The sequence below is a fragment of the Aythya fuligula genome, chromosome W (genome assembly GCF_009819795.1).
Source record: "Aythya fuligula isolate bAytFul2 chromosome W, bAytFul2.pri, whole genome shotgun sequence".
NCBI lineage: Eukaryota > Metazoa > Chordata > Aves > Anseriformes > Anatidae > Aythya > Aythya fuligula.
In genome coordinates this window covers 12,098,892-12,243,070 of record NC_045594.1, presented here as the reverse complement: position 1 = coordinate 12,243,070, position 144,179 = coordinate 12,098,892, and the positions used below count along the sequence as shown (strand labels likewise).

The following is a 144,179-nucleotide window of genomic DNA, read 5'->3' as shown; positions in this document are numbered from 1 at the left end:
GGGCGCTGCTGGCTCCGCCTTTGCCTCGTCAGCCTCCCTCACGAGGGCTGCCGGGTCCTGGCGGCTCCCTCAAGTAGGCTCGATATATATATATATCCCTTTATATATATATATATATATATATCCCTTTGGTTGGTTTAGGTCAGTTGCCCTGGCAATGTCCCCTCCCCACTTCTTGCCCACCCCCAGCCACCTGGCTCCCGGGGGGGGGATTTGGAGGGAGTCTTGATGCTGTGCCAATATTGCTCAGCAATAGAGCAATCAGTGGTGTAATACCAATGCTCTTCTAGCTTCAGTATCCCTCCCCACCACTGATGGGATAGAGGAAAATACCATCTGTATTCCTACTCCACCAACTAACCACCCCAATCCCCTGAAGTCCCTTTTGATAGCCTTCAGGCTTCTCTCAGCAATTTCATCACTGCCAGCCTGAATTACCACTAAGGTGTAATAATCGGACGGGCAAACAAGGCCAGGAAGTTTTCTGGTAATGTCCTTGACTCAGGCCCCAGGGAGGCAGCAGACTTCCCTATGGGTAGGGTCAGGAAGACATTTGGGGCCCTCTGTTCCCCTCAAAAGGGAGTTGCCTACAACAATTACCCTTCTTTCCTTCTTAGTGGAGGCAGTTGTGAGGCATGAAGTTGACTTCCTTGCCCTAGACAACCTTCTGGGTGGACTTTCCCCCACGTACTCATCAACCTGTCCCTCAAGCTCCAGGGCCTCAAACCTATTGTGTAAGGGCGCCTGGGGAGGTGAGGTGCTTAGGGAGGGGGCTTGCCTGTGATGCCGAGCAGGGATCTGTTTCCATTCCTCTCCATCTCTCAGGTCCCCTTCCTCTGCCTGACAGCGACAGTTGTGTTGGGTCTGTCTGGGATGTAGTCACCTTTCCCTGCAGCAGCCCACACAGTGCTGTGCTCTGCACTCGTAGCTGGAACAGCACTGATATCACTCCAGTGTCTATTGCTGCATAGTGCTGGCACAGCATCAGGACTCCTTCCAAGTCCCCTAGAGCCAGCAGGCTGGGGGTGGGCAAGTGATGGGGAGGGGACATCGCCAGGGCAGCTGATCTAAACCAATCAAAGGGATATTCCATAACACCTGATGTCACACTCAGCAATCAAAAGGGGGGCTCTCGTGGGGGAGGGACTGTTCCTCCTGAACAACCACTATGTGTTTTGAGGCCCGGCTTCCCAGGACGTGGCCGAACATCGCTCGTTGATGGGAAGTAGAGAATAATTTTTTCCCCTTCTCTCTGTGCTTCTGCGCAGATTTATTGTTTCTTTTGTTTCTTTTCTCCCCGTTCCCTTTCCCTTTAATTAAACCTTTCTCATCTCAAACCTCGAGTTCTCTGTGTTGTATTTTCTTCCCCTTCCTCTTTGAGGAGAGGGGGAGTGAGAGAGCGGTTGTGGTGGAGCTCGGCTGCCCACCTGAGTAAAACCACCACGGGGGGGACATCACTATTCAGAGTGTATCACCCCGGTGCCTTTTTCTCGGGCACGGCAGGGAGTTGCTCCACCAGTCTAACTCCTGCTCACCCTCCCTGATGGTCCATGATCACTCCACCTCCTCCTTGAGCTCTGCCACCAGGCTGATCAGATTCTCCACCTGTTCACACCTCATGCAGGCAGTATTTCTGTCACCCTCCAGTGGTAGCAACAGGCTCAGGCACTCCCTGCAGCCAGAGACCTGAACAGCCGCATCTTTGGGCAGGCACTTGGTCTGGGTTGCCACATTTTTTTTGACAAGCACTTTCCACTTGGTGAAGACCATGGCTGTACTTGTTGTCCGGGAAGCAGCCGATAGGTGAGCCAATCTCCTGAGTGGGGAGGGATACTCCAACATGGGGTCCCTCCCACAGGATGCAGTCCTTCCCGAACTGATCCTGTGTGAGCTTCCCACAGGCAGCAGCTCTTCAAGAACTGCTCCAGATATGGGTCTGTACCATGGGGCCCATCTCTCAGGAGCAAACTGCTCCAACCTGGGTCCCCCACGGGCAGCAGCTCCCTCCAGATCATCTGCTGCTGTGTGGGCTCCTCTACAGGCTACAGGTCTTGCCCAGAGTCTGCTTTGTTGGGGGCTTTCCATAGGCCACAGCCTCCTTCAGGGCAGATCCACCTGTTCCACTGTAGGCTCCTCCACAGGCTGCAGGGGGACAGCCTGTTCCACCATGATCCTCACCACAGGCCACAAGGGAACTTCTGCTCTGGCGCCTAGAGCACCTCCTTCCCCTCCTTCTTCACTGACCTTGGTGTTTGCAGGGCTGTTTCTCACTCATCATTCTCACAGATGCTGTTGAGCAACAATATTTTTTTTTTTTCTTAAATCTACTTTTGCAGAAGCACAAGCAACATCACTTATTGATTGGCTCTGGGCAGCAGCAGGTCAGTTTTCCAGCTCTGAAACTGGTTTATCTAAGATGGGCCAGCTTCTGGATTCTTCTCACAGAGGCCATCCCTGCAGCCCCCTGCTACCAAACCCTTGCCACATAAACTGAATACACTTGTTTCTAGCCTAACTTTACAATTCTATAAAATAATAAGCACTATTATTTTATAACCTTCTGGCTAGATACACGGCAAATATAGCTGTTTCCCACAAAGATATAACACCAACATGGCATGTACAGACTTTTGCAAATAGACAGAAGTAGATCTAATTCTAGGTGGGAACCAAAACCCATATCAGAGGAATACAACTTCAAAGGTCTATCCTGTAAATAAACACAGTGCAGAAAGAAGCAGTCTCAAAACTTAATGGCTATTAAAGGAGGGCTCTAAGGGTCCAAAGTTTTTCTATTATTATTATTTTTGCCTGAATGCGAGGTTTTATGTGAAATGATATGTTAACAAAAACTGTGCAGAATTGCACAGCAAGCAGACCTGAGTAGTGGTGGTAGGGAGAAGAGTGGAGCCTTAATCTCTTTCAAGTTTACATCTGGCAAGAGCAGTTGGAACAGTTTTCAGAGCTGGTGTGGAAGGCTAACTTTATAAAGTGAACGATCTCATTACTTCTCTCCCTGTTCCCTAACCAGAATAATTAATATCCAAATGTTCCCTAAGATTTATTTCCTACCCAGCTAGCTGACAGACACTGCTGAGATTTGATTTCACAGATGGCGAGAGCAGATGGCTGCCTTTGCTAACAGAATACTGCATGAAGGCCTACAAACCATCCAGCTTTGTCTCAATAAGCTTCAACATATGATTTATAAAGTGAACATAATAGAAGAAATCCATGACACCTTTACTAGAAATCACATTACAACACCGCTTAAAACACTAGGAGAATTGCTGAAGCAGTCATTGCGTATTTGTGCTGATTTTCAAATCTTCTTATAAGAAAAAAGGCATTGCATGGGAAATCATTTGTCTTCTCCTGGCTATTACTTCCTCTCATTTAAATTTATTGAACTAATTAAACTTGAGAGACATCCAATATCCAGCTTTCAATATCCTAGCAAACATTAATGTGTTACAATTTATACTGATTGGATGTTTAATTGTATGGGACTTATTGCAGGGAAAAAAAATAATCCCTTTGCTAAGCTTCGAAACCTGCAAGTAAATGATAAAACTACTATATATATATATATATATATCATTTTTTTTTAAAGAAAAAGGGTGAGGAGGGAAAGAAAGAGAAGCATTGTTCCAGGAAAAAGAAAGGTCATCAAAAGATAATACGTACGTATCCAGCACAGAAGATAAGCTGTGCTGAGATGATAAATTGCAAGTCAAACTTCTTTATGAGAAACCCATACAGTTTTATACCCAGAGAAGTGTATGCCCGTCCAAGCCTTGAGCAGCCAGTTTCTCTTGGAGAATGCTGTGGGAAACAGTTTCAAAAGCTTTACAAAAGTCTAAGTAGACAACATCCACAGCCTTTCCCTCATCCAACAAGTGAGTGACCTTGTCATAGAAGGAGATTAGGTTCATCAAGCAGGACCTGTGTTTGATAAACCCATACTGACTGGGTCTGATCACTTGGTTGTCCTGTAAGTGCCACATGACAGCACTCAAGATAATCTGCTCCATGAGCTTCCCTGTCACCGAAGTCAGAATGACAGGCTTGTAGTTCCCCAAGTCCTCCTTCTGGCCTTTCTTGTAGATGAGTGTCACATTTGCTAGCCTCCAGTCGACTGGAACCTCTCCTGATAGCCAGGACTTCTGATAAATGATGGAAAGCGGCTTGGTGAGCACTTCCGCCAGCTCCTTCATTACCCTTGGGTGGATCCCATTCAGCTCCATAGGCTTGTGTATGTCTAAGTGGTGTAGCAGGTCACTAACCATTTCCTCATGGATCATTAGGGCTTCATTCTCCTCCCCATTCCTATCTACCAGCTAGATAGTACTACTACTGTAGTACATGTGTACAAAACAAGCGATGCACGATGCAATTGCTCACCACTCACTGACCAATGCCCAGTCCAGCTCCGAGCAGTGGTCCCCCCACCCCGGCCAGCCATGCCATATTATTTGTTCAGCATGTTATCATATGGTATGGAATACCACTTTGGCCAGTTTGGGTCAGCTGTCCTGGTTCTGTCCCCTCTCAGCTCCTGCTGCACGCCCAGCCTGCCCACTGGCAGGACAGAGCGAGAAACTGAAAAGTCCTTGGCTTAGTGTAAGCACTGTTTCACAACAACTAAAACATCGATGTGTTATCAGCATCATTCTCATCCTAAATCCAAAACACAGCAACATACCAGCTACCGGGAAGAAGATTAACTATCCTAGCTGAAACCAGGACAATATCCACACCTTATTCCATACCATTTATGTCATGCTTGAGTCACACACTTTCCAATACATTCCAATTAATTGCCATTTTTCATTTATGTATATAAAATAACCACTGAGTTTGATTAGTCTGTGACTGACTTTGGGCTGCATCTGTCACAATCTGGCCACTTGCCGAGGCAATTGACTCCGGGGCAGAGGTGTGCTGTAGCAGAGCTGTGGATTGAGGTGTGCAAGGGGCTTTTCTGCACTGAGGCAACTCGAGGCAGCTATGGGAGCCGGCAGCCCTCGCAAGAGCAGCTTGTGAGGCTTGGGTGAGTCCAGGAGCAGCAACGTGTCCCCACCCCCATACAAAGGCAGTCCTTGGGGCTGGCAGGACCCAGTGAGCCCCACACTTGCCAAAAAAAAGAGGTGGGGACCCAAACTGAGCTACCGAAAAAGCACACAGCTGTCAAGATGTCAGGCTGCAGGGAGTGCCAAAGCTTCACACCACCTTTTTTCTCCCAAGCACCAAGTGATTAAAATAGGTAAAATGGCCTCAAGATGCGCCAGGGGAGGTTTAGGTATTAGGAGTCGATCGGCTCTGGGGCAGACGTTCTGCAACGGAGTGAGGACCACGGCTTGCAGAGGTTTCTCTTCATCAAGGCCCATTCGAGGCAGTTGAGGGAGCCACCAGGACCCAGCAGCCTTTACAAGGGAGTCTGACGAGGTGTGGGTGTAGCCAGAAACGGCAGCAGTGGGACATTTAAATCAGGCATCACTGCCATTTTACAGTCACTCACCAAGGCGATTGATTGTCTCTGGGGCAGAAGCGTTCTGCAGCGGAGCAAGGGATCGCAGCATGCAGGGGTTTCTCTTCATCGAGGCACACTTCAAGGTATCCGAGGGAGCCACCAAGAGCCAGCAGCTGTCCCAAGGGTGGTTGGCAAGGCATGGGTGGAGCCAGAAGGGCCCCCCCTCTTCTGTCATACAAAGGCAGCCCCTAGGGAGCACAAGCAACCAGGAGCACTGTGAACTGAGTGTGGCTCTTCAGTTTGCGCGGGCAGGGTGCAGCAGCAAGCTCCAGTGAGAGACCAGTCATGGCAAACAGGCTGAAGAAGGCTACAACCACACTTACCAAAAAGGAGGTGGGGACCCAAACTGAGCTTCCGAAAAAGCATGCAGCCATCCAGATGCCAGGCTGCAGGGAGTGCCAAAGCTTCACACCACTTTTGGGCAGCTGCAGAGATAGCAACTGCATGAGATGTGAGTAGGTGGAAGATCTGCTCAGCATGGTAGCTGAGCTATGAGAAGAGGTAGAAATACTGGGGGGCATCTGGGTTTCAGAGAGGGAGATAGACTGATGGTGCCAAGCTTTGACCTCTGTTAAACAAGAACAGCACCAGGAATTCCCCAACAAGAAGGGAATGCCGTATCCATCCCCCAGCAGACACAAGGCATAAGCTGCAAGGTTGTGTATGAAAGGAGTCCAGTCCAGGCTTGAGGTGGCAGGACAAATCTGCCTTCACCCATCTCACCCTATCAGGTAGCCCTGAGCAACAGGTATGAGGCCCTGGAGGCTGAAAGACAATCGACGGATGGAGAAGGCAACGATCCCTTTCCACCGAAGCTATTGCCAGGGTTGGAAAGGCCAACCCCCTGTATCATGACCACCAGAAGGAGGAAAAAAAGGTGGGTTTTAGTTGTGTGTCATTCCACAACAAGAGGAACAGAGGGTCCAATATGTAGAAAGTATCCTCTTCTAAGGGAAGTCTGCTGCCTTCCCAGGGCCAGGGTTTAGGACCTCACCAGGAGACTTCCCAGCTTGATTCAACCCTTCAGACTACTACCCATTGCTGGTCCTACATCTGGGGGGAGAAGAAGTAGCAATGTGTAGCCTGAGAGCAATCAAAAGGGACTTCAAGGAATTGGGATGGATGATCAGGAACTCAGGTGCGCAAGTCATCTTTTCCATTCTCCCCAGTACTGACAGCAATAGGAACAGAAGGATAGCATCCATTAACACGTGGCTCCATGGCTGGTGTCATTGCCAAAATTTCGGGTTCTTTGGTAAAAAGAAGCCTTATGGCACCGGATGTGGTGGTTTTACCGTGCTAGGCAGCTAAACCCCACAACCGCTCTCTCACTCCCCCTCCTTAGATGAGGAGGGGAAGAAGTAAAGTAAAGAAGAACTCACAGGTTGAGATAAGGATAATTTAATTAAAGGGAAATAACAATAATAATAATAATTAAGGAAAGATTATTATGAACTAAACAATTTAACTAAAGGAAAAAAAAAGGGGAAAGGGGAAAAGGGAGGAAAACAAACAAACAAAACAAATTAACACTATGAGGAAGTGCAGAGGAAAGAAATTACTCTCTACTTCCCACAAATGAGTGATGCTTGACCACATCCTTGAAGCAGGGCCTCAACGCACTTAGCCGGTGTTCGGGAGGAGGACCGACGTTTTCATGAGAGCCCACCCCTCCCCTCTTCTTCCTGTTTCCACCTTTTATTGCTGAATGTGACGACATATAGTATGGAATATCCCTTTGGTTGGTTTAGGTTAGCTGCCCTGGTGATGTTTCTCTTTCACATTTTTGCCCACCCCCTAGGAGGGTTAGAGAGAGTCCTGAAGCTGTGCCAGCACTGCTCAGCAGTAGACACAACACTGGTGTGATAATACTGCTGTTCCAACTACAAGTGCAGAGTACAGCACTGTATGGGCTGCTGCAGGGAAAGTTAACATTCCAGCCGGACCCGGTACACCGGGCTTGCTGGAATCATATGGGATTCATCTTTCCCAAAGAGGGAAGAGGGTCCTTGGTCATGACCTGGGATGGGGGAGGGGGATATTATCAGGGATTCTGGTGATAAGGTATGGGATGGCATGCCATCCCACTCATGCCAGCTGAACACCACAGCTGGCAAAGGATGCCCAGAGACTAGAGAGGGAACAGAGCTTAACAGGAGAGCTACCGTAGACAGAATCACAGAATCACAGAATTTCTAGGTTGGAAGAGACCTCAAGATCATCGAGTCCAACCTCTGACCTAATGCTAGCAGTCCCCACTAAACCATATCCCTAAGCTCTACATCTAAACGTCTTTTAAAGACCTCCAGGGATGGTGACTCCACCACTTCCCTGGGCAGCCTGTTCCAATGCCTCACAACCCTTTCAGTAAAGAAGTTCTTCCTAACATCTAACCTAAAACTCCCCTGGCTCAACTTAAGCCCATTCCCCCTCGTCCTGTCACCAGGCACGTGGGAGAACAGACCAGCCCCCACCTCGCTACAGCCTCCCTTGAGGTACCTATAGAGAGCGATAAGGTCGCCCCTGAGCCTCCTTTTCTCCAGGCTGAACAAGCCCAGCTCCCTCAGCCGCTCCTCGTAGGACTTGTTCTCCAGGCCCCTCACCAGCTTCGTTGCCCTTCTCTGGACCCGCTCAAGCACCTCAATGTCCTTCTTGTAGCGAGGGGCCCAAAACTGAACAAAGTACTCGAGGTGCGGCCTCACCAGAGCCGAGTACAGGGGGACGATCACCTCCCTAGCCCTGCTGGCCACACTGTTCCTGATACAAGCCAGGATGCCGTTGGCCTTCTTGGCCACCTGAGCACACTGCTGGATCATATTCAGCCGACTATCCACCATCACTCCCAGGTCCTTCTCTGCCTGGCAGCTCTCCAACCACTCATCTCCCAGCCTGTAGCTCTGCTTGGGGTTATTGCGCCCCAGGTGCAGGACCTGGCACTTGGCCTTGTTGAACTTCATGCAGTTGACCTCAGCCCATCGGTGCAGCCTATCCAGATCCTCCTGCAGAGCTTTCCTACCCTCAAGCAGATCGACACATGCACCTAACTTGGTGTCATCTGCAAACTTACTGAGGGTGCACTCGATGCCCTCATCCAGATCATCGATGAAGATATTAAAGAGGACCGGCCCCAGCACCGAGCCCTGGGGGACGCCACTAGTGACTGGCCTCCAACTGGACTTGGCTCCATTCACCACGACTCTTTGGGCCCGGCTATCCAGACAGTTTCTAACCCAATGAAGCGTGCGCCAGTCCAAGCCACGAGCAGCCAGTTTCTTGAGGAGAATGCTGTGGGAGACGGTGTCAAAAGCCTTGCTGAAGTCAAGGTAGACCACATCCACAGCCTTTCCCTCGTCCACCCAGCGATTCACTTTGTCATAGAAGGAGATCAGGTTCGTCAAGCAGGACCTGCCTTTCATAAACCCATGCTGACTGGGCCTGATCGCCTGCTTGCCCTGCAAGTGCTGCGTGATGACTCTCAGGAGGATCTGCTCCATGAGCTTCCCTGGCACTGAGGTCAAACTGACAGGCCTGTAACACATGGATGAGTTACGGTTGCCCCATCTAGAAAGGCAGATGCATTGGGAGACCAACTCTAATGCCTCTATGTAAATGCATGCAGCATGAGGAATAAACAAGTGGAACTGGAGCTTTATGTGCGGTTGCAGGGCTATGATCTCATCACAGTTATTGAGACATGGTGGGACAGATCTCATGACTGGAATGTGGCCATGGACGGCTTTGTGCTTTTTAGGAAGGACAGGCCAGAAAGATGAGGTAGTGGAGTTGCTCTTTCTATAAGTGAGCAACTGGAATGTATGGAGCTCTGCCTGGGGGGAATGAAATGCAAATCGAGAGCCCAGGGGTGAGGATTAAAGGACAGGCCAACAGGGGTGACATTGTGGAGGGTGTTTACTACAGGCCACTGGATCAGGAAGAGGAAGTGGATGAGGCCTTCTACAGGCAGCTGCAAGTTGCCTCACGTTTGCAGGCCCTGGTTCTTATGGTGGGCCTTAACCACCCTATCCATAGAAAGAGATGAGGTTGGACAAGCACGACCTGCCTTTCGTGAACCCCTACTAGCTGGGCCTGAACCCTTGGACGCCATGCAAGTGTTGTGTGATCTCACCCAAGATAATTTGCTTCATAACTTTCCCAGGAACTGAGGTCAGGCTGACAGGCCTGTCGTTCCGTGGATTCTCCTTATGGCCCTTCTTGTAGATGGGAGTCACATTGGCAAGCCTCCAATCCTCTGGGACCTCTCCAGATAACCAGAACTGTTGTCACCGGGAGTGACTCCCAAGGGACCCCTGCAACAAGTGACCTGAATAGGTCAAAGTCCACCCTCTGGAAGTTCAAGACAGCAGTTTTCCTAGTTACCCTTCTGACGTCACCAAGGATAGAAAACTCTACAATTTCATGGTCACTCTGCCCAAGACAGTCCCCAACTTTCACATCTCCCACTAGTCCTTCTCTGTTAGTGAAGAGCAGTTCTAGTGGGGCACCTCCCCTGGTAGGCTCTTGAACCAGCTGTGTCAGGAAGCTATCTTCCACACACTCCAGGAACCTCCTAGACTGCTTCCTCTGTGCAGTATTATACTTCCAGCATATATCAGGGAAGCTGAAGACTCCCATAAGAATGAGTGCTGGTGATCGTGCAACTTTTGCAAGCTGCTCATAGAATGCCTCATCCATCTCTTCATCCTGATTAGGCGGTCTATAACAGACCCCCACCAAGATGTCACCCCTACAGGCCTTCCCCCGATCCTTATCCATAGACACTCAACTTCAACATCATTCCCAACCCGAAGCTCTTCAACATCAAAACACTCTTTAATATAAAGAGCTACACCACCACCCTTCCTATCTTGTCTATCCTTTCTGAAGAACTTGTAGCCATCCATCGCAGTATTCCTGTTGTAAGACTGATCCCACTATGTTTCAGTTATAGCAACTAAGTCGTAGTTAGCCTGTCTCACAATTGCTTCTAGCTCCTCTTTTTTGTTGCCCGTGCTGTGTGCATCGGTGTAGATGCACTTCAGATGAAACATCTGCCTCATCCCCAGCTTCAGCATTGTTCCCCTAGGCACTTCTCTGGTGAGCCCTGTTTTACTCCCTTCCCCCGTCATAGCTAGTTTAAAGTTCTTCCTGCAGATGAAATAAAGCTGGTCTCCTCCTATACTGTGGCAAAACCTGTGTTCACAGTAGCGGATGGCTTGCACAGCACCTTGTCCAGACTGCTTGTGCAAGTGGGTAATTCAGTAAAGATCGCTGTTACTTTGCCTTTCACTACTATAACTTTGCTGCATAGGAAGCTACAGACATAGGGATGCAATGCTGAGTTGGAGAATTTAAATGTTCAAAGGACATGAAATTAAATTTGGTTTCTTGTGAAAGCTCTGTAGACTAAATATACATTTTGCTTCAAAAAAAATAAAAAAATCCTTTCCTTTGGCATGTATGGTGTAGAGCCAAAATAGACTACAAGTTTATACAACCTGACTTGACCAACTGTAGCATTGGTGGCAGAGGTAACTGTGTTGGTTCATATACCAAAAAATATGCAGCCTACTGAGTGCTTTGCAGAAATAAAGTGCGTTTGTGCATGCAGGAAGATCAAAAAGCTAATGCAGCTTGTTTCTAGCATTACCAGCCAAGCTCTCCAAAATGGTCTCGGGAGCTAAAGAAAATAAAGTCTACCAAGGCACAGGCACTCCCTCCCCTTGACCAGGTAGCATCTGTCAGGTTGGAAGAGTTCCTGCTTCTGGTTTGTGTGAACAATTTCATCTGTAGACTTATGACACTGATTTGAATTAAAATATATAAAGAAATACATACTTATTTGTGCATGCTTGCCACCCATAGGGCCAACTGCATCCTGGGCTGCATCCAAAGACGATCAGAGGGCTGGAGCACCTCTCCTATGAAGAAAGGCTGAGAGAGCTGGGAATGTTCAGCCTGGAGAAGAGAAGGCTCCAGAGTGACCTTATTGCAGCTTTTCAATACTTAAAGGGGGCTTATAAAAAAGATGGAGAACAATTTTTTACTCAGGCAGACAATGACAGGACAAGGGGGAATGGTTTTAAACTAAAAGAGGGGAGATTTAGATTAGACATTAGGAGGAAATTTTTCACTCAGAGGATGGTGAGGCACTTGAACAGGTTGCCCAGAGAGGTTGCATATGCCCCATCCCTAGAGGTGTTTAATACCAGGTTGGATGAGGCCCTGGGCAACCCCCATGGCAGGGAGGCTGGAACTAAATGATCTTTGAGGTCCTTTCCAACCCAAGCCATTCGACGATTCTATAATTCTATGATTTGCAAATTTAAATTGTAGTGCTGTAGGTGCATTTGTAATAAATGCACTTATTGCTCATTTGGTTTATTTCATCTGTACGCATTACAGTCATACAATTGAAACATTATGTATATTTTCAGATACAATCATAAAATATATTCGGTGCTTTATTTTAATGCATGTATCTAAATTCACATATATAATATTTAATTCTTGTTATCTCATTTATCTCATATCTCATTATAAATAATTATGCCATATTCATTCTTTTGATGGAATTGTCTTAGATTCACCCCTGAAGACCTTTGAGTAGCATCATTTTGATAAATGAAATATCTTCGATAGCAATAAACTAGCTAAAAACTCACTTGTCAATTTCTTCTCAGATAAACAAAAAACCCCAAGCTAATTTCTAAGTCAGTCCTATATTTGGCTGAATACAAGACTAGAGAAGTTCGTTGTAGAGGGCAGTCTTCAATTTTTAATGGGAAGTCAGAAGCACATAAAAATAGCTTTATGAATGGATTTCTTATTTAACTCTAGTTTTTCCTAATAGAGCTATATATTATGGTGTAGATTTCTTCTCTATAAAGCTGAACAGAAAAGCAGATTCTTTTTTCAGGTCTGTCAGTCACAACAGATTTATTCAAAATTATTTGCCACAAGGATTCCCCAAAATGTATTAGATACAATAGAAATAATGTATCATTTTCAAAGAGCACAGATTTCTGATAGGTGTTCCCAGCATTATGGTACTACAGAGTTGAAATAATAAAGACAATCCTTTCCCCTCCAAAGTTATGAAATTATAAAATAACCTTTTTTTTTCTTTTCTAAGAGTATGAAACCATGCCTAATGATCTTGGAGACACCACAAATAATAGCAATCAAATCACTTCTGCGGATGTTTCCAACAAAGAGAATGAAGTTAGCATCACTGTAAGTATATACATTGTTTCCAGTATACTCTTTTTGACTATACAACTGAAATTGTGAAGATTGTAATGAGACCCTAAGCTACCAGAACACCAGATCTATTACTGTGAGGTGATCAAAATCAATTAAAAAAGGGGGGAAAAAATCAATGCACACCCCTTCTTCCCTCACCCAATTTTTTGAAAGAGTGGATCACTTTTCATTCCAAGTAAAATTGCTAATTTGTTTCATGCTTTTCTGAACAATTAATTTCTTAGCTCAAGACTTTGCTTCTAATAGACATTTAGACATTGGAACGGGCTGCCCAGGGAAGTGGTGGACTCACCATCCCTGGAAGTCTTTAAAAGAAGTTTAGATGTAGAGCTTAGGGATATGGTTTAGTGTGGACTGTTAGTGTTAGGCCAGAGGTTGGACTCGATGATCTTGAGGTCTCTTCCAACCTAGAAATTCTGTGATTCTGTGTGATTCTGTAATTTTAGCCAAGGAGAGCAACTCTTTATTTACAAAATTGTTGCGAAGCACGGCCGAAAGCACGACAGACACCAGTTGAGTCAGATCATGCTGCTCCCTTTTATTGCCCGAATAGCCTAACTTTTATAGTGAACTTGACAGGGGCGGACAGTGTTTCACACAAGATTATTGGTCAAAAGTACTCAGACAAACAATTATAAGAAAACAACCCCACCTGCAAGAAAAGACCCCCCTTTTGATTAGCAGTCAGGAAAACAACCCCCCTTGTGATTAGCGGTCACGTAGACCTAGTCCTTGAGGCCAGCTGCTGGTAACAATATTTTCTGAGTTCCTTAATTGGGCGATGTGGGAGTCATTGCCGTGGGAGCTTCTCACAGTTACTCTGGCAGCTTGGTTTGCTCAGCTACAGCAGGCCCTGAGATTTCTAAGGCCTACCCCTGGTTGCTTAAAGCAAGCTCAAATGGAACAATTGTTCCACGGGCACATGTCCACGTCCTGTATGCCAATTCCCAACAATTCCCCCGTTTTCTTTTTGTACAAGCAGTACTTGGTTTTACATCAGATGTCAAATACATAACATAACACAACTATACAACTTAACCCTAATAACACTACAATTACTGTAAGCACTTAATGGTAACACAATTTAATAGTAAGTAACACAACTTAACAGTAACACACTTAAACCTAATCACTTGATGGTGATCGAAGGCTGTTCTTGACAGTCCTTGAGGTGTCACAGCCCACGTCATTGTCAGAATAATTATCAGGAACCTCCTCCTGGTCGTCTTCGGCGTGTGCAGATTCTAAAGCTGCTTCAGTCCGCTTTGCAGTGATTCACTGGGTACCTGTTTCCGGCACCACTTCAAAATCTCTATAACATTTTTGCAAGTAACCCTTTAACCACATTTATCACAATACTACGTGTAATGATGATTGACACCACAGCGAACAGAATCTTTAATCCCCCTTTGACTAATCCCAGTAACCATCTATGAATTGTTTCAAACAAATCAGTGAACCATTGATTGAAAGGATTGATACCATATTGAATCTTTCTCATGTGCTCTTTCAGGAAAGTAATGGATTTGTGAATTGACTCATTATGATCAAAACAGTACATTCCCTTAAATTTCTCTAAGTGGCTACTTCAAACAATGACTCCGTACTAGTGAAACTTGATTTTGCTCAACCGATCACAACTAGCCCTGCTAGTTGCTTACAATTGACTCCCCGTTTTTCTAACAGCGCTGTAATAAATCCATTTCCTCTGATTTTTGCCAGCACCAATTTCCTATGCTTTTAGCCTGCCCTATGGTTATATCCCGGGATCCTGCACTGTGGCAACAATAACCTGTACTAAGGCTATATTCCGGAATCCTGCACTATGGCAACAATAACCTGAATTATGGCTATATTCCGGAATCCTGCACTATGGCAACGATAACCTGTACTATGGCTATATCCCGGGATCCTGCACTGTGGCAACAATAACCTGTACCATGGTTATATCCCGGGATCCTGCACTATGGCAACAATAACCTGAACTATGGCTATATTCCGGAATCCTGCACTATGGCAATAACCTGCACTAAGGCAATAACCTGCACTGTGGCAAACCTGCACTATGGCAAACCTGCACTATGGCAAAAGCGCTCTCTCACTCACACAGTACACAGCACAATCACACATACAGAGCACAATCGCACACCCAGAGGCCTCTGGCACATCTCACTCTCAATCATACCACAACCTCAATCATACCACAAGAATATAATTTAGAATGATAAGCAAACAAATATTGTCTCTCATTGTGTTCCTCGTGAAATGACTTGCAACACTTTGTTTTAGAACCTTACCCTTGCACGAATACTTTCAACACAAAATACCTGGACATTTAAGAATAACACACACAATTATTAACACTCCAGTTAGTATCCCTCCAGCAGCTGAAAACATACTGTTTGTCTGCAGCTTCAGGAGATCTTTGTCTGCTCCTGTGGTGAGCAGCTGAGAGTGGAGTCCCCTCCGAGCAAGACGCTCAGGGTGCACCTAGGGGCGTCCACGCCGCAGCCGATCCCCGCAGCCGAGCAGAGTGTCTCCTCAAGTATCTCTGTCGTGGCATAGGCTTGCTTCTCGGCCCAGAATACCAATTTTTCTAAGTTGTTACGTGCGGCCGGAGGTACCACTCCAGGCACTAAAATTGCCACTGCCGCTCTAGCTGCAACCCCATACAATTCAACATTATCATTGCAATCCATTGCAAGCAATGCCCATTTATGTCTGGTGATCTCACGCAACTGTAACAAGCTAGGAGCAAATACAATGAGTTTATCTAAGTAACATGGACATCTGATAGCATTTGCAAGGATACCTTGCCAGGCCCTATCCCCACAAATCAGAAAAACATCAGGAGGTAAGGTCAAAGCTGTACAATTGTTCCAAACACTGTAGTTGTTACCCCTTGTCTCCATGCTATAAACCCCTAAACCCTGCTTAGCAGCGTCATTGTAATCACAGGTGTTATTTGTATTTTTGTACCCGTATGGCCCTTTCCAGGTTCCTGTAGCAGGAATCATCTGATATCCACGGCTACGTTCACATTTGTAGCCACCTTTCAGGTTGATACAGATTTGACTACAGATACCAGGGTTTTGGCATTCATCAATATCTCTACAGTTTCTCTTGTCTACAAACTCAAACCCAGCTCGACAGTCACATTCATTTATGATGCATTCCTTCAGGGGCTCATCACCCCAGTCCTTGCAGTCTCTCTGCTGGTTACACACTTTATTGATATCTATGCATTCTCCACTTCTGCACTTGAATTTGCCAGGTCCAGAGCACTGAATAACATTGTTACAGTTTGCTTCATCAGTGCCATACAGACAGTCTCTCACACCACTGCACTGCCTACTCCCATGGACACAGTTCCCATCTTCACATCTGAACTGGTCTGGCCTGCAGGTCTGAGAAGGGCAGTTAATTTCATCACTTCCATCCTTGCAATCAGGATCTCTGTCACAGTCTTTTTCACCATCACATTTCCAGGACACTGGGATACACCGGGTTGACTGAGGACCACAGCTGATTTCATTTACCCAGCATGCTCTCATATGACATAGCTCAGCACTTTCGTCAGACCCATCTTCACAGTCCGGATCCCCATCACACTGCCATCTGTTTGGCACACACTGACCACTGTTGCACACAAAGTCAGATTCAGCACACGTCTTCTTCACACAACCACTCTCATCACTGCCATCTGAGCAGTCTTCACATTTTACTCTAACACTGTCGGCAGCAGTGCACAGGCAGGCGAGGGCGAGCAGCAGGCAGAGTGCCCCACAGTGCGGCAGCGCCCGCTGCCGCCCTGCACCTGTGTCACTTATACTACTCCTATTACCCATGCTGTTAGTGTCAGTGGCATCCTCCTGGTACCGTTTCTGTCTTTGTCGCCCCTTACTCTCCCCCTTTTCTTTTTGCCACTGACCATTCACCACAAATGGATGAGACACATGATTACTAGTTAGGAAAGAGACTGTAACGTCTGCTATACGGCTGCAGGCAGTGCCGGCTGCAACCCTAGAAGCTGTTTGTGAAACAGCCTGCCGGTGGTCATTTGGCAGTGTAATCTGCGTCTCTGCACTCCTGCCCTGCAATAGAGCTAAATCGTCATTAATAGTCTGTAGAATGTGGCAACCCCACGGAATGTTATCCAGAAACATAGTTATAACACCGATCTGGGGACGAATAGTCTTTTTTGCATTGCAAGATAACCCTCTTATACAAAGAATGCCAGAGAGAAGCAGCACAGCCGCCGCTGCCTCCATGGTTACGTCAGACAGGCTGCAGGGTCCTGATGTCCGTCCCTCTGCTCTGTGCCGACTCGCCACACGGTGAGGGTCGGCTGACGTTGTCCACTGACGCCTCTGGTCTCCCATAGCAACTCGATATCGGATGTCCCGCATCACACCGCGATTACTTCAATTTCCCTCGTTTTCCGCGGCTCCGTTTCCCGCGTCTCTCCGCGATTCCTTTTCCCCCGTCTCTCCGCGATTCCTTTTTCCACGTCCCTCCGCGATTCCTTTTCCCGCGCTTCCCCGCGGATCTTTTCCCACGCTCCCCACGGTTTCTTTTCCCCGTGTCTTACCGTGAGTCCTTTGTACAGTGTTTGCGGCTCGGTGTCTGGTTACGGCGCCGGTCCGATGTCCGCTCCGATGTCCGCTCCGATGTTCCGGCGGCGCTCCGATGTCCCGCGCCGCTCCGATGTCTCAGTCTCGGGCTCAGGCTCAGCGCTGTGATGTTGCGGCGCCGCTCCGATGTCCCGCGCCGCTCCGATGTCTCAGTCTCGGGCTCAGGCTCAGCGCTGTGATGTCGCGGCGCCGCTGGCCCCGGCGCCGCGCCGATGTCCCGGCGCCCGGCGCCGCTGATCCCCGATGTCCCGGCGCCGCTGGTTCCCGCGCCGCGCCGATGTCCCGGCGCCCGGCGCCGCTGGTCCCGACGCCGCTGGTCTCCTGCTCTACCTGCGTTCGGATGTGCCGGCGCCGCTGGTGTCCCGTTGCGCTGGTGTCCCGCTGCGCTGCGATGTTCGCCCCGGCGCCGCTGCGATGTCCGTGCTCGGCTGCGATGTCTGCTCCGGTGCTGCGATGTCCTGCTCCGGTGCGATGTCTGTCCCGCTGCGATGTCCTGTTCAGGCCCTGTTCAGGTCTCCCGCTGCGATGTCCTGTTCAGGTCCTGTTCAGGTCTCAGCCTGTTCGGGCGCCATTTGTTGTGAAGCACGGCCGAAAGCACGACAGACACCAGTTGAGTCAGATCATGCTGCTCCCTTTTATTGCCCGAATAGCCTAACTTTTATAGTGAACTTGACAGGGGCGGACAGTGTTTCACACAAGATTATTGGTCAAAAATACTCAGACAAACAATTATAAGAAAACAACCCCACCTGCAAGAAAAGACCCCCCTTTTGATTAGCAGTCAGGAAAACAACCCCCCTTGTGATTAGCGGTCACATAGACCTAGTCCTTGAGGCCAGCTGCTGGTAACAATACAAAATAACATTCAAGATAATTTGAAGACTATTGCTTGAATACCAATTCCAAAGTCAGATGCTCCTTATAAAGAGGACACGCTGTAATGAACTTTGAAATTCTTATTGTATGTTTTAATGTGTGATTTAATGTAGTTTTTTGATACAATAATTTGTAGTGGATCTTAGTACAGGCAGCTGAACTGCTGGATTGACTCCTTTGCTGCTTCGCCTATCATGATGTTGGAAACTGAATGTTAGATTAATATTAAATGTCATGACTTGTTGGAAACTGGTAGCAGGCAGCAGATATGCTTAGTAGTGCTGCCTCCCTGCTGAAGGCATTAATGACTGCAATGTGGCAGGCAATGGAGAGTGTATGCATTTGTGGTAGACTGTGAGTTGGGAAAGAATGGAAAAGGAGGCTATGAAGGCTAGGTATTGTTTCAGTACAGCTGGAAGCGATGGGGAAGAATCTGTTTTGTGCAGGTGGGAGAAAGTCTACCTGGTGGCTCTCTTAGCACTGATGGTTGGGGAGTGAAAAGTTATAAGAATAAGGGCAGTGAAAAGGATTCCTAAAATTTCAATTTTGTTCTGTTTCCATCTGTTAAGTTCAATGGGAGCATAACTCCTACAGCCTCTAGTACCTCACATTGACAGTAGTTGTTTCATGGAGATATACTGTGTTGAAGTTGTTGGACAACTGTCCATCAGGTTCCTGGAATGTATTGAGGACTGCTTCCTGCTACAGATGTTGGACATGTTGACTAGGAACAGTACATTGCTATATTTATTGCTCACAAACCACAAAGACTTACTTGACAACATAACTATTAGTGGTAGCCTTGGATACAGTGATCATAACATTGTGAAGTTTAAGGTCTGGCTGAGCATACTGAAGACCAGTAAACGCAAAAACCCTGGATTTTAGAAGAATCAGCTTCAATATGCTCAGAGCCCAGCTGCAAGGGTTTTCATGGGAAGCATCCATGGAGGGCAAAGGAGCTTGTGAGTGCTGGGAGATATTCAAGAACAACCTCCTGGAAGAACAAGAGTAGTCCATCCCCTACAGAGGCAAAGGAAGAAGGCAGAGACCACAAGACAAAACCGTCTTAACAATGAGCTTTTGAGTATGCTTAAAAGAAATAAAATAAAATTTAAAAAAAAAAAAAAAAGAAGAAGAAAAAAAAAAAAGAGAAAAAAGAAGCATATTGGCTATGGAAAGGTGGTCAAATACCCAACGAGTACTAAAAGAACCTTGCTAGGGTATGCAGAGATGCAGTCAGGAAGGCTAAGGTTCAGCTAGAACTGAAATTAGCCATGAAAACCAAAAAGGGTTCTTCAGATACATGAGTAGTAAGCAGAAGCACAGGGAAGACCTATTCCCATTGCTGGACAGGGCAAGGAAACTAGTTACTAATAATGCTGACAAGAAGTAGAGGTTCTCAATACCTTCTTTGCCTCTGTCTTTACCAGCGTAGCTGGACCCCAGATCATAGGATCTAGTAGCTACAACAATGCATGTGTTTACCCACAAAGAGTGGAGGAAGGGCTGGTCTGTGGCCTCTTGCAAGGGCTCAACCTACACAAATCTATGGGCCTGGATGGAATCCACCCCAGGATGTAAAAAAAAACTGACTGACATTGTTGCAAGGCCACTGTCTATAATCTTTGAAAAGTTGTGGAGATCAGGGGATATTGCTGATGACTGGAAGAGGCCAAACATCATACCCATCTACAAGAAGGGCCCGAAAGAGGACCCAGGAAACTACAGACCCGTTAGTCTTCCTTGAATCCCTGGGAAAGTAATGGATTGAGAACTCCTAGAAACTATTACAAACCAAATGAAGCAGGTGATTAGGAAAAGCTAACATGGATTTACCAAAGGCAAATCATGCCTGACTGACAAGAGCACCTTCTACAACAAAATAATATCTGTCAACACAGGGAGAGCAGTAGATATCGTTTTCCTGGACTTCAGCAAAACATTTGACACTTCCTCACAGCCTTCTCCTAGACAAACTGGCAAATAGAGATTGGATGGGTGGTCTGCAAGGTGGGTAGGAAATTGGCTACCAAGTCGCACTCAGAGGGTGGTGATCAATGGTTTTTACTCAGGCTGACAGCCTGTCACAAGTAGGGTCCCCCAGGGATCAATACTGGGCCCCATGCTGTTCAACATCTTCATTAATGATATGGATAATGGGATTGAAAGCACCCACACCAAGTTTTCTGATAACACAACTGGGTGTTGAGGTGGATACATCAGAAGGGAGAGCCTCAGTAATACATAGAGACCTGGACAGGCTGGAAGAATGGGCAAGCAAGAATTATATGAAGGTTAACAAAGACAAATTCAAGGTCCTGCATCTGGGATGATATAACCAAAGAGGCTAGGATCTGTGTGGTTGGGGAGAAGCTTTGCTGAAAGAGACCTGGGGGTCCTGTCATACAACAATCTGAACACAAGTCAGCAATGCACTGTTGCAGCAACAAAGGCAAATTGGATCCTGGGCTGCATATGCAGGGGCATTACTAGCAAAGATAGAGATGTGATTGATCTCACTCTACTCAGCACTTGTCAGGTTGCATCTGGAGTACTGTGTTCAGTTCTGGTCCTCACAATTCAAAAAGGTTGTGGACAGACTGGATAGGGGACAGAGGAAAGCCATGAAAATTATTAAAGGGCTGGAGAACCTGCCCTATGAGGAAAGACTGAAAGAGTTAGGTCTTTTCACCCTGGAGAAGAGAAGGTTCAGGGGGAACCTCATCACAGTATTCCAGTACTTAAAGAGCTGCTACAAAGAGAATGGAGGCTCTCCTCACAAGGAGCCACATGGAGAGAACAATGGACAATGAGTACAAGCTGCATGGGGAATGGTTTTCTCTTGATATAAGAAAGAAATGTTTTCCAGTGAGAACAATCAGTTACTGGAACAGCCTCCCCAGGTTGACTGGACAGGGGCATCTAGGAGCCATTTTACCATGGAAGTTGGGACATGATGATCTTTCAAGGTCCCTTCCAACCTGGGCTTCTCTATGATCCTATCATTCTATGAAATGAATCTCTCCCTAAATGATTAAATTTGAATGTCCACTGAATATCTCTGAAGATGATACATGAGAACAAAACAGATCTGTGTCCTCTTTTTGAGGTGTTGTCCTGGTTTCAGTTAGGACAGAGTTAATTTTCTTCCTAGTAGCTGGTGGAATGCTATGTTTTGGCTTAGGATGAGAAGAGTGCTGATAACACGCTGATGTTTTCATTGTTGCAGAGCAGTGCTTACACCAAGCCAAGGACGTCTCAGCTTCTTGCTCTGTCCTGCCAAAGGGCAGGCTGGGGGTGCAGCAAGAGCTGGGAGGGGACAGACCCAGGACAGGTGACCCAAACTAGCCAAAGGGGTATTCCATACCATCTGACGTCATGGTAAACAATATATAGGGGTGGCTAGCCAGGGGAGGGGGCCGGACTGCTCGGGGTTAGGCTGGGCATCGGTCAGTGGGTGGTGAGCAATTGCATTGTGCATCACTTGTTTGTACACATTATTATTAGTAGTAGTATTATCATCATTGTTGTTATTATTATTATTGTTATTATTATTATTGTTATTATTATTATTGTTATTATTATTTTCCTGTCTAAATAAACTGTCTTTATCTCAACTCACGGGCTTTACTTTCCCGTTTCTCTCCCCCATCCCAGAGAGAGAGGGGGGAGGGTGAGTGAACGGCTGCGTGGTGTTTAGCTGCCGGCCGGGTTAAACCACTATAGTCCTTTTGGTGCCCAACGTGGGGCACGAAGGGTTGAGATAACGACAGATCTGACCAGAGTGTGTTAAATTAAATTGGTATAAGTATTAGACCTGCTTTATAGTTACTTGTCATAATACTGATTGCTTTAATCTCAAGTCTGCTGCGCCTGTTTTCCAAATTGAGTATTATAGCACATTATTTTCCGTATGTGCTCTCTGTCATGTTGTTTATCCTCTCCGGGCCCTGGTTTAAGATCATTATGGCATTGTGTGTTGTAACTGTGGCTTATGAGACGATGAAATACCTGGTCATGACTCTAACTTGGTATTTGTACTCAGCAACGTTGTCGACTCTATACTTTGGAAACCGTATCATGGAAACTATTAGCAATTATACCTATTGCCTTTTTTCATCAGGGAGTCAATCTGTGGAGGGGAAAGGGGAAGATATTTTTCTTACTCGTTCACTCTCCCTTTCTGCTTCACCACCCCTGTATCCTCCTTGATCACTCTCCCTTTCTCTGGCCCCCCTCCAGTAGCTGATACTACTATCAACTTAGTGACAGACCCTGCGGCCACTCTGACCCCTACGATGGACTCTGCAGCCGCTCCAGTTCCAGTTCCTGCAGCTGCTCCAATTCCTGCAGCTGCTCCAGTTCCAGCTCCTGCAGACGTTCCAGCTCCTACAGCCACTCCAGCTCCTGTGGCTGGGTCAGAGAAACGAGTTGTAGCAGTGCAAGTTGCACCTGTAGAGAAGGTGAAAACATGGTATAGAGATTCAGGTCGTTTAGAATGTAGAGAGTCTTCTGCCAAATCTAGGTATAGAGACGACGATGCCGGGCCATCAGGGATTCAGGAGGAGGAAGATGAGGATGCCGAAAAATCAACAGTAACTACCCGAAGCCTAAACGAGCGTGAGTTACGAGATGCGCGAAAAGATTTTGGTCGCTGTATAGGTGAGCAGCTTGTCACCTGGCTGCTCCAGTGCTGGGACATTGGAGCCAATTGTGTGGAATTAGAGGGCAGGGAAGCCAGGCGGCTGGGATCCCTTGCTAGAGACGCAGGCATTGACAAAGCAATTGCAGATGGAGCACAATCTCACAGCCTCTGGAGGCGTCTCCTCTCAGCTGTGAGGGAAAGGTATCCCTTCAAGGAAGAACTTGTATGTCTACCAGGCAAGTGGACCACTATGGAGAAGGGAATCCAGCACCTGAGAGAATTAGCTGTACGGGAAGTGATTTATGAGGATCCAGACCTCAGACAAACATCCAAAGATCCAGATGAAGTCAAATGTACACGACCCATGTGGCAGAAGTTTGTACGGAGTGCACCATCATCATATGCCAGCTCATTGGCAATAATGGCCTGGAAAGAGGATGAGGAACCCACAGTGGATGAAGTGGCTAAACAACTCCGGCAGTACGAAGAAAGTCTCTCCTCTTCCTTACAGGCCTGCGTCTCAGCTGTGGAGAAACTTTCTGAAGAGTTCCACCAACTGGAAGAGAATCTTCCAGATGACTAAGAAAATCATCAGGCAGAAGTACTCCTATGTCCTCCCATACAATGTTTCAACAGCTGGGGCTCACAGGGCTCATGAAAAAGTGCTCTGCAGATCTTTTTGCTGATTTCAGTATATTTGGACAGTGATCCAAGTAGGAATAAAGTAATACCTGAAGTGGGAAGGGAGTGATTATTAAGCACTTAGGTGCCATTTATTTATGGGCCAATATAGCGCCAAGGCACCTAGGTACCAAGTGGTGGAGGCTGTTCAGTGTATGGTGTACTGCAGCTCTGTTATTCAGTACTCAGTTAAACAGTACCACCCCAGCTTTCTCTCACACTGCTTGGAGCCAAGTGGAAACACTGCTGTCGTGGTTTAACCCGGCCGGCAGCTAAACACCACGCAGCCGTTCGCTCACCCTCCCCCCTCCCTCTCTGGGACGGGGGAGAGAAATGGAAAGTGAAGCCCGTGAGTTGAGATAAAGACAGTTTAATAAGACAGGAAAATAATAATAATAATAATAATAATAATAATAATAATAATAATAATACAATGACGATAATAGTACTACTAATAATAATATGTACAAACAAGTGATGCACAATGCAATTGCTCACCACCCGCTGACCGATGCCCAGCCTAACCCCGAGCAGTCCAGCCCCCTCCCCCGGCTAGCCACCCCTATATATTGTTTACCATGACGTCAGATGGTATGGAATACCCCTTTGGCTAGTTTGGGTCACCTGTCCTGGGTCTGTCCCCTCCCAGCTCTTGCTGCACCCCCAGCCTGCCCTTTGGCAGGACAGAGCAAGAAGCTGAGACGTCCTTGGCTTGGTGTAAGCACTGCTCTGCAACAATGAAAACATCGGGGTGTTATCAGCACTCTTCTCATCCTAAGCCAAAACACAGCATTCCACCAGCTACTAGGAAGAAAATTAGCTCTGTTCTAACTGAAACCAAGACATCTATCCACCCCTTATTCCATACCATTTATGTCATGCTCAGGTTACACTCTTTTCCATACATTCTAATTAGTCACCTACAGTAGTCATGGTAGTGATAACATACAGTATTATATAGTAATTAACATGGTACAATTCAGTTCATGGGCTATTCTCACCCAGTATTCAATCTCCTTGAGGTACACACCGGACCTCTCCGTTCTTTTGCATCACCCACCAAGTGTATCCAGGTCCCTGAGTGAAAACAATTCCACGAATAGGTTTGCCTTTTCCTGAGGCAGGAGTAGCCCAGACTGTTTTACCCAGCATATTTCTTACATGCACTACAGGAACTTTATCCCCATCTACAGTACGTAACAGGTTTGATTGGGCAGGTCCAGCTCGGTTGGCAGATCCCCTAGTATTGACTAACCAGGTGGCCTTTGCCAAATGCGCATCCCAATTTTTGAATGTCCCAGCGCCCATTGCTTTCAATGTAGTCTTTAACAGTCCGTTGTATCGTTCAACTTTCCCGGAGGCTGGTGCATGATAGGGGATGTGATACACCCACTCAATACCATGTTCTTTGGCCCAAGTGTCTATAAGGTTGTTTTAAAAATGAGTTCCATTGTCTGACTCTATTCTTTCTGGGGTACCATGTCACCATAGGACTTGCTTTTCAAGGCCCAGGATAGTGTTCCGGGCGGTGGCATGGGGCACAGGATATGTTTCCAGCCATCCGGTGGTTGCTTCCACCATTGTAAGTACATGGCGCTTGCCATTGCGAGTTTCAGGGAGTGTGATATAATCAATCTGCCAGGCCTCTCCATATTTATATTTCAGCCATCGTCCTCCATACCAAAGAGGCTTTGACCGTTTGGCTTGCTTGATTGCAGCACACGTTTCACAGTCATGAATAACCTGTGCTATGGCATCCATGGTCAGGTCTGCCCCTCGATCACGAGCCCATCTGTATGTTGCATCTCTACCTTGATGGCCTGAGGTGTCATGGGCCCATTGGGCTATAAATAATTAACCTTTATGCTGCCAATCCAGGTCCACCTGAGCTACTTCAATCTTAGCAGCCTGATCCACCTGCTGGTTGTTTTGATGTTTTTCAGTAGCCCGATTCTTGGGCACATGAGCATCTACGTGGTGTACTTTTACAGCCAGGTTCTCTACCCGAGCAGCAATATCTTGCCACAATGCAGCAGCCCACATGGGTTTGCCCCTATGCTGCCAGTTGTTCTGCTTCCATTGCTGTAACCATCCCCACAGGGCATTTGCTACCATCCATGAATCGGTGTAGAGATAGAGAACTGGCCATTTTTCTCGTTCAGCAATGTCTAAAGCCAGCTGAATGGCCTTCACTTCTGCAAACTGACTCGATTCACCTCCCTCAGCAGCTTCTGCAACTCGTCGTGTAGGACTCCATACAGCAGCCTTCCATCTCCGATGCTTCCCCACAATACGACAGGACCCATCAGTGAATAGGGCATATTTCTTCTCATTCTCTGGTAACTGGTTGTACAGTGGGCCTTCTTCAGCACGGACCACCTCCTCCTCTGATGATATCCCAAAGTATTTGCCTTCTGGCCAGTCCATAATCACTTCCAATATTCCTGGGTGACTGGGGTTTCCTATTCGAGCCCGCTGAGTAACCAGTGCAACCCACTTGCTCCATGTAGCATCAGTTGCATGATGCGTAGAAGAGACACTTCCCTTGAACATCCAGACTAGTACCGGCAGTCGGGGTGCTAGGAGGAGCTGCGCTTCAGTACCGACCACCTCCGAGGCAGATCGAACTCCTTCATATGCTGCCAATATCTCCTTTTCAGGTGGAGTATAGCGGGCCTCGGATCCTCTGTATCCCCGACTCCAAAACCCCAGGGGCTGACCTCGAGTTTCCCCAGGTTCTTTCTGCCAGAGGCTCCAGGTGGGGCCGTTCTCCCCGGCTGCAGTGTAGAGCACATTCTTTACATCTGGTCCTGTTCGAACTGGCCCAAGGGCTACTGCATGAACTCTTTCCTGCTTGATTTGTTCAAACGCTTGTCGTTGTTCAGGGCCCCATTCAAACTCATTCTTCTTACGGGTTACTTGGTAGAGCGGGTTTACAATCAGACTGTAATTTGGAATGTGCATTCTCCAAAACCCCACAACACCTAGGAAAGTTTGTGTTTCTTTTTTGCTAGTTGGTGGAGACATAGCTGTTATTTTGTTGATCACATCCATTGGGATTTGACGACGTCCATCTTGCCATTTTATTCCTAAAAACTGGATCTCTCGTGCAGGTCCTTTGACTTTATTTTGTTTTATGGCAAAACCGGCTTTCAGAAGGATTTGGACTATTTTCTTCCCTTTCTCGAAAACTTCCTCTGCTGTGTCACCCCACACAATAATGTCATACGGTCTGTCCCCACATGCCCAAAGACGAGCTGGCGGGGAAGAAGACCAGCCTGGCTCAACAGAGAATTGTGGCTTGATCTTAGGAGAACAAAGAGGGTTTATAATCTTTGGAAAAGTGGGCAGGCCACTAGGGAGGAATTTAAGGATGTAGCGAGGCTGTGCAGGGACAAAATTAGGAAGGCCAAAGCTCATCTGGAGCTCAATCTGGCTACTGCCGTTAAAGATGACAAAAAACGTTTCTATAAATACATCCACACAAAAAGGAGGACTAAGGAGAATCTCCATCCTTTACTGGATGCGGGGGGTAACTTAGTTACAAGAGATGAGGAAAAGGCGGAGGTGCTCAATGCCTTCTTTGCCTCAGTCTTTAGCGGCAATACCGGTTGTTCAATGGATACTCAGTACCCTGAGTTGGTGGAAGGGGATGGGGAGCAGGATGTGGCCCTCACTATCCATGAAGAACTGGTTGGTGACCTGCTACGGCACTTGGATGTGCACAAGTCGATGGGGCCGGATGGGATCCACCCAAGGGTACTGAGAGAACTGGCAGAGGAGCTGGCCAAGCCACTTTCCATCATTTATCAGCACTCCTGGCAATCGGGGGAGGTCCCAGTTGACTGGCGGCTAGCAAATGTGACGCCCATCTACAAGAAGGGCCGGAGGGCAGACCCGGGAAACTACAGGCCTGACAGTTTGACCTCAGTGCCAGGGAAGCTCATGGAGCAGATCCTCCTGAGAGTCATCACGCAGCATTTGCAGGGCAAGCAGGCGATCAGGCCCAGTCAGCATGGGTTTATGAAAGGCAGATCCTGCTTGACGAACCTGATCTCCTTCTATGACAAAGTGACGCGCTGGGTGGACGAGGGAAAGGCTGTGGATGTGGTCTACCTTGACTTCAGCAAGGCTTTTGACACCGTCTCCCACAGCATTCTCCTCAAGAAACTGGCTGCTCTTGGCTTGGACTGGCGCACGCTTCGTTGGGTTAGAAACTGGCTGGATAGCTGGGCCCAAAGAGTCGTGGTGAATGGAGCCAAGTCCAGTTGGAGGCCAGTCACTAGTGGCGTCCCCCAGGGCTCGGTGCTGGGGCCGGTCCTCTTTAATATCTTCATCGATGATCTGGATGAGGGCATCGAGTGCACCCTCAGTAAGTTTGCAGATGACACCAAGTTAGGTGCGTGTGTCGATCTGCTTGAGGGTAGGAAAGCTCTGCAGGAGGATCTGGATAGGCTGCACCGATGGGCTGAGGTCAACTGCATGAAGTTCAACAAGGCCAAGTGCTGGGTCCTGCACCTGGGGCGCAATAACCCCAAGCAGAGCTACAGGCTGGGAGAGGAATGGTTGGAGAGCTGCCAGGCAGAGAAGGACCTGGGAGTGATGGTGGATAGTCGGCTGAATATGAGCCAGCAGTGTGCTCATATGGCCAAGAAGGCCAACGGCATCCTGGCTTGTATCAGGAACACTGTGACCAGCAGGGCTAGGGAAGTGATCGTCCCCCTGTACTCAGCTCTGGTGAGGCCGCACCTCGAGTACTTTGTTCAGTTTTGGGCCCCTCGCTACAAGAAGGACATCGAGGTGCTTGAGCGGGTGCAGAGAAGGACAACGAAGCTGGTGAGGGGCCTGGAGAACAAGTCCTACGAGGAGCGGCTGAGGGAGCTGGGCTTGTTCAGCCTGGAGGAGGCTCAGGGGCGACCTTATCGCTCTCTATAGGTACCTCAAGGGAGGCTGTAGCGAGGTGGGGGCTGGTCTGTTCTCCCACATGCCTGGTGACAGGACGAGGGGGAATGGGCTTAAGTTGAGCCAGGGGAGTTTTAGGTTAGATGTTAGGAAGAACTTCTTTACTGAAAGGGTTGTGAGGCATTGGAACAGGCTGCCCAGGGAAGTGGTGGAGTCACCATCCCTGGAAGTCTTCAAAAGACGTTTAGATGTAGAGCTTAGGGATATGGTTTAGTGGGGACTGCTAGCGTTAGGTCAGAGGTTGGACTCGATGATCTCGAGGTCTCTTCCAACCTAGAAATTCTGTGATTCTGTGATGTACTGCAGGTGTTCAGGAGCTTCCCCCTGCTCCAGCAAAGACTGGATCAGTCCATGGCAAATGGTAGGGCTGTGTTTCCACCCCTGGAGCAGTTGATTCCAAGTATATTGGACTCCCCTCCAAGTGAAAGCAAATTGTGGCCTGCACTCTGCTGCTAGAGGGATGGAGAAAAATGCTTTAGCGATATTGTCCAGAGAAGGGCGACAAGGCTGGTGAGGGGCCTGGAGAAGAAGTCCTACGAAGAGAGGCTGAGGGAGCTGGGCTTGTTCAGCCTGGAGAAAAGGAGGCTCAGGGGCGACCTTATTGCTCTCTACAGATACCTTAAAGGGGCTGTAGTGAGGTGGGGTCTGGTCTGTTCTCCCACGTGCCTGGTGACAGGACGAGGGGGAATGGGCTTAAGTTGAGCCAGGGGAGTTTTAGGTTAGATGTTAGGAAGAACTTCTTTACCAAAAGGGTTGTTAGGCACTGGAACAGGCTGCCCAGGGAAGTGGTGGAGTCACCATCCCTGGAAGTCTTTAAAAGACGTTTAGACGTAGAGCTTACGGATATGGTTTAATGGGGATTGTTAGCGTTAGGTAGAGGTTGGACTTGATGATCTTGAGGTCTCTTCCAACCTAGAAATTCTGTGATTCTGTGATTCTGTGATTCAATTGTGGCGTACCACTTGGCTGCCTTCGATTCAAGTTCATACTGAAGTTCCAGCATGTCCGGCACTGCAGCACTCAGTGGTGGCGCCACTTCGTTCAGGCCACGATAGTCCACTGTTAGTCTCCACTCGCCACTAGACTTTCGCACTGGCCATATGGGACTATTGAAAGATGAATGAGTCTTGCTGATCACTCCTTGGCTCTCCAATTGACGAATTAGCTTATGGATGGGAATCAGGGAGTCTCAGTGCGATATTGCCACCGGTGCACAGTTGTGGTAGCGATTGGCACTTGCTGTTCTTTGACCCTCAGCAACCCCACAACAGAGGGGTCCTCTGAGAGACCAGGCAAGGTAGATAATTGTTTAATGCCCTCTGTCTCTAAGGCAGATATACCAAAAGCCCACCAGAACCCTTTTGGGTCCTTGCAATATCCTCTTCTAAGATAGTCTATGCCAAGGATACATGGAGCATCCGGGCCAGTCACAATGCGGTGCTTTTGCCACTCATTCCCAGTCAGACTCACTTCAGCCTCTAATACAGTCAACTGCTGGGATCCCCCTGTCACTCCACAAATACAGATGGGCTCTGGCCCTTTATAGCTCGATGGCATTACAGTACATTGTGCACCGGTGTCTACTAGAGCCTTATACTTCTGTGCGTCTGACGTGCCAGGCCATCGAATCCACACAGTCCAATAAACTCGATTGTCCCTTTCCTCCCCCTGGCTGGAGGCAGGGCCCCCCTAATTCTGGTCAGAATCTTCTTCGTTTCTGTGTTTGAAGGACTGTCTGCTGGAAGTTGGAGCAGCAAACTTTTCAGAGAATCCCTTTTTCCTGATTGTTTTCTTTTGCAACTCACGTACCCGTGCCTCTAGGGTCGCGGTAGATTTTCCATCCCATTTTCTCATGTCCTCTCCATGGTCTCGTAAGTAAAACCACAGGGTGGCACGGGGTGAGTACCCACCATATCGTCTTCCTTGTGTGGATGAACGCCTACCCCTGATAGCTGAGACACTGCTCTGTACAGGTGCGGAGGAGAATTATCTCTCTTCAAGTTGGTGAAACTTTTCAGAAAGTTTCTCCACAGTGTTCTCTTTTGGTCGGTGGACACTGGTTTTTTCAGGTGGGGAGGAAGATAGATTCTCTTCCAGTTGGTGGAACTCTTCAGAAAGTTTCTCCACAGCTGAGACGCAGGCCTGTAAGGAAGAGGAGAGACTTTCTTCGTACTGCCGGAGTTGCTTAGCCACTTCATCCACTGTGGGTTCCTCATCCTCTTTCCAGGCCATTATTGCCAATGAGCTGGCATATGATGATGGTGCACTCCGTACAAACTTCTGCCACATGGGTCGTGTACATTTGACTTGATTCCGCCTGCAAAATTCCCAGTGCACATGGCCTTCTTCCTAGATGAGTATCTTTACTCAGGCAACATTCCCAAGGAGTCAGTGAATGTTTTGCCTAGGACTGCATGACACCCTCCAATCAAGAGCAGGACATAAGCAGTAAGTGAAGGATTGGTCTCAAAAAACATTCAGGAAATACAAATTACTAAAAATTATGTCCCTTATGCTCTTCTCATTCTCATTTGTACCAGGAGTAATTTCACCAGAGATCAATGGAATTGTGCTGCTGTAGCTACAGAGAATGTTTTCACATTCTGTATCTACCATATTAGAATGCTTCCTTACATATTTATTATTTGCTGTGTTCCCACAATGAAATAATGTGGCAGCTACAGGAGTCCAATTTTTAATTTATTTCTACAATTTAATTAAAGGGCCTTCATGCTTTATGTTAAAAAAAAAGACCATCTTAAATACAAGCAAGAGCATCTCCTGAGAAATCCAGTACTAAACATTATTTTTAGATCATCAAACAAAACATGCAATGTCACATTATAATACAGTAAAAAATGAAAAAGACGTAAAGATAAACAATGATGCTAAAAAAAAAAAAAAAGAAAAAAAAAAAAAGAAAAGAAATAAAAGAAGAAAACCTAAAAGCATCAATGCAAAATGGCTGGATATTTTTTAAGTTTATCGTGTCTGTCATACATGTTTACATATGCATTTTTTCTCTGGTCTTTTAAATAGAGCTTAAGTTCTAGGGTGAAATTGCTAAGTTACTTCTAAATTAAACATACTGGATGACAAGTCCAGCAAAACTTAGCAGTTCTTGAAGCTTTTGTTTGTTTGTTTGTTTGTTTTTTTAAGAAATAATCTACAGAATATTAAGCAAATATCTGAAAAGATAACTGCAGTAACATCTTTAAAAGATTGCTTCATTCTCTTAAGTTCTAAAAATCTATGAGCACTAGAAATGAATGTCTCCAGCTTTTGCCTCACAAATAGATGGGGAAATGCAGCAAAATGACTATAAGAAAATGCAGAAAGGTAGCCCATCCCTAGAATTAATCTGAAATCACACCAAATTTAATGGCATTTTAACATTGATTCTAAAGGAAAATGAAAAAGAGGATAAATAAGAAGGGAGAGAGTTAGAAATCTATATGGGAGAAAATATTCTGGTATCTTTTATATTTAAAATGTCATGGGAAACTGCAGAAACAGCAAGGGCTGGGGAAGATGGAAACAGACAAAACAACTTTAGAGTTTTTTTTTCCCATATCTGTCATCTACAAATCCAGTATGCAAAATTTTTGCTCAGCAAGTGTTTTCAGCTTTTCTCAGGCAAAGTATGTGGATTCCACAGAGCTGTTAAAGGATGCAGGACTGAACACAAAAAGTTACTGAATTCCTTTACTGAAATCATTTGCAGTCAAACAAGGTTGGAAATGACACGGGTAAAAAAGAAAATTAAAAACAACTTCTTCCACTTTCTTCTCTATTAATGAGTTTCCTAATGCTTTAACACTTGCTGAGAGACAGTACAATGCTCATTCTCCTACACACTCAGTGTTTTCTCTTTCCAGCCACCTTATAGGGAGTGGCAAAGAAAGTTTCCATGCCTATGGTCAAAGCAGGGAAGCTAGTTTGCTCTCCTTTCTATCAGAATGTGCTGCATCTCTTACTTTATTCCCACCCCCTTCCCTTTTTTAAATAGAAAAGAATATAAGGTGGAGAGACCTGAGAGATGGGACAGCCACCCACCAAAGCTCTCCATTCACATAAATAAATGGAGGGAGCAAAAGTAAAAAGTAAACAAATTTAAAATATATATATATATATTCCAAATCTGCTGCTGACACAGAAGTGCAATTTGGGTACTGTGCACCCCACCCCCAGCAGATGCAGGGGTTGGAGGCAGCAGCTCAGCTGAGTGCTTCTGCAGTCCCAAGTATTTCCGTGGTCCCATGACCTCTGCACCACTTCACTGCCAGTCCTGCTCCCAGGAAATCACATCGTGACCAGCTAGGATTTATCATCTAAATGGGTTTGAAATTATATGTCTGGGAAGTCAAATCCAAATGAAATCACACCAAACTTTCAGGCTTCTAGCCATAACATCCACCCGCGGAACAAGTGCATTTCAGCGCTGCCCCCTGATTTAAAGATCAAAGCCAAATTTCCTTAAGTGGTATATTCTTTATTGCAGCGCTGGATGCACGGGGGATCCTTCCGCCTATCGTGCATGTTTGAAGTGACAAACTATCTCGTATTTATACAGCGAAACAATGAATATTCAATTAGCACCTATACATATTCATTACCTAACCCCGCCTACCCTCGCTTCGTATGCTAATTAGCTTATCAGTCCTTGCGCTTGCGCAAAGCCTTCCAAGAATTGTGGGCCAGGGTCTCCAGGATGTGGGCAGTGGTCTTTGGGAGGAAGGCCGTAGGTCTTCCTCGTAATGCACTTTCTTAATCAGTTGTTTTCCAGGCTGTAAAAATGCTGAGTTGTCTTTCGGTTTAACTGGGGGTCGGCGGATAACAGGATGTCTCAGTTAACAGGACATAACAGACAGTTGACTCAAGTTATCTCAAGTCTCAGCCTGATTGAGTGTTAACGGATAATGGGGTGTTTTCAAATAACAAAATGCTTAAACGTAACAGAAGGTCTACGGATAACAAGATGTTGTTTACTTTGTCCTTGCTAACTTTTAATCACAAGTTCTATTCTATCCTAAAGTAAGTTTATACAATATCATTTCACAAATTTTATTCTATCCTAAAGTAAGTTTATACAATATCAATCCACAAGCTTTATTCTATCCTAAAATGAGTTTATACTATATCATTCCCCCCTTTTCTTGGAAAATCTAGTAAATTCTTTTACTTAATACGAAAATTTTTTTCCCAGTCTTTATGATATGTACCCCTCAATACCTTACCATGCACATTTGTCAAGGAGGTTAACATGGACATTCGTTGTAACAATTTCCAATTCCAAACAATTAATACAAAAGACAATATTAAACTTATACCAACTAATATCAATAAAGCAATAATTGGGTGACTCAATGTGTTCAAAATTCCAGTTACAGTTGGCGACCATCCAAAAAGTGTATCCCACCAGTTGTGACTTGTGTCTCGTTTTACTCTTTGCAAAACTCTGCTTATTTCCTTTGTATCATGATGGACAGTAATTAGAGTCTTCTCTCCATTTTCCTGAATGCCTTTTAAAATTTTAATCAGGTCTTGGTGTTTAACTAGTTGCTTCACTAGTGTGAGGTTCATCCCAATAAGTGTAGGTAGTAACTTATGATACATTGTGTTGTTAGACTTGATCAGCTGGTGGGATACCACTGGTGCCAAATATAGAAAATCACACCCAACGATTCTAACAAAGTTACAAATACAAAAATTAGAATGATTTTTGCTATGGAGAGTTATATTCTCCTTATCTACTTCTACAAAATCACAAGCAGTTCTTAAACACGCACACCCTTGACTAACATATACAAGCGCAGTCTTTTGACTAGTATTTGGATGAATTTCAAAGTGACAGATACCTTGCTTGGTGTCAAACCATACATCCTGAGCATCAATTGTATTACTTTCACAAATAAATCCTTGTTGTTCCCGTGTAACACATGATTCTAGATTTACAGACTGCCATTTCCCATTCTCCATTCGTGCCCATGTTCTATGCTCCGAAGGATAAAGCACTGTCTTCTCATGGTTTAATCCTAGTGCAAGGATCGGGTGAATAACATGAACTGTAGCATTACGTATAGTAAGCACGAAGGCAGTAGCCATGTTAACAACGGGATCATAAGTAAAATTCACCAGGGTCCACCAAGACTGGAACTTCTTTTCAAAATCATTGGTATTGTCCCAGACTGCCTTTTGGACTTCAGCTGGAAAAATGCCTTCACTTCCTTCCCTAATGATCAAGGCAGCCATTGCCTGTAACCATAACTGTGCTTTCATACAACTAAGAGCTAAGGATACATTATCTTGTGCTCCTAATTTTTGCCATTCTGATGGTTTACATAAATAGTTACCATTTGTTCGCCAGATGACCATAACTGCTAACTTTCCATTAAAGTTCTTATCCTCTGTTGTTACGGCTTTAGTTCAAGGCCACCCTCCATTCTCTATTATCACAGAGGCACCTTCTTGAATCACAATTACAACTATAAGCCATAAAAACAAAACAATTCTATGAACAAATTTTCTGCCAACCATATTACCAAATACTCCCGACCATAATGTCCTCATTTTGTTCGACTAAGCTTTAGTTTCAGTTCATCGTCACCTGGTGTTACTTTCCAAGGAGCTCCTGGAGCCTTCTTCACTCGGGAATAGTGGATCCAAGTGGCTTGTTCTTTAGTCTTGATAGCAGTGTAAGTTGTCAGCAACACTTGATATAGTCCATTCCATTTTTCCTCGAGGGGTTGTCCTGAAAAAGTCTTTATATATATATTCCCCAGGGTTAAAGGGGTGGATTGGTTGATCCAGCCCTCTAACCCTGGTCCCTAACACAAATTTATGTACTTTATTTAATTGTTTTTGAAGTTCAGTTATATAAGTATATAAATATTCTGATCCCAGCTGCATTAGATCATTTCCACTAAATAGAAATTGATATGGCCTTCCATACAAAATTTCAAAGGGGCTCAAATTCTCTTTTACTCTAGGTTTAACTCTAATTCTGAGTAATGCTAAAGGAAAGGATTGAAGCCATAACAAATTAGCTTCTTGTCCAATTTCAGCTATTTGTTGTTTAATCAAATGGTTCATTTTTCTACCTGTCCACTTGCCTGTGGTCTATAAGGAGTATGCAATTGCCAATCTGTCTTTAGAATCTTACTTATCTGTTGTACCACTTGCACACAAAAATGTGAACCTCTCTCAGAAGACATTGCTACTGAAATCCCAAAGCATGATATTATTTCATTTAACAAGACTTTAACCACTTCTCTTGCTTTGTTTGTTCGACAAGGAAGTTTCGGGCCATCCTGAAAACGTGTCAGTCAGAACCAGAAAATAACAATACCCCCCTTTTCTAGGGAGTTTCGAAAAAATCAATTTACCACTATGGTCCCAGATAAATTTCCTTTACTGATTATTCCAAATTTTATTCTATTCCTGGTATTGGGGTTATTAAATAAACAGATGCTACATTGTTGAGTTACTTGTTTTCCCCAATGTGTTTTATTGTGTTCCGTAAGAACTATGGGCCATGTCAAATTAGAGGGTATTATTACACAGTTATCTTTTAAATATACTCATCTATCTGGTTTCATTTTACCTTTCAAATGTTCATGTATATAGTTTGGATTTTACCGTCTGGTATTAAAGACGATGCCTTCACCTCAGTTATTTCAGCTGCCTGTTTAGCCTCCTGATCTGCCAATCGATTTCCAATTTCAAAGTCAGCGTTCCCTTTTGGTGTCCTTGACAATGCATGATAGCTACCTTTTCTGATTGTTTTACAGCCTCTAACAATTTTAAAATTTCTTCAGCATGTTTTATCTGTTTTCCCTGAGCGGTCAGCAATCCACGTTCTTTCCAAATTGCTCCATGAGCATGTACCACGCTGAATGCATATTTAGAGTCTGTCCAAATATTTATTTTCCTTCCTGCTGCTAGTTCCAGTGCTCGTGTAAGAGCAATTATCTCTGCTTTCTGGGCGGATGTCCCAGGGGGTAATGGTTTAGACTCGATTACCTATTGAGCAGTTGTAACAGCATATCCTGCCCTACGTTGTCCTTGTTTTACAAAGCTGCTCCCATCAGTATACCAAGATTCATCAGCATCTTCTAAAGGTTCTTCCTTAAGATCGGGTCGACTAGAATACACAGTCTCCATTGTTTCTATACAATCATGAGTTATAGGTTCATCCAGAGTTCCGCTAAGGAAAGAAGCTGGATTTACGATGTTAGTGACCACAATTTCCACATCATCTTGTTCTACTAATATTGCTTGATATTTTAAAAATCTTTGTGGTGAAAGGCAATGATTTCCTTTTTGTTCCAAAAACTGTTGAGACCGTAGGGGACACTAACACTGTCATTTTCTGTCCCATTGTAAACTTCCGAGCTTCTTGTATATTGATAACAACAGCTGCAACAGCTCGAAGGCATCCAGGCCATCCTTTACTTACTTCATCTAATTGTTTAGAGAAGTAAGCTACTGCTCATTTATAGGGACCCAATCTTTGTGCTAGTACTCCCAAAGCTATCCCTTGTCTCTCATGAGAAAACAACCAAAAGGGTTTCGAGAGATCCGGTAATCCCAAAGCCGGAACTTGCATCAATTCTCGTTTAAGTTGTTTAAAGGCATTTCATGCTTCTCCAGTCCAGACTAACTTTGACTGATTACTCTTTATCAATTCATATAGAGGCTTTACCATTAGTCCATAATTATAAATCCAAAGGCGACACCAACCTGTCATTCCTAGAAAGGTTCGTAGCTCCTTTACCGTTTGGGGTTCTGGAGTCCGGCAAATGACTTCCTTACGTTCAGTTCCTAGTTCTCGTTGTCCTCCCGAAATTCCAAATCCCAATTAGGTCACGCGTTGTTGAACCAGATGAGCTTTCTGTTGAGAGACTCGATATCCATTTAAACCCAGAAAACTAAGGAGACTTATAGTCCATTGAATACAACTCTCTTTAGTCTCGGTAGCTATTAAGAGATCATCTGATCATCTACGTATTGTAACAAAGCCCCTTCAGTGTCCGGAGGTATCCAAGTTTCAAGTTCCTTTGCTAATTGGTTTCCAAAAATAGTGGGGCTATTCTTGAATCCTTGAGGTAGCACTGTCCATTGTTAGCTGTGTCTTTCTGCCTGAGTCAGGGTTTTCCCATTCAAAGGCAAATAGATTTTGGCTTTCAGTGGCTAAAGGTAGGCAGAAGAAGGCATCTTTTAAATCCAGTACGGTAAACCAGACTTGACTATTCCTTAATTTAGTCAGCAAAGTATAAGGGTTTGCCACTACTGGATGTATATCCTCAGTGATCTTACTTATGGCCCTCAGATCCTGAACTAGCCTATATCTTTTTCCATCTGCCTTTTTAATTGGCAATATGGGTGTACTATATTCTGATTCGCATTCAATCAATAATCCATACTGTATAAATCTATCAATTATCTCTTTAATTCCTTTCCTATCTTCTATCCTCAAAGGATATTGATTAACCTTAACGGGTTTCTCTCCTGGCTTTAATTTAACAATTATTGGGGTCACATTTTTAGCTCTTCCAAGAACTTCAGTGGCCCAAACTCCTGGATATACTTTATTTATGATCTCTAAGGGTATTTCACTTTTAAGGTCTGTTTATATTAATGCCAGGCTTAACACATTTATTAGTTGTTCTTCTCCTATCCTTAATTCCATTTTCCCTTTTTCAAAGATAATTTCTGCTTCTAATTGTTCTAACAAATCTCAACCTAATAGAGATTTTGGAGATCCAGGTGGATATAAAAACCTATGTATCCCCATTTGTTTCCTGTTATAAATGAGGTCTGAATTTTGTAATATTTATAAAACAAATATTTCTAAAAGGTATATAAAAGGCAAGTAAACAGTGCTGGGTGTGCAGGGAGTCTACGCTCCACCAACACGCACACACAAACATCAAACATTCTAAATACATGTATACAGAGTATACAGATATTATATATTATATATTATTATTGCAATATATTATATATATTATATATATTATATATTGGTTATATATTATATATTATTATTGCAGATTGTTATTATATTATATATCATATAATATACAATATACGATCACATATATATATATAATTATATATTATACATCACATATTATACATTATATATTGCTTTACATAATAACCCGAGTATGACTATACATACATACAATCAGGATAGGTAATAAACAATCCTTTAAGTTCCATAACTTAACAGTCTCTATTCTCCCAGCCTGTTCCTCTTCACTTCTTTTTCCTGCTTCTTTACTGATGTAACTTCATAGTGTTGCTTTTTTTTTTTTTTTTTTCCTTTGAGGGCAGGCTCCCCTCTTATACCCTTCTCTCCACAGCAGTTCTTTTCAAAACAGCTTTTTTATTGGTCAAACAACTTTGAATGTAACAACAACAGCAAACACCCAGAAACATCCATGCCTTATGGACTGGAGAACAAGAGAACCAGCTGGAGAACAAGAAACCGGAGACTGCATGGAGTCTCCTGAATCACCCTTCTTTGTTAATATCAACCATTTTCTCGACACGAATTACCACTCCATATATAGCATTTCCCCAAATTGTACTTCAAAGGTTCACGAAAATAAGCCTTTTTGGTTGCACCCTTTTGCCCTAACATAATCATTCCATAAAGGCATTAATGCTTGATTTAGAACTGAATACGTTGCCCCATATCAATAAAAAAATTTCACTTCTGTTCCTCTCCTAACTTCATTATAATCAGTGGAGGATCTGCTAGGGTAGATACCCCAGGTCCCCCTTAGACCTGTTGAAATCAGGGGCCGATGATTACCCTAGAAACAGGCTAGTCAATTTGTCGTCCGAAGCCAGGTCCAAACCGTTGTTGTTTTTGTTTGTTTGTTTGTTTGTTTGTTTGTTTGTTTGTTTTCTCCTTCCCCATTATATTTCAGAGTTGGTTCAAAAATTCCACAGGGGTTTCTTTTAGACCTTATTGGAAGCATATTCTCAATTCCCAATTCGTCCAGATTTTAGTATTTACTTAACTGTTCATAATTTTCAGGATGATTAGGGTTTTAGTGGGGGTCGGTCAGGGAAATGCAATTGTCCACAGTTCCCTGAGCGATCCCATCGGCAATCTGAGCTCACACATGAACTCAGGTTGTTTTAAGAGTTAACTGCTTTTCTGTTTCTGTGACAACTCTCTGGGACCCATCATGATCCCTTTGCCCCAGAGGGCTAACACCCAAGATTTTAAGATCTCAGCCCTGGGCTGAGGCAGAACTGTTAACATTCCTACATCCTCTTTCCCTGCTCATTCAACTTCAAACAGCTCTGTCAAATACTACATGCCACACAACCTTTACCACCTTCAACAACCCTTTTAACACTTCCTTTATCTTTCTCCAGCCTGTACTTTTCTAATGCCAGCACCAAAGGCTCAGTCAGGGACCAACTTAATTCCGTACCTTTTCCCTCCAAGATGCTGACAACATTCCATTCTATTTTCCTTCTCAAAAACAACATTGACTGTAGCAACGTATTATGGTTTAAGGCTCCATTAAAAGGCCACTTTTTTCCATATTACAACTTATAAAGCAGCCACCATTGATAACAATATTTTATCAGAGTTTTCTTATTTTCACCTCCACCTGGGACCCCTCCTATATCCTTCCAATGACTTAAAATACAGCCCAACGTACTTTTCTTAGGAATTTCACTGCTTTCTCGCCCCCCCATTTTCTAATTCACAATTTCAGAATATATGTATCACTTACAAAAATGTGGGCACGCAGGTATCTTTCAATAGCGATGTCACAAAACTACTATTATTACCAGGAGATATTGCCAAAGTCACAATAACAATAATCAGAGTCAAATTCCACATGCGATAGGTCAGAAAACCGAAATATGTAACACTGTAATGATATCTTTCTTATAACAACGTCACAAAACTTATTATTATCACCAAGAAAATAGCCAAAATCGCAGTAACAATAACCAGAGTTAAATACCACATTCCATGAGTCAGAAAACCAAAATAGGCAACATGATTCCAGATGGACCTTAAAGCGAGCTCTTTCCTTAAGGTCCCCAAATATACTTATGGTTCTTACCACTAAGTATATACCAAATACTGCCTTGCAGAAGATCACCTTCCGACTTACAGACAGTTCCAGATCCAGATGGACCTCAAGGTCCCCAGATATACTTGTGGTACTAACCACAAAGTATATACCAAATACTGTCCTGCAGAAGATCACCTTCCGACTTAACGGACAGTTCCAGACGACCGGTCTACCAGAAAACCAAACCAGAATAAAGAATATACTCACTTACAATGATGGGGTCCTTGTCTGCCTCCGCAGTGATCCAGTGAGTCGAGGAGTCCCTCCGGGAAATCCCGGGGGTACCCTAGGGAGTCCTGTCCCCAGCGGGTCCTGCAGACTGGCAGAGAGGTTGTCCCATCTGGGGTGCCAAATTGATTTAAAGATCAAAGCCGAATTTCCTTAAGTGGTATATTCTTTATTGCAGCGCTGGATGCACGGGGGATCCTTCCGCCTATCGTGCATGTTTGAAGTGACAAACTATCTCGTATTTATACAGCGAAACAATGAATATTCAATTAGCACCTATACATATTCATTACCTAACCCCGCCTACCCTCGCTTCGTATGCTAATTAGCTTATCAGTCCTTGCGCTTGCGCAAAGCCTTCCAAGAATTGTGGGCCAGGGTCTCCAGGATGTGGGCAGTGGTCTTTGGGAGGAAGGCCGTAGGTCTTCCTCGTAATGCACTTTCTTAATCAGTTGTTTTCCAGGCTGTAAAAATGCTGAGTTGTCTTTCGGTTTAACTGGGGGTCGGCGGATAACAGGATGTCTCAGTTAACAGGACATAACAGACAGTTGACTCAAGTTATCTCAAGTCTCAGCCTGATTGAGTGTTAACGGATAATGGGGTGTTTTCAAATAACAAAATGCTTAAACGTAACAGAAGGTCTACGGATAACAAGATGTTGTTTACTTTGTCCTTGCTAACTTTTAATCACAAGTTCTATTCTATCCTAAAGTAAGTTTATACAATATCATTCCACAAGTTTTATTCTATCCTAAAGTAAGTTTATACAATATCAATCCACAAGCTTTATTCTATCCTAAAGTGAGTTTATACTATATCACCCCCCATCGCTCTGGTGGCTCCATCACCACAACCCCAAGTCCAGGGCTGGGGCCGGGTCATACTCACATCTCAATGACATTGTCACCTTTGATGCTCTGCTGCGGCACAGGGAAGGAAGCTATGCCTGGTACTGGCTTTGCACACCAGATCCTCCAGGAGCTGCAGCGGCAGGACGTGGGGCAGCCCAGTGCACCCCACCAGGAGCCCAGCACTGGGCAGCACAAGCCCCACAGCCTCACCAAGCCAGGCCATGAACGTCTTTGAAGCCAGGACATCATGCCGCTCACTCCAGCTCTGCCCCAATGTCCTCCACCTACCACCGCTGCTAGGGCACACAACCGGAGGGAGAACAGCCTTCAGAATTGCGGGTAGGGTTCACATAGCCAGGAGGCTTCACTGCACAGCAGGACCAGGCACTGTTGAGAGACAGAGAAAGGGATAATAAGATGCGAGAGGAGCCGTCGGCACAGCACATCACAGTACTGCGCAGCCTGGCCCTGGTACCTGCTCTGGCCCCACGGGAGGGCAGCAACGCTGCCTGCTCCTGCAGCGGCTCCTGATGATGCTGCAAAATGCGCAAAGAGGCCGACACAGGTGGCAGAGTCTGCGCTCCAACCTGCTGGGGCTTAGCGAACCACTGCCTGACTGACCGCTGCAGAGAAGGAATGGGGGAAACAAGAGCACAGGTCCCAGTGGAAGCGGAACGCAGGGCGCCGTGTTTGTCGCTTTACACACCTTATCCTCCTCCCCCCAGCTGATAATAAAGCCTCGGTTCTTGCTCCAGCCCAAGCCCGGGAGGTGCTGGCAAAGTGACGTGAGACTGATGTAAAGATGGGCAAAACTTTACAAAATGGGCCTGAAATATATATTTTTTAAATAATAAATGATCATGGGAAAAAAAAAAAAAAAAGTGATAAGGAAGGGAGGAGGGATAAACAGAGAAAAGGAGAAAGAGAGAGAAAAAAAATGGATAAAGGGGAGAGATGGGGGGGAGGAGGATGGTGAAGAAGACAGAAAACCAGTGACGGTGACAGAGAGAGGGATGGGGGAGAGAGAGGAAGTGGAAGAGTGAGATGAAGGCAGAAAAGGAGGAGGGAGAAAGATGCAAGGAGGGAGAGAGACACGGAGAGAGAGGGAGGGAGGGAGAGGATGCAGGAGAGAGATGAGAGCTGGGATGAATTAGAGGAAGGGACAGAGATGGGGAGAGAGACAGATGGGTTGAGATAGAGAGGGAAAGGGGAGTGGGGAGAGGCAGAGAGATGGAAAGGGGAGAGATGGGAGAAAGATGGAGAGAAGGAAGCATGTAGAGGGGGAGAAAGCAAGAGAGAAACACAAGCGGGGAAAGACAGGGATAGATGAAGAGATGGAGAGACAAATTGGGAGCAAGTGAGAGCAGGAGGGAGAGACAGAGAGAGGGAGAAGCAGGAGGGGCAGAGGCAGAATGAGAAGGGAGAGACAGAGGATGGGGAGATGGAGATTTAAAGAGAGGGGAATGGGAAAATTTAAAGAGGGGAGATGGAGAGAGACAATGAAGTGCAGCGAGACAGAGGGGAGGGGGAGGAGAGAAAGAGGGAGGGTGTTATAAATGAAGTCTCAACTCACTCTGAATTTAGTAACATAAAAGAATATTTATAAAAGGCAAGTAAACAGCGCTGGGTGCGCGGGGAGTCTATGCTCTACCAACACGCACACCCAACCGTCGAACTTTCCAAATACATATAGGACATTGCTGTTACATATTTACAAGAAACCAGAGTACACCTATACATATGGATATCCTATCCCTGCTTCATATTATAATTCTCTTTGTGGTGGTCGTTGTGGGTGAAAGGCTCACGGTTTCCCCATCACCATTAGCAACCTTTTGTTCCAGACTGCAGGAGCGGCTTCGACTGTCTCCCTCTTCTTCTGCACATGCTCTGCCCACCACAAGGTTCCCAAAAGCAAGAAAACATGATTGCATTTCCGGTGTTTCTTTAACCCTTGAAACCACACTAATAATATTATCATATAACATTAAACAATAAATGTTAACAGTTCTAATCAGCAACCCCCCCAGCAACTTCCACGCCTTAACAGAGGGGAAAATAAGCAACCCCAGACGGCAGGGCGTTGCCTCAATCACCCTTCTTTGTTTCCTCTAAACTCTTTACATTCCTGATGACCTCATTGTTAAGAATCTGATGTTATCACCAACCACAAGGCTTTCCGACCCCCATCACCACATTCCCAAATCTCCCCCTTCTTTATTAATATCAACCATTTTTCTGACACCAATTACCACTCCATATATAACAAGGGGGAGTGATGGGGAAAGAGAGATGGGGAAAGAGGCAATGATGCATAATGGGGGCTGGGAGTTGGGGAAAAAGACAGATGGAGACACGAAAGCAGAGGGGGAGAGAAGTAGAGAGAGAGACCATGCAAGAGACACGATTAAACTTAGTGTTATATAGAGAGAGCTAGAGAGAAGCTCAAGCTGAGAGAAGCGGACCCACGCACACAGCTGTCCCTCGCTGGTAAGCAGTTGCGCATTATGGGGAATCATACGTCCTTAGGAACAAAGACTGTCCTGGTAACCTTACAGGTTATTCTCCTTCTTAACAATTGGACAGTTTATGATCCTGAAACATGGGACCAAATTGAGGTCAAGGTGTGGGACTCTGCAACTAAAAATGACAAGGTTGCAGTAGGATTGCTCGGCACCTGGTGAGCAATCTCTGAGGCCTTAAAGAGCCATGTGGAGCCACAGTCACAATCGTGTGGCTTGCCAGATAGTGAGGGAGCTGCAGGCTCCTTTACTGATCCGACTGCTACACCATGGGCCTCTCTGCTGCTACAGCCATCGAAGGCTTTTGCTGTTACGCCCCCTGCTGACCTGGACATGCCTTTTGACCCAGGCTTATGGGCCTTGAAAAGGAGATGGATATGCTTTTCTTCGATCTGGGAAGAACAGGATACATAAGACCCAAAGACCAAGTTGCTTGACAACTTAAAGCAAGACATATTGTTCAAAGGGAATGGAAAATGGAGATTGTTATGTAATTAAGAAAAGGAATGGAAAATGGAGACTGTTAAGTCATGGAACTTAGAGGTTTGTTACCTTTCCTGATTGTACGTATGTATAGGCATACTTGGGTTTAGTATGTAAAAGCGATGCTCTATATATTTAGAATGTTTGATGTTCGTGTGTGCATGTTGGTGTAGCGTAGACTCCCCACACACCCAGCGCTGTTTACTTGCCTTTTATACATTTACACCTTTTATAAGTATAAATATTACAAAACTCAGATTGAGTTGAGACTTCATTTATAACGCCTAGCAACAATACCATTCACCCTTGATTCCATTCAAGAAATACTAAAGGCAAAAATCCTCCAGACAGTGTGTTTGACTAGTTCAGTTGTGTTTGGAAAAAAATGCTTAGATAAAGGATTAATGAGGTGGCAACTGCATAGTCTTATAACTGCAGTGCTAAAACAATTATTAGGAGAAACTCAGGAAAAGCTAGCAAGACACACGAGCTCCCCATGTGTCTGAAGTTAGAGAATATCACTCAATGCTTTTAACAAAGCATTCAAATGAATAGGGTGTTGTGGTGGTTTTACTGTGATGGGCAGCTAAACCCCACAACCGCTCTCTCACTCCCCCTCTTTATATGAGGAGGGGGAGAAGTAAAGCAAAGAACAACTCACGGGTTGAGATAAGGATAATTTAATTGATCTTCTTCCTATTTCCACCTTTTATTGCTGAGTGTGACATTACATGGTATGGAATATCCCTTTGGTTGGTTTAGGTCAGCTACCCTGGTGATGTTTCTCTTCTCACTTTTTGCCCACCCCCTAGGAGGGTTAGAGAAAGGCCCAATGCTGTGCCATTGCTGGTCAGCTAGATTTCAGATTAGTTTTCTCTCAAGGTCAAATCTCCTTGAGGCACACACTTGATATCCCCATTCTTTTGCATGACCCACCAGGTATACCCTGGTCCTTGGGCAAAGACAATCCCACGAGTGGGTTTGCCTTTTCCCGAGGTAGGAGCAACCCACACTGCCTTCCCCATCCACCTTCCTACATGCACTACGGGAACTTTAGCTCCTTTCACAGTGTGTAGGGGTTTTATTTTGGCAGGACCAGCACGGCTGTCAGACCCCCTATTGTTAACTAGCCAAGTGGCTTCTGGTAGATTTGTGTCCCATTGTTTCCATGTCCCAGCACCTAATGCTCCTAACATAGTCTTTAACAGTCCATTGTACCTCTCAACCTTCCCAGAGGCTTGTGGGTGATAAGGGATGTGATACACCCACTCAGTAGCATGTCTCTTGGCCCAGGAAGTGACCAAATTGTTTCGGAAATGACTCCCATTGTCAGACTCAATTCTCTCTGGTGTACCATGACGCCACAATACTTGTCTTTCCAGGCCCAAGATAGTGTTTCGGGCCGTGGCATGGTTTACAGGGTATGTTTCCAGCCACCCAGTAGTTGCTTCTACCATGGTGAGTATGTACCGTTTGCCTTGGCGAGTTTTTGGGAGTGGTCCGATATAGTCAATTTGCCAGGCCTCACCATATTGAAACCCTAGCCATCTCCCCCTGTTCCAGGGAGATTTTTACCTTCATGGCTTTCTTGATTGCAGCACAGGTCTCACACTCATGGGTAACCTGTGTGATGGCCTCAATGGTCAAGTCCACCCCTCGATCACGAGCCCATCTGTATGTGGCATCCCTCCCCAGATGTCCTGATGTTGCATGGGCCCATCGAGCTACAAACAGCTCACCCTTACGTTCCCAGTCTAGGTCCACCTGAGCCACTTCAATTTTCGAAGCTCAATCCACCTCTTCATTGTTCTGATGTTCTTCAGTAGCGCAACTCTTGGGCATGTGAGCATCTACATGACGTACTTTAACATCCAGGTTTTCTACCCGGGCAGCAATATCTTGCCACAGGGTAGCAGCCCAGATAGGTTTACCTCTGCGCTGCCAGTTGCTCTATTTCCATTGCTGCAGCCACCCCCACAGAGCATTTGCCACCATCCATGAGTCAGTGTAAAGATACAATACTGGCCATTTTTCTCTTTCAGCGATCTCTAGGGCTAGTTGTATGGCTTTTACTTTTGCATACTGACTTGACTTGTCTTCACCGTCCATGGCCTCCACAACTAGTCATGTGGGACTCCACAAGGCAGCTTTCCATTTCCGATGGCTCCCTACCACATGGCAGGATCCATCAGTAAACAACACATACAGCTTTCTGTCTTCTGGCAACTCATTGTATGGTGATGCCTCTTCAGCACGGGTTACCTCTTCTGTTCTTTCTTTCACAGCTGCCAGGAGTCGCCTCCAGAGGCTGAGGGCCTGTGCTCCTCTCCCAATTACTTTGTCGATTACCCTTTCTCTAGAGAGGGATCCCAGCTGCTTGGCTTCATTGCCTTCTATTTGTTGGCCTTTGGCCCCAGCATCCCAGCATCGAAGCAGCCAGGTGAGGATGTGTTCACCTGGGCGTCGACCATAATCCTTTTGTATTTCTCACAACTCACTCAGGGATAGGGATCGAGTGGTTTCTGATTCCTTTACGATTTCCATCTCTTCTTCCTGCTGTTTTTGTGATGGCTCTGCTTTAGAGGTGCCTGCCTTTTCCCCTTCTCCCTCCTTCTTAGGAGAGGCTTCTTCCCTTACTAAACAAGCTGACTTCTGTTTCCATTGTTTTGACTTGACTATGGGGGCGACTGATACCATGGTCAGTTGGTCCTCTGGGTCAGCCACAGCATGTGTTCCCTGGTCATCAGACTCAGAGGCTTCCTCCCTCTCTTCAAGTTGCTGGATGATGTTAAACAGTGTTTGATAGGAGTAAGCCAGGACCCAGCACAATGCTGCAAGCTGTCGTTCTCTGGAATTATCAGGGTCAGGACATACAACTCTCAAACATTCTACCAAGTTTTTAGGATTTAGCACTTGCTCAGGGGTGAAGTTCAAAACTATTGGAGGAGACACCCGTGACAGGTATCTGCCAACATCATCCCACACACCTTGCCACTCACCACAAGACTGTTTTGAGACAGATTCCCAAGTAAGCTTTCTAAACAAACGACTAATCTTAGAGAGAAGATGAAACCTGTTATTCAGAATTAGAAATAGCAATACATGGGTTACACATGGATCTTCAAAATACTCCCAAACTGTTGTAATTAGCCCACTGTGAAAGAAGGAAAAGGTACCATTCCTGATATTATTAATAAACTGGTATCAAGATGAGGAAAAGAAGGCAGTGTAGTTCTGAATATTCTCTAAAAGATAGTTTCCATGAGACCCAAATGATAACAGCGCAGAGCCTGAATTCCAGATTAAACTCAAGGTCAGTGCTTGGCAGCACAGCGAATTAAAAAAAACGAACAGATTGTTCGTCGGATCGGATATATAGGAGAAAGGAGAATATGACACGGATTGCATGACATATGAACAAAGCTATTATTAACAGGACAATGGACATGGTTACTAGCAAGCAAATGTGTTAGTTGTACGCGTTTTAATCAATTCTATTGTTATCTCAACCCTTTGAGCCCCACGTTAGGTGCCAAAAAGGACTGTGGTGGTTCTACCGTGCTGGGCAGCTAAACCCCACAACCGCTCTCTCACTCCCCCTCTAGATGAGGAGGGGGAGAAGTAAAGCAAAGAACAACTCATGGGTTGAGATAAGGATAATTTAATTAAAGGGAAATAATAATTAAATACAGATTATTATGAACTAAACAATTTAACTAAAGGGAAATAAAAAGGGAAAGGGGGAAAGGGAGGGGGAAAGGGAAAATTAAAAAAAAGGGAGGAAAACAAACAAATAAAACAAATGAAGGCTATATGGAAGTGCAGAGGAAAGAAATTACTCTCTACTTCCCACAAATGAGCAACGATTGACCACGTCCTTGAAGCAGGGCCTCAATGCACATAGCCGGTGTTTGGGAGGAGGATCAACCACACCACTCAGCTTCATGGCACCTGCAAATTCACTGAAGCTGCACTCAATCCCCCTATGTCATTGATGAAGATATTAAACAGTACCAGTCTCATCAGGAGAGACCCCTGAGATACACCACATCACCATCCTCCACCTGGACATAGAACCAACCATTGACCATCCCTCTGGGGTGTGACCTTCAAGCCAGTTTCTTATCCACTGAGTGCTCCACCTATCAAATCCATTTCTCTTCCATGTGGAGATCTGGATGTCATGTGGGACTGTGTCCAAGACCTTACAGAAGTCCAGGTAGATGACATCAGTTGGTCTTCCCTTGTCAACCCTGGTTTGGTGGCAGAACATAATCTTGAATGCTAAAGTGCCCAAGTGTACCCTTTTGCTTCATTATGTGTAAAATTAATATTTTATTTCACACCCCTGAATGAAGTACATGCTAAACACATATGGCTATAGTACACAACTTTTTATTATGCTAAATGTCACCCCAGGGAGTGAACAACAGGTAAGGTTAGGATATTCAAGTGCAAGGAGTTAGTGTAAACTTAAAGGAGAAGAAAAAGGTCTAGTGAAGTTAGAGCAAGCAAAAAAAAAAAAAAAAAAGAGCAGGGGAGGGGAGATTGAAAACACCTAGAAGAGGCTGTGCCTGTTCTCCTCCACCAAGACAGGGACACCTTCTTAGTAAGTTCTGCACCCTCAACCTTTGGTGAAGAATACTCTGGATAGATTTTTGCTAGCGCTATCATCGTATATTAGTGTTATTGCAGTAGTTTATTCATTAATGGCAATTCCTAATCTGTTACGTCACCTTATTAAATACTTTCAACTTTGTGAGACTGTCTCAGCAAAAGCCCTTAGCAGGGCTCTGAAACAGGCAAATGCTGAACTCTAATTCCCCTTAAACATGACACCCGTATCATGCACCAAGCAACCAAAAAGAAAAATCATGATTTCCAGATACCTTTATTTCAGACATAATATACAGAAACACCTAGCAGTGAAAGCTGCTGCAGAACCCATGCTGTGAGTGCTACATTTTTAAGCCAGCAGTTTCTATGCAGAAGTCAGCATTTAAAGAAGGCCTCTATAAATGGCTGCAGTTTTTTTTTTTTTTCCTAAATCTGTATTGCTGAACTATTTTTGAAGTACAAGTGTAAGTACTATGAGTACTCCCCCACACTCCTCCCTCCCAGAACTCTAGCACAATACTCCTCAGGAGAAAGGCAGCTTTTTACCATCATGTTAGTTTTCATAATCAGGTTAGCAAGGGAAACAGGCAGGGAGGAAAGCAGAGAAATAAGGCCCCTCCAACAAGCTCCAGTTATAAAAAGAACCCAAAACTTACAGGTCCTTTTACAGCAGGAAACCCTTAAGCTCATCTCAAATCATACACGTTCGGTTCAAATGAAACCTTAAGAATACCTACTGAAGCTAGAGCAGCGCTCAACTTCATTAGACTAAGCTAGCTTCTCAAAAGATGCCAATCATTAAAAAGAAAAAACACAGTATGTTGACACCCATGCAGCTTCCCTCCCTCCAATCTATTTAAAATAAACACACCAACAACCTGCACGTAAACAATTTTAAAGTACATAAAAAAATCCTGCACCTCAGGTCATTTACATTACCTGACACCTTTTTCTTAGGTTGATTTCTCCATATAACTTACGTTCATCCTTTTCAATGGAAATGTCAATTCTACACGCATATTTACTGGAAGATCTATCACACTCAATCCCCTACACAAAAGGAGTGTATTTTTTTTTTTTTTTAAATGATTGATTAGAGCTCTGCTAAGGTCACCTCTTACCTCCTTGCTCTTTCCCATTAAATGTTAAGTGTAGCTCCTTGTTATCACAGCAGTTACCCCACATAGTTCAAAAAGAAGTTCTAGAACCACATACCCCCTTCCGTATTTACCAAGTTCTTTTGCATTTTTTAAATTGTTTTTATTTAGGAAGTGAAACCAAAACTTGTAAGCTATAAATAAAAATGTCAAGATATTACATTAAATACCCAGGTGTTTTTTTTTTTTTTTTTTAAATTCCTCACAAGTACTTCCTATGGAATTTAACATACAACAGAGAAACCAAACAAGTTCTGTAAACAATGAAAAAGTTAGATACTGCCAATTCGTAAGAGTTTCTACACCTCACACAGATGAAAGTTCTGAAAACAACTATGATTCATTCATTAATGGTACACCAACCACCATTTCTAACACTTATTTGCATTAAGAAAACTGTCTAGAACCAGATGTATTTAACCCACTTAACTCAGTGGCATCACAAACTTATATTGTCACCAACATATTTTAAAATATGTACTGTACACAGGGCTAAACACTCAAAAGGCAGATTTTACACAATGCCTGCAGGAATATTTTTGCACTTTTTCCCAAATAATAAAGATGAACCACTGTTTTCAGTTTCTTTAATCTGAATAAAACAAAAACATGCAACTCTATATATAAAAGAAGCAGAAGAAAAAGCTTAAGAGCAACTACTATTTACGCATTCTCTGGGGGGTGAGTGGAAGAGTACATCCATTTTAGGTGTTACATTATGTACATAAAAATGTCCACCAAGAATAGGTTCACTAAGTTTATTTAAAAAACATTTCTTACAAAAGAGCATTACATTCTGCACACTGCTCTCAAAAGTATGCCAGGGACATGTTGACTACCAGTCTTCTTCCCCCCTTCAAAAACAACCAAAACAACAAAGAAGTCTACATAAAGCAGGGCATTCACAACAGTTCTTTTCTGTAACATTACATTTTACCACCAGCAATGAACAAAAAAATCCAGTCTGCTACTGTTTCAAAATTTCAAAGTTAATCTCATGTGCCCTTTCCCTCCCCCCAAATATTTGCAAGGAACTAAAACATGTTTGGTGAACAGCAGATTTCATTACACCTCAAATGCAGAACACCTATGAAGCAGAGGAATGTTGGCTTTTTAAACAGAAGCAGGTATTAAAAAAAAATTAAAAAAGGTGCAGGACTCCTTCAGTTCTTCAATAGTCTTAGAAAAACTTTCCAGAATACTGCTTCACACTATAAAAAAGAAAAAATAATCTTGCATTAGAATCCTTCAACATCTGCATACTGCTTCACACTATAAAAGAAAAAGAAAAAAGCACGAATTAGAATGATGGACCATACATCTTGCATTGATATTCACAATGATATTCTTAAAGATTAAACTACAAACTTGTAATGCATTTTGAAGTAAACAATTTAATAAGATTAATGACTAATAATTATAGGTCTATGATTAAACATTTAAATACTAATAATCTAAAGCCAAACATTCAAGTTGAACATTAACAAATGCTATGATAACCAATATGTTAATAAAGCAAAATTAAGCAAATTAAACCTGAAGCTGTTAATATTTATCAGAGAAGACAAAATAATGCTAGTAAGGTGTGAAACGCTGCATAACAGCACCAATTAATTTTAACTTGTCCTGTAGAGGTATAGTCTGTGCCATATGGCAGACTGTGATTTGTTGTCAATTTAGTTATCTAAAAACAACAAAATCACTAGTCTTCCACACAGAACTAGACCAATGTCCACTGAAGCCTTCTGTGTTTTCTACAGGTTGTATACAATTTATTACAAGTAGGCTTTTTTTTTTTTTGCAGCAATTTCCACCAGAGAAATTAATGGAGTGCTTGGTTAAGGAATTTTTAATCATTTTAGTTAGAAGAACAGAAAAGAAAGGCAGAACTACCACTAGAAAAATCCGATAGTTATTTAAATCCTGCCCTTCCAAAAACTATAGCACAGAAGAGCTTTAGAGTAGTAGGAAGTTGTCATGAAATTGACAATAAGGACAGCATTAAGCTTCAACTTGCCTGTTTTGCAACAAATACTGTGCATTTTGTATCTGGTCCTGTGTTCCTGTAATAGTTATTATTCGATCTTCTGAGCCTTCTAGTGGTTCATCAATTTTGATTGAAGCTCCTGACTCATGACGTATTTGTTTGATTCTCTGGCCTCCCTTTCCAATAATAGATCCTGCCAACTAGGAGACAAAAAGCATTCATTTATTGGTCTAAATTTCTCTGCAAAAACACAGTACTATTATTTGAAAAGCTTCCATCAATTTAGTTTTAAGAGTTGCAATGGAAGCTTACTTTTTTTTTTTTTTTAAACAGCCTGAGAACATCCTCTGCAAGATTTATTATATAAACACAGGTGAGAAAATTGGAAGAACCAGATACCTGTTTGCAAAAACAAGTTATGTAGACTCTCTATTACTGGCTATCCAGAAGACAAAATAGTTCAGTGCATCTCTGAAGTGAAGATAAAATAAAACATCCTTAAAGAATAGACTTTTGGTGATTTAGGAAGTTACTTTATATTAAGTAGTACTCATCAAGGATCCCAAATACTTGACTGACTTACAGTCTGAGAAAAGGCTGTGACTTAAAAAAACAGACACAAGTGGAAAGCAAGTCAACTTCACTCACATCTTTAGGAATTGTTACTTGTGTTGTGATGATGGGTCCACCAAGATCTCCATATGAACCACGGCCCCCTGCGTAAGAGTAGTCTAATTTAAACAAATGCATCAAGCCTTTTACTGACTAAATAATGAAGTGCATGTTAAAGTTCTCTATAAAAACTTACCATATCCAGAGCCACCCTCAAACTGTTAAAAAAAAAAAAAAAAAGCAAACCCTTAAATAGCAAATAACCATACTTCAATAACATGCTTTCATCTCAAGTTTTATACTGTTAACTTCGAGCCTATTTTATGCAAAAATCCTAACCTACATCTTAAATCTAAATATCACTGAAGACAAACTGGGGAAGAGGGCAGACCAGTAACAAAAGGGGGGGTGTGGTGAAGAGAGAAGACTATCTCATGAGAACATCTTAAGCTTATCCTGTCAGCTAAGGATCTCAGGAGAAAGTATCCATTTGTGACAAGTTTACCTGATAACTGTCAACCCTCCTATTCCATCTACATCTTGAAGAAAAAAAAACAAGTCAACTCTAAAATAGCTTTATAATTGGTCCTTCCATTAAAACTATGCTACAATCTTTTGTTTATTAGAAGGGACAGCCATGACACTAACTACTTCTGTTCTGCTAAAACTACTATATACCAAATCCAAATCATTGCAATGCAGCACTCCTGACTGCTTTTATTTTTGAGGATTTGTAGACTGGTACTTGATATCAAATGCTTATTTGACCAAATGCTTTCTAAATGCATAAACCTATTTTAATATCTTTCTGTAAAAGCAGAGTACAGATATGCATGCTTCTCTAGAATTCAACTTATATCACTGAACTACAGAAATGTAGGAAACTTGTGTGAATTATTTGTTTAGAAAGAGTTCTTGCATTACAACTTAACTTTGTTTGGGTGTTGTTTTTTTTTTCCCTTACTTACTACCTTTTTTGGAGCTACATCAAAAGTGTAAGTATTCAGAAAAAAAAAACTGTTCATCTGAAGAACTGTTTCTAAGCAACTCACGTTGTCTAATCATGTTGCTTAGCAATACAAATCATAATAAAGCATAATAGAGCTTGTAGGGGAATGCAAAATAGAAAAAAATGAAGAACAGAATGAAGGACACGTTTCTGAGGCTGATCAGAACTGCATATTTCTCTCCCCACCACCCCCATTTCTGCTGATATTTTACACAGGGAACCCCTTTCTTTGGGTTAAGATGTTTTATTGAATAATCCTTTCTGCCTCTCCTTTCCTCTTCAGACTACAGAACAGAATTGCTCATCTGTCAAATTCATTTGCTATCTGCAGTGTTTATGTAAGCTAGGAACTAACGTTTAATATTTGACAGCACCATCTTCTAGACAGCATAAACACTTACTGTCCCCCTTTTTGAACTCTCCTTTCTAAAACCCCTGAGAGCAAGAAGTTGTTTGATAAACACAAATCTCTCCATACATTTTAAAATATTACATTTGATAATGCCTAATAGTTTATCCACAACTATAAACAAAGAACTATTCCTTGTTTGAAAAAAAAAAAAAAAAAAAAAAAAGTTAACACAACACATATCCCTAAATACATGCATCTACAGGGTGTTGAAAAGCACGAGTTACAGCGAAAGCTAGAACTTAAAACACTAAAATAGGGTACAAAGCAGCAACACAATAGAAAAGTTCTTTTAGCTGTGCTGCTGCACACTTCTATCATGGAACACTGACTGTACAGAACAAATTGTTAAGAACTGCCAATAACCTGTTAGAAAGACAGCTTTAGAGATTTTCAATATGAGCAAGCTGCCACTGACTACATTCATACAAGAAACTGTAGTTATCACTTAACCACTTTAATTGGTTTTCTCAAAAAATCAACTATCAGTCAAAAGCACAAATGCACTCACCAGCTCTGGTGGCTGCATGTCCTCACAGGCATCCACATGACACTGCATCATCTTCCAGACAGAAGGAAAAGAATAAATTATTCCAAATTAAGTCCATGTCACAGAGGCTTACAAGTAACTTCACAAGCAAATACATACATACTGATAGAGAAACATTTTTATTAACCACTTTACTACAAAGATTCAAAAATACATGATACAGACCAGTTACAAGACTCACTCAGTTTTTCTTTCGCTAAAAGGGAACTGTAACTGGTCACACTTGTTTCTTCCCTGTTTTTGTGGTGTAAACAGATTTTGCTCTTACAAAAGAGCAAAGGGGAGAGTAAGACTACTTTGAACATTTTTTTGTTTGCTTTAAAAACACTTGAGTGTTATAGCTGTACTATATACTAAAAGATGTTACTCTCAAATACCAAAACCTTCTATTCATCTCATGCATTAAAAAAGCATTTAAGACTAAAACAATTAACTGTCATTGATATAACTATGCCAATAGCAGGTCAAGTAGGAAGGACATGGCTTCTAATATTTTAATTCATTTCCAGATATCTCATATAGCCACTAACTAAACTAACAATCTACTGCTACCTAACCTAAAGAAATGTAATCACCAATTAGTGATATATATAGCATTTATATGTGAGAATTCAACAAAAGCTGAAAAAATAGAAATCAGCAAAATTATGAAAGTGTATAGAATTCAGTTTAAATGAACAGCAGATTAAAATATAAACATTTGTGCAAGTATTAGGTGCAGTATGTCATACACATAACAATTACACATAACATGTGTAATTGTATATATACACAACATACATGTATATATGCACACACATGTATTGCTATGTTACACAATTTTCTTCTCTATAGACTCATTTGTGCTAGCTATTACTTTTAACCAATAGAAATGAAATAGGAACCAGATGAAACACTGGCTGGATAAGACAGAAAATAGCATTAACAAGAATTTACTTTTGCATATGTATTGTCATTTAGATGACAATTTTAATGAATGGCAAATTCTTAACTTTCTCATACTTTTAAAGAATTGGCCCAGAAAAAAAGTGAAATGCCATTAGTTTCTTCTGATATTTATATGGATAAATGAGGACTGTCAACCTCTTCACCAATTTTTCCATATGTTCCTTAATGTCAAATCTCTTAAACATGACATACCTCCATGTTTTTTTGTAAGCATATGTACCTTTATTGAAACGCTTACACAAACATATGGATGTAATACATATCTGAAGTGTTTTGAAAAATAAAAATCAAGTAGTAATCATTTGAGTGAGCAAAACCAGATTAGATTTCTGAACATATAGATCACTTTTAAAGAAAAACATTCTGATTTACTTCTCAATTAACTCCAATTTAAAAATACTTTAGGAATTAGGAAATAATTTAGGAAAAAAAGTTAGCAAGTGACTGGGGGAGGGATTAAATGACTTTATATATGCTTACCCACCTTATTTGAGGGTGGTCAAACACTAGAAGTGGTTGATGCCCCATTCTTATCAGTGTTCAAGAAACATTTGGACAATGCATTCAATAACATGCTTTTAACTTTTCACTAGCCCTGAAGAGGTCAGTCAGTTGGACTAGATGATCTGACAGTCCCTTCCAACTGAACTATTCTAAGTGCTGAGAAATACTTTTGATAGGCTTCTGGTGCCCCAATTTTGACATTCTTGTAATACATACTTCCAGTAATACAAACTGGAAGTAACTGCCTCTTCCTCCCAGAAGGAGGCAATGCTTAAAAAGCACCTTTAGACAGGAGTGGAGAGGAGACATGAAATAGGCTCTCTTCCATTCATTTTTATTTTTTTCTTCATCTAAATAAGAAACTTATCTTAAGAAGGTGCCAAACATATCCAACTTGATTTAAAATTCAACTTAGCAGTACTCCTGGCTCCCAAGCATTTGAAATTACACTAGATTTTTTCCCCCGATATAGAAATTAGCAAGTAGACAAAATGATTTGAAAAAGCAATTATCTGCCAGACCAACTAGAACCCTTTATAAGTATTATTTATATTTCCCAACAGACATATTAAAATCTGTTAAAAAAAAAAAAAGTCTGGTTTATACAAACATTAAGAACATTTTTCTGACATTTCCTGTTCTGAATTACAGCCTACAATTCCTATTTCTGACATCCCAATAAAAAAAATCTAAAAGGTTAGCATAATAAAACCTGCAGGGACTGTGCTCTACTGACTTCCTATACCACTGTTAACAATAGGTAGGAAAATGCACACAGCAGATCACATGAGATACCCCTTACTCCCCAAAACTTATTCTGGAGGAACCATTTGTATAAACAAAACATTTAATTAATAACAAAATTTCAGAAGTATGCATGCCCTGTAAGAATTCAAGTTGCGTTTTTTGCAGGGGAAAATTGCACTAACCTTGCATATTCAAAAGTGATTGTACAGGCATAACAGTGGGGAATATGTTAAGCAGATAAGGGGACAGTAGAAGATCCCACTGTCCGTCCGTCCGTGTACCCCCCCCCTCCCAAAAAAAAAAAAAAAAAAAAAGATAGCTAAGAAAAGTGAGACAAGCAGTTGCAGATTCAGCAGAACAAGAAGCTATGAAATCACAGGCCCCTCCAGTTCTAAATAAAACTAAAGATTGGTCAAATAGAGCTGTATATAATACAGGGCATAGTAACAAGTGTCAGGCAGGTTGCGTAACTATAGTACTCAGCCAATGAGGAAATGGGAGGAATCAAACATTGGTTAATAGGGGATATAGGGTTACAATATACTTCTGCTGCGCGCTCGTGCTTGCAGGACACCCACCATTGCAATCATGAATAAAAATATTACTTCACCGAGATCCTCACCTGAGCCTGTGTTATTGGCTACAGATTGTTTCTCACAGCTCCACACTTACATTTATGGATTCAAGAACAGTTTCTTCAGATAGCGTTAACTATTTACACTTCACAAAACAATATTAACTTTAAACTCCTACCATTCCATCATAACGGTCTCCAGGTCTACCCCTTCTGTCATAAGGCATAAGATCTCTAAAATGAGAAAAGCAGAAGCATGTAACTCATGTTAAAAACTAGTTTATATGTTTTCAAATTTTTCATTTTCATGATTTGCACACAACTCAGTTTCACTGCTTTAGCCAAGTTCCAAATGACAAACTAAAGTTATAGAAATACCAACTACAGTCCTGATAGACTGCTCTATTACAAAAATAATTCAATCCAAATACTTAATAAATTAATAAATAAAAGAAATTCTGGTGCAATATACTAAATCCTGCATAATCATTGCCAACATGGAAGTCTGAAACAATTCCTGGAAACATTAAACTCAGGTTGAGTACATTTTGCTGAATTATGTGTTTGTTTTTTTTTTTTTTTTTTTTTTTTTTTTTAAAGAATGTATTTATACAACTCACCCGCCACGAGGAGGTGGTGGAGGAGGAAGAGGAAGATTACGAGCTCTGCTGCCACCTCTGCCACCACGACCTGGTGGAGGTGGTGGAGGTCCTCTGCGAGGGCTCATATCATCATAATCTCTTCTTGATGGAGGCATAGGTCGTCCACCACGACCAGGAGGCATTCGATCAAAGCCTCCTCTTCCACGCACTGGAAAGCCTACTGGACGCCCCCTTCTATCATCAAACATCATTGTGAAGCCACCATAGTCATATGTTTCATCATAGAAATTGGGATCATAAGGCTGGGCCCGTCCTTTAATTGGAGACTAAGACAAACACACATACCAGTTAGCACTGACTGTTACATTTATATATTCTGAATGTATTGTTGATTGCACAGTGCTGAAGAGAAAGGCAGAGAAATTGCTGTTAATGATAGGTAGCACATACATTTGTTTCCCTTCCTCCCCAATTTAAAATTTCTTTTAATAATATGCAAATCATGACAAATAGTCCATTGTTATCAAAATTGCTTCTTTTTCCCATAAGATACACCCCAGTCTAAAAATCAGGAATAATTTCCAACTGTGCAAATAGTCCAACACTTTTACTAATGAAGAAAAGTTACTGAATTCAAAATTAATTCGGAAGATACAATTCTCCATCCTAACTTTCATGAATACCAGTGTAAGAATAAAAGAAGACATCACCTCAGAAATAAGATCCAAGATAATCTTGATACATTCCACAACTCTATCAGGTTTTCCACCAATAAGCACCACTCTATCAGTGGAATGAGGACAACACTCTTGGAAGAGCTTAATGGTGGTCTGAGTATTCTGTTGAAGACAAGAAAAAAAATCTTCAAATGGAAGCGCTTTGAACAATTTTATGAAAATATTGAAAAAAATGGGTAAGACACTAAAACAGTTTTAAAGAAAGACTCAAACTAGAATATTAAACTCCCAGTAATGAAGTGCATGCTTGCTTCCAAGTTCCAAGGGCTACGAAGATGGTGAAAGGCCTGGAGGGGAAGACGTACGAAGAACGGCTGAGGTCACTGGGCCTGTTCAGCCTGGAGAAGAGGAGGCTGAGGGGAGACCTCATCACAGTCTACAACTTCCTCGTAAGGGGATGTCGAGAGGCAGGAGACCTTTTCTCCATTAACACCAGTGACAGGACCCGCGGGAACAGGGTTAAGCTGAGGCAGGGGAAATTTAGGCTTGACATCAGGAGGGGGTTCTTCACAGAGAGGGTGGTTGCACACTGGAACAGGCTCCCCAGGGAAGTGGTCACTGCACCGAGCCTGTCTGAATTTAAGAAGAGATTGGACTGTGCACTTAGTCACATGGTCTGAACTTTTGGGTAGACCTGTGCGGTGTCAAGAGTTGGACTTGATGATCCTTAAGGGTCCCTTCCAACTCAGGATATTCTATGATTCTATGATTCTTAAAACAAATATAATCTTAGAATATTAATCTTTGGGTTGATAGCTGGAGAGGTTCAGCCTGGAAGAGGCAGCTTCAGGGAGACCTCTCATTGCAGTCTTTCAATACTTAAAGGGATCTTATAAAAAAGATGGAGGACTCTTTACTCAGGTAGATAAGAGACAGGAGGAAATTCTTCACTGTAGTGGTAGTGAGGCACTGAAACAGGTTGCCCAGAGAAGTAGTGGATGCCCCATTCCTAGAGGTGTTTAAGACTAGGCTGGATGGGGCCCTCAGCCAGCCTGATCTAGTGAGTGGCATCCCTCTCTGTGGCAGGGGGGTTGGAGTTACATAGTCTTTAAGGCCCCTTCCAACCCAAGCCCTTCTATGACTTTTTTTTTTTTTTTTTTAAGACCTACAATGACATCACTTTGTATGAAATTCTAGTGAAGAGGAAAGCAGTTTAAATCCTCCAATTATAGCTCATCCACAGTCATTTAATTGACTATTAGCAAAAGGACTATATATCCTCCCTAAGGATAAAGCCCCTCACTACAAGAAGGACATGGAGGTGCTCAAAAGAGTCCAGAGAAGGGCGACGAAGCTGGTGAGGGGTCTGGAGAACAAGTCCTACGAGGAGCAACTGAGGGAGCTGGGCTTGTTCAGCCTGGAGAAGAGGAGGCTCAGGGGCGACCTTATTGCTCTCTATAGGTACCTTAAAGGAGGCTGTAGCAAGGTGGGGGTTGGTCTGTTCTCCCATGTGCCTGGTGACAGGACGAGGGGGAATGGGCTAAAGTTGTGCCAGGGGAGTTTTAGATTGGATGTTAGGAAGAACTTCTTTACCAAGAGGGTTGTGAGGCATTGGAACGGGCTGCCCAGGGAAGTGGTGGAGTCACCATCCCTGGAAGTCTTTAAAAGACATTTAGATGTAGAGCTTAGGGATATGGTTTAGTGGAGGACTTGTTAGTGTTAGGTCAGAGGTTGGACTCAATCTTGAGGTCTCTTCCAACCTAGACAATTCTGTGATCTATCGTAAGCTTACAGGTTATAACCACCATCATAAAAAAAACATGCTTTGGACACCAGACAGTGTTGTTGCCAGGATTATGCCTAGTTATCTTGCTGTCCTTCAATCCACACAAACAGATAGCAGCTTACTCTTGAACTGACCTGGAATTGCCTTTGACACAATGCCAGGAAAGGACAAAAGGCAATTCTCTAGGTTCATAGGGACCACTAGCTTTTTAGAACAAAATCCCATTCCTTCACAAGGTATGGTCCTTCACAAAGGAAACAGTAGTCTTCAAGGAAGTAGAACTTAAAATAAACCACACCTCATACTGTCCTTTTATAATAGTACTCAAACATTTTTTTTTTTTTTGTGGAGATGCATCTACAATAAGCCATTTTGCATGTCTAACACCACCAATAAATATAATCTATCCAACAGTTCATTACAGAAAGGAGTGATGAATGCTATATTTATAAAGAATATTTTAAAATAAAAAAAGGTTACTCTTCTGCTAACATGCCTAAAAGCTTGATAAGAAGTCCTATGCTCTATCACCAACAGCTACTTCATTTCTGATGATTTGCAAGAAATTTCCAGAAGTTACCCAGATTGATCTTGGATTACAGAGATCACATATTGAATATGTTTGAATTAATTACTGCACAAAAGACACTTTCTGTTTATGAGCATAAAACACTACATTGTTTTTAGAATAAAAACAGAATCTGAATAGATAACAGTACCTCTCTGAGTTCTTTGATTTTAGCACCCTTGACACCAATGATTCCTCCTGCCAGACTTTGGTGAATTAGAAGTCTTAATTCACAGTCAAAGTCGCTACCTTTGTAGTGTTGATACTGTAACAAAGACACATACAAGGAAAGAATAAAATATTAGTCATAGGGGAAAATAATTTTTTTCCCCCCTACAAATACCATGACAGATACATGAGGATGTATTTGCCATGATAGAATCACACCTATGTTGAGGCAAAGCGGAATGAGAGAAGTGGATGAGGAAAACTTATTTGACATCATTTTGTTTATTACACTTCTATAAAAATTTTAAGATATCAAACAGCACAACACACTTACAAAGCCAAGGCAGGATGGAAATTACAATACAACTACTTGAAACTAGGGGCTAAACAAATCAGGAGACGGAAATCAGGAGACGGAAATCAGGAGACGGAAATCAGGAGACGGAAATCAGGAGACGGGTGTTTTGAAGGGGAGGAGGCTGTTCTAAATATCAATTTATTTTTTTATTTTTTTTAAGAGGACAGTCTCTTACAAAAGTCAACATAGCTTGAGAGCTACAGGTCTCCTCTCAAGGCTTTTTAAAATTTAGTTTCATAAAAAACTAGCACAATTATCTAGAATCATATTGTTTTAAAATCTAAACTTATACATATGAAGAAGAAACAAATCTAAGAGACATACCTCTTCTAAAGTAGGGATAATCTTCTTCAAGATTTCTCCAATTGTTTCTGTATCTGCACTTATACTCAAGATGCTGTCAGAAGCCAGTGTTAGAAAATACAGAGAGGGTGTAAAAACAAGTAGTAGATATAAGTTTCATATTCATAATTACAAAAAACTCTAGTAAGACTGACTACACAGAAGAACATACAATTATATTTCCCATTTAAAGTAAACCTGTTCACTAAATTTACAACACAAGCATCTTGGTTTATGCCCAATATATATGCATAATAAATTTAAGAGTAGGTAGGTCTCAGAGTAAGTGAGAATGAGCAAGTGAAAACTTTTGGCAGGGCTCAGATTAAGCAGGCAAGAAATCCCCACAGAACATAAAAGTAGAAGTGAATGCTCACGTTCCCCACCACCACTAATTTAGGTTACCCTCACTATTACATTGTTAAAATTGGCACACCTTCTTGTAGAAAAAGGTGTGGATGTGCAAGTGGTCAATGTTATATCTGGAGTGAGGTTGAGAGACCAGTTAGAAGTTAGTTTACTAAGGGGCTCTGCAAGAAAAGAAATACAAATAAAAGACAAAACCAAAACAAACAAAAATGTAACAAACAAGAATTGAAGAAAAGTGAACCGGAGTTAGCATTTCATCGTAAGTAATTATAAACAGACAACATTGGGGGGAGCAAGGTGGGCCACAAAGACAGAGCAAGAGACTCTTGAAGCATTTTGATTTATAATGCAGTGATTATGCAACACCTGAAACTATGCTCCTTCCATCAAAATAAAATTAGCATATTGCTTGGGTGGGCAACTCATGTAAAAGTTCAGTGACAAAAAGACTTGATGGGGAAAATAAGACAAAACTTAAAAACAATACACCATCTCTAAGGGGATACTATTTAATTATATAAAAGGCAAGTAAAAAAAAATACATTTCTCTCTTTCTAATCAGGCAGTGAGGCATAAACTGTTGGGACATACCGCTCGGGGCCACTGCTGTCTGGGACTGAAACACTTGCATTGTACTGCATTGGTCATTGGCGTTCGTGGACGTTGGCATTGGGCACGGGTATTCAATCAGAAGTTGTCAAGTATAGTACCCGTTTGGCAACGAGCACATTTTTGGGCATAGCCAACCAGGGTTTTCACATGGGCGTTCAGGGGCGGATGGGCCAATGTCATGGTGGGCAACGCAGGGGCAAGACGATCCAGTACATGGGCAACGGAGATATATGGCCAAAAAAACAAGGAGAGGGAAAAGGGGGAAAAGCAATACATTTTAATTTAATACAAACTATACTTATTCTCAATTAATGAAACAAATTTAAGTTGTTCTGAAGACTAACACAATAACGGATTGCTACACTGACTGCAGCTTAACAGCATGGATCTTAATGAGCTATCTTACCTGACTACTTTTTACATATAAGGTTTCAGTAGCAGGCTGGCTCATGAGGGTAGACAAAACTTGAGCTCTGTATTACTAAAACCATGGGCAAATGGGGAAAGTTAACTTAGATTGGTCTGAAATGCTATCTTGACTTATTTGATGTAATTATTTAAAGCAAAGAAATAAGAACACCAGCTGCTAAAGTTAGTGAGTGTGTGTATAATGCCTGACCACTTCAATTTAATCCTCAATTCTCATTGCTATAAGTCATGAACTTAGTTGAAACTGATTCTGCAATGATATATTACCAAATATTGTGTTGAACAGTCTTGCTTGAAAAAAAAATTGTTGGAATTGTAGCTTATGCTAAGTACACAGGAGCATAAACAGAATTCAAGAAACATTGTCAAGTCTTATAAATACACTAACACTAAACATATTTAATCACAAATCACCCCTCTATAAAATGTGAATAGGTAAATAAGTCATGACCATTTAAAAATGCTTCAAACAGCATGAAGTGTTTCTTTATTATCTTATTCCCATATTTAAATCATGCAAGTTTAATATTCATGTTTTTGTGCTTCACATCCAAGCTGTTAAAATAAGAACAGATGGACCATTAGTTTTCCCACTCCCCAAGGAAGTTAAAGCATTCCTCTATCATTGGGTTAAGCCAGACACCTGCAATGGTTCTCCATAGTTTTACAATTTACTCACACATATGGAAAAGGTAAAGTTAAGGGTTTTAACATCTTTAACTGGAAATTAAGATTAATTCACTTGAAATGCATAACTTAGAGGAAACCTGACTGAAAGCAAAGTTTAATGTAAACCTCTCTTCCCACATGACTCAAGCTGGGTTTTAATGACAATACAAACCAAAAAGCTTGTTATTTCCTCTAACACTCAAACAGTTTATAATTAACCTATCGATGACTAGAGCTCAATTTCTAAAAATGCAAATAATCAAGTTTTCAGTGTAGTGCTCTGAAAGAATTGGTGCTAAATTAATTCAAACTCATACATACTCACGTCTGTACGAAGTGCCTTAATATTTTTGCCACCTTTTCCAATCACTGCTCCAGCATTCTGAAAAGTAGTTTTCAGAAATTATGTTATGCCAGCACTGCATAGAGTATGTTTTTGAACCAAAGACTAACAACAATGCATCTATTTCTGCATTATCCCATGGGATAGGGCTTGCTTTGCTTTTGATAAATTCAAATTAAATTGAAACATACTGACAGTTTGTGTACATGCACGAGAACAGCTCTGATGACTGAACTTCAGAAAGAAAAATATTCAAATTTTGCAAGTAATATTGTTTTAACACAAGCAGAATTGCTTAAATCCTTAAGCTTGTAATTGAAATAATCTCATAGTTAAAGAGTACGACTGAAAAAGATACCTTATGGTGTTTTATGCATCTTATGCAAGTTAGTGGTTTTCCTATTTTATTCAAAGTTTTTTTTTTTTTTTTAAATAAAAAATAAGAAGTGTTTACAAATTTCACTTTCACACTCCAAATGCATAGTTATTTACGTAACTCGGACAGCTCACACAAGTATGGTGTGAAGAACATAAAACCAATAGAAACAATTGTTAACCTCCAGTTGCTAGAAATCAACATCAACAGGAATAAACTGGCATATATTCAAGGGTAGTTGCAAAACCTGTCTTTTTTTATTAAAAAAACAGTTCATACACAATGCTAACAGCACAGAAATATTTTGCAAGTTGCATGGAACACTATCATAAATGCCATGCAGAGTTAAGGTGACATTCCCCCACACCAACACAAGACACTGAGTTACTTCAGACCACGCAAACATCTGTGATGACTGGAAACACTAGAGAAGATTCATAAATAACTTCAGTGTCACAATTTACACTAGCCAATGAAGCAACTGCAATCCCTGAAGCATTACTCCCATCTTTTTTCCTATTGATATATACAGATTTACTAAGTCTGTTTGAGTGAATTACTAAAATCCTGATAAAGTCCTCACCTTGCCTCATTTGGTTGATTTACAATCATTAGCTGAACATTCTCTAAACTACTTGCTTTCTGAAGTCTAATGAACAGTCATTCCCCTCAAAACAATGGTATTCCCTTTAGCATAAGAAAAAATGGCTTATAATTTCTATTGCTCTTTTGAATAAAAAAAAGTATTGAAAAATAGAAGTCCCATAGATTAAAAAAGACTTATCCTTGAAAAAAATGTATTGAAGATAATTCCACTGCAATAACCTTCTGCTATCATTTGTGCACACTTACAAATATTCCTAATAAGTTACATTAAATGAATCACACATTCTTACTAAACATACACCACAAATGCACTGTGACACCACTGTCTTAAGCAATGCTATAATATATAGCAATACTGAAAAACATACTTTGCTTTGAAGCAGGATGCGTAATTCAACCATCTCATCTGTATTCCGAGATCTTTTGAAGGCCTGTTCTTCTTCCATATCTTCTGCAGGACGTTTTCCTATAGACAGGTCCGGAAACACCACAAATATATATTTAACTTTCTAACTCACAATACCATGGTACGTACATCAAGCTTATATACTATATTCTTAATGAAGCATTCTTTTCCTATTAGCCCAACTCTAACTTCAAACATCTACACACTCAAAGAAACAGGTTTTTACTTCATCAGCCTACATATGATTACTGAAGACCCATTCTGGATCTATGAACTACAGTTGAAATGAGAATTTCAGTCTTATTGACAAATTTACAGCACTTTGTTTAAAGCAGTACTGCATCAACTACCAAGTATTTATTTTAAAATTGTCAAGTGTGAAAATTTTAACAGAAGAAAGTTAGAAACAGTTTGCCCAATACTGAAATATTGATATAACAATAGAAAAGCAGTATTTTAAATATTTTAGCTAAATATTCAGTAATCACGCCAACTCTAAGTGTTTTCAACTCTTTAGCTATAACTTTTAGTTACTTATACCATGCCTAAAGAAACCCCAAAGAAAAATTATACTTTCATAATACAAAAACTATGTATAGCTATATTGAATACTTAAAAGATTAAATGCAAAAATACTACTGATACAAACACATTTGATACAGTTAAAACATTCCAAAGTAAGTGGAAACACAGATTTAAAAAGTTTTTCTTTCTCCAAAATAAATAAGTGAACAGACCATTAAAAAATTACCATTTGTCTCTGTGTTGGTAAAGGTCTCTTCCTGCTGTTCAGTCTCCATTACTTTTACTCTTAGATGATCAAATAAAACCTGTTGTAGAATTAAAAAAAAAAATAGTGCATCTATTCTGTAAAAAAAAAATCAAACCATATATTGTATTAAAAGGAAAAACAAAACAAAAAAAAGATATCCGCTTTTAGAACTTACTGGTTTCATATATGTTCGTAGAGCAAAATGCAAGCGTTCTGGACAGGATCAAAACCCAACAACCTACTGCTTCAAAAGCCTATGAAAACAGCATAGGCCAACCATAGCTCAGTTCACTTACAGCTCTGATTCCCACTACAGCCAAAAGCAGGGGTTTGGCCTGAATTTTTTGCTGCAAAGCTTTTCTCTATGAGCGAGGAAAACATAACAAGGTCAAACACATCACTAAGAGAAGAAACAATACTGAAGTCTGTAAACTCAGACTGAACAATTCTGAACTCGCTCAGTTTCCAGGCATTTGCTAGTTTTAAGAAATAACATTTACTGATAATGATTTTCAGATCATTAAGTATTCAGTATCAATAAGTATTCAATCATCAATAAGTATTCAGTTGCTATTGCCAGTATTACTTTTTTTTTTTTTTTTTTTTTAAATACTGCAGTTACGCACAAGACCCTGCAAGCATGCACCAAGAATCTCAAAGTAGCTAAACTCTTGATTTTGTGAAACAGGTACTTCATTTGTGATTTATTTTTGTTAAGTCCACGTGAGAATACTCGTGAGACACATCAGAAGCCCACACAGAACAATTTGACAACATATTCTCTTTAAAAAGGCATTCATGCAGCCAAACAAAAAATGCTATTTTTCCCCCCTTCTGGACTTTAGCTAGAAATTTCCATGGCCTGAACAAATAGTTGACACTCAACTCCCACATCCACAAAGAAGAACTAATACATTTCACTTAAGAACATCCTTGTAACAGTTATCCTGTTTGTGCAGTTTAACAGCAGACATGCGCTCTTCTACAACCAACCAGGGCTAAGACCACCTTCCCAGCACATGCTAGTATTTCCAGACACTTAATGTTAACTATCTGGAGAAATTGACTAATGTAAATTTATTTTTATTTTATTTTGTAAGATATCGAGAGGATAAAATGGTTACTAAAGGAGAAAGGCGTCACCATCGCCCACAGACACGAGAAAAGAGCTGGAAGATGCCAGTGCGTCTCTATCCCACCCCCTCCGGGAGGGACGACCTTGCCAGACCCTCCCCCCTCCCTTCTGTAGTCCGGGAGGGAACCGCGCTCTACAGACTGCTCTACAGTCTGCTCGGGCCAGTGGTCGCCTTCACACAGCCCGCCCGCCAAGGAGCACTCACGAACCCAGCTTGCTCCCAGGCGGGGGGAAGAGGCAGCGTCACATAACCCCCGCAACCCGAACCCCACCTCCCCAGTGGCGGGGATAAGCAGAAATGGCGGCCGCTGTAATGGCGCCTACCCAGTATTAGGCGGAGCCAGAACCCGATAAACCCTCACCACGTGGTCACAAGACTTCTACCACTCTACCCAGGGAGATACACAAAGGAGGCACCCAGAGGCTCGAACCCAAGCGGGGCCGACAGAGCGTAGCAGTTCGGCCACGAGAGAAGCTCCACCACTGCCGTGATCACACCCGAAAGAAGCCGTCCCCGCTGCAGAGCGCCCCCCAACCGATCTTGCAGTCGCTTCCGTACAGGCCGCAGCCGAGAACGCCCTCCCCCCCTTCCCATCTGTCCACCATAATCCCCAACAATTTGCCCCAGGCAGAGCTACCTAAGGTAGACGTAGGAAGACCAAAGCCGCTCCGCTAGCCTTAGCGCGCACCCGCTAGTGCTGCCGGCCTCCACCGTACAGGCGCTCCGGGAGCCGCACCTGCTAGGCCGCTGTGCTAACGCCAAGGCCACTGAAGCGCGGCGGCTGCCTGCAGCGAGAGATCACCCTTCTCGCCCTTCCCTCAGGATAGGTGGATCCCTGTGGGTTCACAGGTAGTCCAAGCCACTCCTTGTTTCCTAAAGAACCATTACTCCCGACTCCCTCCTTCACGCTGCAGTCCCCAGGCCTACCCAAATCCACTGCCCTGCCAAACAACACTGTCTTATCGCTCTCCTTACAGGAACGGACAAAAATTCCGAGGCCCGGCGGCGACTCAGGCCTCCCACATCGTTGCGTCACATAGCAACGTTGAGGTGAGCGATCAGAGCCCCACTCCGTTCAGCCGCCCCTCCCCCTAGCGCGCGAACACCCCCTCCCCACCTTCATCAGCTACATACACGAGTCACGCATATCTGTGCCCACCACGTACTTGAAAGGTGAGCAGCCTTCACCACTAACATACACACATCCAAAAGCACTGCGCAGACAACTAACCCAGTCGCCTTTCTCCCCCTCCGCCCCCATCGATGAGGACTCTCCGCGGCCCCATTAGGTAAGACAACTGTCCGTCATGGTGGAGGGTGGCCTCCACTTGGCCCCACCCTCCGTGTGGACCACAGTGACACAGACCTGGGTATCACGAGGAGATGGGCGCACTTCACCCCGTACCGCTGCGGCATGCCTAGGTTATTATTACCTGCCTGACAGGAACCACAATAAACGCAGCAACAATGGCGGAGATCAACAGAAAGCGCTAAAGAAGAGTGAGACCGATCTCAGTTGTGGGGGGAAAAATGGCGTCTGTGAAAACTCCACCTTGTGGTCGTCCCCTAGCGCTAGGAGGGTGGGGCTGGCTTCTTGCGACTATTTAAAGGCGCGCGTGGCTCCACGCCTCCTATTGGCTGTCGAGGCGCGCGGGCTTTTTGGGGTTGTGCACAAAGGGCAGCTATATTCTCTTCTATCCTCTTTCGCCCACCTGTAACTTGAGAGGTGGGGTTGCCTTGCTAGTACTGCCTGCTTGTTAGCCTCTACCCCTGCCCTGGATAATTCAATTGAGTGGCTCGGTTGAGGATAGGGTGAAGGGGGATGGGCTTAGCCTCTCTCGGGATCAGGGAGTTATCCTTCTTGTCTGTTGCGGTTTAACGTGGCAAACAGCTAAGTATCACACAGTTGTTCATTCACCCCGCCCCTTCGCGGTGGGATGGGGAAGAGAATCGGAGGAAAAAAGTAGAACTCGTGGGTTGAAATAAAGATAGTTTAATAGGACAGAAAAGGAAGGTAAAATAATAATAACTATATATACATACAAAGCAAGTGATGCACAATGCAATTGCTCACCACTGGCTGACAGATGCCTATCCCAGTCCCAAGCAGCGGACGCTTCCCCGGTCAGCCCTCCCAGCTTTTATTGTTCCGTGTGATGTCATTATGTTGTGGACTATCCCTTTGGCCAGTTCGGGTCAGCTGTCCTGGGTCTGTCCCCTCCCAACTTCTTGTGCACCCCCAGCCTCCTCGCTAGCAGGACAGTATGAGAAGCTAAAAAGTCCTTGGCTTAGTGCAAGTACTGCTCTGCAACAACTAAAACATCAGCGTGCTATCAGCCTTATTTTTCTCCTAAATCCAAAACATGGCACATACCAGCCCCTATGAAGAAAAGTAATTCTGTCCCAGACAAAACCAGGACACTGTCCCTGATGTATTGAAGATGGGAAAGATGAAGATAGTACACTTAATTTTCACAGTGTGAGAAAAATCTCAATAATTTTCTTCAGACAGGATCTTCTCTGAAGCTGTTTTATTTGCGATTGCAATGGCAGGCATCCTGCCAATTAGGAGCTCGTTATAGTAAACATATCACAACCTTTTATTCACTATTACCCGACACCTGATCACCTCCCCTGTTTCCTCATTGGCTGAGTACTACAGGTTCACAAGCTACTCGATGCTCCTCAATACCATATATGTACTTTTTTTTGGATCAACCTTTTAATTTCACCTTTTTCCTTTTTTTTTCTTCTTTCGTATGTTTAGAGAACTTGTGATCTTTGTTTTTTTTTTACTGTTCTCACACTTCTCATCCTGTTTTTCTCAGTCTTCCACCTTTTTGGAACAGTGAGGCCTTCTACTGTCCACTTATCTACTTAGCATTTCTCTTTGTTATGACTACACAACTGCCTTTGAATACAGAAGGCTAGTTTTCTACTGCAAAAACACACTCTACTTCGAAAACATGTTCGACTGCAAAAACACAACTTTGTCACAATTTCCCCTTCTTCTTTTCTTATTTCTATTGTTGCTTTTGCACCTCTTCACATACCACGCTCGAGTTTTTCCAACATTAAGGTACAATATTCTTCTTCGGATGTCACGGGGAATGACAGATATACAATGCCATTATTATGATATCAACAAATAGTTGTTTGAGTCAATTCTATTCAGGTAACCACGAAGTTAGTCTCTCCCAAATGTTTCTAAATCCTCAGGAAGTGTCATCTTGAGCAACTCTATGTAGGGCCATGTTGTTTTTTTCTTAAATATTTTTGAGATCAGTCAAATTCGTCCCATTTGATCTACATATATACAGCAACTAGCATTAATTACAGTGCACGCTCCTCCTTGTGAGGTTATTAATAAATATAATACCATTCTGTGATATATGGAGTGGTAATTCGTGTCAAGAAGATGGTTGATATTAATAAAGAAGGGGGAGATGTGGGAGTGTGGCCATGGGGGTCGACAAGCCCCATGGTTGGTGATAACATCAGACTCTTAACGACGAGGCCATCAAGAATGTTTGATGGAGCTTTGAGGGAACAAAGAAGGGCGACTCAGGAGACACCATACCATCTCAGGTTGCTTATTCTCCAGCCCTTAAGGCATGGAAGTTGCTGGGTGTTTGCTGTTGCCGGGCAAAGTTGTTTGACCAATGAAAACTTGTTTTTGAAAAGGACTGCTGTGGGGCAAGGGTATAAGAGGGGAGCCTGTCCTCAACATGGAAATGCAACATGAGATAATGAAGTTATGTCATCAATAAAGAAGTGGGAAAAAGGAATGAATAGGGACAGGCTAGCAGAATGGAGACCAGGACACGTACAGGGACACTAATCGCCTCATGAAGATAGGTTCAGCTAAACTCAGCAAAACGCTCAAAGAAGCTCGTATAGAAAGTCGCTGCAAATAGGCGCACCGGAGCTGGTAGGAAGCTCAAGCTGAGAGAAGCAGACCCGCGCACACAACTGAGTCACGCCACCACTGAGTGCTGCAGTGCCAGTCATGCTAGAACTCCAGTACGAACTGGAATCAAAGGCAGCCAAGTGATACACCACAATTGATATCGCTAATGCATTTTTCTCCATCCCTCTAGCAGCAGAGTGCAGGCCACAGTTTGCTTTCACTTGGAGGGGAGTTCAATACACCTGGAATTGAATGCCCCAGGGGGTGGAAACACAGCCCTACCATTTGCCATGGACTCATCCAGTCTGCGCTAGAGCAGGGGGAAGCTCCTGAACACCTGCAGTACATCGATGACATCATTGTGTGGGGTGACACAGCAGAGGAAGTTTTGAGAAAGGGAAGAAAATAGACCAAATCCTTCTGAAGACCGGTTTTGCCATAAAACAAAATAAAGTCAAAGGACCTGCACGAGAGATCCAGTTTTTAGGAATAAAATGACAAGATGGACGTCCTCAAATCCCAATGGATGTGATCAACAAAATAACAGCTATGTCTCCACCAACTAGCAAAAAAGAAACAAACTTTCCTAGGTGTTGTGGGGTTTTGGAGAATGCACATTCCAAATTACAGTCTGATTGTAAACCCGCTCTACCAAGTAACCCGTAAGAAGAATGAGTTTGAATGGGGCCCTGAGAAACAACAAGCCTTTGAACAAATCAAGCAGGAAATAGTTCATGCAGTAGCCCTTGAGCCAGTTCGAACAGGACCAGATGTAAAGAATGTGCTCTACACCGCAGCCGGGGAGAACGGCCCCACCTGGAGCCTCTGGCAGAAAGAACCTGGGGAAACTCGAAGTCGACCCCTGGGGTTTTGGAGTCGGGGATACAGAGGATCTGAGGCCAGCTACACTCCACCTGAAAAGGTGATATTGGCAGCATATGAAGGAGTTCGATCTGCTTTGAAAGTGGTCAGTACTGAAGCGCAGCTCCTCCTAGCACCCCGACTGCCAGTACTAGGCTGGATGTTCAAAGGAAGGGTCCCCTCTACACATCATGCAACTGATGGTACATGGAGCAAGTGGGTTGCACTGATTACTCAGCGGGCTCGAATAGGAAACCCCAGTCGCCCAGGAATCTTGGAAGTGATTATGGACTGGCCAGAAGGCAAATACTTTGGGATATCATCAGAGGAGGAGGTGGGTCGTGCTGAAGAAGCCCCACCGTACAACAAGCTACCAGAGAATGAGAAGAAATATGCCCTATTCACTGGTGGGTCCTGTTGTATTGTGGAAAAGCATCAGAGATGGAAGGCTGCTGTATGGAGTCCTACACGATGAGTTGCAGAAGCTGCTGAGGGAGAAGGTGAATCGAGTCAGTTTGCAGAAGTGAATGCCATTCAGCTGGCTTTAGACATTGCTGAACGAGAAAAATGGCCAGTTCTCTGTCTCTACACTGATTCATGGATGGTAGCAAATGCCCTGTGGGGATGGTTACAGCAATAGAAGCAAAACAACTGGCAGCGCAGAGGCAAACCCATCTGGGCTGCTGCATTGTGGCAAGGAAATTGATGCCCGGGTGGAGAAGCTGGTTGTAAAGGTACGCTGCGTAGATGCTCATGTGCCCAAGAATCAGGCTACTGAAGAACATCAAAACAACCAGCAGGTGGATCAGGCTGCTAAGATTGAAGTGGCTCAGGTGGACCTGGACTGGCAACATAAAGGTTAATTATTTATAGCCCAATGGGCCCATGACACCTCAGGCCATCAAGGCAGAGATGCAACATACAGATGGGCTCGTGATCGAGGGGTGGACCTGACCATGGACACTATAGCACAGGTTATTCATGACTGTGAAACGTGTGCTGCAATCAAGCAAGCCAAACGGTCAAAGCCTCTTTGGTATGGAGGACGATGGCTGAAATATAAATATGGAGAGGCCTGGCAGATTGATTCCATCACACTCCCTCAAACTCACAACAGCAAGTGCCATGTACTTACACTTACAATGGTGGAAGTAACCACCGGATAGCTGGAAACATATTCTGTGCCCCATGCCACTGCCCGGAACACTATCCTGGGCCTTGAAAAGCAAGTCCTATGGCGACATGGCACCCCAGAAAGAATAGAGTCAGACAATGGGACTCACTTCCAAAACAACCTTATAGACACTTGGGCCAAAGAGCATGGTATTGAGTGGGTGTATCACATCCCCTATTATGCACCAGCCTCCAGGAAAGTCGAGCAATGCAATGGATTGTTAAAGGCTACACTGAAGGCAATGGGTGCTAGGACACACATTTGACAAAGACCACCTGGTTAGTCGACACTAGGGGATCTGACAGTCGAGCTTGACCTGCCCAATCAAACCTGTTATGTACTGTAGAAGGGGATAAAGTTCCTGTAGTGCATGTAAGGAACATGCTGGGTAAGACAGTCTGGGCTACTCCTGCCTCAGGAGAAGGCAAGCCCATTCCCCATTCGTGGGATTGTTTTTGCTCAGGGACCTGGATGCACTTGGTGGGTAATGCAAAAGAATGGAGAAGTCCACTGTGTACCTCAAGGGGATTTAATACTGGGTGAGAATAGCCCATGAGTTGAATTGTATCATGTTAATTGTTATACATGTGTAATACTCTATGTCATCACTACCATGATTACTATATATCCTAGATGAAAATGGTGATTAATTAGAATGTATGGAAAAGAGTGTAACCTGAGCCTGACATAAATGGTATGGAATAAGGGGGGGGATAGATGTCCTGCCTGGTTTCAGTTAGGACAGAGTTAATTGTCTTCCTAGTAGTTGGTAGGGTGTTATGTTTTGGCTTCGGATGAGGAGTGCTGATAACATGCTGATGTTTTAATTGTTGCAGAGCAGTGCTTACACCAAGCCAAGGACGTCTCAGCTTCTTGCTCTGTCCTGCCAACGGGCAGGCTGGGGGTGTAGCAGGAGCTGGGAGGGGACAGACCCAGGACAGGTGACCCAAACTGGCCAAAGGGGTATTCCATACCATCTGATGTCATACTAAACAATATATAGGGGTGGCTAGCTGGGGTGGGGTGGACTGCTCGGGGTTAGGCTGGGCATCGGTCAGCAGGTGGTGAGCAATTGCATTGTGCATCGCTTGTTTTATACACATTATTAGCAGTAGTACTATTATCATCATTATTGTTATTATGTTATTAGAATTTTTCTTCCTTAATAAACTGTCTTTATCTCAACTGACAGGCTTCACTTTCCCATTTCTCTCCCCCATTGCAGAGAGGGAGGGGGGAGGGTGAGCGAACACGAACAGCTGTGTTGTGTTTAGCTGCCGACCCCGTTAAACCACAATTGGAGCCCCGTTCCAATCATAAATCCACAAGACTTTGGGAAAACACCTGAAGCACTCAGGCTTTCGTCTTCTAGAAAAAAATGCCACCTTTTCCACAAAATTTACATTTCAACAGGACCGAATTTCAAGCCAAATGCCAATTTTTCTCATGCACTTTGTTAGTAAGCACACACAAAGCAAGGAATTACTCCTGCATATCAGTCAATATGGAGGTCTTAAATAAATTCGCTCTCCCCCTTCTTACCAAAATTTCCAGGGCTCAAGCCCAAACCACCAAAGAAGTGACTCTCCGTTCTACCGCTCTGATAATCAGTCAGCCCCCCTCCCCCAATACTTGGGAAACTGACCAAACACTACCATGAATATACCAAAACTTCTAAACTGTTATCTAGATAATGCTCCCACCTTCCTCCTTGTCACACTCAAAACATTTAGGAACAAAATAGGATTACAAGGTGCACCGTTGGGCCCATATATTGGGCACCACCAATCAACACTTGGATAAAACAGCACTTCTTTTCGGTCTGTCATGTGCTGTCATGCACTCTTCTCCCATATGGGGACTATGCTGCATGCCAGACGTCTCTGCGCGATTTACCAGCTGCCCCAGCCACACGTGCGACTTACAGGCCCTTCCTGTAGTGTAAAACATACCGTTTGTCCATGGCTTCAGGAGGTCTGTCTGCTCCCACAGTGAGCAGCCAAGAGCGGAGGCTGCTCCGAGGAAAATACTCAGGGTGCACTTAAGGGCGTCCGCTCCACAGTCGATCCTGCAGCCGAGCAGAGTGTCTCCTGCCTGGCTCGCCAAACTGACTTGTGTAAAACAGACTCCACAATCAGTAAGATTGTAAAGTAGGTATGTTTATTCAGTGCTGGGCAGCACCACGGGGGGGGGGGGGTAGTCCCGCCAAAGTTGTGCGCACCTGATGTGGCAACTTGCTTTGGTTATATGCAGCAAAGAGTTACATATGCATGAAGTTTCACACTATGCCTATACATATTCATAACCTGTCCCCGCTTCATATTAAAATTAGTTCCAAGGAGTCATTTCCATAAACTCCTCCCCTCTGTGCTTGCGCAGTGTCTTCTGGTGGTGGTCGTCAGGGGTCGTGGGGATGAAGATTGATGACTCTTCCTCATCACCGCTAGTTGACCTCTTGTCTCTGCACAGACTCAGTTGCTCCTTGGCCCTTGTCCATCTGCAGGAGCAGTTTCTGCCAGTTTGAGATAGGCTCACACTCTTATCAAGAGACTGACCTTGGTAAAGGGGCCCAAGGCTTCTTGCTTTAATTAATTTGCACAATGCACCATAGTTAGCAAAGACACTAAGTAGCATCCTAGTTTAATGCCGTCAGCGCTCTATACTTATTAAGATTCTCCTAACTCCCTCTCTCAACTGTTTCAAATAAACTTTATAAACAATTTTGAATTAACTTTAGTTTCTAAGACAAGATTCCCTGGTTTTGTGCATTGCATGATATATTGAAGACGTAAGAGAACTGCCATCATTAATAAGTTCTAGTTAAAAGAGGGAAAAAAGATTTGCATCACTACCTTAAGCGTTTTCCCCATTGTATTCCGAACCAGAAACCTATGTAGTAGTATAAAAATATTCTGCAGCTAGTAAAAGCATTATGCTTTCACTAATCTAAGGTATTATAATAATTGCTATGGGTAAACTAAGCCCCGAATAATAGAGTTGGGAAAATTGTTTCAAATTATGGTTGTTTTTCTACTATCTGTATAAAGATAAATTTCAAGGATCCAGTTCAATAATGAACCTGACATTAGCTTCTTCCAGACAGCATAACCACAGAATATACTGATAACGATTACAGTATAAGATTTTCTAGATTATTAGTTTCAATAATTACCAAATGCCTAAACATCTTGGACAGTATGATTGGATTCTTTTTTTAGGAATGTTTATTTTTAGATATTTAAATCAGCTGACCAACACATCATTCACGCTTTAAAACACAAGATCAAACTATTTTGAATACATATTTCGCTTTCTGTGATCAGAATCCTGAATATAGTCAGTTACACAACTCACAGAATTTAAAGTTAGTATCTTCTTTAAAAAGCTCTTTATTCCCTAATACACAATAGATGCTTCTTCAGCCTAACTTTATGAAAAAACTGCAAATGATTTGTGTAAGAAAGATTCTACATGAATAGAATTGTCCCCATGTACAGTTGTATATAGATATTTTTTTTTATTATTGTTGCCATGCTAGTTTAGTCACTATGAAAATTAAAGAAATGGCACCCTCTTGTGGTACCTTTGCTTTTAATGAAATCTTCATAATTTTCCCAATACACAATTTTACAAAGAGCTTTTCTAAAATGCCCACTATTAAATGCAGATTTATGCTTGCTTTTTTTTTTTTTTTTTTTCAGACACAAGAAAACTAAATAATTCAGGAAACTAATCTCATGCAGCAGCTGCATGAGAGATTATCAAGCAGTAATATTAAATTTCAAGCCCTCATACCCAAAAAGAAATCAGACATTTTCAAAAGTGAGAGCCTAAAAGCCTAGTGTGATGGGGCAGGAGATAGAATCTTGATGATTGCTTACTCTATTATGCCATTAATACAACAAGTGTGATGCATCATTTATTATTAAAGACATAATAAAATTTTACTCCTACTGCAAACCATATTCCACCTACTGCCACTTTTAACAGTGAAAGTCGTTTCCAACAAAACCAAAATTCCTCCCACACTAGCAATATTTCAATGTTTTACCGCTACTCAATTACTAATTGTCATTACTAGTTGACAATAGGTACATAGTTAAATTAGTGACATAGTTAAACATTGATTGTACAAGAAGTAAACTTAGCTCAAGGGTTCATCGTACAATTTAGGTTAAACCACTTTTTTCTTAAATTCTAACAATTTTACTTAAAATAGCATATCTGTTTTAATTGCATAGATGAACTAGATATTGTCTCAAAAGAATGTTCATGTAAAACAGATTAAGTGCTTTAGTATCATAGTAAAGCTTGGCAAAAATCACTCCCTTCCATATCTCAGCCTTGCCCTTTCAATTTGACAGCAGCCTTTTTGCAAGTTACAGATTATATTTTTAGAAGGATATGCCTTCTGAATGACTGGAGATCTTACTGTTTTAAAGCAAAGTTCCTATAAGGCATACTATAAGGTCAAGTCAGATTAGTTACTTCAAAGATCTTAAGTGTAACTATGAAAGTAACTGTGAAAAAATTGCGATTTATCTACAGATACTTGCTATTACTTCCCTATCATAGCCTTTGTACCCAGTACAATGAAAGCTACCTACCCAAAAAGAAGGCACTGTGAAGGTCCTTGCAGGTTTATTATCATTGGCTAAGAAACAAAAGTAATAATTTCCCACCCGAACTAAGTATTTTAAAAGGTTTTGACTATATAAAACTCAAATCACCAGGAGATTCTATTTTAATTCAGTTGTGTTTAATATTCTTTGTTGCTGTATGTATGAGACTTTGATCCAGAGGCCTGAGAACTGAGGTTTTTTTTTTTTTTTTTTTTTTTTTTTTTTTTTAAAACTTTACCCAAAAAACATCAGCAGCATTTGATCAATTATTGCTGAAGAAACAAGGTTACTGGACAGACAAACTTCTGAGAGAAGAATGCAGCACAACTGCTTCCTGAAAAATCTGCATGCTTGGCTTTGGCAAGAGTTTTAATAACTTAACTGTATGGAGAAGAAAGCATGCTTAACACCCTCCTTTATATTCCATTAGAATATAAAGAAACAATAATTTACTATTGTAATACTTCAGTTATTAGTTAAAACTAATACTTCATTTCACTTATTAACAATTTTGAGCCAAAGACCAGTAAACAATTTGCAGACAATGTTTTTTAGAGCAAACTGGATTTATATTTGTACCAAAAGAAAAGTTTGTTCAGATTAAGTGTTTAATGCAATACAGGAAATAAATCAGAATGATCACAATTACACTGACACCAAAGACCAATAAAAAGCAAATCCCATTCAGTAACACACAACAGAATGCTTTATTTCACTACCTCCACTTTACCTAAAAAAATAGTCTTCAATATCATATTCTTCTTTGCCCTCCACTTTATACTCCAAGTACTGCTTGCTAATCTCAACCCAGTCTATAAATATTCCCAGAGCTAACACTCAAATGACAACTATATTAAGCTCATCAGTCACCTCGAATGCCAGATAATCACCAATTGCACACATCAAAACAATATGCTTAAATACTTTTAAATTCATTTATTACCTGTGCGCAAGAGGTAACTACCAATAAAAAATAAGATGTACAGTATTTTTCATATGGTGGTTAGAAGTAATTAGAATATCACATGACAGCACGACAGTACTGAAAGTAATGTTTCCAGTTACAAATCATAATACTTTAGAATCTCAGTGGAAAAACAAAAACAAACAAAAAAAAAAAACACACAACAACCTTAGAAGCAGTTTCAGAGCAAAAGGTAGTTCTCTGTTAAATTGCAGAAAGGTAATGTAATCCGTAACAATTTTTCAATGAGAATGTTACAATGCAAGTTTCTTTACAGTTAGATGTAAAGATACCACTAGAACAGCAACTCTAGTATATTTTAAACAAACTTGCCCAAGCATTTTTTCTGAGATGTTTACCAAGATGCTGGAAGATTCTACACTGAAAAACATGTCATAGTTTTTTTTTCTTCTGTCCTTTTTTGGTTATTTATAATTCCATTCTATTGCAACATGTAAATTTCTAGAAATGAGCTGTATCCATTGTATATGTTATATTTATACTTTACACAAATAAAAGCAAAAATGGTACTCAAGTGGTATAAATCTTGCAGAATTTTGCTAGCAAAAAATACATGCTGAAATAATCATAAGCAGCATTGGTATCCACAAATTATAGCTTCAATTGTTTCCTTTTTAATTTGTATCTTGCATAAATTACTACTGAAGGCTAATGGTTTAGTACTAAAAAAAAATTGGACAGATGCAAGTCAAACAAAACCTGCTCAACCAACCATGAAAGCTGATAGTTTGAAAAATCAACAGTAATGCAGAACAAAGTGATGCATGCAACAACCGAGTGAAAACACATCAATTCCCCATTTGAAGAAAAATGCTGCATTTTACCTTAAAAATACATAACTGATTTTAGTTATAACAAGAAAATCCCAATAGTCAGAATGAAATAAAGCAACTATTTTAAAGATTTAAGAGCAGTTATCAAAAATAAATTATTATTTTTTTTTCAAATTAAAGAAATGCTGCTATGAAGGCTGAGAGCCAAGCAGCCTTTCAATAGCTGCACTGATATCTCCTCCTGTTGCTATTAGAGCTTGTAAATTTGCTTCATGGTTCAAAAAGCCCATTGCATTCAGCTGCTCCAGTTGTTGCTGAAATCTAACTTCTGGATTTTGTAACTGCTAAGAAGAAAAATTTAAAGCTATAAAAGCATAATACACATTTGACAAAGTACATAGTTGGTTCTGAACCACTCCTCATCTTTAATAACAATTTCTGAATGCATCTTTCTCAAGATCCCCAAACTAGACCATGACAAATTCAATTCACAACTGAATTATTGATTGAACAAATCAGACTAGCTTCAAATTTTAAGAGTATCTATACTTACATGACATTTTTGAACTATAAGGACATCTACTTGTTTGACAAAAGAGGAACAAAAATTAGGTCTGGCAAATTTATATCCTGAGAACGGTTTCTTAAAGACGTGTGCAGGTTTTGTTTGTTTTAAAATTAAACCAGTCCAATCTAGTGACAGTAGAATTTTGGTGATTTCAGTGTTGGCAACAGTGAATGCTGTATGCTATTTTATTTTTCTTGACATAAAAAATACCTCTTTAATGCTCCAATTATTTATTGATTAAGTTTACCAAAATTCTAGTTAGAAAAACTTCAGCCTAAGGCAACAGAAGAGGCAAGAGCAGGAACGTTTCTTTCACCAGCAGTCTACCATTACACTGGATATGTACCGCAGTGTAACTAAGGGTGTTGTTTCACACAGACAGCACTCTTAAGATACTACTCCATTGTTATGGGAATGCCCTCTTTAAAACTAGTCTTACCACCTTACAGCTACCTGCAAAGCTGTCACCTTTGGTCAACTTCTGGAGTCCTCTGGAAAGCCTGAACTCCACTTGGTACATTAACACAATGTACACCGTGCAGTCTTGACCTGCAGGATGCCTGGGAAGCAAGCTACAAATTCAGACCCCAAATAACCTGAGTGTGGCTATTCTGAAGAGTAGGACAGAGTCCGTCACAGCTACAGAGTAACAACCAGAAACACAGATATAAAGCACAGAGATAATGGAGTTTGGTACACTTACATTATTTTCTTGTCTGAGCCCATGTTTCACTCACCAGTGAACCAGTCTTCCCTTAACACCTTAATTTGCTTCTTTCCAGGCATTTCAGAAACTCAAGGGTATGAAGATAAGTGTACAACAATCAACCGTTCAGAGGACGTTTTTACTCAAATTTGATATTTTTCCAGCATTTATTTGCACAGCTACAACACCACTTTTAAACTTCCTCTGTTCTCCTTTGACCAGAAGTATTATGGTGGTGCACACAGGGGAGGGATTAAAAGCAAAACCAACCAACCAACAACAAAAAAACCACCCCACACCCCCAAAAACACACACACTAGAATATAGTAAATCTACTTACCTGAACATTTGCACCAGCAAGTGCCTGCAACATTTGCTGGACAAACTGTTGGTGACCAGGTTCAATGGCCCCTGATGCTAGACTAGTGTTTTCACTGGGAATAGAACTAGGTACAGCGGAGCCTGTAGGAACTCCAGTGCTTCCAAATCCACCTAAACCAGGATTAAATCTGCACAAGTGACAGAGAAATACATCAAAAATATAGAGAATAGCTTACTTGTAATGTCTCTTCCCACTGTATCCAATTACTGAGTAAAAATCTTGTCAAATAAAGAGTGGATGACAACTGAAGTAAAGCACCGAGACAAAGACCATGGCCATCATTGCTAGAAAGTGCATTGCAAACAGAAGTGTGACAGATTCTAAAACAAGTTTAACGAAACTAAAAAAATGCAAGAGGAATGGTCTCTAAAACTGGATAAACCTCTACACATTTTATAAAAAAGAAAAAAAAAATGAAAAAAAAAAAAAACACACACAAGAAAAAAGTTCTTGTATAAATTTGTATGATCAATTCTTACCCTGGTATAAGTCCTGGTGCTTCTGTTGCTAGTGTCTGCAAGCCCTGCTGAATCTGTAGCAAAGCTTGCATTGCTCTAGAGTTTGACATAGCTGATAATGTGTCAGGACTCTGCATCTAAGAACAAGAGAGAAACTCACAAATTTAAAAATATATAGACGTTCAAAGTTAATCTTTATCACTAGATGTTATATAGAATTTGACATCCTTTCAGAACTTGCTGTTTCTCAACTTTAGTTACATGAAGTCCTTCAGATATTTTTCTTTTTTTGAGAAAATTTTCACAGGAAATGATCGATGAGCTCTCCAGACTCCTTTGAAATAAGGAGTACATAAACAGAAGTATTTCTCATTATCCCTTCTAGTAGACTTTACCATCTTCTAAAGCTATAGGAGTGTATTAGTCCAACATAATTTTAAAATTGGTTTTCATATCATAATACTGATAAGCAACAAGGATGAATACAACAAAACTTGACTAGTAGGTATCTAATACAAAGTTATAAAACATCTTTTTCTAGCTAAATTTAGACCACAACAGTTTGACCATGATAATTTGTGCACCTGTTCATATTTGTAGCAGCATTACTGCCTACAGACACGTGAACACTCTGCAAAACATACTAGCAAACATATAATGTTCTAAGACCTTCACTCTACTAAAAATTCAACTAAAAACCATCTTTCGCATCCACAGATGATCTAAAAGACAAATCCTTCTGACATCTGAAATTAGATGTCCCAAAATTGAACTATTTTAGATACAAAAAACCCCTACTGTTTTACGCTCACCTCTGCTTAGAGATGCCACTTGCAGTGAAAAGTTATTTGTTTCAGTCGTAAGTGAGGCAGTCTTAGTAGCCAGACCTGCTTCAAATACCAGACAGGCTGATTAATTTCAGCAGCCTTCACTTAGTAACTAAACCAAATTCCTTCTGCTGCAAAAACATTTTTTGATTCACAATGAACTGCACAGATTAATGTTCATTTTTCTCAAAACAGAATAGCAGAATAGGGTACAAAGATCAAACACTGATTCCATCCTGAAATATGGGTATGTAATGAGACCAGAGCACAGCGAGTTTTTAAACAACTTGTCTTTCAGATTCTTCCTGTCTCTTCCCGATAGCTAAAAGTCAGAGGATAATAAATAAATGTATAGCTAGTAAAGTTAATCCAAACCTTTAAAGGAAGAATACACTTTAGGTTTACTGAAGCAAGCTGCTGTGGTTACCTTATTCACGAAAATAACCGTTAAGCCATGACTTACTGTCTGATATGTGGAGTTGCTTTAAAGAAAATCATGACCCAATGATTCTTTGAGCACTTAAGTGACTTGGATCTCTATTAATGTTATTAATCTATCTAAAAATCATGTAAAAGGAGTAGACTGAGTAGCTCACATGCATTTTCCTAGTTGTGCTGAGCAACCTTTATTGCAATAAGTGCTTTCAATTATACAGAGGAACATTTCATGGCTTCCGTCACCCAATCCCATAATATAATACAAACAGATGAGTGAGGGAAGTATGGGCTGCAATGCTGTCAACATTCTGAGAACACACAGAGTACGGCACTGAATGGGCTGCTGCCGGGAAAGTTAACATTCCAGCCAGACCCAGTACATTCTCTAGTTTACTTCCTCTATTAATGTTGTCGATCATCTGATATAACACGGAGAAGACACCAAAGAATACTAGCTGTGCAGATAAATCCCAAGGCGATATTGATGTAAAGATTTACCAAAAAGAAACAAAGGATTCCTGCTGCCTCTTCATGATATATTAATCAGCATTTATTCACATATTTCAAAATATAAATGTGATATTAGCTCTTCAGGCACTACTGAGTGATCACGAAGCAGTAGCACTATGCAATGCTACAGCCATTCATGTCATTAAAGCAACATAAACAGTTTCTTCTTAACACTGAACTTGCTAATGTAATTTATGTTATTATTTATTTTACTCATAACACTGCCTACCTGCAATAAGATTCTGTCAACACACATTTACTTTGATTTGCAAGGACTGCCTAATAATGGAACTCATGCAGAGTTACATTTTCAATTCCTAAAAATGTTGTTAACTCTTATTTAGAGGACACAGCCCTCACATACACTGTGACAACTGACGTCAAGCAGATACTGGGGCTGAAACCACAATGATGTAAGAGGGGAAGCTGGTGGTAGGACAATCTTTACAGGCAAATATCTTCAGAACCCACTCTGCTTCTTTTAAAATTAACTCACAATTTGTCTCTTTCAAGGCATGCCATAAGGTCTTTTTTACCCCAAAATTTTTAGGTCAGGATGGAGAAGGCATGAGAAAAGCACAGGTAAGACTTACCTTAGTAGCAAAACAAATTATGTAGCAAACAGAAGTGTTCTCTAGCTGGTGTGCAGTAAGAACAAGTCGTCTTTTTAAGCAAAGGCACAAGAGCAGATCAAAGTAGTTGTGCTAATCACAGAAAATCATCCACTAAAAAAGTCAGGCTTAACTTGAAAGGGATGAAGAAATAAATCAAGCATTTAATTATCAGGGGACAATGCAACTTAGTGTCTAAAGCTAAGGAGAACCATATGCAACAATCTAGCTTTGAGTGAAATCAAGGAAAGGCACCAGTTTACTGCAAAAATTGCTTGTGAATTGCAGACATTTACTAACAACAGGTAGTATTTCATCTTACTTGTTGTAGGTAAGTATGAAGTTGTTGTCTCATTTGTTCCTGAAGTTGAGGATTTCCAGCAAATAAAGGATTATTCAACATCATCTACAGTACAAAAATATTTAACTTTTCAAACAGTAGATCAAAGAGTAAGTACTAGAGTGGATTTTAAGACAAGTATTTACTACACATGAATCAGAGAACAAGATAATAGTCTATGAAAATAATCTCATTATCTCCTACTACTTCTTTGGTCAAAACTTGTTATGAAACAATGAACCACAAGCCTGAAGACCAACTGAAATCATCAGATTTTTTTTTTTTTTTTTTTTTTAATTTTTAAAGTGAATGCTAGATCCTTGCCAAAGCAACCTCATTTAAACTACAAGGAAAGGCTTCTCTGGTCAGGCCCCAGTACAGACAACGTTTTCCCTGTAAACATCATCTGCAAAAAGCAAGGGATTTTTCCTAGTGTGTAATATACAAAAGAGATTTTTTTTTTTTTTAATCTTAGTTCAAGATTTGACTTTTACTGCTCTAAGGAAAATTTGAAAGCATTTATACAGTACCATTCATAAAACAGCAGTAAGTATCACCACTTTTATAGTGAGCAAGGGTCACAGATGAGAAACGAAAATCAGAATAACAACTAGATATGGCAACAACTCCTTTCCCTCCATTTCTGTCCTCCCAAGCTAGGGTGGGTATTTATTTATTAACCTTAATTTATGATCAAAGCATTTGTTTTGTATAACTAGGTTTCATGCTAGGCCACAGAAGTTTAGGGCTGTATGAAACATACACAAATTTACAAGCTGTTTCAGAAGAGTGTTTGGCATGATGTCCAACTACAAATGGAAGAAGTTTAGTACAACAGATTGTTAAAGGTAACCAGGTAATAATTTCAATTAGTTTGGCATTGACTGGGCCATTCACAACAGACAAGTAATCATTGGGAAGTTTACACTATCACTCTTGTGAAAATAAAACTGTATCAAATAGTCAATTACTTTTTTTTTTTTTTTTTTTTTTTTTTTGCTTCAACACACACAACACACTGCTACACCAGAAGCATTTACCTGTGCTGCAAGATCAGGATTCTGGCTTAATGACTGCATCATGCTTCTCATATAGGGTGCAGACAACATATTTTGCATAAGCTGTGGATTTTCTGTTATCTGCTGTAACAAACTCTGTATTCCTGGTGTGTTGAACATACCAACTTTAAAAAAAAAAAAAGCAGAAGGTCAATTTAGTAAACATCCTGACTATAATCAAATGAATTAGACTGCCTAAAACCGAGATACAACTGTTATTTTTTTATGAGCTTTAGCCCATTAAATACATCTCAGTGTGGTTTTCCTTATGCAGATGCATTTGCCCTAGAAACAAATTGAAGCCAGAGGCTGTATCCAACAAGCAGTTCCACTAAGTATCTACATTATTAGTTGTTTTCCTGTTTGTCTCCATCCAGGAAAAATAATAGCATTCATCTACAGATTCCCTACTTAAAAGTACACGAGTATTGTTAATACTCTTCATTTATTTCTCATGTTTGCTTTTCTACAGAAGACTTTGACATTAATCAAATGTTTTGTGAAAATAAATATCAATACAAACTTTAAATCAAAACATCTCTAATAAAGCAATAATTTCAGCAAACTCCTTAATATGTACAAATACATAGAATTGCATTAACAGACACACCTCCTAGTCCAGGTCCCAAATTTGGTATGGCTGAGCTCTGTCTCATACTTGCAGAGGTGCTATTTCCAATGTTACTACCGCCACTGCTCTCACCACTGGTGCTGGCAGTTGTGGAACTCTGAGAGCTGGACTGAGGAGCCCAGGGATTTGGTAAAGGATCTCTATTTTCTGTACGAGATGGCTGAATGTCCCCTCCAGATGATACATTGCTTACTAAGGAAGCAAATGGGTTACCTCCAAACTACAGAGAAAGGAGAAACAAACATATAAACTATTAAAGTCACCTACTTGTAATACTGCTAGAAACAGCAAGTTACCTTTCCAAAATTACATATGAAAACAAATGTTGATGGCTCTTGATCAACTATACTCACCATCCTAAAATAAGCCAGTGTAAATATTCTGAAAAAATGCCAACATAGAAAGAGATATCAACTCCAGCAAAAAAGTTAAATCACACTTCATTTTAAAAGCAGCATTGTTACTATGTTAGTACTTAGATCACAGCAAGATTATATCTTGCATAGTGGTTTCCAACTTGGAAATTTGTTTCTAAGCCTTTTTCTTCCTATCTTAAGTTGCAAGTTACTAAACACACCCATCATAGACCTCAGAATTTTATAATTCCAAGAATTAAAAATAAAAAATAAATTTAGAATATTTAACAAAAATGTATTAACGGTAAAATAGCTTCTCAAACACAAAAAACAATCTTTGTTCTTTCAAGCTTAAAGAGCATAGGAACAGGCTATGCAGTGGCTTCAAGAAATTAAGTTTTGTCAAGTACACATTTGAGAAGTTACATTATTTACCATCTTTCATTAAAAAAAAAATAAAAATCCTTCAATGGTCCTTGCAATCATTTCTCACCTGTTCCTGTGCTGCATTCAACATTGGCTCTTGAATATCCGTGTACATACGTCGCAAGGCATTGTAGCCACCTGGTATACTTTCGAGGTTGCTCAAGGCTCGGTCTTGATTTCGCATCATTTCCTGCATCATTGCAGGGTTTCTAGCAAGTTCTAGTGTCTAAGGAAGTAGAACATTTAACTTGTATCAATACAAGAAAATTCATTCTTTTGTGTTTTAACCCTGGAAGGCAGCTAAGCACCACATAGCTGCTCACTCACTTCCCCCCTGCAGCAGGATAGAGGGGAACAGAATCTGAAGTGCAAAAGTTAAAAAAAAAACAAAACAAAACAAACAAACAAACAAAAAACTTGTGGGTTGAGATAAAGACAATTTAATAAGTTAAAAACAAAACAAACAGAGCCAAAGGGAAAAAACAAACAAAGAAGTAACGTGCAATGCAATTGCTCACCACCAGCCAACTGATGCCACACCCCAAGCAACAGAAGCCCCCTCCGGCCAACTCCCCCCAGTTGAGCATGATGTCATATGGTATGGAATATCTCTTTGGCCAGTTTGGGTCACCTGTCCTGGTTGCATTTCCCTCACAGCTTCTTGTGCACCCCTGGCCTACTCACTAGCATGTAGTTTGAGAAACAGAACTGAGCTTGACTCTGTGAAATTGCTGCTCAGCAACAGCTAAAACACTGGTGTGTTATCAGCTCTGTTTTCATATAATCACAGAATGGTTTGGGTTGGAAGGGACCTTTAAGATCTAGTTCCAACCCACCTGCCGTGGGCAGGGACACCTCCCACTAGACCAGGCATCTCAAAGCCCCATCCAAACTGGCCGTGAACACTTCCAGTGATGAGGCATCCACAACTTCTCTAGGCAACCTGTTCCAATACCTCATCCACCCTCACAGCAAAGAGCTTCTTCCTAACATCTAATTTAAATCTACCCTTTTTTAGTTTAAAGCCATTACTTCTTGTCCTATCACTACACTCCCTGACAAAGAAGCCCTCCCCAGCTTTCCTATAGACCCCCTTTAGGTATTGGAAGGTTTTTGTAAGGTCTCCCTGGAGCCTTCTGTTCTCCAGGCTGAACAACCCCAGCTCCTTCAGCCCATCTTCGTAGGAGAGGTGTTCTCGCCCCTTGATCATCTTTATGATCCTCCTCTGGAGTCATTCTAATACTTCCGTGTCCTTCTTGTGCTGGAGGTCCCAGAGCTGAGCACAGTACTCCAGGTGGGGTCTCACGAGAGCAGAGTAGAGGAGAATCACCTCCCTCAACTTGATGGCCACGCTTATTTTGATGAAGCCCAGGATACGGCTGGCTTTCTGGGCCCACAAGCACACATTGCCAGTTCATGTTGAGCTTCTCATCCACCAGCACCCCCAGGTCCTTTTTCGCAGGGTTGTTCTCAATCCACTCATTGCCTGTCGTGGTCTCGTAAGTAAAACCACAGGGTGGCACGGGGTGAGTACCCACCATATCGTCTTCCTTGTGTGGATGAACGCCTACCCCTGATAGCTGAGACACTGCTCTGTACAGGTATGGAGGAGAATAATCTCTCTTCAAGTTGGTGAACCTTTTCAGAAAGTTTCTCCACAGCTGAGACGCAGGCCTGTAAGGAAGAGGAGAGACTTTCTTCGTACTGCCGGAGTTGTTTAGCCACTTCATCCACTGTGGGTTCCTCATCCTCTTTCCAGGCCATTATTGCCAATGAGCTGGCATATGATGATGGTGCACTCCGTACAAACTTCCGCCACATGGGTCGTGTACACCTGACTTCATCTGGATCTTTGGATGTTTGTCTGAGGTCTGGATCCTCATAAATCACTTCCCGTACGGCTAATTCCCTCAGGTACTGGATTCCCTTCTCCATAGTGGTCCACTTGCCTGGTAGACATAAAAGTTCTTCCTTGAAGGGATACCTTTCCCTCACAGCTGAGAGGAGACGCCTCCAGAGGCTGTGAGATTGTGCTCCATCTGCAATTGCTTTGTCAATGCCTGCGTCTCTAGCAAGGGATCCCAGTCGCTTGGCTTCCCTGCCGTCTAATTCCACACAATTGGCTCCAGCGTCCCAGCATCGGAGCAGCCAGGTGACAAGCTGCTCACCTATACAGCGACCAAAATCTTTTCGCACATCTCGTAACTCACGCTCGTTTAGGCTTCGGGTAGTTACTGTTGATTTTTCGGCATCCTCATCTTCCTCCTCCTGAACCCTTGATGGCCCAGCGTCGTCGTCGTCTCCGTCGTCTCTATACCTAGATTTGGCAGAAGACTCTCTGCGTTCTAAACGACCTGAATCTCTATACCATTTTTTCACCTTCTCTACAGGGGCAGCTTGCACTGCTACTGCTCGTTTCTCTGACCTTGTTACAGGGTCTGCCACAGAGGTTGGAATACCCTCTGCAGGGTCAACTTGCACTGCTACTGCTCGTTTCTCTGACCTTGTTACAGGGTCTGCCACAGAGGTTGGAATACCCTCTGCAGGGTCAACTTGCACTGCTACAGCTCTTTTCTCTGACCCAGCCACAGGAGCTGGAGCGGCTGCAGGAACCGGGACTGGAGCGGCTGCAGGAACCGGGACTGGAGCGGCTGCAGAGTCCACCGTAGGGGTCACAGTGGCCGTTGGATCTGTCACAGGGCTTGGCGTGGCCACAGGGTCTGTCACTAAGTTGATAGCAGTATCAATGGCAGCTCGATAGGCATGAGCCAGGCCCCAGCATGTTACAATGATTTGTGTTACTTTGGAACTGCCAGAATCATGACACCTTTTTCTCAAGCATTCTGCCAGTTTTTGAGGATTTTGCAGTTGTTCAGGGGTGAATTTCCAAAACACTGGGGGTGCCAACTGCTCTAGATGCCTGCCCATATCCTCCCATACTCCCTGCCACCCACAACTATACTGCCTCCGGGCAGATCTCCGGATGAGCTTCCTAAGTAGTTGTTTAACTTTAAGCAGAACCTGAAGTGCATTCAGGAGGCAGAACAACAAGACTATGCTGGTCTGAGTATCCCAAGGATATTCAATATCTTGGAGAGCTATTGTAGCAAGCTCGGAGGGTAAGAGGGTGGTGAAGGAGGAAGGCATAGTGATCCAGGAGGATACAGGGGTGGTGAAGGAGAAAGGGAGAGTAATCAAGTAAGAAAAAATATCTTCCCCTTTCCCCTCCACAGATTGACTCCCTAACGGAAAAAAACAATAGGTGTAATTGCTAATAGTTTCCAAGATACAGTTTCCAAAATACAGAGTCGACGATGTTACTGAGTATAAATACCAAGTTAGAGTCATGACCAGATATCTCATCGTCTCATAAGCCATTGCTACAACACTCAGTACCATAATGATCTGAAACCAGGGCCCGGAGAGGATAAACAACATGACAGAGAGCAAATACGGAAAATAATGTACTATAATACTCAATTTGGAAAACAGGCGCAGCAGAGTTGAGATTAAAGCAATCAGCATTATGACAAGTGACTATTAAGCAGGTCTAATACTTACACCAATTTTAGTTTAACACACTCTGGTCAGATCTGCCGTTATCTCAACCTTTCGGGCCCCACGTTGGGCGCCAAAAAGACTGTCGTGGTTTAACCCGGCTGGCAGCTAAATACCACGCAGCCGTTCGCTCACCCTCCCCCCTCCCTCTCTGGGACGGGGGAGAGAAATGGAAAGTGAAGCCCGTGAGTTGAGATAAAGACAGTTTAATAAGACAGGAAAATAATAATAACAAAATAATAATAACAATAATAACAATAATGTTACAATGGTGATAATAGGAAAATAATAATAATATGTACAAACAAGTGATGCACAATGCAATTGCTCACCACCCGCTGACCGATGCCCAGCCTAACCCCGAGCAGTCCGGCCCCCTCCCCCCGGCTAGCCACCCCTATATATTGTTTAGCATGACGTCAGATGGTATGGAATACCCCTTTGGCTAGTTTGGGTCACCTGTCCTGGGTCTGTCCCCTCCCAGCTCTTACTGCACCCCCAGCCTGCCTGTTGGCAGGACAGAGCGAAAGGCTGAGGTGTCCTTGGCTTGGTATAAGCACTGCTCTGCAACAATTAAAACATCGGGGTGTTATCAGCACTCTTCTCATCCTAAGCCAAAACACAGCATTCCACCAGCTACTAGGAAGAAAATTAATTCTGTTCTAACTGAAACCAGGACATTGCCCAACCTCTATTTGTGCTTGGTATTGACCCAGCCCAGATGCAGGACCTCACACTTGGCCTTGTTGAACTCCATGATGTTTGCACAGGTCCGCCTCTCAAGCCCGCCAAGGTCCCTCTGGATGGCATCCCTTCCCTCCAGAATGTCAACTGCACCACACAGCTTGGTGTCATCGGCAAAGTTGCTAAGGGTACACTCAATTCCACTGTCCATTGTCACCAAAGATGTTAAACAGTGCCAGACCCAACACTGACCCCTGAGGGACACCATTCATTACTGATCTCCACCGGGACACTGAACCACTGACCACAACTGTTTGAGTGCGACCATCCAGCCAATTCCTTACACTTCAAGTGGTCCATCCATCAAATCCATGTCTCTCCAATTCAGAGACAAGGATATCATGGGGGACAGTGTCAAATGCTTTGCACAAGTCCAGGTAGACAATGTCAGTTGCTCTTCCCCTATCTACCAATGCTGTAACTCCACTGTAGGAAGCCACCAGATTTGTCTGGCACCATCTTCCCTTAGTGAAGCCATGTTGGCTGTTACCAATCATCTCCCTGCTTTCCACATGCCTTAGCATAGTTTCCATACGGATCTGCTCCACGATTTTGCAAGGCACAGAGGTGAGACTGACTGGCCTGTAGTTCCCCGGGTCTTCCTTTTTTTCCCCCTTTTTAAAAATGGGGGTTTCCCCTCTTCCAATTTATTGGACTGCCACAACTTCTCACATATGACGGATAGTGTCTTAGCAACTACATCCGCCAATTCCCTCAGGACCCATGGATGCATCTCATCAAGTCCCATGGACTTGTGCACCTTTAATTTCCTTTAAAAAAATTCATTACAAATCCAAAACATAACACCATGCAAGCTACTATGAAGAAAATTAACTCTATCCCAGCCAAATCCAGCACACATTCTAAAGTGGAGACATCAGCATTTAACAGTATGTCAGTTACTAATTTCTAACTGTTTCAAATTAGGATTGAAGCCAAAACCAGATGTCATCTTAGCGGGAGTCAGTGGTATTTGATATTTAGTCAAACTTCTGTTACAGCTACCAGTATGCTAGTTGAGTCAGAGAGCATTGAAAAAAAGCAGGGAAAAAAACTTGAATGTACCATCCTGTTCTTCTCTCTTCTCTGTTTGAGCACAATATACTCTTACCATTTCTAACTTCGGTACAGCATTCATCTTATAACATTGTGAGAAAATAAGTTGTGTTTTTGCAGTAGAGAATTATTTTTCTGTATTCCAAGGTAGTTGTGTAGTCAGAATAAGGAGAAATGCTAAGTAGATAAGCAGATGGTAGAAGGCCTCACTGTTCTAAAATAAGGTAGAAGGTTGAGAAAAACAGGATGAGCAGCGTGAGAACAGTAAAACAATGAACACAAGTTGTCAAAATATAAGAAAGGAGAAATTAAAGGGTTGAAAAAATAGAAAAATTGTACATATATGGTATAGAGGAGCATTGAGTAGCTTGTGAATCTGTAGTACTCAACCAATGAGGAAAGAGGGGAGGTGATCAGGCATTGGGTAATAGGGAATATAAGGTTATGATTTGTTTAATAAAATTCGCTCCTGATTGACAGGACGCCTGCCATTGCAATCGCGAATAAAATAGCTTCACAGAAGATCCTGCCTGAAGAAAATTGAGATTTTTCTCACAACATGAACCTGATAAAATCAATTCCTTTATTTTCAAAATCCTCCATTTTGTTTCCCGATGCCCTCTGCCACATAAGACATAGCTTACATTACGTGATTTTTAACTGTGTAGTCCCAACTGCTTCTAAATAAACTGGAAATAAGCTTTTATTTTTTTTTTTTGAGAATTATTACTTTTGGTAAACTCACTGTTGGATGAATAACAGAAGATTTCAAGTGTCATCCAATTCTAAACTCAAAAGATATGATTATATGGTTTTTAGCATCTTTCAAAACTATGCTGTAATTCTTCTGAGTTATCAGCCCATTACAGACACAAGCAACTAAAAATAAAAACATTTCCTATAGGAAGTTTGTAAAAGATCACTAACAAGCCTAAATTCTTCAACGATATTTCAGCACTCATCTAAGCATAGCCAATTTTGCTCTTTTGTTCACAGTTACAGTATAATCAAAGTCATGAACTTAATAGTTCTTTCTACATACCTGTCTCATTATATCTGGATTATTTAGCATATGACTGATTTCTGGATTTCTCTGTATCAGTTGCTGCATTTGAGGGTTAGCCATAATTAACTGTCTCATCAGGTCAGGACTTGAAAGCATACTCTGAACAAATGGATTTTCCATTATCTGAACCATCACTTCTGGGTTGGACATCAGTTGTTGTTGCATCTGACTTTGTAGCTCTGAAAAGTTTGATGCATTTAAGCCCAGGCTACTCAGACTTGCCAAACTTCCAAGACCACCTTTAAGAGGAAGGAAAAAATATAATCATAGCTTTCAGTTTCTAGTATACTTCTAAACACATCCAGGTTCTTTCTAAATATGTAAACATATCCCACACTTTAAAATAATGAAAACCAATGGAAATTCCATCTTTGCAATGATGTTAAGGAGTCATCCACAAAGAGGTTACTTCATTACATAACAAGACATCTAAAAACCCAAACCTCACCTGAAATATAAGTTGTTACAAGTCTAACAGCTTTTATTCTACTTTACTATAGCTAAGATACAAGGGATACTTGAGTTTCAGGGCCTTGGGTTATTTCCCAACACTTTCCAATACATTTTTAATAAATCATTTATAGCCTGACCACCAAGAAGGGACAGACCACCAACAGGGATCTCATAATATGATGCATACTTCCTATCCTAAACAAAAAGCAGAGTTCTTTTTGCTGATGTACCAAGAACTAATGAAGTTCTCCTTTGCAGAGCTCAGCACACAAAGAAGTTCCACATTTTTAGGAGGTAATAGTAAATCTGGAAAACTGTTTATTCTAGAGACTAGAAGGAGTTAATTACTTTTACTATCAGAATACATCATCAGTGGCACCTGAAGATGAAACATCACAAGCTTGAAGTTCTGTATATAAAAAATAAGGAAACAACTCCCCTTATAACTTATTGGTAAGAAACCTTTTACAGCCAATACCAAAAATTTTTGTAACTGGTAATATTTATTTATTTATTTAAGCCCTGGAGCTACATTCAAATGTAAACAGGATTATTACCTGAAATCAAGGTACTCAAAATACCTACCATGTTACCTAACATTCTTACCCAAGCCAAAAGAGTTACTATTTGTTGAAGTTGATGTTGAGGTATTACTGCTTGATATTGATGCAGTAGCAGTACTTCCAGTAGCATGCGTTTGTTGAGCTGGGTGATCTTGTGATCTGAGGGAGAGAGAAGTTAAAAAATTACAAGTTGGACAAGTAAGTATTCCTACCTCTTGTCCACTCCTAGCCTATGGGGGGAGGGGGGGCACACGGGACAGAGTGAGAAACAGAAGACAGTGATACCGTGTACTATGTAAGCACTGTTCAGCAAGAGTAAAAATAAGTAAAATTGGTGCATTATCAACACTATTTTGGTCAAAAATCCAAAGCAGCACTACTGCTATGAAGAAAGTTAACTCCATCCCAGCCAGACCCAGTACACAAAATAAACAACGCCATTTAATAGAGAAACAATGTAATGACAAGACAAGGAAAAGGATGAAGCATTGAATACTTTCTCATCAGTCTATATCAGCAAAACTGGCCTTCAGGAATCCCAGGTCCCAGAAACCAGGGGTAAAGGTCAGGAACAAGGAAGATGTACTGTTGGTGGAAAAATGTCAGGTCAGGGAATACTTGAGCAAACTGGACATAAGTCCATGGGGATGCATCCATAAGTGCTGAGGGAGCTGGTAGATGGCATTGCAAGGCTACTGTCAATCATCTTTGATCATTTGTGGTGATTGGGAGAAGTGCCCAAGGACTAGATGAAAGAGATGAACGCAAATGTTGCTCCTATCTTCAAGAAAGGCAAGAAGGAGGACCCAATGGACTACAGGCCAGTCAGCTTCATCTCAATACCTGGGAAGGTGATAGAATAGCTCGTCCTGGAAACCATTTCCAGGCACATGAAAGAGAAAAAAAAATCATCAGGAATAATTAGCATGAATTCACTGAAGTCAAGTCCTGCTTGACCAACTTGATAAGCTTCTGTAATGAAATAACCAGCCCGTAGGATGAGGAAAGAGCAATGGATATTGCCTTCTCGGACTTCAGGAAGGTCTTTGACAATATCTCCCATAAGATCCTCGTAAAGAAGCTGTTGATGGACAGGCAGCAAAGTCAGTTAAAAACTGGCCAAATCACCAGGTCCGGCGGGTTGTTATAAATGGAACCTTGTCTAGTTGGAGGTCAGTAAATAGTGGTGTATCCCAGAGGTAAATACTGGGTCCAGTACTGTTACTGTTCAACATCATCATTAATGATCTGGACCATGGGGTAGACTATGCACTCAGTAAACTCATGGATGATACGAAACCAAAGAGAGCAGCTGATATGCTAAGGGTCATGCTGCCATCTAGAGGGACCAAACATTCTGGAGAATTAGGCTGACACAAACCTCAGGAGTTTTAACAATGGGAAGTTGAAAGTCCTGCACCTGTGGAGGAACAACCCCAGGCACCAGCACATGCTTGGGGACCACCCAGCTGGAAAGCAGCCTGCCAGAAAAGGATCTGGGGGTTCTGATGGACAAGTTGAACACGAGTCTGCAATGTGCCCTTGCTGCTAAGAAGGCTAATGGTATCCTGGGACATATTAAGTGATGCATTGCCAGCAGGTCAAGGGAGGTGATCCTTCCCCTCTACTCAAGGCCAGTGAGGCCACACCTGGAATAGTGCATGGAATTCAGGGTCCCCCAACACACAAGAGACAGAGTTACAGGAAAAAGTCCAGGCTACCAAGCTGATCAAGGGACTGGAAGGGCAGAGAGAGCTGGGACTGTTTAACCTGGAGTAGAAGCAGCTCATGGGGAACAATATCTATAAATACATGAAGGGAGGGTAAAATGAAGAAGACAGAGCCAGGCTCTTTTCAGTGGTGCCCAGCAACAGGATAAGAGACAACAGGTACAAAGTGAAATACACGAGGTTTTGTCTCAATATCAAGAAGCACTTCTTTACTGCGCAGGTGACTGAGCACTGAAACAGGCTGCCCAGAGAGGTTTAGTCTCCCTGCTTAGAGATCTTCAAAAGCCACATGGACATGGTTCTGGGCAACCTGCTCTAGGTGTCCCTGCTTGAGCATGGGAGTTAGACCAGATGACCTCCAGAGGGCCCCTTCCAACCTCAACCATTCTATGATTCTCAGACATCTGTCCTGTCATCACTTTTTCAGAACAGGACTTTCAAAAAATTAAATTGATGGGCATCACCACAGGTATTACCACTTTTTCATCCCGTGCCTAGAATGCCTGCCAATGAATTGTTTCCTCAATCCTTATCTTGTTTTAGGAATCCTTAGCCTTATCCCCACAACCTTACAGAATTTGAGTTGCCTCTCTTGTTCCATAACAAGAGTATTTGTACTGCTTTTGAATGTACTGTAGTCAAATCTAGGTTTGTCCAAAAGAAAGCAATTACACCAATAATTAAGAACATTTTTAATTTCTTAGAGGTAAATAGACCGCTCGTAATTCAGGTTACCTGTTTTGTGTTTTGATGACCAGGTGAACAGTGAGTCCATCATGAATTCCATGCTGAATCAAAGTATCTTGATCTTTTAAAATTTTTCCAGCAAATATCAGAACAAGTTGATCAGTGTGGGACTTGAAACGCTTAGAAATTTCTTCCTTGAACTAAAAAAAAATAAATTATATTGAATACTGAACTATCACATTTTTAATAATTCACAGAACTGTTGCTCACATTTATTATACTAATCCACTTGTGCTATATGTTCTGCTTTACACAACCTAGAAATAATTCAGTAAGTTTTCAGCTTTTTTTTTTTGTCCAAAAGAGAAATCAAGTCATTCTTTTTCTGTACAAAGGAAGCCAAGTGTTTCATATCTATAGTACTAACTATATAGATGGCAATAACAAAAATTTGAAGCCACAGTGAAGTCTTTAAGTGGAGCAGTCAAGCACATACCCATAACACAGTTTTATTGGCATATTGAATAATATATATTATCTGTTGCTGGCATAGTGAGGATACAATTTGTCACATTTGTGCTAGCACCAAAAGTAACAGTACCCTTTCTTCTTGAACGTAATATTGCTGCCTTCCATGAATCAGAACTAGTATTCCTTTCTGTACAGTCAAAGGTTACTTCTTTGGGTGAGAGAGTGGAGCCACCAACTCATGACAGCTACATGAAATGTGCTTCCAGCCCAGGGCACGGTGAATAGTCACATATTTAAGCTGACAGCTAAAATCATACCCTCATTAAAACAATGGAACCTGGTAAGCTATTGTATCCCTTCCTGCATTCTTAACCAGGAATATAACCAGGTTATGCTTCAACTGAATTTTGACTGAGATTCACTATTCTGCAGAGAAGTACTCTCATAGAAAAAGTAATTATTTCACAAAACATGAAAAGGCAAATATTCAAGAAAAACATTAAGAAATAACTTGATAAGAAAAACATCACTTTATTCAATGTGACTAGTCAGTAGACTGTTTCTGAAAGGATGTTAGAAACACTCCATAGCCAATAACTTGACTCAGGCGAGGATCTCAGTGAAGTAGTAATTTACTCGCAATTGCAATAGTGGGCACCCCACAAGCAGGGGAGCGCGCCTACTAGTTCCAAAACACAGTTCATATACTTTTTGATGACAGGACCCTCCCCTGTTTCCCCACTGAGTGGGTAATCCAGGTTCACAATCTATCCTATCCGATGCTTCACAGACAATGCATGGCCTTCAATTGCCGGCCTGTTAAATTTCAAATTCCTTTTGACTTTTTCACTGTTTGAAGTGGTAATGTTTCTTCACTTATCTGACTTGACACCGTGATTTTGTGATTTTCACCTAATTGCTCTAAGGAGTCTGGTGGTCTGCATTTTACAAAGTTGTCTGCTAAGCTTTCTTATCACTGTAAGCATATCTCAATACCACATTCCTTTCCTCTAAACAATGTAACTCTGCAAAAACAACATTTCTATTCCCATGTTAGGCAGTTAGGAAACCCTCCTGAAGTTCAACATATTTAACATTTTAAAATTAGTAAGGTAAACGTTATTTTAAAAGAATCTCATTTCAAACACCCTAGTGAGCTCCTGTGGTGGTTTACTCAGCTGGGCAGCTGAGCTACACCACAACCGCTCTCTCTCTCCCCCTCCTCAAAGGGAAAGGGGGAGAAAATATTATGAAAAGGGCTCAAGGGTTGAGACAAGGACGGAGATCGCTCAACAATTACTGTCACAAGCAAAACAGACTCAGCAAAGGAAGATTAGAGGAATTTATTGTCTATTACTAACAAGCTAGAGAAGCAAGAAACAAAGAAAAACTAAAACCACCTTCCCCCCATCCACCCTCTTCAACCTCCTCCCCTCAAGTGGCACAGGGGAACGGGGGCTGCAGTCAGTCTATAGTACTTCACCTCCGCCACTCCTTCACGGTCACTCTCTTCCCCTGCTCCAACATGGGATCCCTCCCATGGGATGCCGTCCTTCATGAACTGATCCTGCATGGACTTCCCACTGGCAGCAGCTCTTCAAGAACTGCTCCAAATATGGGTCTGTACCATTGGGTACACCACGGGCTGCAGGGGGACAGCCTGCTCCACCATGGTCCTCTCCGCAGGCTGCAGGGGAACTTCAGCTCCGGCACCTGGAACACCTCCTCCCCATCCTTTTTCACTGACCTTGATGTCTGCAGGGCTGTTCCTCACTCCTCACTCTCCCAGCTGCTGCTGCGCAGCAGTTCCCTCCCCCCCCCCCCTTAAATCTGCTCTCACAGAGGTGTAGCTCGACTCTGGCCAGTGACGGGTCCCTTTGGAGCTGGCTGAATTTGGCCCTTTCTCTAACATGGGGCAACTTCTGGATTGTACTCACAGAGGCCACCCCTGCAGCCCCCTGCTACCAAAACGTTGCCACACAAACCCAGTACAGCTCCCATACAGGAACCCCAAATATTAACCTTGCAATGATTTATTATTAAATCATTATCTTATAACAGGAAGGACTAACAAAGGAAAACCCCACTGTATTATACTCTGAAGGCAAGTCCCTAATTGAAAGGATTTATAGTGTAGGAGGAGATGAGAGATACCAAAATAACGCGTCTAAGACACAAGAGGTAAGAAGTCTGTGCCTGGGTAGCAGGTAGCACTCAGTCAGAAGTCTGATCACACAATTCCAGTTCTTAGAGAAACATCTAAGTTAACCTTTACATTGGTAATTGTTATATATGGAGTGGTAATTCCTGTCAAGAAAATGGCTGATATTAATAAAGAAGGTGGAGATTTGGGAATGTGGCCATGGGGGTTGGAAAACCCCATGACTGAGATAACATCAGACTCTTAACAATGAGGCCATCAGGAATATAAAAGAGTTTAGAGGGAACAAAGAAGGGTGATTCAGGAGACTCCATGCAGTCTCTGGTTTCTTGTTCTCCAGCCGTTAAGGCATGGATGTTTCTGGGTGTTTGCTGTTGTTGTTACATTCAACGTTGTCTGACCAATGAAAAGTTGTTTTGAAAAGAACTGCTGTGGAGAGAAGGGTATAAGAGGGGAAACTGCCCTCAAGATTTAAAAAAAAAAACTTTATCGAAGTTACATCGATAAAGAAGCAGGAAAAAGAAAGTGAAGAGGAACAGGCTAGGAGAATGGAGACCACGACGGGAACAGGCACTTTGATTGCCTCATGAAGATGGGTTTGGACAGACTCAGCAAACTGCTCAGAGAAGCTCGCACAGAAAGTCGCTGGAAACAGGCGCAGTGGAGCTGGAGAGAAGCGGACCCGTGCACAGAACTGCCTCTCACTGGTAAGCAGTTGCGCATTATGGGGAATCATACGTCCTTAGGAACAAAGACTGTCCTGGTAGCCTTACAGCTTATTCTCCTTCTTAACAATTGGACAGTTTATGAGCCTGAAATATGGGACCAAATTGAGGTCAAGGTGTGGGACTCTGCAACTAAAAACGACAAGGTTGCAGTGGGATTGCTCGACACCTGGTGAGCAATCTCTGAGGCCTTAAAGAACCATGTGGGAGGACCACAGTCAGGAACGTGTGGTTTGCCAGAGAGTGAGGGAACTGCAGGCTCCTTTACTGATCCAACTGCTACGCCATCGCCATCGGCCTCTGCTGCTACAGCTATCGAACGCTTTTGCTGTTACGCCCCCTGCTGACCTGAACGTGCTTTTTGACCCAGGCCTATTGGCCTTGAAAAGTAAATGGATATGCTTTTCTTCAATCTGGGAAGAATGGGATACATAAGGCCTGAAGACTGAGTTGCTTGACAACTTAAAGCGAGACATATTGTTCAAAAGGAATGGAAAAATGGAGACTGTTAAGTCATGGAACTGAAAGGATTGTTTGTTACCTTTCCTGATTGTACATATGTATAGGCATACTTGGGTTTAGTATGTAAAGCAACGTTCTGTATATTTAGAATGTTTGATGTTCGTGTGTGCGTGTTGGTGGAGTGTAGACTCCTTGCACACCCAGCGCTGTTTACTTGCCTTTTATACCTTTTAGAAATATTTGTTTTATAAATATTACAAAATTCAGATTGAGTTGAGACCTCATTTATAACAGTAATATTTAGGCTTGCAAGCCTATTCTAGGAAGTCATTTAATCTATTCCTGCCTGAAGTGGGTTACTCACCTAAATTATTCTGACATGTTTATCTAATCTGTTCTAAGAGGTCCCCAGTGACAGAGACTCCATAGTTTTCTTCTAAGAAATCTGTTTCAGTGCTTCACTATCCTATTTCTTCATTGTCCTGTCCACCACGGACAATTGTTTTTCTCCTCAGAATAAAAGGTTGCAGTAAGGCTAATATTTCCTTGAGGGTTGTTTTCTTATCAAATCACTCCCATCACTCTAGATTTTTAAATCCAACCATATTTTCCTGTAATGTAGGAATCAAAACTGGCAACAATAATCCATATGAATTCTTATCCCTACTTCAAACCAAAGGAATCTACACCTTGAAAGCTATTATTATAATTTGTAAGTAAAAAGTGAAAAAAATCCATATGGGGAAAACACAGTGTTGATTCATTTAACAGCTAACTATAATCTCTAGGTCTTTTTCTGCAGAGAAATTGTGTAGGCAGTTGCTTCCCATTCTGCATTTTTTTGGTTAACTATTCTTAAGAATACACATTCCACTGTGACATTAAAAACAGCATAAATCCTAATAATCTGATACAGAGATAACACAAGAATAAAGAACTACCATACTGTGCCAGATCAAAAAGTAACATAGTTTATCCAAACTCGTTTACTATCAACAACTTAATTGCCATCAGATTGCCAATGCTGTAGTATAATCAACGTCCACACTATTTCAACTCCTAAACATTGTTGCACATTTTTAAAAATAGATATTTATCCATGAGGTCAAGGAAACAAGACACTTATCATAGAGCCTATCCACACTAAATGTTACCAATATACAGGTATCAAAGCATATTAACACTTCCCTTTCTCTAGTAACGTGCAGCCATGGTAATTAGATGACCTGTAGAAACAGTACTACAGTAAGAAATGAATGCGTCTGTGTACCTTGACCACAAAAACAAACCAAAACACTCCTATAACTATATATGCAAATGATCCATATGTGCAAGGGATCTCTTTCCAGCCAGTATAATGACTATTGTGAATGCTGAGCTACAGTTTTGTATAATTGAATCATATCTACATTAAAAGCCCAACAGAACTGCAAAACAGCGTCAGGTCTCTTCATCAGTACCACTTGCATTCAGCACAACCTCTCGGCTTCTGAAAGGGAAGATATGAACAAAAACCACCCGTTTTATGTTTCATCCACAACAGAAGACCATATAAAAATCTAGGTTACCATCTAAAATATTTTGCAAATGAATCTCCTGATTATTGTTAGCAAAGATACAATCAATAACAGATCAACACATCTATAGCAAGCTTTTTGCTGAAGGAAGAGTGCAGGAATTGGCAGGAGTTGGACTTGATGATCCTTACTGGTCCCTTCCAACTCAGGATATTCTATGATCTGTGTATCTGTACAAATAAAATCCTGAAAAACATTTTCAATACAAGTTGGTTTTCCCGTGTTTGTTTTTGTTTGTTTGTTTGTTTTTTGGTTGAAAGTTGAAGTGCCTTGCCTGGATTACCATTTTACTTTTTTTTTTTTTTTTTTTTTAATTTAAAACATTTAGAGTTAACAGAAACAAATTTTATTTTTACAGGACAGAATAATTTTTCACCTTGAGAATGTTTTTAGTAGCACTCAAACAGTTTTGTTTACACTCTCAATGACTTCCATGCCAAATATCTTCAAATCCACAAAACCCAATACTCTAACAAAACTCTGCTCTTTTGTTCAACAGCAACAGAAGAGAGCAAGCTCCACAAATTAAGTTAGAACTTATTACACCTGCTCAACTTGATCATCTGTGAAGGTTTTGACAAGCTTAGGTGATGCACTCTATTGATGCTCAGTTCTGAGAAAAAAAAAAAAAAAGTAGAGAGAATTCAACTTGCACTCTCATAGTTCAGCTAGTTTTAGCAAACATTTTGTCACTGAATAAAGCCAACGTCTTTTCATACACATTAAGTATAACAGCTGACTAAAAAGGAGACTATTTCGTACAGCTATTTTGCAGAACAGATCCATTCTTCAAACATTAACTTAAATATCTGATATTTTTTTTATGGATATAAAGGTCCTATCTTTTTTACAGGACCTTCCTAGGCCAAATTATCCTAAAAAAAAAAAAAAAAAGGCTTAAAACCCAAACTGTCATCTTTTGATGTTACTGCTATATGATTCAAAAGCTTTCTGCTGACCCACAGTATGCTATGATAGCTCCTGTTTTTGATGGCATTAGTGCCCATTCACATGACAAAATGCTGTTAAAGAAAATGAATTATGAGATTTTTTCTCAATTTCTCTCAACCTTGGTTTAATATGATACACTTCAAAATCAGATTACATTAGGCCAAGAGTCCCCATAGAATTAAACATCCAACTTCCACTGAAAACAACGTAAAGCAGGCCTCTAAAACTGTGACTGCTTTGAAAACAGAGTTATAACCTTTATCTAGATGACAATAAAAAAAAAACAGTGAAGTTGCTGACTCTTCCCAAACCAAACTCTCTTTTGAGCACAGTGCTGGAAACATTAAAGCAAAGGTTTATATCTAGAGGTCAGAACTTCACAGTTCCCACAGTTTCTCAAATCGCCGTTCTATTACAATGTCATTTGAAAAAATAAAATCTCGTTCAGAACTGTTGTTTTAAGTCATAAAATCATAGAATCATACCCTTGATGACTTAAACTTTCAACTATATATTTTAATAGGAATAGCAGTTCACTGATTTATGGATTTAAATGATAGTCTTCGTTCAAATTTTACGCAGAGAATACAACTCTAACCAGATCTCCACTTGTAAATGAACAGAATCCCAACACACTCCATATACATTTATACACAATTTAGTAAGTAAGTTTATTTATAATTCAGTGTAGTACAGAAAGTAGAATTTTCAGGTATATAATTAAAGAATATACTACAAACTGACAATATCTACTACTACTGAAAACTATATTTCTCACTGAAGAAAGATTCCATTAAACGGTTGAAGTTCAATAAAAACAGAGAAAAAACTGAAAAACACTTCCTATGCTTATATGAACGCAACTTGATTTTACTAAGTTTTCCAAATGGACATTACCCTGAAATTTTCAGATAAACATAGAATTCTCTGCAAGAACTGGCAAGTTTCTAAAATTAATATTGCATAGTTGCTATAACCAAACTGTTGGCTTAATAATTAAGGAATATAAAACAAGCTATGTTATTCAGTTTTGGAGTTGCAGCATTCATAAAATGCATAATTTGATATATTGCAGCCTGCATACATGTTGGTGGATGGTAACTCTGAATCAATTACAACAAAATCTTCAACTCTGCAACTGCTGATACGTTCATATTAAAAGATACAGGGTAAAAAGAATAAAAGAAAAGTAAAATTGCTTTTAACATAACCTATTCCAACACCTCAGCACTCAATTCAAGTCACTCACTAAGAAAAGATTCATACATAGAAATGTATGAGTAGCCTGTAACATGACTGCTTTCTCTGTGTCTGAGTTTTACTAAACAGGTATGCTCTTTGCCGAGTTAAGAACTGGATGAATGGTTGGGTCCAGAGAGTGGTGGTGAATGGAGTGAAATCTAGCTGGCAACTGGTCACCAGTGGTCAGTGTTGTGGCCCATCCTCTTTAACATCTTTACTGACGTTTTGGACAAGGGAATTGAGTGCAGCCTCAGTAAAATTGCAGACAACACCAAGTTGGGGGGAAGTATCGATCCACCAGAGGGTAGGAAGGCCCTCCTCCAGAGGGACCTGGACAGGTTGGATCAATGGGCAGAAGCCAATGGGATGAGGTTCAACATGGCTAAGTGCAGGGTCCTGCACTTTGGCCACAACTACTCCATGCAATGCTACAGGCTTGGGGCAGAGTGGCTAGAAAGCAGAGGAAAAGGATCTGGGGATATTGGTCAATGTTCGCCTGAACATGAGCCAGCAGCATGCCCAGGCGGCCAAGAAGGCCAACGGCACCTTGGCTTGCATCAACAATAGCATAGCCAGCAGGACCAGGGAGGTGATCGTCCCCAGTACTCTGCTCTGGTGAGGCTGCACCTCGAGTACTGTGTTCAGCTTTAGGAACTGTGTCCCTCACTACAAGGACACTGAGGCCCTGAAGCATGTCCAGAGAAGGGCTACAAAGCTGGTAAAAGGTCTGGAACACAAGTCCTATGAGGAGCGGCTGAGGGAACTGGGGTTGTTTAGTTTGGGGAAGAGGAGGCTCAGGGGAGACCTTATTGCTTTCTACAACTACCTGAAAGGAAGTTGTGGGGAGAGGGGAGTCAGCCTCTTCTCGCAGATAACCAGCGATAGGGGTAGAGGGAATGGCCTCAAGTTGCTCCAGGGGAGGTTTAAGTTGGAAATTAGGAGACATTCTTTTCCCTCAGAAAGTGTAGTCAGGCATTGGAACAGATTGCCTAGGGAGGTGGTGGAGTCACCATCCTTGGGGGTGTTTAAGGAAAGGTTGGACATTGTACTTAGGGACATGGTTTAGTGGGTGATATTGGTGGTAGATGGATGGTTGGACCAGATGATCTCGGAGGTCTTTTCCGACCTTAATGACTCTATGATTCTAAAAAGACACTTAAGTCAAACCTACTACACAAGGAATCGCACAGACTGTATTGTCATGAATACATAAAGAAAGATAAATAGAGCTAACTGAGCTAAAGTCTCCTATGTATTTCAAATCAGCAGGCTTATAGGTATTCATCCTTACCTATCATGAATACAAGTCTTTATACAGAACAGTGTATGGGCCTCTAAGTTCAGTATCTTACCAAATCAAGTAAGCAAATATTTGGTCCTTATCCTAATACTGAACCAAGCCGTACCACAGAAAATAAAGACAGATGGGTGACACAATCAACTCACCTCCTGCAGTGGCTTTGTACTTGACTTGTGTGTTCATTTCCATTCTAACCTATGCCTGTTCTAGAGGCACAGCAATAACAAATTATGTTGCTGAAGTCTTCAAACAGATGAAAAAATTCATCAACTTTGAGCAGTTGCAAACCTGACTTACAATCAGTGAAGCAACATAAAATACATTTTTTGTAGCCCTAAATTTAGCCTCAATAACCTAAAATATTTACTTTAAAATCTTACGGTTTTGTTCTGGCAGTATCCTGAAATGACTGTAAACAAAAACAAGCTAAGTCACTAAGCCATAATATTAGCTATGGGAATATACAGCAAAATAAAAGTCATTCAGTTGTGTGGAAAAAAAAGTCCTGAACTCACCTGCAAATAGGGCAGACATTGCTGGCTTGCCTATACCAACAAAACAATTCACTTGCTGATCCCAGATGCATTTGAACAAATACTCAATTTGTTTCTTATTTGAGGCTAACATATTTTCTGGGCTAGCTCTAGAAATATCGCATCTATTGTTGATGCTTATTATTAACACATTATTTTGACATTTTAAGAAAAATAGCCAATACTAGTCACACTACAGAGACTGTAAGTCCTGCAATCTTTTGTACTATCTGTAACTTGGTCTGGGAAATGCAAATGGGGGGCCCACAGGGACAAGAGCAGTCTTACTTCTCAGTAATGGAAATTCAACTGCAAGTCTAACCTGTTAATATTACCTCAAATGGATACCAATAAAGTGTTTAAAGTTTAAGATATCTTCATCATCCATAATTGTTTTAAAGCAATACATTATATTAATCATTAATTTTTATGACCGGTTTCAATAAAGAATTACAGTTTTGTTAGCTTAACTATTTCAGTTTTAAGATAACTGTCTACTAGACAAACCTGAAATTACCATTGGGATTCACATTTGAAATAGTCTTATTAAGGTTAGATGCATTACAAAATTTACATCGTAAGTGAATTTGTTTATAACTCCTGCAGTACTCAGTCTTATTGCGATCAAACCGCTTTTCAGGACAAATGTGATCCTTAAGTTATATCCAGCATATGGGGTTCTTCTTTGTTTGTTTGTTTTTAAGTAACTACAAAGAATTTTATAACAGCTACATTGATGCTATTCACAAGTCTATGAAGAACAGAGAAGTGAAAAAGGGCCCATTTCAGATTGAGATTGCTGGGAAAACACTAGACAAAATCAAAAGCAGACAACAATTTCATCTTTGGTGGAAAAGCCTAGAAATTAAGCTTACAGAGTAGCAGATACCATGCAATACTGCAGCTGCTAAACTCGTCTTCACTGGTCGTAATCTCACCTATCTGGCAGGTGGAGAGCAGACCAATGAAACTTATGCCTGGAACACTTATAAGCCAAATATTGGTATAAAAATATTTGAATCTTGAACTGCCCCAAGAATAAAAACTTGAAAGAAATACCAGCATTTACTGCACTTTTTCTGTTTTGTAGCCCCCTAAACAAATTAAGTCTTGGTCAATATTCACATGGAAAGCCTCTCCAAAGAAAACATAACTGTTGCAGGAAATAGCATCAATGATTCAGTAGGTGCCACTGTTTCTCTTGAGCCAAAGGCATAACTGGACACTAACTTCCATAAAAACGCAGAACAAAAACCCTAACAATTCAGTTATCAGACCCTAAAAACCAAACAGAGAAGAAGCTGTGCTATTTGTAGTCGAAGTTATATACGGCCTGAATACATGGCTTTTCTAAAACTGAGATGTTTGCCATAGCCTACTCGCTGTTTCTAGTCAGTTTTAGATTTAAAAAAATGTGTTGTCACTATATGCAATCATATACATGACAGTAGTATGTTTTCTACAGTTGCACTAGTTAGCTAACAAACCTCCTACTGTCAAACTGAGTCAGCTCAGCAGGGCAACTCAGAATTTAGAGACGAAGCTACGTCCACTTCCCAAGGCCAGCTCTCAGCATTGCAACAGAAAGAAGAGGAGTCGCGGTGGAAACAAAGCAGCAGGTTTCTTCACCACTCCCACTAGCTTCAGTTAGCAGCACACTCCACAAGGCCGGGCCAGCCCCGGTACTCACCCAATAGAGCCGATAAAAACAGTTCGGATAAGCTGGAGCTGCTTTATCATTGCGAAAGGCCCTCTCCACCCTACAATGCAAGAAGTGGAAACCGCAGGCGAAGGCTCTTACCCCGGGCAGGGCAGGGCAGGACTGCACCCCGCCGCCCCTCTCTTCCGCCGCCCCTGCCCGCCCCTCTCTTCCGCCGCCCCTGCCCGCCCCTCTCTTCCGCCGCCCCTAAGCCTCTCACCTGCTGGACGTTGCTGGTCTCGGGCACAGCAAACTCCTTCTTCTCCTTGGGGGTCTTCACTGTCACTTTGATGATCCGCGGCTCAGCAGCAGTGGAACCCTGAGCAGAGGACTCAGGAGGAGTATGGGCCCCCACAGGGCTCTCCGCGCTCTCCGACATGACGGGTGGGGCCTAACTCGCTCAACCACGAACTTCCAAACGAGTCCTACGCGCCACAGCCTCACTCCCAAAGCGGCGACCAGAAACAACTCAGCTCAGTCGTGGCGCGCAGTGATGACGTTCCAAATCAGGGAAGTTACTAGAAAGGGGAGTTGTCTCCCCAGGCGTAGACTTACCCTCCGCGCGCTTGCGCGCCAAAGGTGGTAGTTTGAAGATTTATTAAATCTTAAAAAGACATTTCTAAGTAGTTCCTTAAGTTTGCTTGGAAGATTAAATTTATTTTCTGATATAGATAAATTATTTCAGTACATTGAAATTCTAAGTAGATATATTAAAAATATTATTAATGTGTTGATGTCATACATATAATTATATTATTGCTTGCATATACTATAATGCACAATGATTTTGTATGAAATAACAAAGTCATGTCGTGTCCTGTATGGCTTTCATTTAAAAAAAAAAAAAAAAAAAAGAGGGAGAAAAACTATATACAGCTTCAGAACCTATATAAAGACAGATCATAAACTGCCTTTTGCTTCTCATACTGCCCTGCCGGTGAGGAGGCTGGGGGTGTACAAGGAGCTGGGAAGGGACAGAACCAGGACAGCTGACTCAAGCTGGCCAAAGGGATGTTTCATACCATATGACATCATGCTCAACCATAAAACTGAGAGAAGTTGGCTGGGGTGGCTGCCACTGATAGGGGTCTGGCTGGGTTTCAATTGGCTGGTGGTGAGCAATTGCATTGTGCATCATTTAGTGTTTTTTTGTTTGTTTGTTTTTTCTTCCCTCACTTTCTTTCTTGTTAAACTGTCTTTATCTCACCCCACAAGTTCTCACACTTTTACCTTTTTTAATTCTTTCCCCTATCCCACTAAGGCGGGGAGAAGTGAGTGAGCAAGCGGCTGTGTGGTGCTTAGCTGCTTGCTAGGTTTCTTCCTTATTCTCTTCTCTGTTTCTTTCTTTTCTACTTCTGTGTTCTCTGATGACTGCACAGGTAACTAATAGGGATTTGCTATTCCATTTTAAGTCAGGCATCTCCTATTTGTTCTCTGTTCTCCCTTTAACAACTATTTCAATATAAAATCTCAGGATTTAGTACTACATTCGGTGCTGCACAAATTGTGCACTTTCATGGCCATATCACATTTACTGACAGTATACACAGGGCAAAAAAATTTGAATTTTGTTGCAGTACAAGATGAACTATTTACTACTGAGCATGCTCTGAGGCAGGACATGGCATTTTTCAGAGCTAAAAAGTAGAAAAGATCTTTTTACATGGTAGTTGCATGTGCTAGCTTCTGCATTTTGCAACTAAAACTCATGTATATACACACAATGAAAATAAAAATATACAGATGTGCTATAAAGGGAAAAGAAATAATGACTATTGACATTGGTTAGATTCAGATTCAGCTGCAGTAAAATGGCTTTGCGTGAGCTGCTGCATTTTTAGATTTGGTTTCTTGAAGCTTTCACCAGTTGCATACTACTACGTTTGCATCAGAATCATAGAATGGCTTGGGTTGAAAAGGACCTTAAAGACCATATAGTTCCAACCCCCAATCTTGATAGTCAGCAGAACAGGGACCAGGACAGGAACAGGGACATTGATTGCCTCATGAAGATAGGTTCGGCCAAACTCAGCAAACCGCTCAAAGAAGCTCGTATAGAAAGTCGCTGGAAATAGGTGCCGTGACTTGTGGAAAATGGACTCCACAATCAGTAAGATTGTAAAGTAGGTATGTTTATTTATCACTGGGAAGCACCACGGGGGGGTAGTCCCTCCAAAGTCGTGCGCACCTGATGTGGCAACTTGCTTTGGTTATATGCAGCAATGAGTTACATATGCATGAAGTTTCACACTATGCCTATACATATTCATAACCTGTCCCCGCTTCATATTAAAATTAGTTCCAAGGAGTCATTTCCATAAACTCCTCCCCTCTGTGCTTGCGCAGTGTCTCCTGGTGGTGGTCGTCAGGGGTCGTGGGGATGAAGATTGATGACTCTTCCTCGTCACCGCTAGTTGACCTCTTGTCTCTGCACAGACTCAGTTGCTCCTTGGCCCTTGTCCATCTGCAGGACCAGTTTCTGCCAGTTTGAGATAGGCTCACACTCTTATCAAGAGACTGACCTTGGTAAAGGGGCCCAAGGCTTCTTGCTTTAATTAATTTGCACCATCCTAGTTTCATGCTGTCAGCACTCTATCTCTACTTGATAAGATTCCCTTAACTCCCTCTCTCAGTTCCCCCTTTTCTAAAAGTTAGTAAATTCTTTTCTAAAAGGTTAGTGAGTTATTGTATTCTCCTAACTCCCTCTCTCAACCGGAGCTGGAAAGAAGCTCAAGCTGAGAGAAGCAGACCCACGCACACAACTGCCCCTCGCTGGCCGAAGGTAAGCAGTTGCGCATTATGGGGAATCATACGTCCTTACAAACAAAGACTGTCCTGGTAACTTTACAGCTTATTCCCTTTATTAACAATCAGTTTATGATCCTGACCAAATTGAGGTCCAGGTGTGGGACTCTGCTACTAAAAACGACAAGGTTGCAGTGGGATTGCTCGGCACCTGGTGAGCAGACTGAGGCCTTAAAGAGCCATGTGGGACCACAATCAGAAACGTGTGGTTTTGCCAGATAGTGAGGGAGCTGCGGGCTCATCCACTGATCCTTCTGCTACACCATTGGCCCCCCCCGCCGCTACTGCCATCGCAGGCCTTTGCTGTTACGCCCCCTGGTAACCTGGACGTGCCTTTTGATCCAGGCCTTATTGGCCTTGAAAACGAGATGGATATGTTTCCCTTTGATCCGGGAGGAATAGGATACATAGGGCTGAAGGCCGAGTTGCTTAACAACTTAAAGCGAGACGTATTGTTACCATGACTAGCCCTGGAATTCTCCGGTGTTTGTAATCAAGAAAAGGAATGGGAAATGGAGACTGTTATATGATCTGAGAAAAACTAATGAAGCCATGGAAGATATGGGAGCACTTCAACCGGGATTACCAACTCCAACTATGCTCCCCCAGTCACAGACATTAATAGTAATAGACTTAAAGATTGTTTGTTAAACACTTGCCAGAATTTGGAAAACTTTGCCATGTTTACGTTTCAATTGATACCTTTTCTGATTGTACATACGTATAGGCGTACTCGGGTTTCTTATGAATATGTAAAAGCAATGTTCTATATATTTAGGAAGTTTGATGGTAGTATGCATGTTGGTAGAGCATAGGCTCCCCACACACCCAGCACTGTTTACTTGCCTTTTATAAATATTACTAAATTCAGATTGAGTTGTATCTCTTCATTTATAACAGCGGTATGAGAGGTTGAAAAGTCCTTGACTTATGTAAGCACTGCTCAGAAACAACTAAAGCATTGGTGTGTTATCAGCTTTATTATCATCCTAAAGCCAAAACACAGCACCATACTACCTGCTATGAAGAAAATTAACTCTATCCCAGTCGAAACGAGAACACCAACCTGATGGATGAAGGGAATGTAATGGATATTGTCTTCCTGGACCTCAGGAAGGCCTTTGATACTGTCCCCCATAAGATCTTCATAGAGAACCTGTTGATAGATGGGATTGATTTGTGGAAATCAGACTCTGTAACCTTAGAATAGTTATAAAGCAGGTATGTTTATTTGGCGCTGTGCGCACATGCCAGGCACAAGGGGGATAGCTCCACCTAACTTGCACACCAACAGTTACTATCAGTGTGCTTATATTAGTGGGACAAGTACATATTCATTTCATTTCCCATAAGCCTTTTGTATATTCATCAGGTCTCTGAAGAATCATTAACATAGGTTCCCATCTCTATTCGTATCCGTACTGGAGTCCTTCGGTGGTTGTCTGGCATACTTTGGTGGTCTTTTCTTGAAGGACAGAAGTTTTCTTCAGAGAAAACGGTGAATTTTTCAATATTTAATGAAGCTTCTCAGAACATAATATGCTTTGTCTCCCTAATTTGTATGATGTCTTTATTGCACAAAATAAATATATTTCGTGTACATACACTTTATCGCACTCTACAATTACTTTAAAGGAGGCTGTAGTGAGGTGGGGATTGGTCTCTTCTCCCAAGCACCAAGTGAGGAAAGACAAGAGGAAATGGCCTTAAGTTGTGCCAGGGGAGGTTTAAGTTGGATTACATCATCCAGCTCTCTGAGCACCCTGGGATGAATTGCATCAGGTCCCATGGACTGTATGGATCCAGGTGGAGCAGCAAATCCTACACACGTTCAGAGTCTATTGGGACTTTATCATTCCCACCCTCACAGTCCTCCAGCTCAGGGCACCCAGGGTCTCGAAGCCCATCATCAGTGTTGAAGACAGAGGCAAAGAAGGCATTAAACGGCTCTGCTTTGCCTATGTCTTTGTTTGTGAGGTGACCATCCCCATCAAGTAGTGGACCTATGTTTTCTCTGGTCCTCCTTTTTCTATTCACATATTTAAAAAAGCCCTTTTTATTGTCTTCCACAGTCCTGGCCATCTTCAATTCTAATTGGGCTTTGGCCACAAGAATTTTCTCCCTACAAATGTGAACAGTGTCCCTGTAGTCCTTCCATGTTGTCTGACCCTGCTTCCAGCAGCCATACACTTTCTTTCTTCTTAGAGGCAAACACAACCTCTGTCCCTGATCCTTTAACCAGTTGCCCCAAAGCCCTAAAGTCCCTTTTGATTACCCTTGGACTTCTTCTTGCTAACTCATCACTACCAGCTTGAAAAATCAGTAACAGGTAGTAGTCAGAGGGCCGTAGCAGGTGAGTGACTTTCCTACCTATGTCTCCTACCCGAGTGTCGTGGTTCCGCTCGAGTGGGCAGCCGAGCTCCACCACAGCCGCTCTCTCACTCCCCCTCCTCAAAGAGGAATGGGGAGAAAATATGTGAAAAGGGCTCAAGGGTTGAGATAAGGACGAGAAAATCATGCAATAATTATTGTAACGGGCAAAACAGACTCGGCATAAGGAGATAGTAAGATTTATTGCCTACAACTAACAAGCGAGAGAAGTGAGAAAACAAAGGAAAAAAAAAACAAAAGCACCTTCCCCCCATCCACCCTCTTCCACCTCCTCCACCCGAGCGGCGCAGGGGAACGGGGGAATGGGGGTTATGGTCAGTCTACAGCACTTCTTCTCTGCCGCTCCTTCTCGGTCACTCTCGTCCCCTGTGCTGTGGGGTCCCACCCACGGGATGCAGTCCTTGATGAACTGATCCGGCGTGGGCTTCCCACAGGCAGCAGCTCTTCCAGAACTGCTCCAGATATGGGTCCGTACCACGGGGTCCATCCCTCAGGAGAAAACTGCTCCAACCTGGCTCCCCTACGGGCAGCAGCTCCTGCCGGGTCACCTGCTCCTGCGTGGTCTCCTCTCCACGGGCTACAGGTCCGGCCCGGAATCTGCTCCGGCAGGGGTCTTCCACAGGCGGCAGCCTCCGTTGGTGCAGGGCCACCTGCTCCACCGTGGTCTCCTCCACGGGCTGCAGCGTGGAACCCTGCTCCACCGTGGTACTCCATGGGCTGCAGGGGGACATCCTGCTTCACCATGGTCCTCACCACAGGCCGCAGGGGACTTCTGCTCCGGCACCTGGAGCACCTCTCCCCCTCCCTCTACACTGACCTTGACATGTGCAAGGCTGTTCTCTCACTCCCTTGACTCTCCCGGCTGCTGTGTGGCGCAGCGTTTTTTCCCTGTCTTAAATATGCTCTCACAGAGGCGCAAAACAACATCGCTTATTGGCTCGGATCTGGAAAACAATGGGGCCCTTCCCAAACATGGGGCAGCTTCTAGATCTTTCTCACAGAAACCACCCCTATGGCTCCCTGCTACCAAAACCTTGCCACGTAAACCCACTACACCGAGACGCAGGGAAGCAGCAGACTACCCTGTGGGTTGGGTTCGGACAGCAAATCATACCCTCTCTCCCTTTCAGAAGTGAGTCCCCTATGATGATAACCCTTCTTTCTTTCTTGATAGAAAATGTAGTGATGCAGTGGGTAGGTTGCGTTGCCTTAGGCACCCCTTCTAACTGGCACGTGCTTTCGTCTACATCGTCGTTTGCTTGACTGTCAAGTTCTAGAGCTTCATACCTGTTGCATAAGGGGACCAGTGGTGGGTTGCACTGTATACACTGATGCAGGTGCAGTAAGTAAGAAGGCTGTGTGTGTGTGGTATGAGAATGGAAGCTGGGAGAAATACATAATTCCGGGGGAGACAGGGGATTCATTACAAACATTGGAATTGTCTGTAGTTGTTTGGGCTTGTCAATGCTGGATGCGTGAGCTGATTAATATTGTCTCAGACTCTGTATGTTGTCAATGTGGTTAACTGGATAGAGGATGCCTTGATAGGGCACACTAAGAGGGACAGATTGTTGTCATTATTTCTGCAGCTGCGAGGTGCTATTCAGGGGAGAACTGCACCTTACTGTGTTATCCATATACGTAGTCATCAGTTCTCGATTGGGTTAGCAGAATGTAATTCACAAGCAGACAAGTTGGTGAGTATAGCCACCGCGGGACCTGAGAGTGATTTTGCACATGCGCGAGTGTCGCACAAAATGTTCCATCAGAATGCAAAGGGTCTTCAGAGAATGCTTGGATTTACTTGGACAGAGACGATCGGCTCCGGGGCAGACGCGTTCTGCAGCGGAGCGGGGGATCGGGCCAGGCAGGGCTAATTTTTCCGGCATCGAGCCTACTTGAGGGAGCCGCCAGGACCCGGCAGCCCTCGTGAGGGAGGCTGACGAGGCGAAGGCGGAGCAAGCAGCGCCCCCTCCCCAGCCGTTTAAAAGCTGCCCCAAGGGAGCGCGAGCGACCAAGAGCGCGGCGACCAGGGCAGGCAAACAGGGCGTGGCGCGTCAGAAGGGAGTGGCGCGGCAGTTAGCGCAGGCAGGGTGTGCAGGAAGGGCAGAGCGTTCCCCCTGCCCACACGAACACCTCCTTAACGACAGCCGTTAGCTAGGCGATAATGGTCTCCACCAGGCACGGTGAGCTCTCCAGGAAGTCGGTACACACCCAGACCGACTGCCCGTTAAAAAATGCAGCGGTTCAGGTCACCGGATGCAAGGAGTGTCTGAGCCTGTTGCTGCCATCGGCGGGAGGCAGAGAAACTGCATGCGTGAGGTGCGAGCAGGTGGATGACCTGGTCCGCATGGTGGCGGAGCTCAAGGAGGAGGTGGAGAGGTTGAGGGCCATCAGGGAGTGTGAGCGAGAGATAGACTTCTGGAGTAACTCCCTGCAGGGCCTCAAGGAGAGGTACCGAGGTGAGACTCCTCAAATGGGGGTGGACCCCCTGCCCTGTAGCCGTCGGGCAGAGGGAGGGGATCTGGGAGTTGAGGAGGAATGGAAACAGGTCCCTGCTCGACATCGCAGGCGATGCCCTCCCCTTCCGGCCCCACCTTCCCAGGTGCCCTTACACAACAGGTTTGAGGCCCTGGAGCTCGAGAGACCTGTAGCTGAGGAAGAGGTAGCAAGTGTTCCCAGGAGGATGCCTAGGGTGAGGAGGTCGACTCCACGCCTCAGGACTGCCTCCATCAAGAAAGACAGAAGGGTGATTGTTGTTGGAGACTCTATTCTTAGGGGAACAGAGGGCCCTATTTGTCGGCCTGACCCTACCCGTAGGGAAGTCTGCTGCCTCCCTGGGGCCAGGGTCAGGGACGTTGCCAGGAAGCTTCCCAACCTGGTACGCCCCTCTGATTATTATCCTCTTTTGATAGTCCAGGCGGGCAGTGATAACATTGAAGAGAGAAGCCTGAAGGCTATCAAACGAGACTTTAGGGGGCTGGGTCGGTTAGTGGATGGAGCGGGAGTGCAGGTGGTATTTTCATCCATCCCTACGGTGGCAGGGAGGGGTACAGAGAGGACACGGAAAGCCCACCTGTTAAACACGTGGCTCCGGGGCTGGTGCCAACGCAGAAATCTTGGGTTTTTCGATCATGGGGCACTTTACTCAGCACCTGGCCTGATGGCCTCAGACGGGTCCCTATCTTTTAGGGGAAAAAGGATCCTGGGCCAGGAGCTGGCAGGGCTTTAAACTAGGTATGAAGGGGGATGGGGCTGAAGCTAGGATTGTTGGGGCTGTGCCAGAGGGAGCAATGGCAAGGCCGAGGGATAAGGCAATGGCCCAGCTGAAGTGCATCTACACCAATGCACGCAGCATGGGTAACAAACAGGAGGAGCTGGAAGCCATCGTGCAGCAGGCAGGCTACGACTTGGTTGCCATCACGGAGACGTGGTGGGACCAGTCTCATGACTGGAGTGCTGCAATGCCTGGCTATAAGCTCTTCAGAAGGGACAGGCAGCACAGAAGGGGTGGAGGTGTGGCTCTCTGTATTAGAGAGTCTTTCGATGTTGTAGAACTCGAGGCTGGGAATGACAAGGTCGAGTCCCTTTGGGTTAGGATCGGCAGGGACAACAAGGCTAGTGTCCTGGCGGGGGTCTGCTATAGACCACCGAACCAGGATGAGGAGACTGATGAGGAGTTCTACAGGCAGCTGACAGAAGTTGCGAAATCGTCAGCGCTTGTACTCATGGGGTACTTCAACTTCCCTGACATATCCTGGAAGCACAACACAGCCCAGAGAAAGCAGTCTAGGAGGTTTCTGGAGAGCATGGAAGATAGCTTCCTGACGCAGCTGGTTAGTGAACCTGCCAGGGGTGGTGCCCCGCTAGACCTTCTCTTCACAAACAGAGAAGGACTGGTGGAGGATGTGATTGTCGGGAGCTGTCTTGGGCAGAGTGACCACCAAATGGTGGAGTTCACTATTCTTGGCGAGGCCAGGAAGGGGACCAGTAAAACCGCTGTATTGGACTTTCAGAGGGCTGACTTTGAGCTGCTCAGGACACTAGTTGGTGGAGTCCCTTGGGAGGTGGTTCTGAAGGGCAGAGGGGTCCAGGAAGGCTGGGCGCTCTTCAAGAGGGAAATCTTAATGGCGCAGGAACGGTCTGTCCCCACGTGCCCAAAGACGAGCTGGCGGGGAAGAAGACCGGCCGCGCTCAACAGAGAATTGTGGCTTGATCTTAGGAGAAAAAAGAGGGTTTATAAGCTTTGGAAAAGTGGGCAGGCCACTAGGGAGGACTATAAGGATGTAGCGAGGCTGTGCAGGGACAAAATTAGGAAGGCCAAAGCTCATCTGGAGCTCAATCTGGCTACTGCCGTTAAAGATAACAAAAAACGTTTCTATAAATACATCCACACAAAAAGGAGGACTAAGGAGAATCTTCACCCTTTACTAGATGCGGGGGGAAACTTAGTTACAAGAGATGAGGAAAAGGCGGAGGTGCTCAATGCCTTCTTTGCCTCAGTCTTTAGCGGCAATACCGGTTGTTCTCTGGATACTCAGTACCCTGAGCTGGTGGAAGGGGATGGGGACCAGGATGTGGCCCTCATCAACCACGAAGAACTGGTTGGTGACCTGCTACGGCACTTGGATGTGCACAAGTCGATGGGGCCGGATGGGATCCACCCAAGGGTACTTAGAGAACTGGCAGAGGAGCTGGCCAAGCCACTATCCATCATCTATCAGCAGTCCTGGCTATCGGGGGAGGTCCCAGTTGACTGGCGGCTAGCAAACGTGACGCCCATCTACAAGAAGGGCCGGAGGGCAGACCCGGGAAACTACAGGCCTGTCAGTTTGACCTCAGTGCCAGGGAAGCTCATGGAGCAGATCCTCTTGAGAGTCATCACGCAGCACTTGCAGGGCAACCAGGTGATCAGGCCCAGTCAGCATGGGTTTATGAAAGGCAGGTCCTGCTTGACGAACCTGATCTCCTTCTATGACAAAGTGACGCGCTGGGTGGACGAGGGAAAGGCTGTGGATGTGGTTTACCTTGACTTCAGCAAGGCTTTTGACACTGTTTCCCACAGCATTCTCCTCAAGAAACTGGCTGCTCTTGACTTGGACTGGCGCACGCTTCGTTGGGTTAGAAACTGTCTGGATAGCCGGGCCCAAAGAGTCGTGGTGAATGGAGCCAAGTCCAGTTGGAGGCCAGTCACTAGTGGCATTCCCCAGGGCTCGGTGCTGGGGCCGGTCCTCTTTAATATCTTCATCGATGATCTGGACGAGGGCATTGAGTGCACCCTCAGTAAGTTTGCAGATGACACCAAGCTATGCGCATGTGTCGATCTGCTTGAGGGTAGGAAAGCTCTGCAGGAGATTCTGGATAGGCTGCACCGATGGGCTGAGGTCAACTGCATGAAGTTTAACAAGGCCAAGTGCTGGGTCCTGCACCTGGGGCGCAATAACCCCAAGCAGAGCTACAGGCTGGGAGATGAGTGGTTGGAGAGCTGCCAGGCAGAGAAGGACCTGGGAGTGATGGTGGATAGTCGGCTGAATATGAGCCAGCAGTGTGCTCAGGTGGCCAAGAAGGCCAACGGCATCCTGGCTTGTATCAGGAACAGTGTGGCCAGCAGGGCTAGGGAGGTGATCGTCCCCCTGTACTCGGCTCTGGTGAGGCCGCACCTCGAGTACTGTGTTCAGTTTTGGGCCCCTCGCTACAAGAAGGACATGGAGGTGCTTGAGCGGGTGCAGAGAAGGGCGACGAAGCTGGTGAGGGGCCTGGAGAACAAGTCCTACGAGGAGCGGCTGAGGGAGCTGGGCTTGTTCAGCCTGGAGAAAAGGAGGCTCAGGGGCGACTTTATCGCTCTCTACAGATACCTTAAAGGAGGCTGTAGTGAGGTGGGGGTTGGCCTGTTCTCCCACGTGCCTGGTGACAGGACGAGGGGGAATGGGCTAAAGTTGCGCCAGGGGAGTTTTAGGTTGGATGTTAGGAAGAACTTCTTTACTGAAAGGGTTGTGAGGCACTGGAACAGGCTGCCCAGGGAAGTGGTGGAGTCACCATCCCTGGAAGTCTTTAAAAGACGTTTAGATGTAGAGCTTAGGGATATGGTTTAGTGGGGATTGTTAGCGTTAGGTAGAGGTTGGACTCGATCATCTAGAGGTCTCTTCCAACCTAGAAATTCTGAGAAATTCTGTGATTCTGTGATTCAGAGAATGCTAGGATTTACTTGGACAGAGGTGAAAGGAATAGTAAGACCGTGCCCTTCCTGTAGTCATCATGGACCAGGGTTAGGTTTGGGTATTAATCCACAGTTAAGGCACTTGAGGTATGGCAAATGGATGTAACGCATGTACGGAATTTGGTACCACCCCTATATATTGTTTAACATGACGTCAGATGGTATAGAATACCCCTTTGGCCAGTTTGGGTTGCTGTGCTGGGTCTGTCCCCTCCCAGGTCTTGCTGCACTCCCAGCCTGCCCGCTGGCAGGACAGAGCAAGAAACTGAAAAGTCCTTGGCTTAGTGTAAGCACTGCTCTGCAACAATTAAAACATCATCATGTTATCAGCACTCTTCTCATCCTAATCCAAAACATCAAAACATAGCACCCTACCAGCTACTAGGAGGAAAATTAACTCTGTCCTAACTGAAACTAGGACATAGAAGTTACTGATTCCTTAAAGAACCCTGGCCTCCATGTGGTCATTACGCCACACAAGAGCATCTACTTCAAACGCCTCTGCGATGGGAAGGGATGCCACCCACTAGATCAGGTTGCCCAGGGCCTCATCCAATCTGGTCTTGAACACCTCCAGGGATAGGGCAACCACAGCCTCTCTGGAAACATGTTACAGTGCCTCACCACCCTCTGAGTGAAGAATTTCCTCCAAACCTCTAATCTAAATCTCCCTTTTTATTTTAAAACTATTCTCATTGTCATATCAATGTATGCCCAAGTTAAAAGTTGCTCTCCATCCCTTTTTTAAGCCACCAATAAGAAATGAAGAGTAGCAATGAGGTCTCCCTGGAGACTATACTTCTTCAGGCTGAACAGACCCAGTTCTCTCAGCCTTTCTTCATAGGAGAGCTGTTCCAGCCCTCTGATCATCTTCGTAGCCCTCCTCTGGACCCCGTTCTAACAGATCCACATCCTTCTTGTGCTGGGGGTCCCAGACCTGTATTCAGTACTTCAAGTGGGGCCTCACAAGGGCAGAATAGAGGGGGACAATCACATCTCTCGACCTGCTGGCCACACTTCTGTCGATGCAGCCCAGGATGCAGTTGGCCTTCTGGACTGCAGTCGCCCAATGCTGACTCATGTCGAGCCTTTCGTCCACCAGAACCCCCAAGTCCTTCTCTGCAGGGCGGCTCTCAATGAGTTCTTCTCCCAGTCTGTACTCATGTCGGGGGTAGCCCGGACTTGTAGAGCCTCGTAAGTTTGATGTGGACCCACTTCTTAAGCCTTTTCCAGGTCCCATTGGATGGCATCTCTTCCTTCTTTGGTATCAACCTCACCAGTCGTCTTGGTGACATGCAAACTTGCTGAGGGTGCACTCAGTCCCACTGTCTTTGACACTGATAAAGATATTAAACAGTACTGGTCCCAAGACAGACCCCTGAGGGACATCACTTGTCACCAGCCTCCACTTGGACATAGAACCATTGACCACCACTTTCTAGATGTTACCTTCAAGCCAACTCCTTATCCACTGAATGGTACCCCCTTCAAATCCATATCCTTCCAATTTGGAGACCAGGATGTCATGTGGGACGGTGTCGAAGGCCTTACAGAAGTCCAGGTAGATGACATTGGTTGGTCTTCCCTTGTTGACTGATACAGTCACTCCCTCGAAGAAGGCCACTAGATTGGTCAGGCACAATTTACCCTCGGTAAAGTCATGCTGGCTGCTTCAGATCACCTCCTTGTCTTGCATGTACCTTGACACTGCTTCCAGGAGGATCTGTTCCATGATTGTTCCAGTCACAGAGGTGAGGCTTACCAGTCTGTAGTTCCACAGGTCCTCCTTTCTACCCTTTTTAAAAATGGGAGTGATGTTTCTCTTTTTCCAGGTCACACAGGACTTCGCCTGTCAGGACTTTTCAGCTATGATGGAAAGAGGCTTGGCAACTCCATCAGACTGTTCCCTCAGCACCCTGGGATGCATGTCATCATGCCCCATAGGCTTGTAATTGTTCGGTTTCATCAGGTGGTCTCGAACCTGCTCTTCTCTTACTCTGGGAGGGACTTGTGTGGCTTGCCAGCCCTCATCTTCAGGTTCAGGGAAACGAGACATGGGAAGCCTGACTGGCAGTGAAGACTGAGGCCAAGAAGCTGTTGAGTACCTCAGCCTTCTCCATGTCTGTCGTTAACAGTTCTCCCATCTCATCCATCAGAGGGGTACACTGTCCTTGGCCTTTCTTTTCTGAGCAATGTACCTATAGAATCTCTTGTTATTTTTTGCATCCCTTGCCAAGCCCAGTTCCATCTGCGCCTTGGCTTTCCTCATCCCGTCCCTGCACATCTGAACAGCATCCCTGTACTCTTCTCAAGCCACATGTCCCTGCTTCTACTGCCTGTGCATTTCCTTCTTGCGCCTCAGTCTGACCAACAGGTCAGTTCAGGTTCCTGACTTTGCTCTTAGCCAGGCCCATATTCCTCAAGATCACAAAGTCAACCAGGGCGTGGTCAATACAGCGCAGACTGCCTCCAATCTTAACTTCTTCAATGAGTTCTGGCAATTAATTCTATGTCTGAGCTGCTTCAACACGAATTACCTCTTCGGTAGTTACTCCAAAATCTCTGCCGTCTAGACAGTCATTGATCACTTCCTGTGCAATTGGATTTCCCCATTTGAGCCTGCTGCATATTTAACACTACCCACTTACTCCACATAGCGTCAGTTGCATGGTGTGTAGTGGGGATTTTCCTTTTGATCATCCAGCATAACACAGGTAGCTCTGGGGACAAGAGGAGCTATGCTTCTGTACCCACAACTTCTGAAGCATCTCAAATCCTCTCATATGATGTTACTATCTCCTTTTTAGGCAGGGTGTAATGGGCTTCTGATTCTCAATACACCCAGATCCAGAACCCCACAGGTCAACCTCGAGTTTTTCCTGGGGTTTTCTGCCAGAGGCTCCAGGTGAGCCCATGCTCCCCAGCTGCAGTATAAAGTACATTTTGCACAGTTGGTCCTGTGCAGAGAAGCCCAAGGGCTACCGCATGAGATATTTCTTGTTTGATTTGTTCAAAGGCCTGTTGTTGCTTGGGACCCCACTCGAAATAGTTTCTCTTTCAAGTCACTCAATATAGAGGGCTCACAAGCTGACTATAGCCTGGAACATGTGTTCTCCAGAATCCCACAAGGCCTAGGAGAGCTTGCGTTTCTTTTTTGCTAGTTGGCAAAGACATAGCCGTTATTTTGTTGATCACATCCATCCAAATACGGCAACGTCCATCCTGCCATTTTACCCCCAAGAACTGGATTTCCTGTGCTGGTCTTTTGACCTTACTCTGTTTAATGGCAAAACCAGCTTTCAGGATAATTTGGATTACTTTCTTCCCTTTCTCAAAAACTTCTTCTGCTGTGTTGCCCCACACAAGGTTGTCATGCTGCAGGTGTCCAGAAGCTTCCCCCTTGTTCCAGTGCAGACTGGATCAGTCCGTGGCAAATGGTAGGGCTGTGTTTCCACCCCTGGGGCAGCCGATTCCAGGTATATTGGATTCCCCTCCAAGTGAAAGCAAACTGTGGCCTGCATGCTGCTGCCAAAGGGATGGAGAAAAATGCATTAGCAATATCAATTGTGGCGTACCACTTGGCTGCCTTTGACTCTAGTTTGTATTGGAGTTCTAGCAAGTCCGGCAATGTAGCACTCAATGGTGGCATGACTTCGTTCAGTCCGTGATAGTCCACTGTTAGCCTCTACTAGCCATTAGACTTTTGCACTGTCCATATGGGACTATTAAAGGGTGAGCGAGTCTTGCTGATTACTCCCTGACTCTCCAGTCGGTGAACCAACTCATGGATGGGAATCAGGGATTCTTGGTTGGTGCGATATTGCCGTCGGTGCACCATTGTGGTAGCGATTGGTACCTGCTGTTCTTCAACATTCAACAATCCTACAACAGAAGGGTCTTCTGAAAGGCCAGGCAGGGTAGACAGCTGCCTAATCTTTTCTGTGCTCAAAGCAGCTATTCCAAAAGGGACCCTCTGTTGCCCAGAGATTGGCCAATAAGCAATGTTGTTTGAGCCTCTTTGAGAGCATATTTAAGAAAGAGAATAAAACAAAACAAAACAAACAAACAGACAAACAACAAAAACTACAGCACAACAGCAGCTGGGAGAGTGAGGAGTGAGAAACAGCCTTGCAGACACCAAGGTCAGTGCAGAAGGAGGGGGAGGAGGTGCTTGTACAGGGTCTGGCTGGGATGTTAACTTTCCCTGCAGCAGCCCATACAGTGCTGTGCTCTGCACTTGTAGATAGAAGAGCAGTGGTGTCACACCAGTGTTTTGTCTGCTGCTGAGCAGTGCTGGCACAGCATCAGGAATCTCTCTAACCCTCCTAGGGGGTGGGCAAAAAAGTGAGACAAGAAACATCACCAGGGCAGCTGACCTAAACCAACCAAAGGGATATTCCATACCATATGATGTCACAATCAGCAATAAAAGGTAGGAAAAGGAAGAGGGGAGGGTTGGGCTCTCGTTGCAAAGACGTCTGTCCTCTTGAACAACGGCTACGTGCATTGAGGCCCTGCTTCAAGGACGTGGTCAATCATCGCTCATTTGTGGGAAGTAGAGAGTAATTTCTTTCCTCTGCACTTCCACATATCTTTTATTTGTTTTTGTTTTTGTTTTTGTTTTTGTTTTTGTTTTTCCCTTTCCCCCTCCCTTTTCCCCTTTCCTTTTTTTCACTTTAGTTAAATTGTTTGATTAATAATAGACTTTCCTTAATATTTTTTTCCTTTAATTAATTATCCTTATCTCAACCCGTGAGTTGTTCTTTCCTTTACTTCTTCCTCTCCTCTTCTGAGGATTGGGAGTGAGAGAGTGGTTGTGGTGTTCAGCTGCCTAGCATGGTAAAACTGCCACAGTGCTCCATGTGCAGGAGACAAAGTTCCCTGCGGCCTGTGGAGAGGACCATGGTTGTGTAGGCTTTCCCCTGCAGCCCATGGTGTACCACATTGGAGTAGATTTCCACACTGCAGCCCATGGAGGAAACCTCAGTGGAGCAGGTGGATCTGACCTGAAGGAGGCTGTGGCCTGCGGAGAATCCCTGTTGGAGCAGATTCCAGGCCAGACCCATAGCCCGTGGAGAGGGGACCATGCAGTGACCTGGCATGAGCTGCTGCCTGTGGGGGACCCAGGTTGGAGCAGTTTGCTCCTGAAGTTTGGACCCCGTGGTACAGACCCATATTTGTCATGGTTCTGCTCGAGTGGGCAGCCGAGCTCCACCACAGCCACTCTCTCACTCCCCCTCCTCAAAGAGGAATGGGAAGAAAATATGTGAAAAGGGCTCAAGGGTTGAGATAAGGACGAGAAAATCATGCAATAATTATTGTAATGGGCAAAACAGACTCAGCATAAGAAGATAGTAAGATTTATTGCTCATTACTAATAAGCTAGAGAAGTGAGAAACAAAGAAAAGAAACCAAAAGCACCTTCCCCCCCATCCACCCTCTTCCACCTCCTCCCCCTGAGCGGCGCAGGGGAACGGGGAAATGGGGGTTATGGTCAGTCTACAGCACTTCTTCTCTGCCGCTCCTTCTCGGTCACTCTCGTCCCCTGTGCTGTGGGGTCCCACCCACGGGATGCAGTCCTTGATGAACTGATCCGGCGTGGGCTTCCCACAGGCAGCAGCTCTTCCAGAACTGCTCCAGATATGGGTCCGTACCACGGGGTCCATCCCTCAGGAGAAAACTGCTCCAACCTGGCTCCCCTACGGGCAGCAGCTCCTGCCAGGTCACCTGCTCCTGCGTGGTCTCCTCTCCACGGGCTACAGGTCCGGCCCGGAATCTGCTCCGGCAGGGGTCTTCCACAGGCGGCAGCCTCCGTTGGTGCAGGGCCACCTGCTCCACCGTGGTCTCCTCCACGGGCTGCAGCGTGGAACCCTGCTCCACCGTGGTACTCCATGGGCTGCAGGGGGACATCCTGCTTCACCATGGTCCTCACCACAGGCCGCAGGGGACTTCTGCTCCGGCGCCTGGAGCACCTCTCCCCCTCCCTCTACACTGACCTTGGCACCTGCAAGGCTGTTCCTCACTCCCTTCACTCTCCTGGCTGCTGTGTGGCGCAACGTTTTTTTCCCTGTCTTAAATATGCTCTCACAGAGGCGCAAAACAACATCGCTTCTTGACTCAGCTCTGGAAAACAATGGGGCCCTTCCCAAACATGGGGCAGCTTCTAGATCTTTCTCACAGAAACCACCCCTATGGCTCCCTGCTACCAAAACCTTGCCACGTAAACCCACTACAGTTCTTAAAGAGCTGCTGCCTGTGGGAAGCCCAAGCTGGATCAGTTCACCAAGGACTGGCACCACACTTTGGAGTAGGGGAAGAGTGACCGAGAAGGAGCGGTGGAGATGAAGCGCTATAGACTGACCAAAACCCCCATTCCCCCGTTCCCCTCCGCCACTGAGGGGGAAGTGAAAGATGGTGGATGGGGGAAGGTGTTTTTGTTTTCTTTCCTTTGTTTCTCACTGCTCTAGCTTGTAAGCAATAGGCAATAAATTTTACTAGTCTCCCTGTGATGAGTCTCTTTTGCCGGTCATGATAGTTGCTGAGTGATCTCCCTGTCCTTATCTCAATCTTTGAGTCCTTTTCATCATATTTTCTCCCCCTTTCCCTTTGAGGAAGGAAAGTAAGAACCGTTGTGGTGTAGTTCAGCTTCCCTGCTGTGTAAAACCACCACAGTCCTTGTTCTCCCTCTGGGGGACTGCCCAACAGAAACTGGAACAGTAGTTTTTCTAAGAGACCCCCTTTTGGCTGCTGATATATTCTTGCAATTCACATACACAAAATGCTAGGATTGAGGTAGGTTTGTCATCCCACTTCCTCATGTCTTCACCATGGATAAAACCACAGGATGCAATGTGCTATGTGTCCATGGTACTCTCTCCCTTGAGCAGGAAAATGCTGACTCTTAATGGCTGAGATACTGCTGCATAGGGGTGAGGAGGAAGATATATATTATTCAAGGTGGTGGGCCTGTTGGGACAATCTCTCCACAGCTGAGATACAGGCCCATACTGGGGCACAGAGAGTTTCTTTCTATTACTGCAGTTGGCTGGACATGAGATCCACTCTTGGTATCTTCCCATTACTCCATTTCAGCAATGCCAGCATGCTGGCCTGTGATGATAGTGCTCTCCATGCAAACTTCACAGAATCACAGAATCATCTAGGTTGGGAGAGACCACCAAGATCACCTAGTCAAACCTCTGACCTAACAATAACAAATCCTCCACTAAACCATATCCCTAAGCTCTACATCTAAACGTCTTTTAAAGACTTCCAGGGATGGTGACTCAACCACTTCCCTGGGCAGCCCATTCCAATGCCTAACAACCCTTTCAGTAAATAAGTTTTTCCCAATATCCAACCTAAACGTTCCCTGGCGCAACTTAAGCCCATTCCCCCTTGTCCTATCACCAGGCACATGGAAGAATAGACCAATCCCCACCTCGCTACAGCCTCCTTTAAGGTAGTCTTAAGACTTGTTCTCCAAACCCCTCACCAGCTTCATTGCCCTTCTCTGGACTCAATCAAGCACCTCGATGTCCTTTCTGTAGCGAGGGGCCCAAAACTGAACACAGTACTTGAGGTACGGCTTCACCAGAGCTGAGTACAAGGGGACAATCACTTCCCTAGCCCTGCTGGCCACACTGTTTCTGATACAAGCCAAGGTGCTCTTGGCCACCTGAGCACACTGCTGGCTCATATTCAGCCAACTATCCACCAATACTCCCAGGTCCTTCTCCGCCAGGCAGCTTTCCAACCACTCATCTCCCAGCCTGTAGCGCTGCTTGGGGTTGTTGCGCCCCAAGTGCAGGACCTGGCACTCGGCCTTGTTGAACTTCATACGGATGGCCTCAGCCCATTGGTCCAGCCTATCCAGATCCTCCTGCAGAGCCTTCCTACCCTTGAGCAGATCGACACACGCACCTAACTTGGTGTCATCTGCAAACTTACTGAGGGTGCACTCAATGCCCTCATCCAGATCATTGATAAAGATATTAAAGAGAACTGGCCCCAGTACTGAGCCCTGGGGGACTCCACTAGTGACCGGCCTCCAACTGGATTTGACTCCATTCACCACAACTCTTTGGGCCCGGCTATCCAGCCAGTTTCTAACCCAACGAAGCGTACGCCAGTCCAAGCCACGAGCAGCCAGTTTCTTGAGGAGAATATTGTGGGAAACAGTGTCAAAGGCCTTATTGAAGTCAAGGTAGACCACATCCACATCCTTTCCCTCATCCATTAAGCGTGTCACTTTGTCATAGAAGGAGATCAGGTTCATTAAGCAGGACCTGCCTTTCATAATCTCATGCTGACTGGGCCTGATTGCTTGGTTGCCCTGTAAGTGCTGTGTGATGAATGTCAAGAGGATCTGCTCCATGAGCTTCCCTAGCACTGAGGTCAAACTAACAGGCCTATAGTTTCCCGGGTCTACCCTCCAGCCCTTCTTGTAGATGGGCGTCACATGTGCTAACTGCCAATCAACTGGGACCTCCCCTGTGATATAGTATAAACTCACTTTAGGATAGAATAAAGCTTGTGGTTTGATATTGTATAAACTTACTTTAGGATAGAATAGAACTTGTGATTAAAAGTTAGCAAGGACAAAGTAAACAACATCTTGTTATCTGTAGACCTTCTGTTACGTTTAAGCATTTTGTTATTTGAAAACACCCCATTATCCGTTAACACTCAGTCAGGCTAAGACTTGAGATAACTTGAGTCAACTGTCTGTTATGTCTTGTTAACTGAGACATCCTGTTATCCGCCGACCCCCCAGTTAAACCGAAAGACAACTCAGCATTTTTACAGCCTGGAAAACAACTGATTAAGAAAGTGCATTACGAGGAAGACCTACGGCCTTCCTCCCAAAGACCACTGCCCACATCCTGGAGACCCTGGCCCACAATTCTTGGAAGGCTTTGCGCAAGCGCAAGGACTGATAAGCTGATTAGCATACGAAGCGAGGGTAGGCGGGGTTAGGTAATGAATATGTATAGGTGCTGATTGAATATTCATTGTTTCGCTGTGTAAATACGAGATAGTTTGTCACTTCAAACATGCACGATAGGCGGAAGGATCCCCCGTGCATCCAGCGCTGCAATAAAGAATATACCACTTAAGGAAATTCGGATTTGATCTTTAAATCAATTTGGCACCCCAGATGGGACAACCTCTCTGCCGGTCCGCAGGACCCGCTGGGGACAGGACTTCCTAGGGTACCCCCGGGATTTCCCGGAGGGACTCCTCGACTCACCGGATCACTGCGGAGGCAGACAAGGACCCCATCATTGTAAGTGAGTATATTCTTTATTCTGGTTTGGTTTTCTGGTAGACCGGTCGTCTGGAACTGTCCGATAAGTCGGAAGGTGATCTTCTGCAGGACAGTGTTTGGTATATACTTTGTGGATAATACCACAAGTATATCTGGGGACCTTGATGTCCATCTGGATCTGGAACTGTCTGTAAGTCGGAAGGTGATCTTCTGCAAGGCAGTATTTGGTATATACTTTGTGGTAAGAACCATAAGTATATTTGGGGACCTTAAGGAAAGAGCTCGCTTTAAGGTCCATCTGGAATTGTGTTGCCTATTTTGGTTTTCTGACTCATGGATTGTGTTATTTAACTCTGGTTATTGTTACTGCGATTTTGGCTATTTTCTTGGTGATAATAATAAGTTTTGTGACGTTGTTATAAGAAAGATATCGTTACAGTGTTACATATTTCGGTTTTCTGACCTATGGCATGTGGAATTTGACTCTGATTATTGTTATTGTGACTTTGGCAATATCTCCTGGTAATAATAATAGTTTTGTGACATTGCTATTGAAAGATACCTGCGTGCCCACATTTTTGTAAGTGATACATATATTCTGAAATTGTGAATTAGAAAATGGGGGGGCGAGAAAGCAGTGAAATTCCTAAGAAAAGTGCATTGGGCTGTATTTTAAGTCATTGGAAAGATATAGGAGGGGTCCCGGGTGGAGGTGAAAATAAGAAAACTCTGATAAAATATTGTAATCAGTGGTGGCCTCTTTACAAATTAGAAGAAGGAGAAAAATGGCCCAGAAATGGGACTTTGAATTATAACACTCTATTGCAATTAATGTTATTTTTAAGGAGGGAAGGAAAGTGGGATGAAGTCTCATATGCGGATATGTTTTTTACTCTGAGAAACCACACAGAATGGCAGAAGGAGTGTGGCATTAATCTGGCTCCACAAGACCCTTTAATCTTATCAATTGAAAAGGATATGAGGAGGAATGGAGCGGGGAAGATAAGGAGGTGTTGTTCGGCATGTAGCATTGGGCAGAGATGTTTAAAATTAAATGAGCCAGAGGAAAGGATGGAAGATTATGTTTTGCCACCTATGACTGGTGATGTACGTACTGGAATAGAAGTTGAAAAAGTAGAAAATGACATAGAATCTAAGGGGTTTACTCCGATAACTGCTCGTACACGGAGTAAATTAGGACCGATAATCCAAGCCCCTCTGCGGCAGGCTATGGGAGCTAACGGACCTGCTAGAATTAAAGTACCCTTCACAACTAATGAACTAGACTCTTGGAAAGAGGCAGTGACAGGGTATCGAGATGATCCAGAGGCGGTGGCTAAAAGGTTTGAATTGATTGTGAAAAACTTAGACCCGGATTGGAGGGATATAGAGATAATGTTGGCTGCATTATCAGAAACTGAAAAACAGTTAATAGTTAAAGCTGCTAGAACGCTGGTACAAAGCCAGGTAGCCTCAGGAATTCTGCCCGGCACAGTGGAAGTACATGTGCCTAGGGCGGATCCTAATTGGGATTATAATGATGAGAATGATTATAGGATGCTAAAACGATATCAAGAATGGATTAGGATTGCTTTAGAAAATGCGATACCAAAGTCTGTGAATTGGTCAAGACTATATACAATAAAACAGGGAATCTCAGAAACCCCGTCAGAATTTCTTGAAAGGCTGAGGGCGGCAATGCAGAAGTTTACCACTATAGACCCTTCCTCAGAGGAGGGTAGACTTCAGTTAGTATCTCTATTTTTAGGTCAATCAGCAGAAGATATTAGAAGAAAGCTTCAGAAAATGAAGGAACCAGATGTAAGGGATTTAGAAAGATTAATAGAAGAAGCCTGGAGGGTGTTTAGAAATCGCGAGGGGAATGAAAGACAAAAGTTAGGTGAAACAATTGCAACTGCCACTGTGGCAGCCCTGCGAAAACAGGAAGAGCCTCTTCGAGGCAGGGGAAGGGGGGGAAGGATGATGCGATCCTCTTTGCGGGCTGAGCAGTGTGCCTATTGTAAAGGGGTAGGACATTGGAAAAATGAATGCCCGAAGCGGCAAGAGGGAAACAAGCTAGTAATGATTACGAACCAATGAGGGGGACCGGGGGACTCTACCCTAGCAGATCCACTGGTTAAACTTAAGCTAGGGAAATTGGAACAGGAGATGGAATTTTTAATAGACACGGGAGCTTCTTACTCAGTGCTGAACCAGAAACTAATACCAGAAGATAAAGACTTTGTGACTGTGATGGGAGCCACTGGCCAACAGGAAAAAGCCTTTTTCTTAAAACCATTGAAATATAAATTGGGAAAACAAATGGGAATACATAGATTTTTATACCTGCCTGGATCTCCAAAATCTCTATTAGGTCGAGATTTGTTAGAACAATTAGAAGCAGAAATTATCTTTGAAAAGGGGAAAATGGAATTAAGGATAGGAGAAGAACAACTAATAAATGTGTTAAGCTTGGCACTAATACAAACAGACCCTAAAAGTGAAATACCCTTGGAGATCATAAATCAAGTATATCCAGGAGTTTGGGCCACTGAAGTTCCTGGAAGAGCTAAAAATGTGACCCCAATAATTATTAAATTAAAGCCAGGAGAGAAACCTGTTAAGGTTAAGCAATATCCTTTAAGGATAGAAGATAGGAAAGGAATTAAAGAGATAATTGATAGATTTATACAGTATGGATTATTGATTGAATGCGAATCAGAATACAATACACCCATATTGCCAATTAAAAAGGCAGATGGAAAAAGATATAGGCTAGTTCAGGATCTGAGGGCCATAAATAAGATCACTGAGGATATACATCCAGTAGTGGCAAACCCTTATACTTTGCTGACTAAATTAAGGAATAGTCAAGTCTGGTTTACCGTACTGGATTTAAAAGATGCCTTCTTCTGCCTACCTTTAGCCACTGAAAGCCAAAACCTATTTGCCTTTGAATGGGAAAACCCTGACTCAGGCAGAAAGACACAGCTAACGTGGACAGTGCTACCACAAGGATTCAAGAATAGCCCCACTATTTTTGGAAACCAATTAGCAAAGGAACTTGAAACTTGGATACCTCCGGACACTGAAGGGGCTTTGTTACAATATGTAGATGATCTCTTAATAGCTACCGAGACTAAAGAGAGTTGTATTCAATGGACTATAAGTCTCCTTAATTTTCTGGGTTTAAATGGATATCGAGTCTCTCAACAGAAAGTCCAGCTGGTTCAACAACACGTGACCTACTTGGGATTTGGAATTTCGGGAGGTCAGCGAGAACTAGGAACTGAACGTAAGGAAGTCATTTGCCGGACTCCAGAACCCCAAACGGTAAAGGAGCTACGAACCTTTCTAGGAATGACAGGTTGGTGTCGCCTTTGGATTTATAATTATGGACTAATGGTAAAGCCTCTATATGAATTGATAAAGATTAACCAGTCAAAGTTAGTCTGGACTGGAGAAGCACGAAACGCCTTTAAACAACTTAAACGAGAATTGATGCAAGCTCCGGCTTTGGGATTACCGGATCTCTCGAAACCCTTTTGGTTGTTTTCTCATGAGAGACAAGGGATAGCTTTGGGAGTACTAGCACAAAGACTGGGTCCCTATAAACGAGCAGTAGCTTACTTCTCTAAACAACTAGATGAAGTAAGTAAAGGATGGCCCGGATGCCTTCGAGCTGTTGCAGCTGTTGTTATCAATATACAAGAAGCTCGGAAGTTTACAATGGGACAGAAAATGACAGTGTTAGTCTCCCATACGGTCTCAACAGTTTTGGAACAAAAAGGAAATCATTGGCTTTCACCACAAAGATTTTTAAAATATCAAGCAATATTAGTAGAACAAGATGATGTGGAAATTGTGGTCACTAACATCGTAAATCCAGCTTCTTTCCTTAGCGGAACTCTGGATGAACCTATAACTCATGATTGTATAGAAACAATGGAGACTGTGTATTCTAGTCGACCCGATCTTAAGGAAGAACCTTTAGAAGATGCTGATGAATCTTGGTATACTGATGGGAGCAGCTTTGTAAAACAAGGACAACGTAAGGCAGGATATGCTGTTACAACTGCTCAACAGGTAATCGAGTCTAAACCATTACCCCCTGGGACATCCGCCCAGAAAGCAGAGATAATTGCTCTTACACGAGCACTGGAACTGGCAGCAGGAAGGAAAATAAATATTTGGACAGACTCTAAATATGCATTCGGCGTGGTACATGCTCATGGAGCAATTTGGAAAGAACGTGGATTGTTGACTGCCCAGGGAAAACAGATAAAACATGCTGAAGAGATTTTAAGATTGTTAGAGGCAGTAAAACAACCAGAAAAGGTAGCTATCATGCATTGTCGGGGACACCAAAAGGGGAATGCTGATTTTGAAATTGGAAATCGATTGGCAGATCAGGAGGCTAAACGGGCAGCTGAAATAATTGAGGTGAAGGCATTGTCTTTGATACCAGACGGTAAAATCCAAACTATGTACAGGAACCAAAAACCAAATTATACAAAAGAAGACTTAAAATTAATTGAAGATTTGAAAGGTAAAAAGAAACCAGATGGATGGGTATATTTAAAAGATAACCGCGTGATAATACCCTCTAATTTGATATGGCCCATAGTTCTTACAGAACATAATAAAACACACTGGGGAGCTGACACATTGCATAAGAGCATGAGTCAGACATTAGTGGGACGAAATTTATACACAACAATAAAACAAGTAACTCAACAATGTAGCATCTGTTTACGTAACAACCCCAATACTAAGAATAGAATAAAATTTGGAATAATTGGTAAAGGAAATTATCCAGGACAACAGTGGCAAATTGATTTTTCAGAACTCCCTAGAAAAGGGGGGTATCGTTATTTACTGGTTTTGACTGACACGTTTTCTGGATGGCCTGAAGCTTTTCCCTGTCGAACAAATAAAGCAAGAGAAGTGGTTAAAGTCTTGTTAAATGAAATAATACCACGCTACGGGATTCCAGTAGCAATGTCTTCTGATAGAGGTTCACATTTTTGTGCACAAGTGGTGCAACAGATAAGTAAGATCTTAAAGATAGATTGGCAACTGCATACTCCTTATAGACCACAGGCAAGTGGACAGGTAGAAAAAATGAACCATTTAATTAAACAACAAATAGCTAAAATTGGACAAGAGGCTAATTTGTCATGGCCTCAATCCCTCCCTTTAGCATTACTCAGAATTAGAGTTAAACCTAGAGTAAAAGAGAATTTGAGCCCCTTTGAAATTTTGTATGGAAGGCCATATCAATTTCTGTTTAGCGGAGAGGATCTAACGCAGCTGGGATCAGAATATTTATATACTTATATAACTGCACTTCAAAAACAATTAAATAAAGTACATAAATTTGTTTTAGGGACCAGGGCTAGAGGGTTGGATCAACCAATCCACCCCTTTAAGCCTGGGGACTATATATATATAAAGACTTTTTCAGGACAACCCCTAGAGGAAAAATGGAATGGACCGTATCAAGTGTTGCTGACAACTCACACTGCTATCAAGATTAGAGAACAAGCTGCTTGGATCCACTATTCCCGAGTGAAGAAGGCTCCAGGAGCTCCTTGGAAAGTAACACCAGGTGACGACGAACTGAAACTAAAGCTTACTCGAACAAAATGAGGACATTAAGGTTGGGAGTATTTGGTAATATGGTTGGCAGAAGATTTGTTCATAGAATTGTTTTGTTTTTATGGCTTATAATTGTAATTGTGATTCAAGAAGATGCCTCTGTGATAATAGAGAATGGTGGGTGGCCTTGGACTGAAGCCGTAACAACAGAGGATAAGAATCTTAATGGAAAGTTATCAGTCATGGTCGTCTGGCGAACAAATGGTAACTATTTATATAAACCATCAGAATGGCGAAAATTAGGGGAAGGGTGGACACACCAAAGAACCATAGGGGATGAAATTAAAATAGGGTGTCAAATGTTTAATGGAACGACTGACGAGAAAGCAACGGGGATTTTAGTTAAACCAATTTCCAAAAATGAACAACAGGAGGGTTGTATTCGCCCAGGTAAATTGGATTGCTGGTATAATTTTATATTAACAGAGGATGTAGAAATTAGCTGTTTTTGGAATAATAATAATGGCCGACAGTCCAAAGTCAATAATGATGAGGGCCTCATGTTAAATTTTATAATATATGCGACACTTCCTACAACAGTGAGACCCTCTACAACCCATGCCCCACCTCTAATCAAACTGGAACCCAAAATTTATGAAACAGGCCCGTATGTAGTAAGGAACACGGGCCAACAGCAATTGTTATTTAATCCAGAATGGTCACTCAAGCGTGTTGAATTGCTAATACAAATCAACATCTCAGCAGTTCAACCAGCCTGTTCTCCTTTCTTAAGGACATCATTTGAAGACTGGACAATATGGTCACAGAAGCAAGTACATTTCAGGGGCAGGACACGGAGAGACTTAACTGGAATGCTAGGAACAGGGTTAGGAATTTTAAATGGCATTGATTCAGAAATATTAATGAATAAGCTAGCCACAGCAACAAGTGATTTGACAAAATTAAAACAACCCTTACAATCATCCTTATTGGCATTGGGAACTAGCCAATGGCAAGTTTCAAAGGTGTTACCGAAATGGGAAAATGCAGAAGACCAAGATCACAAACTAATAATAGATGCACTTAGTGTGATTCAAGATAATGTATCCTTAGCTCTTAGTTGTATGCAAGCACAGTTATGGTTGCAGGCAACGGCTGCCTTGATCATTAGGGAAGGAAGTGAAGGCATTTTTCCAGCTGAAATCCGAAAAGCAGTTTGGGACAATGCCAATGATTTTGAGAAGAAGTTCCAGTCTTGGTGGACCCTGGTGAATTTTACTTATGATCCCGTTGTTAACATGGCTACTGCCTTCGTGCTTACTATACGTAATGCTACAGTTCATGTTATTCACCCAATCCTTGCACTAGGATTAAACCATGAGAAGACAGTGCTTTATCCTTCGGAGCATAGAACATGGGCACGGATGGAGAATGGGAAATGGCAGTCTGTAAATCTAGAATCATGTGTTACACGGGAACAACAAGGATTTATTTGTGAAAGTAATACAATTGATGCTCAGGATGTATGTTTTGACACGGAGCAAGGTATCTGCCACTTTGAAATTCATCCAAATACTAGTCTAAAGACTGTGCTTGTATATGTTGGTCAAGGGTGCGTGTGTTTAAGAACTGCTTGTGATTTTGTAGAAATAGACAAGGAGAATATAACTCTCCATAACAGAAATCATTCTAATTTTTGTATTTGTAACTTTGTTAGAATCGTCGGGTGTGATTTTCTATATTTGGCACCAGTGGTATCCCACCAGCTGATCAAGTCTAACAACACAATGTATCATAAGTTACTACCTACACCTATTGGGATGAACCTCACACTAGTGAAGCAACTAGTTAGACACCAAGACCTGATTAGAATTTTAAAAGGTATTCAGGAAAGTGGAGAGAAGACTCTAATTACTGTCCATCATGATACAAAGGAAATAAGCAGAGTTTTGCAAAGGGTAAAACGGGACACAAGTCACAACTGGTGGGATACACTTTTTGGATGGTCGCCAACTGTAACTGGAATTTTGAACACATTGAGTCACCCAATTATTGTTTTATTGATATTAGTTGGTATAAGTTTAATATTGTCTTTTGTGTTACTTGTTTGGAATTGGAAATTGTTACGACAAATGTCCATGTTAACCTCCCTGACAAATGTGCATGGTAAGGTATTGAGGGGTACATATCATAAAGACTGGGAAGAAAATTTTCGTATTAAGTAAAAGAATTTACTAGATTTTCCAGAAAAGGGGGGAATGATATAGTATAAACTCACTTTAGGATAGAATAAAGCTTGTGGTTTGATATTGTATAAACTTACTTTAGGATAGAATAGAACTTGTGATTAAAAGTTAGCAAGGACAAAGTAAACAACATCTTGTTATCTGTAGACCTTCTGTTACGTTTAAGCATTTTGTTATTTGAAAACACCCCATTATCCGTTAACACTCAGTCAGGCTAAGACTTGAGATAACTTGAGTCAACTGTCTGTTATGTCTTGTTAACTGAGACATCCTGTTATCCGCCGACCCCCCAGTTAAACCGAAAGACAACTCAGCATTTTTACAGCCTGGAAAACAACTGATTAAGAAAGTGCATTACGAGGAAGACCTACGGCCTTCCTCCCAAAGACCACTGCCCACATCCTGGAGACCCTGGCCCACAATTCTTGGAAGGCTTTGCGCAAGCGCAAGGACTGATAAGCTGATTAGCATACGAAGCGAGGGTAGGCGGGGTTAGGTAATGAATATGTATAGGTGCTGATTGAATATTCATTGTTTCGCTGTATAAATACGAGATAGTTTGTCACTTCAAACATGCACGATAGGCGGAAGGATCCCCCGTGCATCCAGCGCTGCAATAAAGAATATACCACTTAAGGAAATTCGGATTTGATCTTTAAATCACCTGATAGCCGGGACTGCTGATAAATGATGGAAAGCGGGTGGATCCCATCCAGACCCATTGACTTGCGTACATCCAAATGCTGTAGCAGGTTGCCAAACATTTCCTGGTGGATTATGTGGGCCACTTTCTGCTCCCCATCCCCTTGCACCAGCTCAGGGTGCTGCGTATCCAGAGAGCAACTGGTTTTGCCACTAAAGACTGAGGCAAAGAAGGCATTAAGCACCTCAGCCTTTTCCTCATCTCTCGTCACTAAGTTTCCCCCCCGCATCCAGTAAAGGATGGAGATTCTCCTTAGTCCTCCTTTTTGTGTGGATGTATTTATAGAAACGTTTTTTGTTATCTTTAACGGCTGTTAGAGGACGCACGGCCGAAAGCACGACAGACACCAGTAGAGTCAGACCAAGCTCCATTTTATTGCCCGAATAGCCTAACTTTTATAGTGAACTTAACAGGGGCGGACAGTGTTTCACACAAGATTATTGGTCATAAGCACTCAGACAAACAACTACAAGAAAACAACCCCACCTGCAAGAAAACAACCCCCTTGTGATTAGCAGTCACATAGACCTTGTCCTTGAAGCCAGTTACTGGTAACAATATTTTTCTGAATTCCTCAATTGGGTGATGTGGGAACACTGTCCGCCCCTGTCAAGTTCACTATAAAAGTTAGGCTATTCGGGCAATAAAATGGAGCTTGATCTGACTCTACTGGTGTCTGTCGTGCTTTCGGCTGTGCGTCCTCTAACAAATGGCGCCCGAACAGGCTGCGACCTGAACAGGAGAGACCCGAACAGACTGACACCAGCGGCGCCGGGACATCGGAGCGCAGGGAGACCAGCGGCGCCGGGACATCGCAGTGCAGCGGGACACCAGACAGACATCGCAGCGGCGCCGGGACATCGCAGCGCAGCGGGACACCAGCGGCGCCGGCACATCGGAGCGCAGGGAGACCAGCGGCGCCGGGACCAGCGGCGCCGGGACATCGGAGCTGCGCCGGCACATCACAGCAGTGGCGCCGGGACATCGGAACGGCGCCGGGACACCAGAGCAGCAGCGCCGAGACATCGGAGCGGCGCCGGGACCTTGAGAAACTCCGAGCACCGACCCGGACAAAGGACCCGCGGTGAGACAAGGGGAAGGGAAACCGCGGGGGTACGCGGGGAAACAAAGGTTATTATATTGACACTGCCGGGGAATGCCACTATGGAACAAATGTTAGAAAGAATGAGCAGGGTTCCAGTAGGGCCCCAAGCCATATTAGTAGAAGTAGTACAAAGGCAACCTCGAGCTCCATCTCGGCGAGAAAATCAATTCTTCCGGTGTGGAAAGGAGGGACACCATCGCCGTGACTGTCGAGAACGACAGGTGTGGTGTGAAAACTGTAAGTCGAGGAATCACAATATCGTGGTATGCAACCGCTCGGGAAACGGCAGACCGAGCACGCCGAGTTGCATGCCGGAGGTACGGGAATCAGGACCCTGCAGTCTGTCTGACGCAGCCACGGAGGCAGCGCTGACTGTGCTCCTTCACTCTAGCATTCTTTTTATAACCTTGCTAGCATTCTTTTTATAATCTTGCTGTGCTGCGTCACTCTAGCAATTCTTTTATTATAAGAGGTTTATCTTGCACTGCAAAAAAGACTATTCGTCCCCAGATCGGTTCGTCCCCAGATCGGTGTTATAACTATGTTTCTGGATAACATTCCATGGGGTTGCCACACTCTACAGATTATTAATGACGACTTAGCTTTATTGCGGGGCAGGAGTGCAGAGACGCAGATTACACTGCCAAATGACCACCGGCAGGCTCTTTCACAAACAGCTTCTAGGGTTGCAGCCGGCACTGCCTGCAGCCGTATAGCAGACGTTACACTCTCTTTCCTAACTAGTAATCATGTGTCTCATCCATTTGTGGTGAATGGTCAGTGGCAAAAAGAAAAGGGGGAGAGTAAGGGGCGACAAAGACAGAAACGGTACCAGGAGGATGCCACTGACACTAACAGCATGGGTAATAGGAGTGGTATAAGTGACACACTCTGCCTGCTGTTCGCCCCCGCCTGCCTGTGCACTGCTGAGCTGTGTCATATGAGAGCATGCTGGGTAAATGAAATCAGCTGTGGTCCTCAGTCAACTCAGTGTATCCCAGTGTCCTGGAAATGTGATGGTGAAAAAGACTGTGACAGAGATCCTGATTGCAAGGATGGAAGTGATGAAATTAACTGCCCTTCTCGGACCTGCAGGCCAGACCAGTTCAGATGTGAAGATGGGAACTGTGTCCATGGGAGTAGGCAGTGCAGTGGTGTGAGAGACTGTCTGGATGGCACTGATGAAGCAAACTGTAACAATGTTATTCAGTGCTCTGGACCTGGCAAATTCAAGTGCAGAAGTGGAGAATGCATAGATATCAATAAAGTGTGTAACCAGCAGAGAGACTGCAAGGACTGGGGTGATGAGCCCCTGGAGGAATGCATCATAAATGAATGTGACTGTCCAGCTGGGTTTGAGTTTGTAGACAAGAGAAACTGTAGAGATATTGATGAATGCCAAAACCCTGGTATCTGTAGTCAAATCTGTATCAACCTGAAAGGTGGCTACAAATGTGAATGTAGCCATGGCTATCAGATGAATCCTGCTACAGGAACCTGGAAAGGGCCATACGGGTACAAAAATACAAATAACACCTGTGATTACAATGACGCTGCTAAGCAGGGTTTAGGGGTTTATAGCATGGAGACAAGGGGTAACAACTACAGTGTTTGGAACAATTGTACAGCTTTGGCCTTACCTCCTGATGTTTTTCTGATTTGTGGGGATAGGGCCTGGCAAGGTATCCTTGCAAATGCTATCAGATGTCCATGTTACATAGATAAACTCATTGTATTTGCTCCTAGCTTGTTACAGTTGTGTGAGATCACCAGACATAAATGGGCATTGCTTGCATTGGATTGCAATGATAATGTTGAATTGTATGGGGTTGCAGCTAGAGCGGCAGTGGCAATTTTAGTGCCTGGAGTGGTACCTCCGGCCGCACGTAACAACTTAGAAAAATTGGTATTCTGGGCCGAGAAGCAAGCCTATGCCACGACAGAGATACTTGAGGAGACACTCTGCTCGGCTGCGGGGATCGGCTGCGGTGTGGACGCCCCTAGGTGCACCCTGAGCGTCTTGCTCGGAGGGGACTCCACTCTCAGCTGCTCACCACAGGAGCAGACAAAGATCTCCTGAAGCTGCAGACAAACAGTATGTTTTCGGCTGCTGGAGGGATTCTAACTGGAGTGTTAATAATTGTATGTGTTATTCTTAAATGTCCAGGTATTTTGTGTTGAAAGTATTTGTGTAAGGGTAAGGTTTTAAAACAAAGTGTTGCAAGTCACTTCACGAGGAACACAATGAGAGACAATACTTGTTTGTTTGCTTATCATTCTAAATTATATTCTTGTGGTATGATTGAGACTGTGGTATGATTGAGATTGAGATGTGCCAGAGGCCTCTGGGTGTGCGATTGTGCTGTGTGTGTGCGACTGTGCTGTGTACTGTGTGAGTGAGAGCGCGCTTTTGCCATAGTGCAGGAAGTAAGGTTGCCATAGTTCAGGTTATTGCCATAGTGCAGGAAGGAAGGTTGCCATAGTGCAGGTTATTGCCATAGTGCAGGAAGGAAGGTTGCCATAGTGCAGGATATTGCCATAGTGCAGGAAGGAAGGTTGCCATAGTGCAGGTTATTGCCATAGTGCATGATATTGCCATAGTGCAGGAAGGAAGGTTGCCATAGTGCAGGTTATTGCCATAGTGCATGATATTGCCATAGTGCAGGAAGGAAGGTTGCCATAGTGCAGGTTATTGCCATAGTGCATGATATTGCCATAGTGCAGGAAGGAAGGTTGCCATAGTGCAGGATATTGCCATAGTGCAGGAAGGAAGGTTCCCGGGATATTGCCATAGTGCAGGATATTGCCATAGTGCAGGCTGAAATCATAGGAAATTAGTGCCGGCAGGAATCATAGGAAAATGGAGGACGAAGTAGCCTTAGATTTATTACAGCGCTTTTTAGAAAAACGGGGAGTAGACTGCAAACAACTAGTGGGACTAGTTGCAATCGGTCAAGCAAAATCATGTTTCACAAGTACGGAGTCATTGTTTGAAGTAGCCGCTTGGAGAAATTTAAGGGAATGTATTGTTTAAACCTTTTTGATCATAATGAGTCAATTCACAAATCCATTACTTTCCTGAAAGAGCACGAGAAAGATTCAATATGGTATCAATCCTTTCAATCAATGGTTCACTGATTTGTTTGAAACAATGCATAGATGGTTACTGGGATTAGTCAAAGAGGGATTAAGGATTCTGTTTGCTGTGGTGTCAATCATCATTGCATGTGATATTGTGATAAATGTGGTTAAAGGGTCTATTGCAAAGTGTTTTCATGCTCCTGATTATAGTAATTGTAGTGTTAGCAAAGTGGACTAAAGCAGCCATAGAATCTGCACACGCCAAAGACGACCACGAAGAGGTTCCTGATAATCATTCTGAGAATGACATGGGCTACGACACCTCAAGGACTGCCAAGGACAGCCTTCGATCCTAAGGAGAATGTCTGGGTATCTCTGGCTAGGGAACTGAATACCACCACCTTCTGTGCAAGTCTAGCCAGCCCTAGCACACCTTCTGTTACATACCGTGTCGGGGTACCATTAAGTGATTATAGTAATTGTAGTGTTATTAGGTTTAAGTTGTGTTATGTCATGTATTCGACGTCTGATAGAAAACACCTTCGGCCAAGTACTGCTCGTACTAAAAGAAAAAGGGGGAATTGTTGGGAATTGGCACAAAGGGTGTGGACATGAGTCCGTGGAACAATTGTTCGATCTGAGCTTGCTTTAAGCAACCAGGAGTAGGCCTTAGCAAATCCCATGGCCTGCTGTAGCTGAGCAAACCAAGCTACCAGGGCAACTATGAGAAGTTCCCACAACAGTGTTCCCACGTCGCCCAATTGAGGAATTCAGAAAAATATTGTTACCAGCAGCTGGCTTCAAGGACAAGGTCTATGTGACTGCTAATCACAAGGGGGTTGTTTTCTTGCAGGTGGGGTTGTTTTCTTGTAGTTGTTTGTCTGAGTGCTTATGACCAATAATCTTGTGTGAAACACTGTCCGCCCCTGTTAAGTTCACTATAAAAGTTAGGCTATTCGGGCAATAAAATGGAGCTTGGTCTGACTCTACTGGTGTCTGTCGTGCTTTCGGCCATGCTTCCTGCAACACCCAGCCTTCCTGGACTCCTCTGCCCTTCAGAACCACCTCCCAAGGCACTTTGCTAGCCAGTGTCCTGAACAGCTCAAAGTCTGCCCTCCGGAAGTCCAAGACTGCTGTTTTACTGATCCCCCTCCTGACTTTGCCAAGAATGGAGAACTCTACCATTTTGTGGTCACTCTGCCCAAGACAGCTCCCGACCACCACATCTCCCACCAGTCCTTCTCTGTTAGTGAACAGTAGGTCAAGCGGGGCGCCTCCCCTGGCAGGCTCACTAACCAGCTGTGTCAGGAAGTTATCTTCCACGCTCTCCAGAAACCTCCTAGACTGATTTCTCTGTTTCTCTGTGTTGTGCTTCCAGGATATGTCTGGGAAGTTGAAGTCCCCCATGAGAACAAGCACTGACGATTTTGCAACTTCTGCCAGCAGCCTGTAGAATTCTTCATCAGTCTTCTCATCCTGGTTCGGCGGTCTATAACAGACCCTCACCAAGATGCTTCCTTTGTTGGCCTTCCCGCTGATCCTAACCCATAGGGACTCAACCTTATCATTCCCAGCCTCAAGTTCCACAACATCAAAACTCTCTCTAATATAGAGAGCCACACCACCACCCCTTCTGTGCTGCCTGTCCCTTCTGAAGAGCCTATAGCCAGACATTGCAGCACTCCAGTCATGAGACTGGTCCCACCACGTTCCTGTGATGGCAACCAAGTCATAGCCTGCCTGCTGCACGATGGCTTCCAGCTGCTCTTGTTTGTTACCCATGCTGCGTGCATTGGTGTAGATGCACTTCAGTTGGGCCATTGCCTTCTCCTCTGGCCTAGCCATTGTTCCCCTGGGCACAGCTCCAACAAGCCTTGTTTCAGCCCCGTCCCCCTTCTTACCTAGTTTAAAGCCCTCTCAATGAGCCCTGCCAGCTCCTGGGCTAGGATCCGTTTTCCCCTTAGAGATAGGTGGGTGCCGAGTAAAGCACCCCATGGTCAAAAAAAACAAAA

General features: G+C 43.2%; 2 protein-coding genes across 15 annotated transcripts; one reads left to right on the top strand and one right to left on the bottom strand.

Moving 5' to 3' along the window:
* Positions 1-50,757: 50,757 nt before the first annotated feature.
* Positions 50,758-109,242, bottom strand: LOC116501428 (heterogeneous nuclear ribonucleoprotein K-like). 14 transcript variants are annotated; one of them, XM_032206979.1, is made up of 24 exons: positions 108,968-109,242; positions 97,675-97,826; positions 95,253-95,368; positions 94,170-94,432; positions 87,837-87,995; positions 86,967-87,207; positions 86,339-86,481; positions 85,281-85,364; positions 82,594-82,709; positions 82,073-82,241; positions 66,977-67,055; positions 66,188-66,285; positions 64,820-64,876; positions 63,376-63,419; positions 62,398-62,470; positions 61,699-61,812; positions 59,227-59,355; positions 58,535-58,842; positions 58,094-58,148; positions 55,103-55,153; positions 53,370-53,391; positions 53,210-53,292; positions 52,592-52,761; positions 50,758-51,846 (listed from the first exon to the last, which is right to left on the bottom strand). In XM_032206979.1, the coding sequence occupies exons 1-24, from the start codon at positions 109,124-109,126 to the stop codon at positions 51,813-51,815; spliced, it is 2,919 nt and encodes a 972-aa protein (XP_032062870.1). In that variant the 5' UTR covers positions 109,127-109,242; the 3' UTR covers positions 50,758-51,812. The 14 variants fall into 14 exon arrangements, with proteins under 14 accessions (XP_032062870.1, XP_032062871.1, XP_032062873.1 ...); XM_032206980.1 differs by having other exon boundaries at positions 50,758-51,785; XM_032206982.1 differs by lacking the exon at positions 85,281-85,364.
* A 20,740-nt stretch (positions 109,243-129,982) lies between these two features.
* Positions 129,983-133,955, top strand: LOC116501295 (the record flags this gene model as incomplete). Its single annotated transcript, XM_032206814.1, is given in 1 exon segment — positions 129,983-133,955. A coding segment is annotated over 1 exon segment (3,906 nt), but the record flags the coding sequence as incomplete, so codon positions are not given.
* Positions 133,956-144,179: the final 10,224 nt, after the last annotated feature.

Bases quoted from the DNA above. Each gene is read 5' to 3' on its own strand.
- LOC116501428 (XM_032206979.1), bottom strand. From the start codon at position 109,126: ATGTCGGAGAGCGCGGAGAGCCCTGTGGGGGCCCATACTCCTCCTGAG. The intron at 58,843-59,226 runs GTGATGTCTTCT...TGTTTGTCTTAG, and splicing joins TCTTGGATCTTATTTCTGAG to TCTCCAATTAAAGGACGGGC. The intron at 51,847-52,591 runs GCAAGTTGAAGC...TTTCTTTTATAG, and splicing joins CAGTATTTGTTGCAAAACAG to TGTGAAGCAGTATGCAGATG.